General features: G+C 37.7%; 2 protein-coding genes across 7 annotated transcripts; both read left to right on the top strand.

Moving 5' to 3' along the window:
• The first annotated feature begins 21584 nt into the window (after positions 1–21584).
• LOC306844134 (arylsulfatase J-like) lies at positions 21585–32223 on the top strand. Its single transcript, XM_079376072.1, has 2 exons — positions 21585–22331; positions 30006–32223. Exons 1-2 carry the CDS (start codon positions 22003–22005, stop codon positions 31381–31383), a joined length of 1707 nt encoding a protein of 568 aa, XP_079232198.1. The 5' UTR covers positions 21585–22002; the 3' UTR covers positions 31384–32223.
• Positions 32224–40918: 8695 nt separating this feature from the next.
• LOC306884018 (calcium/calmodulin-dependent protein kinase type II delta 1 chain) lies at positions 40919–123485 on the top strand. Of its 6 annotated transcripts, none has more exons than XM_079439612.1 (19): positions 40919–41230; positions 41728–41822; positions 66760–66819; positions 70872–70926; positions 77685–77750; positions 90674–90746; positions 94435–94537; positions 95602–95685; positions 96541–96635; positions 97347–97469; positions 98223–98306; positions 98756–98798; positions 99563–99597; positions 111121–111165; positions 112805–112853; positions 119194–119269; positions 119390–119484; positions 120824–121057; positions 122762–123485. In XM_079439612.1, exons 1-18 carry the CDS (start codon positions 41169–41171, stop codon positions 121054–121056), a joined length of 1476 nt encoding a protein of 491 aa, XP_079295738.1. In that variant the 5' UTR covers positions 40919–41168; the 3' UTR covers position 121057; positions 122762–123485. The 6 variants fall into 6 exon arrangements, with proteins under 6 accessions (XP_079295738.1, XP_079295741.1, XP_079295743.1 ...); XM_079439614.1 differs by lacking the exon at positions 90674–90746 and adding an exon at positions 85633–85705 and having other exon boundaries at positions 40956–41230; XM_079439613.1 differs by having other exon boundaries at positions 41020–41230; positions 120824–121052; positions 122762–122894.
• The last annotated feature ends 701 nt before the right edge of the window (positions 123486–124186 follow it).

Here is a 124186-nt window from a genome sequence, read left to right as displayed (position 1 = left end):
GCATAACACATGTAATTTGTTACTTTTCTCTGCGCTGTTTGAAATTGATTAATCAAAGCCTTTTGTGATTGGCACATTATATTATATTTTATTATACTGGGAGTTTGACTTCCACACATGTTGCTCTTTAACAGCTGGCCAGCTAGTTTGTCCTCATTTACCCTTTTCAATTGCTACCTTCTCTGCTGCCCTATAATAATAATAACACGGCAGCAGGATAAATTGTATATAATTTTCTTATGAAAGGGAGTCACAATCAATATGAGATTTCAGACCTACCTGGAAAGGTAGTAAATCTGAATTAATTTTATATTATTTTGTGGGAGGACTTTTTATTTGGGACAAGACCTTGAGTTGTCAGGAAGGGCAAAAAATGGCCTCCTACTGTTAGTTGCCCTCACTACACTACATTATCACTGTAAACGAAGGCCATTCAAAATTAGCCATGCAGCCATTTAGTTTTTTGTTGTTGTTGTTTGTGATTTAAACATAACAAATGTTGTATTTTGTGCATGTTGCTTGCTATAAAGTGAAGTGACGTGTGGCAACCCATACTTGGAATTAACGCTCTGCATTTAATTCATCCAAGCGCACACACACACCATGAACACACACCCAGAGCAGTGGGCAGCCAACGCTGCCAGGGAGCAGTGCCTTGTTCAAGGGTCTCACCTCAGTCATGGCATTGAGAGTGGAGAGAGCACTGGACATTCACTCCCCCACCTACAATCCCTGCTGCACCTGAGACTTGAACCCACGACCTTCAAGTCCAACTCCCTATCCATTAGGCCACGACTGCTATTTCTTTGATCAGGCAAAAGCAATATATTTACACAAAGATATGTCCTCAGGAGACCATGCATGAAGTGGCAGCCCAAAACAGTTCCTAAACTGTTATCTGTGCAAAAGTAATCACAATGACTTAAAACAAACACTGTTTACAAAGATGTATATTAATATTACAGTTGTAAGGACGTCTCACAAGCTGTTGTTCTTTGCTTAATTTTGACAGATTAATTTGCACCGATCCTTTTAGCATTTGATTGGACACACTGCTTTTGACATCAACCACAAATGGTAAGAAAAACATTTTCAGTGCAAAAGGACTTTTAGTGCTGATTGACCTCATTTAACTTACATTTATCTGAATGTACTATAATTAAGAAAAGAAATGGACTGAGAGCTATTTATCTCATACATTTTTTGAACCCATTTAAAAGTAGCTTTATTCAATAAAAGAAACGCTGTAAACTGACATTGCACATGGCCTGTGGAATTGTTTCATATTCCTTGCTGCTTTTTACCCCTTAGCAACGGATGTTTATCCATACTGCTGTGCAACGCTGAAATACGACTCCAATCATCTGTCATCCTGCATGTCATCTGCCTGCTTCCTGCCTCAACTATCCCCTCTCCACAGATGTATTTTCATACATGACAAGTCCCAGATCATCTACTGGCTGCCACTATAAACTGATTTTGAATTCTGAGTTCATAACTGCCTACAAACACTCTTTTATGAAACATAGCCTTAGACTAGAATCAGCCTTACGACTCTGAATGTAAAAATCCTAAAAGCTATGTAGCTTAAAGCAAGTGCTCATTTGCAAGAAAAATTTCAAGGACAAGTTCCATTGACTACGAACATATACAGTGCCCTCCAAAAGTATTGGAACAGTAAAGACAAAATTGCTCTGTTGGGTGTGGAGTCAAGATATTTGCAAATATGATTAAAAGATGAATATGAGACAAAGCTACAGAACGTCACATTGTATTATTAGCCATTTCAACACATAGATGTTTTACCAAATAAAAAGAACAGCAGTTTTAGAGTTCATCCCACTCATTGATGTGAGCATAAGTATTGGGACAGTTGAACATAAGGCAGATATAAAAGATTAAAAGCTATTATTTAGTTGCAGATCCCTTGCGTACAATCACAGCAGTAGACATCACCAGACTCTTGGTCTCATCCTTTGAAATACTTTTCCCAGCCTTTAATGCAGCCAATTCCAATTGTTGCTTGTTTTGGGGAGTTTCTGCCTTTACTTATGGAGGACGAGAAATTACTTAAGTATAAATAAATGAATAAATACATAAATGCAGAAATACATAAATAAATACATGAATAAATAAATAAATATAGAAATATATAAATAAATGAATAAACAAATAAATAAATAATTAAATGCTGAAATAAATATTTATTCATTTATCTATGTATTTCTATATTTATTTAATTAATTAAATGCTGAAATAAATAAATAAATGCAGTTATGCATAAATTATTTTGTCAAAAGTGTAATTTTTAATTGTACTATTTTTGTACCATTTGTGTTAAACTACATTTATTTCTGCATTTATTTCTGTATTTCTACATTTATTTATTTCTGTGTCTGTATGTTAATAAGGTAGGCAGTCCTAATCCTTCTCAACGCAGGATTGGTCAATTAGGCAACCAGTCAGAACAACCATTTCTGTTAGGAACAAACAGGAAATAGCAATTAGCCTATTAGTGTGCTAACTTTATTAACTGCGGTCAAGCCAGCCGCATCTTGAAAATAAACTAGCCGTTTCTTATGAGGCGCCACGTAGGATTTAAATCAAACTTCGCTTATCAATATATACATTAAAACACGTGCATATACACCTATAAATTACTCGCATATACATGTATACTATTGGATGTTCAAAATACATATATGAAATACACGAGCACACTAATATGAAATCCATACCAATACACATTATGTTAGTAATGAATGCATATACACTTGTGAATAACTTGCATATACATATAAACTTGACGCATGCATACACCTATAGAGACTCGCTAATACATATAAACACGATCCATGCATATACACCAACAACACACACACACACATATAAAATCGCTGCATGCAGACACACCTATACATACTTGCATATACATATAAACTTGATCCATGCAGCAGCACTTCCGGCGGGACATTTGAAAATGCTTAACGTGGCTTAATGCATTAAAACACTGTTTTTAAAAGACCAAACTCAATAAACACATTATTAATTAAGTAATTTTGTCTTTACTGTTCCAATACTTTTGGAGGGCACTGTGCATATACATTTACTAGCATCAATGTTAAAACTATTGCTGATTAATTTTTAAAAATATTAAACATTCTTCAGACTTGACAATCAGTTATAGTCCCAATTGTGAGTTTCATTAACACTTTTTGAGAACTGCTTACTCATGCTTAGAACAAACCGAATAATATTTTTTGTTTATCTTTTAAAGTCGTCATGAAATTCATGCTGGCATAACTTGATCTTCCATAAAAAAATAATAATAATAAAAAAAAATTTACTTTAGTGATGTATGGTATGCTGAACTTCTCCAATCATCCAGTTTGCTTAAAAAACGACCTTCTGCAATCATTTCCAAACCCATTTAAAATTTAATCAACAATCAATGAAGAGGTCCAAGTTCCTGCCCATTTTTATTTATCTATTACACTAGCTATACAATATAAAATAAAAAAATCTTGCTTCTCTGTGGCACTCATACTGTATATACGCTACACAAAATCAAAACAAACCTACATATAAATGATCAGAGTATATTAGTCATCCAACCAACAATTCATGATCTAACATTCAGTAAGAAGCAAAATAGAGTTAAAAGATCTCAAAATCTACCTGAAAGACGCTACTATATAACTACATAGTGCTCATTCATCTAATTTCAGAGCTGTAGACCCAAGGCCCAGTGATTACAACACAGCTCTAAGCACACCAATGCCACTAGCCACAGTTCTGCTAGCACTTTTGCTATAAATAGTGTGTTACCGGCTAATAGTGAGCTTTCTTTGTGCATGCATCGCATGTTTTAAAAACAAGCAAACCTCACTGGGGGAAAAGCGGGCTGATTTTGACATATGCCACGTGCCAGAGGGGAAAGCATCAGTTTTTTCAGCTGTGTCGAAATACTCTGGCAAACACATACCTCTTGAGACTTGTTTGTTTGTCTTACAATATATTCAACGTGGTGCTAAAATATAAGCGCACTGTAGATGTTCTACCCACTAAAAATTATGCAACCTCCTGTTATACTGCAAAGGTATTTTATAGAGCTTCTCTCTGTTTTTATTTATTTATTCTGTTTTGAAAGTCACACAGTTTGAGCTAGGGAGGCACAACAGGGTCTCTGTGTGGCAGCGGAGAGAGGGGAGGGTGCTGGGGTGGAGAAAACGGATTCCTCCCTCAGGGGACTTGCTGTGTTTTAAGAAGCCCAGTAAGTGGAGCTGGATATGTCCACTGAGACAGTAATGTCCACATGGGATGCAAGGGGAGTTATGGTACTTAGGTTATCCATATGTTATGGTTTTCTGGTCACTTAGAACCTGACAGTTAGGTATTCTGGGACTTTATTAGGATTAACTTTCGGTGACATTTACATAATTTCAGTTATGAACTGATGTAGTGGATAGGTTCAGTCTTAGTTGATCTCTGATGCATAATACAGTCTTTTGTAGGATCAGAATGTCACTTGGTAAAGTATTTAAAGAGAGGCTGAGAGGCAAGAACTGACTTCTGACCCCTAAGTCACATGATAGCAACTTACATATGTTTAGTATAAACTGTATTAAATATCTTTTCATGTAATAAAAAATTATATAATATTTTTATGTATGTGCCAGCAAATATATGCCAGCAGAGTCGTTAAATGCCTGTGTTCATACTCACTTAAACTCACAGTTACTTACAGTAAGTATTTAATGTTGATGTGTAATTGATGTGAGACATTTGCTTATCATATTTGTCTCCTAAAAACAATTTAACAACCTCACACTGGTCTCATTTTTTAGAAGTGTTTTAGAAGAATTTTTATAAGAGATCTCAATTATATCACTCACTCACTCATGCTCTTGTCTCCTTTGCTAGAGTCTCAGATTGCTCTCAGATTTGTCTCTTTTAACCTGTCAGAAGAGACCTCAGCAACATTGCACATTGTGCTCAGATTTGATCAGATTTATGCCACTAGCTCATATGATCGTGGTAAAGTCATAGCATCAGAGCACAAAGCCTGTGCAGAGGGACAAACCCTCCTATTTTGTCCAGGGAGCTGTCAAGGTCAACAACAAAAATACCTTGAGAGGCCCCATTAAACCTGCTAGGACTACCCTTACGAAACAAAAATATATGGGAATATACTGCAAAATATAATGCGATATATTACATAATACATTTCCATGTATTGGAAACTAGTGCTTATGTTTTTCAGTATACAGCAATATATGCATTGACAATATATGGCTATATATTGATACATACAAATATATTTAGAAATTAAGACAAAAATAAATATTCATAGTTTGATCCTTTATTGAGTACATATTGCGCATAGATGCTCCCATATAAATGTGAATGTATGTACACACATATATACACACATTCACTGAATGAGTTACAGCAGATTTCTAATTCCCAGCATGCTTTGCTTCTGACTGTTAAAGGAAAGTAAAAATGTTACAATTAAGTGTTATTTCATGTGTTTTTGCTCAATATGAATATAGGGGGAGATATGTTAGTGTTTATTGCTGTATTATATTGAAATGTAAAAGGGCTTCTGGTATGTGTAAGTTTGTGGGGTCACCATTGTGCAGAAGATTACAGCATGTCGTTAGGATGACGACTGGACAAACACCATTAATTTATATGTTACTTTATTTAAAAAGTAATGACTGGGCAATTATCAGCACAGTGATAGTCTGTTAATTAAGTGTTTAGTATGAGCAAGTGTGCTAATGCTATTGTAAACTATATTTTAAAATATGAAACATGTATATCATAAATGATAAATATAAGAAATATATATTTCCATATATGTGCATATACTGCATGAGTAAATATATGTTTAATATATTTTACACATGCAGTACCATTGTCAGGGTGCGCAGGGAAGGAAGGAGTGAGGAGAAACGGATAATCTTCAGTATACAAATCTTTAATTTCCAACATGTAAGACATTCATTCCAAAATGACATTTAACAGCAGACAGGAAACAAGGGGCAGAAAACACTATAAATAGACAGAACTAATGCAGGGCAAATGACACACACCTGGAACATAATCAAAACACAGCTGGGACTAAATAAACAGAATGGAGACCAAACGAGAACAGGAAAAACCAAATAAGGACATGGAAACACTTAGGGAACAAGATACACGTGACAACCATATCTTATCTATATATAATAAAGTGTATTACTGAATATAAAATTGCATATATTGTGAAATATAAGTAAATATATTGTCACATATTTTTCAATATATGAAAAGCGGCAATTCCTTATGTATTATTCAATAAATTGTAATGCATTTACATGATATATTATTCTGTATAATTTCTAATATATCGTTATGCCGCTTAATATATTGATCATTCATATATTAGGAAATATATTTTCTTTGTGTAAGGGTAAAGACAAGTCCCAAGAAGGAACACAAGCAGAACAGCCATCTTGTCCCATGCATGAAATAAGAAGCATTGCAAAAAAGAAACACCATCAGCTGGTACATATTCAGCAGCAATTGCAGCCAAGAACCCGTTAACTGTGGGCCGCACCCACAGCAAATCACATGATCTGGCATAATCCACCCTCTTTCTTTGGCATCAGAAATTGCCGGCTGCAGAAGAGAAGGAGACTCCTTTCTTTAACAGGGAATGCACGAAATCTGAGTCTTCTAATGAGGCAGGCAGCATGTGCGTGTCTGTTAAGTCTACGAGACCTTAGGGTGTCATTCTCGAGTTCTCATTTATGGCTGCTATACAGCTTAGATGCACACTTCTTCTGAGGCCACACTGAGGCAAGCTCCACAGCAGTCTTCTCTCCAATAGTCAAAGCATGAAAGTGTGGAAACTTATCCCTAAATAGATGAATGTACAGTCTGACTCAACAAGAGGGGCCTTACATGCACTATGGCGGTACAATCTGTTGTCAAGTCAAGTCAAGTCACCTTTATTTATATAGCGCTTTTAACAATACAGATTGTGTCAAAGCACTTAACAGTATCAAATTGGAGGATAGAGTGTCAGTAATGTATAAAAATAAGATTAAACACTCAATTTTCAGTTAAGGCATTTCATTATTGAATTCAGAGATGTCATTGTCTAGCTCAGTTTAGTTTAAATAGTATATGCTATCTGCGATAATCACTAGAAATTAAGTGTCCCCAACTGAGCAAGCCAGAGGCGACAGCGGCAAGGAAGCAAAACTCCCTCTGTGACAGAAAGGAGAAAAAAAACCTTGGGAAAAACCAGGCTCAGTTGGGAGGCCAGTTCTCCTCTGGCCAGGAGATTATTGTTTATTTATTGTTTACTTATTGTTTTAATTAAAATTTTAAATGTATAAATGTATTATATTTCTATTTTCTATTGTTGCCGTTTCTAACAATAATAGTATTATGTAGTTAGGTATTTTATTGTATTTTTAGTTATTTTCTTTTCTTTTTCTTTTTATTGTATTTAAGTCGAGGGGATATGTCCCTGGGGCTCATCCAGGTGTCCCGGCCTCCGCCGGCGATCAGGGAGACATCATCTCCTGGCACCGATCCACCATCTGATCCAGACACGGACTGAGAAATAGAATAAGAAAGAAACAGACAAATATAAGCGTAGATGCCATTCTTCTTACGATGTAACGAGTACATCGTGTGTTATGGGGAGTGTTCCCAGTTCCGGTTGATCTAATTAATGCAGCCTAATAATTCCTTAATGGATTTGAATAATAGAAGCGTATTAGTGTGTTATGTGTAAACGAGGTTAAAGAAATGTGTCTTTAATCTAGATTTAAACTGACAGATTGTGTCTGCCTCCCGAACAGTGTTAGGTAGATTGTTCCAGAGTTTGGGTGCTAAATAGGAAAAGGATCTGCCGCCCACAATCGATTTTGATATTCTAGGTATTATCAAACAGCCAGAGTTTTGAGAACGCAGCGAATGTGGAGGACTATAATGTGATAAGAGCTCGCTCAGGTACTGAGGAGCTAAGCCATTCAGGGCTTTATAAGTAACTAACAAGATTTTAAAATCTATACAATGTTTGATAGGGAGGCAGTGCAGTGTTGACAGAACTGGGCTAATATGGTCATACTTCCTGGTTCTAGTAAGGACTCTAGTTGCTGCATTTTGGACCAGCTGTAGTTTGTTGATCAAGCGTGCAGAACAACCACCCAATAAAGCATTACAATAGTCTAACCTTGAGGTCATAAAAGCATGAATTAGCATTTCTGCATTTGACGTTGAAAGCATAGGTCGCAATTTAGATATGTTTTTGAGATGGAAAACGCAGTTTTACAGATGCTAGAAACATGGCTTTCAAATGAAAGATTGCTATCAAACAGCACACCTAGGTTCCTAATTGATGAAGAAGAAATGACAGAGCAGCCGTCAAGTGTTAGATAGTGTTCTAGTTTATTACATGTGGGGTTTTTAGGTCTGATAATTAACACCTCTGTTTTTTCATAATTTAGCAGTAAGAAGTTACTCGTCATCCAGTTTTTTTATATCGACTATGCATTCCGTTAGTTTCTCAATTTGGTGCGTTTCACCGGGCCGCGAATAAATATATAGCTGACTATCATCAGCATAACAGTGAAAGCTAACACCATGTCTCCTGACAATATCTCCCAAGGGTAACATGTAAAGAGTGAAAAGTAACGGCCCTAGTACTGAGCCTTGAGGTACTCCATACTGCACTTGTGATCGATATGATACCTCTTCATTCACTGCTACAAATTGATGGCGGTCAGATAAGTACGATTTGAACCATGCTAAGGCACTTCCACTAATGCCAACAAAGTTTTCTAGTCTATTCAAAAGAATGTTGTGGTCGATAGTGTCGAACACAGCGCTAAGATCCAGTATAGAACTAATAAAGAGATAAAACCATGATCAGATGATAGAAGCAGGTAATTTATAACTCTAATGAGAGCAGTCTCAGTACTATGATACGTTCTAAATCCTGACTGGAATTCCTCACATATACCATTTTTCTCTAAGAAGGAATATAATTGTGAGGATACTACCTTTTCTAGTATCTTTGACAGAAAAGGGAGATTTGAGATCGTTCTGTAATTAACTAGATCTTTGGGGTCAAGTTGTGTTTTTTTAATGAGAGGCCTAATTGCAGCCAATTTGAAGGTTTTGGGGACATATCCTAATGACAACGATGAATTAATAATAGCCAAAAAATAATCTATGACTTCTGGAAGCAGCTCTTTTAGTTTAGATAATAGGGTCTAACATACATGTTGTTGGTTTAGATGATTTAACAAATTTATGCAATTCTTCCTCTCCTATAGTAGAGAATGAGTGGAATTGTTCCTCAGGGGATCTGATGCGATACTGTAGCTGACGGCTGCATGATTACAATTTTATCTCTGATAGTATCGATCTTGGAACTAAAGTAGTTCATAAAGTCATTACTGCTGTGCTCTTGGGGAATGCCAACACTTGTTGATGCTTTATTTTTCGTTAATTTAGTGACTGTATTGAATAAATACTGGGGGTTATGTTTGTTTTCTTCTAGAAGAGATGAAAAGTAATCAGATCAAGCAGTTTATAATGCTTTTCCGTAGGATAGGGTACTTTCCCACCAAGCTATACAAAATACCTCTAGTTTTGTTTTCCTCCAGCTGCGCTCCATTTTCCGGGCTGCTCACTTTAGGGTGCGAGTGTGCTCATTATACCACGGAGTCAGACTGTTTTCTTTGATCTTCCTTAAGCGTACAGGAGCAACTGTATCTAAAGTGCTAGAAAAGAGACAGTCCATAGTTTCTGTTACATCATCATCAGGTTTTTCTGCACTGTTGGATATGCTGAGGAATTGAGATAAATCAGGAAGATTACTTACAAAGCAGTCTTTTGTGGTAGAAGTGATGGTTCTACCATACTTGTAACAAGGAGTATTTACAGTTTTAGCTATGGAGTTTAGACAAGACTAGATAATGATCTGAGATATCATCACTTTGCTGCAGAATTTCAACACCACTAACATCAATTCCATGTGACAGTATTGAATCTAGAGTATGATTTCGACAATGAGTAGGTCCTGAAACGTGTTGTCTAACCCCAATAGAGTTCAGAATGTCTATGAATGCTGATCCTAATGCATCTTTTTCAATATCGACATGGATATTGAAATCGCCAACAATTAAGACTTTATCTGCAGCCAGTACTAACCCTTTAATATTTTTTTTATAAATAATAACTTTTAATAAATTATTTAATAAAGTCTGTATGGTGCCCTGGTGGCCTGTATACAGTAGCCAGTACAAACATCACAGGGGATTTATCACTAACATGTGTTTCTCTAGATAATGTTATACGCAGCACCATAACTTCAAACGAGTTATACTTAAAGCCTGCCCTCTGAGAAATACTGAGAATATTGCTATAAATTGTAACAACACCTCCCCCTTTACCTTTTGGATGTGGCTCATTTTTATAGCAGTGATCTTGGGGGGGGTATACTCATTTAAAGTAATGTATTCATCTGGTTTTAGCCATGTTTCTGTCAAACAGAGCAAATCTAGGTTATGATCATTGATCAAATCATTTACAAAAAGTGCTTTTGTAGAAAGGGACCTGATATTCAGTAAGCCAAGTTTTTTTCAATTGTTTCTCTGTATTGTAAACATTTTTTATTTGTTGAACATCAATTAGATTGTTACTCTTAATTTGGTTTGGACGTTTTCTGTATTTTCTAGTTCGGGGAACAGACACAGTCTCTATAGTGTGATATCTAGGTGAAGGAGTCTCTATGTGCTGAGAATTAACTGACTTCTGTGACGTGAGGCGGCTAGCAGACGGTCGGTTTAGCCAGTCTGTCTGCTTCCTGACCTGGGCCTCAGTTAGTCAAGTACGGACTCTAAGACTATGTGCCATATTTCTAGAGAGAAGAGCAGCACCACCCCAGGAGGAATGAACACCATCTGCTTTCAACAGGTCAGGTCTGCCCCAAAAACTCGGCCAATTGTCTATATAACCTATGTTATTCTACGGGCATCACTTAGACATCCAGCCATTGAGTGACAGCAGTCTGCTATGAATTTCGTCACCCCGGTAAGCAGGAAGGGGACCAGAGCATATTATAGTGCCTGACATCGTACTTGCAAGTTCACACACCTCTTTAACATTATTTTTAGTGATCTCTGACTGGCGAACATCATTAACTTTTGAACCTAGCTTTAACAGGTGTGTATTACACTATTTAAATTGACTTCAATGGAGGAGGCAACCCGTTTCATGTCGGGTGGCATTAAAATCATGTAGCCATGCATTAGCCCTTATGTGTGAAGAAGGTTATAGGTTACACAAAGTATTAAATGAAGGGGGCATAATAACTGTGGAAAACATATATTCTATATACTGTATTCTAATAGTATATTTACATATATTTGTAAATTATATATATTTGTTCAATTATTAATTCATTTCAATTTAAGGTTAGAATTTTAAACAAAAAAACTAAATGATAAAGAGGGCAAATTGTGTAGGTACAGTATTTAAACATGATTGTGTCTATGCTTTTTTCCAGAAATGCAAGGGATAGTTGCATGGACTATCAGTGGAGGAACAGAAAGCTCTGAGATTTCGCTATAAAGATCTTAATTTGTGTTCTGAAGATGAACAAAAGACTTGCGGGTTTGGAACGACACGAGGGTGAGTAATTGATGACAGAATTTTCATTTCTGGGTGAACCAACCTTTTAACTTCTTTTACCTGGAGTGTTCAAAGACATTGTTAATGCTGACCAATATGTCATAAGAAATGAACTGGGAGTAGTATGAATACTTTTCACAAACACGTGGACATCACAATTCAAGATTTATTTTAAGCATACGAAATATGCCTGTAGTGAAAAATGTAACTGAAATTTGAGAATTTCTGATAGATTTTTTTTTTTTTAACAGACTACATCCAAAATAGTGTTTCCACATTTGAGATAAAGGCAGTCATAAGAACCAAGCGGAACAATAAGGACAAGCTCTTCAAAAAATGAAACCTTCCTGCATAACGAGGGAAGAAATGTGCATGATTGCGTGATTTGTAAATAAACATTAAATACATTTAGTGTAACTCTCAGCCTGTTAATTTAAGTTAAAAGAAAAGTAAAATCATTTATTGTTGCATTGCTTTTTGAGACATTGACTGTTGTTTTTTACCTTAATTTGTTATGTATTGCAGGTGTGTGCAAATAAAATTTGTTATTCTGAATATTCTGGTTGTATTTCAGTGTTACTGTACAGCATTTTATTAGTATTGCACTTCGGTAATATTGAATTGTACTTCAGTTGTATTATATATTGCAGTACTACAGCAGTTTTATTGCAATATAACTGTAGTACTACTTCAGCTGTATTGCAGTAATACTGCAGTTCTATTACAGTTGTTTGTTTGTAATACTACAGCTCTACTGCAGTTGTATTTCAATAGTACTTCAGTTGTATTGCAGTAAAATGGGGTACAACCTGTTGTAGCCCAAACCATGTTGTAGTCGTGTGAAATCTAGAAATATCTCCTGTGTGCTGAGTTTGTGTGGAGCTTGAGCAAGAAACAGTCATTCAAAATCCCCAGTTGGACTGTTGTCCTCTGGAATATGGTGGAATGGAATAATTTAGAGTCTGAATTAATATGAGGGCCTATCTTGCACCAAAGGGGCACAATCTATTGTTAACACACCATTGTAGTCGTGTGAATGACTATGAACCCAACTACTGTGCTCCAAAGGCTTAATTTAATGGAACATGAGTTAGAAAACTCCCATGTTTCCACCACATTTTCCATTTTGACTCCTTTTCACTTAGAACTTTGTCATATCTCATTTGCATGCACTTTCATTTCTCCCTAAAGAATTTTAGGAGAAACATCTGAGACAGTGCTGCTAATAATATGAGAGATACATCAGAATCACAACTACTGGAAGTTGAGCTTAGAAAGAGCAACCTCTGAACACTAAAATGTTCATAATGAAGTCTTGAAAGAGATTACAGCAAGACAATAAAGAGATCTAGCATGGTTCTTACACCCCATTCTCAGTTCTTACTAAATTTCTCTCAGAATCTTCTTGTCTCATTTGTGTCTACTTTAATTTATCCTAAGAAATTTTAGGAGAAATATCAGATACACAAATCATACTAAAGCAATCACTACTAAATCTTCCGAGCTTAAGAAAAGCAACATCTGGGCAATACATTTTTTCCTCTTGGGGGGGAAAAAATGAAAGGTGCTGTGCATTGGATGATAAACAGGGGAAAACAAGTCAAAACATGCCAAAGCAAACCTAAATCTGAGGAACTGAAGCTTTATCTAGGGACCAGAATATCACAGATGCAAGAGATTGTGTGAGTGAAGGGACAAACACATAAGCCGCTAGACCATTACACAAACGCATAAGCTGCTAGACCATTGTGCGCATCACATACCTCTGAAATTCCTGCAATCTCAGGAATCACAAGCTTGTCAGTGTTTCAGGGTTCTAAGAAACGCAGGGACTAAGAAACGCACAAGCACAAATATGCACAGGAATGTTATGCAGGTAAAAACATATAAACACATTTAGATATGACATTGTCATCACACCAAAGGATTCACAATGTGTGCCATTCTTGTAGACTAAAGAATAACTAAATGTTCACTTCACTTTGTGTGTATGGGGAAAACTCCCGTTTTACTCTGTACTGAAGCCTGATTTGTTCACGTTTGTGTAGCTGCACAAACCAATGGCGCTTTATCCTGCCAGAAAGGGTGGAGCCGATGTGTATATAAGTCGGCTCGCAGTGCCATTTCATCAGATCATTCTCCTTTAGCAACGAGGATCATCTCTTCGCTGACTCTGGAAGAAGCCAAGAAGAAGCCGAGGAAGAAGAAGCTCCAGCTCTGCTTGTCGCCGCCAAGCAGCGAGGATTCCCTGCGGCCATCTGGCGCATACTCCCATTGCGAGAGTATGATTCTTTTTCCGTCTCCGCTAGCGGATTGCCTTTTTCCACAAATGCGGTCCCCCTCACTCAGCCTAAGAGAAAGAAACAGCGGATCAGTGGGTTCTTCTCAGCGGGTTCGAGTGGTATCATGTCGGCTCAGCGCCTGTTAGACGAGTGGTACCTGCTGGGAAGCCGTCAACAGTCCTCTCACTAACGCCCCGCCCCGTTCTTGCCTGCAGTTCATGACGAGCTCACAAAGACATAACGCGCCCCCTACTCGGCCTGAGTAAATCCCTCTACAGCAACGGCTCTCACCACCAGTGACGGCGCTGACGACAATGGGTACAGCAAGCTCCCTCCTCTGGAGGAAGCAGTTGCTACTCATCTGTGCCCGCCATCTGCCCTCGGATTGAAGGCCCACACAGCACATCCCTCCAAGCCCTGCAGGACCACCTCGGCACTTGCCAATAGGGCTAATGCAGCAGCCGGCCAGGCCAGGTCAACACTGCATACAATGGCGGTTTTCCAAGTGTTTCAGGCCAAGCTTCTCCGCGGTATGGACGAGATGGCTTTCCTCGACTCACCTGTCTTGCCAAATGGTCTGTTCAGCTCCGCTGTGGATGGGTTTGCAGAAAGGTTTTCGGAGGCCCAAGCGCCCTGGCAGAAGTTTGAATAACGCCTCTGAAGCGAGGTGGCCTGTGAGCAAACTGAAGCGAATAACCTCATTGAATAGTTTTTAAAACCCAACTCAACACTGCCCAAGCCATGAAACACGAGGTGAGAGGATTTATTTTTGTGAATGAGAGCTTGCCGAGAGAAGGCAGGGAACTTGCATTGACGTGAGTGAGTGAGAGTGTGAAGAGGAAATTTGCTCTTTATTGTATGTGGGTCCACTATGACAGCGGTAAAACATTCAGGCACACGCTGCACCTGCAGGACGTGACCCAGTGGAAACGAAACGGGATTCTTCTGGCGGCCCGCAGTTGCCCCACCATTCAGCCTGCAAAGCCAGCGCAGCCACAGCCTCAGCGGAAATCTGAGCATTGGCTACAGCAGTGCCCCTGGACGGCGAAATGCTTCTACTTTCCGAAGCGTCAAGGTCCCCGCCCATGAGTTGTGCTGTACCCCGAGCCGCCTAGACAGTCCTGATGCGCTAGAGAGGAAGAGGAACCACCCACTGTACCACTCGCTTATGCATCGGTTGTTCAAAATGTTAACTATCAAACAGATCCTTGCGCACATTTGCCCTGAGGACTGGTTTTTGACTGTGGATCTGAAAGATGCATACTTCCATACATCCACATAGCCCCCATCACAGACTGTTCTTGAGATTCGCGTTTGAGGGAGTGGCCGATCAATATACAGTCCTTCCCTTTGGACTGTCTCTGGCCCTGCAGACTTTCACGAAGTGCATAGATGCGGCCCTTTCCCCTCTGAGACAGATGGGAATCCGTATTTTGAACTACCTCGACGATTGGCTGGTTCTAGCCAGGTCAGAATGGGAGCTGGCTGCTCACAGGGAGCTGGGTTGAGCATCAACCTGCACAAGAGTCAGCTGTTTCCCAGACAGCGAGCTGTCTTTCTGAGAACAATTTTAGACTCCGCTCAAATGCTGGCATGGATTATGCCGGAACCATCCCTGACTATTCAGCGATTGGGGGTGTCTCTCAAACCAGGGATGACACGCCCCCTAATGGTGTTTCAGAGACTGCTCGGCCTTATGGCGGCCGCCACCTCTGTGATTTCTATGGGCCTGCTTCACATGCAGCCTCTTCGGTTTTGGCTCAAAGCCCGCGTTCCACCCCTAGCCTGGCGCCTGGGGCGGCTTCCTGTCAGGGTAAACCACCACTGTATCAAGGCTGTGGCCGCTTGGACGACATCTCGCCTGTTCCAAACAGGAATGAGGTTAGGCCTGACCTCCACAAGGAAGATAGTCACAACGATATGCGTCCAACTCTGGTTGGATAACCCTGTTGGAGGGCAATCCGGCATTCGGCTCCTGGTCAGCCCTGGAGCAATATGTCTGCATATCAACTGCCTAGAAAAGTTGGCGGTTTTCTTAGCCCTGAAAACCTTCCTTCCAGCCTTAAAAGGGCACCACATCGTGGTCCGGTCAGACAGCATGACTGTGGTGGCTTATATCAATCACCAATGTGGTCTCAGGTCACACACTCTTTGCAGGATGGTTCCTCGCCTCCTCTTTAGAGCATAGAAAGAACTCCTCTTGTTAAGGGCATGATTTGGCATCCCCGGCCAGAGCTGTGGAGCCTTCCTGTATGGTGCCTCAACGGGAGCTTGATCAGCTCCCAGCGACAGTAAGCAATACCATTTTGGAGGCAAGAGCGCCGACTACAAGACGGCTTTACAGCCTAAAATGGTCGGTCTTCCTTATTTGGTGTTCTGCACGAAGTTTGGACCCGATATCATGTGACATCTCCCACGTGTCCCTCCACGCTCAAGGTATACGTGCCAGCTATCGCAGCAAACCATTCTCTCGAATCTGGCCAATCGATTGGCAGAACCGACCTGATCGTTAAGTTCCTGAAGGGTGCACAGAGGCTGAACCCTCCTCGCTCTCAGAACGTGCCGTCTTGAGACTTGTCTATAGTCCTGCGGGCCCTAAAGGGGCCACCCTTCGAGCTGCTCAGTTCAGCCAATTTGCGGTCCTTAACGCTTAAAACGGCCCTCCTCCTTGCCTTGGCATCGGTTAAGCAAGTGGTTGACTTGCAAGGGCGAGTTCTATCTGTTTGATATTCCACTCTTTCCCCTCAGGCGAAGTTGGTTATATTGGTGCTTCTCAGCTACTAGCTTGGAGCACAATGTGCTCAGGTTTTTAGGGGACCTTATTAGTGCTCTGAGACTGGGCTCGCAGAGCAGGATGTCCTGTATCTGCTCATAGCACGGCATGATTGGACGCGTTCCCCATACACACAATGCGAAGTGAATGTTCGAAAGGGAAAGCTTCAGTTACTGAGGTAACCTCGGTTCCCTGAGATAAGGGAACGAGCGTTGTGTCAATTGTCGCAATATTAGCTGCACGCGAATCAATGACTGACGCTTCAGTCGAATGATCTGATGAAATGGCACTGCAAGCCAACTTATTACACAACTGCTCTGCCCTTTCAGGTGGGCTAAAGCACCATTGGTTTGTGCAGCTACACAAACGTGAACAAATCAGGCTTCAGTACAGAGTAAAACAGGAGTTTTCCCCATACACACAACGCTCATTCCGTTATCTCAGGGAACCGAGGTTACATCAGTAAGGCAAGGCAAGGCAAGGCATCAGTAATCGGACCGTTTTGTGCATTAAAGGGTTACTCAACCCCAAAATGAAAATTTTGTCATTAATCACTTACCCCCATGTCGTTACAAACCCGTAAAAGCTTTGTTCATCTTTGGAACATAATTTAAGATGAAAACCGGGAGGCTTGTGACTGTCCCATTGACTGCCAAGTAAATAACACTGTCAAGGCCCAGAAAAATATGAAAGACGTCATCAAAATAGTCCATCTGCCATCAGTGGTTCAATTTGAACAAAAATAACAACTTTATTAAACAATTTTATTTTGGAGAGTATCCACTGAACGCGTATGCTGTTCTGTGTCAGCCGCACCACATGGATACACTGTTTTCATTCAAATCAAAGCTTAAATAAATGTAGAAAATGTATCCGTGTGGTGCAGCTCAGTCAGTGTGGTTGACAGTCTCAAGCCTCCCGGTTTTCATCCAAAATATCTTAAATTGTGTTCTGACGAACAAAGCTTTTATGGGTTAGGAACAACAAGGGGGTAAGTGATTAATGACAAAAATTTCATTTTGGGGTGGTGTAACCCTTTAATATATGGTCTCCACTCCACTGCCTCTACCTCATTATAAAATATGAAGTTTGCCTTTGATATGCAATAACACTAAAATAACACGAATATGAGAAATATAAAAGATAATTATTGTGCGTACATTAAAAAAGGAGATTAGCAGGAAATGAAAATCTACTTCAAATTCTGGGCTCATATTTGAGTAGTACTTCTTGAGATAACTTTCTTGTCATTTATAGTCATCTAGTCATTGTACCTGGGTTTTGTGAATTTCAGTATCCTAGAACATTTTGTGATGTTGTCAAAACAGCCCTTGTATGAAATTTAAATGTGAAAAAATTGATATACTAATGTATTTATCATATCTGAAAATATTTCCACACTTCAACACTTTTTTTGTTGCAGAGCCATGATTAAATTAACTGTAGTAGTGAACAACCTGCTTTCATCCAGTTTCTAAAATTAGATTATGCGCTTAAAAAAATAGATTGTTCATTAATAATATTATTTAATAACAACTGACTGTTATTATAAATATTCTGTAACAAGACTGTATATGGCATATGGACATTTGTTTACATATGTCTTAGCCAGAAGATGGGTTCCATCTGCTGAGTCCTCTCCCATTCCCCCCTCCCTCATCTTACTTAATTTCTTAAATAATTTTTCCTTACCACATTAGTTTTTTTTGCTTGCTCACTTAAGATATTAGGCTACATCTAGGTAACCCTTCTTTGGAATAATATGTGTTATGAACAATATAAAAGCATTTCACTGTACCTTAGGTGTGCCTTTCCCCCTGTATTCGTATAGTGTGCCATTGTAATGCAAAGAACTGCTTTTAAAAATGTATCTGAAACATACTTTTCCTTTGCTACAGCATAAATTCATATGGAAATTTGGCTTTGACGCATTCGGTGTAGACAGCCTCAAAGCTGTTGCGGTATGATATGACAATGACGGCGCCGGTGTAGACACGTTGTTATGTCTGGCAGGTGCAATGCCACACATCTATAACCACGAATTCATCAAAGCACTAACATGAAGATTTCATAAATGAACCGAGTGTCTGACTTCGTTAAAATATGATAACATAAATGTATTTTTTTTAAGGATCTGTCGTGTCCAGACATGTCAACACACTACATGTCTAATGAAGGTAAGGGACTGTCAAAGCATCCAGTGTTTAATGGGCAAGCCCAAACTTAAGTTAAGCAAACCCCTACCTTTGAGGGACCTATAGAGAGCAAAGATATAGATATAGAGAGCAAAGACTTTGGATCTTTTGACTTGGTACAAATTCTAAATGGCAAATAATCAGAAGAAACTGTCAAACAGTATTTTGTGCAAGTTTGTTTTTAGGGATAAAAGCTTTACTGTTAAAACACACACTGTTATTTGCCATCAGCCAGTCTTGTAAAATCCTTGCACTCTTTATGAGCTCATGCTTAAAATGTTTACTCTTACACCGTGTATAAAGCCCTTCTCTCTTTGCAATGGGCCACAGGTGTTATTATCCTAGAAAGGTTATGCTCATTTCACGATTTGGCTAATTATGAAGAATATTTCCAGAAATCAATCCTCTCCACCAGATCTTTGAACAATTAGGCTACCACTTTTCTGGTGGTACAAGGAGAAAAAAAATCATCTTGATCCAGTTTACACTCTGCAATATGCTAAAAAATATTACTGGTCTTTATGAAGGTGCTGGAATTTTTTATGAATTTTTTACTTTTTAATCGCATGTGCTATGTACAATGTTTTTGATTTATGCAAATCAGTTAACGTCACAAACATGGCCAAAATTTTGCACTGCACATAATTTCCATGGTGCAGTTCCCCATCTTGCAGGTTTGGTTCTGAGTGCTAGGGACTTTTCTCAGACTAGCATCACAAAATCCAGAAACCCGAAACAGCTCTTTAAAACAGCAAAAGTGTGCTCATCTGGATATGGTTATAATGCTCTTCTCCAGCAACTGATGAATTATTGCTGGCAACAGAAAATGTATATTTTAAATATACTTCTACCTGTTTTAAACAGGCAGTATTAGCACAACATTACTTGTGTCTAGCAAGTAAATAAATTTTGAATAAATTGCAATCAACAGTAAGCCTGTTTTACATAGCAAGGGACCTAGTTAACTTACAGGACCTATATGTTTGCCTTAAAATAACAAGTGCTGAAAATGTTTGATGTTTCTGAATCCAGAAATTGAAACTATGCTACATGAAGCACCTTAGTTTACTGCATGGACATGTGGTTTAGCACAATAAGCCCATTGAGATTCCTCCTTTTCTTTCAATGCAAGCCAAGGTGAAATAGATTACTTACTGAGGATACATTAGCTTTCATAATGCAATGAGAGAATTCTTTTCACTGTTCCTTTGTGAAAATAAACATCTGACTGTACTTGACAAAAGTAAAAGATTTATTTTTTTTAAGTAATACAATAGAACTGCACAAGTAATGTAATATATGAGCACAGCACAGACTGGCTGGAATCGTGAAATGCAGGAAATACCCTGCATAAAACTTAAGTATCAAGGGGAATATGAAATAAACTAAACATTTAAAATCTTTCCAAGTAGACTATTAGCACATAGTTACCAAAATGAGGCTTACTTTAAAGGACACACAGGCTACTTCAGTACCACTATCAGAAAATAAGGTGTAAAACTGGGCTTCTTCAAAAGGTAATGTGTACTTTTTAAGTATTAATATGTACCTTTAATGTACTAATATGTACCATACAGGCCTACCTTTTGGCTTTTGTATTTTACTGCCCCACTTACAGCTTCAATCCTTTTTGTGATAATAACAAGCCATAACACTTTATATTGATCCACTGTTGTCATGCTGTGACTGAAATATGAAAATAGAATCATTGTTGGGCTGTTTTAAAAATGCCAGTAGCTTCATTTTTTAACAAACAGATATGCCTACCATTTGACTGAATATAAGTAGATCTCTTATCTTAGCAATAGGCCTATCATGTCTCAGTGAACTGAGCAGAGGTGTTAAGATGTAGGCTAAGTTTGCTATAGAGGAAGAGAGGAAATTTGCTGATGTAATCCTAGAATAGGCAAACATTCACACCAGAATAGTTAACTGTATCAGTATTAAATAATAATAAAAAAAAAAAAAAAAACATACTCATAATCTTTGATGAGATATATTATTTTCACATCTGTGGGGTGAGTAGAAATAGGCCTTATCAACAATAAGTAGAGCTACAGTCTATAATGACCCTAAATAAACCTGATTACTACTTTACCCTTTTTGGAAAGAAGTAAAGGCAGTCTAACAGTCTGTATAGTCATAATTACATGGTTTGTACGGTCAGTCAGACAGTAGGGTAGAGAATCAATACTTATGTATATTCTACATATTAAAATAGTAAGTGTGTAGGAATTAGGTGTTGTCCTCTTCTCTAAAAAAATGCATTAAATACAATGGGTTACTACACCATCTCCCATTGTGTCTCTGGGAGGCAGTCCATAAGGGCGTTTTGGGAAGTCCCATTCGTTTTAGTGAATCGGTTCCTTTAAATGAACCCGTTTAAAAATGATTCACTGATTCGTTTGCAATTCTTCAGACGTTAAAAGAGTTCCCAAACGTTTACACGTGTTATTTTGTGTTCTTTTTGTGAAATAATATTTGTATACTGCTATTTATCTCCATGTTTTAGATTATTTTGCACAAATCAACGTGTTTTAAAAGGTATCCCTAACGATCCGGTGATACGCTTAGTTCAATCGAATCATTACAAAACTCGACTCCAAAGAACGATTCATTCGCGAATCGGACTCCAGTTTATGGCATTGAAGAGTAACTTCAGCGAAAGATGAGACAGTAAGGTCTGTCATAGAAGACAGACGGATCGACCACTCAAGTTTTTGATAACCTATACCTAGATTCAGGTTTTTAGATTTTTTTTTTTTAAAATATTACTAATCTGTTATATTTGGACAGTCATTTGAACTAAAATAGATGTTCTCGGCATAACAGCATTCAACACCATACAAATGTTGCAATATATGGCAATGTTCGTAATAACAGAGTCGGACAAATCGCGAACCTAATTTCCAAGCGCGTCTGTTTCCCCAGCGATATCCCTTCTGGAACATGACATGCAGCGGTGTTATTTTGCGCTGTGAAAAGAGTAAGACAGTGTTATCCTCTGTTTTGATTTTCACTTTAACTGTAAATTTAATTATAACGAATGGTTTTAGGTGCAATGTGCGGACGAATGGAAAGAAGTACGTTTCTTTTGACGCTTTTGACTACTTTTAGCATTATTGTCAACTCAACATACGGAACATGGGAGAGCAGTTTTCATTCGAATCGTGTGAACAACGTGGAAAAGCCGTCATCTCAGCCTCACATCATCTTTATTATGGTAGATGACCAAGGATTTCGAGACGTGGGGTATCATGGGTCTGAAATAAAGACCCCAACACTGGACAGACTCGCTGCAGCAGGAGTCAAACTGGAGAATTACTATGTGCAGCCTCTGTGTAGCCCCTCAAGGAGCCAGCTGATGACCGGCAGGTGGGATATACAACATTCATATGAATAGGTTTACAACAGATATAATTGCCCCAACAGTTTTTGTACATTTAAGCCACACTTTAAAATCAAAGAAATTCCATTAGATTAAAAAAAAAGCATCAACGCGTGTCCATAAGGCGTATAAGGCACATAGTTTGATAACCTGAAAGCGTCGCAATACTCTTTCTCGTTATTTTGAACAGCATACTAGGCTATATAAAATAACTATATATATAATGCAGTAGAATATTAGCTGTGAACATAATGCTAATTTTGTGGGATACTCAGATGGGACAAGATTGTGTTTTTCTGTGCATGTTCTCCACCCACAATAGTGTTAAAAGCCTGACACCAGAATTCCCATAGTAGTGACACATCTGGTCCGCGCCTCAGGAAACAGGAAGGTTGCTAGGAATCTCTTTTGGCAATTTTCTTTGGAAGTAATGAATGAATCAGCCCCTCCCCAGTCCCCACATTCATTTACAATGAATGTGCTGAACAGAATGGCTTTTTGGCTCTCTGTAATGGGGATTTGGGGGTAATATATATCACTGCAATGTGTATGACTGTTGTGTGGTTGCCCTAGAAAATTCAGAGCACTCAGAATATATGTGAGATTAACATTACACATATCAAAAGAACTTTGTGGAGGTCCTACAGCTGTAACACCAGTAGATTAATCTACCCATAGCTGCTATGCTGTATCAGATGTTTACCATATTCCTAGGCCTCAGAACTTGACTTTTTCAAATCTCATTTTAAAATTAAGTACACTGCTTTTGAAAACCACAGTTTGAGCTCTTTAGGTTGATTTAATTTTAGGGAGAAGCCCAAAGATAAACCCTAACCTGGCAAATGTGGTCCATCACGATCCTTTTCAAAATTCCACTTATTAGTAAAACTGCACCAAAACCAGGAAAATAAACTGTTTAAAAAACAACCAGCCCTGGTGTGTTTAAAATAGCATTTTATCCTGTTTATTAACAGGCATCTTAATTTGTCCACCCAACAGGCATTACTGATGAGTGAATATGGACAGCTGTTATCTCGAAAGATCATTGTAAATGTAATTCATATACTCTTTGTTGACAATAGTTTCTTGAATAAACACTGACAATGGATCTTCAGCTGGTTTTAGTAGTTAAACAGTTAACCTTTAGTTAAACTATTATTCTTTTTAAACATTTTAAACTATTATTCCTCTGAATTGTTTAATCTTGAAAATGCTCTTGAGCAAATAAGATTATATTACAAAGAGGCAGAGTTGTTTATGTTGGCATCTGCTGAGCCATCTTTTAAAAGTCTAAATGTAATTGAGAGGGATAAGCATTGGTCATGTTTTTGTTGAAAAGCTTTATGCTTCTCTGATGGGTGCCTAAATCTGATGCCTTTTGATCGTAAGTCCAAAAACACCACATCTGCCATATAAATAGCAAGCTCAGTTCCTGCTAGCGTTTACCCTTTTAAGGTGTTCCCTACACTGATATAAGGAATTAACGTAATCTTCCAAGTCTGTTACATATTTTGTCTTTATATGCAATATTTTATGTGATAGGTAGCATTTTAAAATCTCAAAATTGTCCTTGTTTCTGACCACACCTGTAGCTAAAAAAACCTGCCAAACAAAGCAAATCCGATAAAACTTAATTAAATTTTGGTCTTCATCAAGCTGCCATATCAGCACTACATTAAAATGAATAGGACTGTGTTTGGACCTCAGATATTGTCAATCATGTGGTTGATTCACAAAACTGAAATATGTGTTCTGTAGTTCAACTCACTGACTAGATGTTGCAGGATGAAAGAAGATCAAAAACGTGTTTGTAAAATCATGAGGTTGAGTAAATAATAAGGGGAATTGCCACTTTTGGGGTAACTAAAAAATGAATAACCCCTTAAAAATTAATTATATGAGAATCTCAAATCATAGAATTTCTCTACTGATATAAGACAAAGGGGCTTTGAGATGGTTAGCCACTGGGTTACTGAAAAGAGGGTGCAATGAATGGCTGGTGTAGTGGGAATGAAGGAACTCTGTGGTCTGAATTTGATTAGCTGTAGAGAGGAGTATGCCCCACTTATTAGAAGCAGATGTGGGAGGGATGTTGGAGCAAACAGAACATGGGTCAGCAAGGCTTCCAGCAGTGCCTGGTTGAGGATTAGTATTTTCTGATGGATTTGGTGGCCAAAAACATGTTTACTGGAATATTTGGGTTGTGTTTAGTAGTGTTTTTTGTTTAATATTAGTTATATACTACATTATTTAAAAGTTACACTGGCTACGTATATAAACCAGAATGAGATTGGACCTGTGGTGTAGTGGGTAGTGCATAAGTGCTGTTGTCTCATGGGGATGCAGGTTTAGGCCTTATCACTTGGCCTTATCCCATTCCCTCCTCTCCGTTTTCACTTGACCTGTCATATAAAAGCATCACAAGCACATTAATAAACATGCAGTGATTCACAATATTAAGAACATTATGAATATGCTTTTTTTTTTATTTAGCCATTAAGATTCCTATAAAGTCATATACTGTGTCCTAACCAAACATGATGCAATAAGGTAGCAATCAATAAACAGTAACACCTACATGTAAATCAGAATTTTTCTTAATCAGCCTCAACCATGACACTACATTTTTGATTGACTTCTATTTCTGTGGCACCAGGCTGTCAAGATCCACGATTGACAATTAAATAAATATTATTATAATCAAAATGATGTGTCTCTCCTTGAACATCAAGGGCATAGTTCACCCCAAAAAGAAAATTCTGTCATTAGTTCCAAAATGATCATAAAGATGTTGTAACACAAATCCATATGAATGAATAAATGATTGAGCAGTTTACTCCAAGCCCGGTGAAGAGATATGATTGCATTAAATGATGAACAGATTTAATTTAGGCACACACCATTTGCTCTTTTCCCTGTGGACCCGAAGCCCCAACTGGCTGAGGTGCCGGAGCACCAGGTCCCTGTGATCACACAACTGTTCTCGTGTGCGGGCCATGCTCGAAACAGTTGAGGATCCTGACGCCCACTTCCCGTAACGGGGCAAGGTCACCCTCCGTGACTTACGTAAAGACAGGGGGGGACAGGGAGAGCCCGAAGGGGAGGACGCTGTACTGCCATGCCTGACCCTCGAACGCAAACCGTAGGAACGGTCTGTGTCGAGGAAGGATCGAGACATGAAAGTAAACGTCCTTCAGGTCGATCGCTGCAAACCAATCCATCTGGATGCATTTGATAATGTGCTTCTGCGTCAACATCTTGAACGGGAGCTTGTGCAGGGCCCAATTCAAGACTCGCAGATCCAGGATTGGTCGAAGGCCATCGCCTTTCTTGGGCACGATGAAGTAAGGGCTGTAAAACCCCTGCCCCATCTCGGCTGGAGGGACCGGCTCGATTGTATCCTTTGCCAGGAAGACAGCAATCTCCTCGCACAAGACAAGTGCATCTCGGAGTGCCACCGAAGTCTCAAGAGCGCATAGCCGAGTCGGATTGTGCAAATGAGCCAGCAGGACGGGTTGGGCAGCGCAAGCCACGCCCCCAAACTCAGTGCGAGTGGCACCAAATGGACAATCGACATACCCACGGTGGTGCAGCAGAGGGGAGCAGAGCTGGATGGTACAGAAGGCGTCATGTTCTGACACATCCCCGCCAAACTCCCCAGGTCCCTGGGGGGACTGGCCAGAGATGCGTGGAGAGGCATCGCTTCTCCCAATCGCAATCTCTTGGCAGCTGGCAAGAGGGGGCGTTGTGGGCGAGAGTGAGGAGGCAGTGCGTCGCACACTGTCAGCCCGCGAGCCTTAGAACCCAGAGGAAAAGGAAATTGCTCTCTCTTTGAGAATGTGGGTACCACTTGAGAATGATAATTATTCTTCCCCTGCCCTCCTTCAGGGGAAGGAACGATGCTGTCTTCGCCATCTCCTGAGATCGAGCAGCTTCCTACATCTCCGGGTTGCCCGTGTCAGGGCCATTTTATCGCCTCCTTGGACAATATCGGGGCCGGCTGGAACACGGGGGGCGCTGTGCTCCCGCGAGAGGCTCGACGCACCGGCCTAGGTGATGATTCAGCACGGGGCGGAGCAGCTCTGGAGGACACAGGAGGGCACCCACGGCGACGAGCAGACTGGGGCTTGCCCTGCGGCGGAGCGGTAGCTGCATCACGCCGGGATAAGATGTGTTGGACGGCCTCGGTCTGCTTCAGTACTGCCGAGAACTGCTGGGCACAGTCCTCGACAGTGTCGCCAAACAGTCCAGCCTGGAAGACGAGAGCGTCGAAAAAGTCTATTTTGTCGACTTCGCCCCTCTCAGCAGGCTGAGCCATAGATGCCGCTCTTGGACCAAAAGTTTGGACATCGCCTTTCCAAGGCACTGTGCTGTGACTTCCGTTGTCCGTAGGGCTCCTGCGTCAACCTCAGGTTGGTACTACCCTCGTGCATTTAATGTCTTGGCTTAATGTACTTGCAGGATAGCCGTGGCATGCAGGGCAGGGGCAGCATGGCCCGCAGCACTGTAAGCTTTGGCCGCGAGCGGCTGTCAGCCTATAGGCTTTGGACGGGGGACGAGGACAATTCCTCCAAGTGTTGGCGTTTTACGAGCACAGGTGCACCGCAACCGCACTCTCTGGTCGTGAGCTACGGCCCATGCCGAGGAGCCAATCATCTCACCGCGAGGGCTCGGGACTGGGAGGTGTGCATGCCTCCAGCCCGATCTCACGATGGCACGGGAAAGCACGGCCGTCAACTCTGGGTCCGATTCGGCGGCGGCCGCGAGACCCGAGAGACCCAATCGCAGGAAGCCCCGCCTTCTGAATGAAAGAACCAATCCCTAATCGGTAAAGTTAGTGCATCACTGCAGCTGCCATTAGATGTCCCGGTTGCTATAGAAACAGTCAGCGCTCTGAGATGCCTACTCAGGACTGTGCATGCGCTCTGGCTGATCTAGCCTGAAAATTAAGCTTTTTATAATGCTATTTGAGCAAAAGAAACAACATTTATGATACAGTTGTTGCCCGATTTCATTGGTAATTTAAAATATGAAATTTAATCGTAAGCTTAGTGGACAGTTTTGGAGAATTTGATGTTTCCCCATACAAAGTGATAGGAGCTGCTCTTGGATGCCCGAGATGCGTTTCAAAGATGGCTGCCGAGTGACATGACTTGTCTTAAAGAGACTTTGGTATTTAAGACATACTGCTGCTGCACAAATAGCATAAAAATAACCCATAGCAGATTTATACAAGTAGACCTGGGGAAGGGTTTCAGATGAACTCTGAAAACAAGCTGCAAAATACTCAAGCATTTAAATGTAAGCAGTTAGGTCATTGGCTGCATATACAGCATGAACCAATCAGCTTGTGCCAAGTCATTTAATGCTGAGAACCCATGAGCCTGCACCATCTGGTTTCATGAAAGAACTAAGCATTTAAGCAAAAGTCAGTATTTGCTCTAAATTTGCCTGTCTGCTGTTTAGAACAAGATTGATTGATTTTCATAAAGTTATATTAAAACCATAACATCATATAGCCTATATAATTATCTTGTGTTAACATGACAGGAAAAATTGACCATAAAATTGGAACTCTAGAAGAGGTTACAAACTCTTTTTTTTCCTGATGTCCTTTAAATCTGTCCTTGGGGTCAATATGACCCCAATCAAATGGTTCCCTTTATATCAGTGGAATAAGGTTTTGTGATTTTGTTTTCTACATTTTCTATCTATATTCACATAAAAAACTGGGCTTGATTCGGTTGTTCTGAAGGTATGTATTTTTTATTTTTTTACTAATCTGGTATTTGGGGTCAATATGACCCCAATTGAAAATGAATGGGAAAAGCGAAAAAATTTTTAAAAAAAATAAATAAATCTATAAATCTGAAAATTTCCATACAGAAATGAAGGCCTGGTACTAGAGCACAAATGCAATGTAGAAAATACATGCTCACTTACACACAAACATGCACACACACACACACACACACAAACACACACAGGTATGACTGCCACAGAGAGCATATGTATAGAATTTTGCAAATAAAATCAGCCCTAAATGCAGAACAAAAATATAAAGGAGTGAGAACTAATGCACGCACAAGCACGCGCACACACATACAGAGGTATGATTATCACAGAGAGCATTTGTATTGTTATTCGATGTTCACTCTTCACTCCTGTTCATTTATGCATATTGCTGTTGGTTTTATTTACATATGATTTTTTTTTCTACATTCTAAAATTATTATTTTTTACACGTGGTTCATTAAAATCAATAAAATGCAACTATAATCTGACTCTGTCTTGTCCTAGGTGTCTTATGTGGCATTTTTCTGTCAAATTTCTGTGGCATTTTGTAAAAACAGACATTTCAAAATGCATACAAAACTAAAAAAATTTGACTGTATGAAAGAATATTTATTTTTAATGTATTTTCTGATGTTTATATATACAAAAATAAATGCATAGCAAAAGTTGGCCACATCCAGTAAAATTAATGGCTCTCTATGGCCCTCTGCTGGTCAAAACAATTTCTTTCTTACTGTAAACCTTTTTCAGTTTATCTCTAACCAGTTGAATTCTACACCTAAGACCTAGATCAATACCCAGAAACAACTTAAATTAAATTTGGATTATCATTTAAGTGTTTTTTTAATAAAAATGTAATATTTCATATTCAAGCTAATGGTATAGTTGAGGATTTTTGTGGTAAATACGTACAAAAGTACTTCATATCTCCCAAAACACAGCATTAGTGTATAGATGAGAAGTAAACAAAAAAAAGATATATTATTTGTATGATTAAAATGTATATATTTTTTTTACAATTACTTCATCAATTGTTGGGGTCATATTGACCCCAAATACCAGTAGTGTAAACAGGAAACAATGACCATATGAGGGTTTTAAACAGTGTGTATACTGTCTTGGTACTGTGTTTGTAAAATGAAGAAACAGTATGTTTGTGTTCATGCATGTGTGCTGTTTTTATGTGCTTGTGATTGATTTGATTTATGCATTGTATATTTTCATTGTGGATAAATGTTTACTTGCACATCATGGAGAGCAAACCACTCTAAACGTGTGATGATTTTACTTGATTTGAATATTACTTGATACGTGTACATGCTTGTGGAAGTAGAAAAGCTGTAGATGTTGAGGTACTTGACTGAAATATTAATACATATTTCAGACTATTCTGTTGAACTTACATAATTGTATTACATACTTTTTAATCATTTGATAGCAATTTTGCTGATGCTTTTATCCAAAACAATAACAAATTTTAAAGGGAACATGAAATGCATCTTAAAGCAGAAGTCTGTAACTTTTGGTGCTCTTTTGTGCAGTTAATAAACAGAACTGCATGTGTCTTGTGAAGGAACATTGTAGCCGGAGCTACTTCTCTCTGTTTATGTCCATGGCGAGTCACGCAGGTACTGGGCTACTCCGCAGCAGTACTGACCCAAACCAGTCTAAAATAGTTTGAATATAAACACTATAAACTGTATTTAGTCAAAACCATTTTAATTTTCTGAGTTGATCTGTTACCTTAATTTTTACAACTTTTTAATTTTTTTTAGGTCATCTAAATGAGGACCAAATGTCTGTTTTATTCAGTGTTTATAATTTATTGTTACTAATTGTTTTTTGTGTATTTTTTCATGTCTTAGATATCAAATCCACACAGGCCTCCAGCATTCCATCATCCGACCCACTCAGCCAAATTGCCTCCCTTTGGAGAACATCACCCTTCCTCAGAAACTGAAGAACGCTGGGTATTCTACTCATATGGTGGGGAAGTGGCACCTTGGCTTCTATAAGCGTGGCTGTATGCCTACGCAGCGTGGCTTTGATACCTTCTTTGGCTCTTTGTTGGGTAGCGGCGACTACTACAGCCATTACAAATGTGACAGCCCAGGAATGTGTGGGTACGATCTTCATGAGGGGGAAGAAGCTGCCTGGGAGCAGGACCATGGCATCTACTCCACTATCATGTATACTCAAAAGGCAATAAACATCCTGGCATCTCACAATCCTAGACGGCCCATCTTCCTTTACTTGGCCTACCAGGCTGTACACTCTCCCTTGCAGGTTCCTGCGCGCTACCTTGAACGCTATAAGTCAATTCCAAATTTGCATCGCCGCAAGTATGCTGCAATGGTCAGCTGCTTGGATGAGGCAGTACGCAATCTAACTCTTGCTCTCAAGCAGTATGGCTATTATGACAACATGGTTATGGTGTACTCCTCAGACAATGGAGGTCAACCAATGGCAGGAGGCAGCAACTGGCCACTAAGAGGCAGTAAGGGAACTTATTGGGAAGGAGGAATACGAGCGGTAGGGTTTGTACACAGCCCTTTACTGGTCAAAAAGGGAACTAGAAGCAGGGCTCTAATCCATATTACTGATTGGTACCCAACACTGGTGATGCTTGGTGAAGGTACTCTAGATGAAAACCAGAACCTTGATGGTTATGATGTCTGGGAAGCCATCAGTGAGGGACGTCCCTCACCTCGATTGGATATTCTCCACAACATAGACCCTGTCTACACCAAAGCCAAGAACGGCTCTTGGAAAGCAGGCTATGGAATCTGGAACACGGCCATCCAGGCAGCACTCCGTGTAGGTGACTGGAAGCTCCTGACTGGTGTGCCAGGATATAGTGACTGGATTCCACCACAGACTTTCTCCAAACTGCTGTTGGTCAATCGTTGGCACAATGAACGTGTGAACTGGGATCGAGGCAAATCTATATGGCTCTTCAACATTACAGCTGATCCATATGAACGAGTGGACCTTTCTCAACGATACCCACATGTGGTGAAGAAGATGCTATTCAGGCTTCTACGGTACAACAAGACAGCTGTGCCATGCCGCTACCCTCCCAAAGACTATCGCTCCAATCCTCAGTATAATGGGGGGGTCTGGGGTCCCTGGCACACAAATGATGATGAAGATGAGAATGATAACCTTCTCTCATATGATTTAGAACAGATGAAGAGTTGGAAGAAAGCAAAACGAAGAGGGAAATTCAAAAGAAAGACCTGAGGTCTACAGAAGTTTTTTGGCTCCCATTTGACTTTTGTGGTACCTTTTGTGGTATAAACTCAGGGATGACTGTAGTCTTTAACTTCCAACACAGTCATTTTCACTGATGTATAGATTTACCTCCAATTTCAATTTCAAATTAAAAGTCAGTAGTGTGTAATTTAAATATTTTCTTTTCCAGTTAAATGTGCAGAGAACTACAGGCGATTCATTCATAGAGTGTAAACACTGTGAGGCTTCAAAGCATTGCTGCAAGTTTGGGTAAGGACAACTAGTGGCAGATGAGAAAAGTGGAAGAAAATCATTGTTTTTGCAACTCTGGTGCTACTAAAAGCACAAAATTGACATGCCTTAAATGAAAAAAAAATGCATGACGAGGAAGGAAACCACTTGAATTACTACTACTGTAAGTCTTACAGCTTGAATTAAAAAAAAAAAAACCTTTTGGGTTGCATAAGAAAGTTAAATGAAATTGGTGCTATGTTATTGGCAATTTTTTAAAATTCTATTACTGTATATGTATTGTTTTATTTGATGTTTTGCCTGGTCTGGCACCAGTAAAACTTGAATGTAAGATCAATACATCTTTTTCTTATTCTCCTGTTTGCTCTTAATTTTGGTGTGTGTTACATTTCAAGTATCATTATGCTTAACTTGCTTAACATACTACTAATACTTTAGCATGTACTGTTTTATAATACATACTGTATTCACCCATATCTAAGTACACATGCTAAAATACATGCAAGTAGTCATTATTTTACTCTTGCAGTAGTTTGAAAAAATGAAGAATTTCTGTCATTTGAATGACTGTGAGCTAATACTAAACTTTTTTTCTGCAAAATTGATTGTCCTCAGCAGGGATTTCAGATTTGGTCTGACAATTAAAAAAATACAATAATGGAATTAATATGGGCTCAAAATATAAAAGAAAGAAAGACAGAAAAGTATTGATTTTTTTTACATCATTTGGTACTAATTTTCAAGGTATAAATAAATACTTTGCACACTTACAAAAGAAACGAACAGATTTTGTCATTAACTTGGTTTCAATATCTGTGGCATTGCACTGGTTTGTCCTGCCAAAAAATGAAATCTCTTTTGTCCAAAATCACTTTCCACATAGCTGTATGATAAGCAACAAATACATATTGCATATTACTGTGCCATATCACACAGCAGTTTCACATTAATTGGTCTAATTGCGCGTTACTTGAATCTTGTTGCATTGTGCCTGTTTAGGACATGTATAATACTTTCCTGCAGTCCATGATTTACTGAGATTGTTACAGTGACTTTCAGCTGTGTGGTTATGTCAGTCAATAAGCCAGATGCATATGAAGCTCAGAACATTCCAACAAATAGCAAAAAATGAACATGAGCTTTATTGTTCGGCGCTGCTCTAGAGCGCAGCAAAATGACGCAGCTGGATTATGTAATCTGGACCATTTCCTTGAGAACAATCTTAAATCCCTGGCCAATACTCCACAGCTGTCTTCATGAAACTCATGTGAAGCAAAGCTGGAACAGATTACAATTCCCCACATTTAATGTACCAAATAACTAGCAGAATGACACCCTACCAGCTTCATATGTCAACAGGAGGTATTAAGTTTGCCTGCAGGGCTGGATCTCTTGGCAGTGCTTTGCATTCCTTGAGGCTGAGCTATTCCATTTTTTTTTTGTATGTATGCTTTTGGTTGGTTCACATTTGTCCATGCAGTCATTGGAATGCTACACCTTGTTAGAGGAGGCACTTTCTGTAATGCACAATGTGCCCACATAGTAGCATTCGTAGCAGGTATAGTTCTAAGACATGTAGTGTTTTAATTATACCCGCCACAATATTTACTCATGGAAATAGAATAATTATCCATTGGCAAAGCTGTCGGTTGATTTGGAAAATGTTCCACAAACAAAATGCTAACGGGCCATAGTTACCAGATGATAACATTAATCGCAAAATGCCAGGGTGATATATGTTGGTCTAAGCTCTGTATTGATATTGATGTACATAAACTTCTATGATAGGATATGAAGGTGTATTATGTGTATTTTGTGTGTGTAAAACTCCTTAACCTTTATATATTGCAAACTTTGATCAAGTTTGTTGGCTTGCAGATTTGCATAAACTCCTGTTTCCTGTAATGACCAGTTATAACCAAGCATGACTGGAACTCTTTTTGGCAACTAAAAAAGGTTCAGCAGGTTCATTTTTTCCTCTGTATCTCCTTTATCCCTGTCTTTTCTCTCTAAGCTGCTCTTTTTATTTTATTTTATTACTCTCGGTCAAGTTCTGTTACTACCTCTCAATCTTTCTTCCCCTCAAGATTCTTGTAAAAAATGCATATGCAAATATTAGTATATATATGTTTTATGGCCATATATAAATTTCACCCCACTCCCACCCTGAACCCAAACACACACAAAAAAAGGCATACAGCAGACGGGCTGTATCATTCATGAAGCCTTTAGACCAGTGGTCTCAAACTCAATTCCTGGAGGGACACAGCTCTGCAGAGTTTACAGAGTTATGACTTATGAATCATTCCAATGATCTTACTTGGATTTATCTCTCAAAATGAATAAGCCCTTTTTCAAATGACATCAGTCAACTTGTGTTTTGACTCGGAGCAGTGTGTTTATTTATGACAGCATAGTAGAATGCAGGAGCCACCAGCATGGAGTTCACTCAACCTTCTATGTCACCAACATGTGACTGCAATCAATTATCTTTTACAGAAGTAGAGGGTTGATCTCTTCTGTTGACCATTTCTGAACCAACAAATTTAATTGTTGTGTTAATGTTGTTAATTTACCCAAACTCTGACAGCTTTTAAAAATAGGTTTGTTCGAGATGCACCGGCGGCGTGTAAACCGATGGGTGCATGGCATCAAAGTACTGCGAGAGCAAATCAAATGCATAAAGAGTCATCTGCTCTCCAATTGCTCATACGGTACTTTGATTTTATATGCAGATTGGTCTGAGCTGCGTCGATGCATAATGAACAAGGCTAATGACTCTTTTCAAGCTCCAACTACTGATGTCCTGTGTTCAAGACCAGCCAGGTTTTGGGCCCAGTTCAGAACTGGGCACTGGCTCAGGATTGTTTTTTTTTGAGTGGAAAAGCGCAGCCTGGTTCCCAATTGGGCTCCGGCTCCGGCTCCAACCCCATTGGAAAAGCAGTTTGAATCTCTTGCCATAAATTTGGCTAAAAGGAGCCATCAAGTCTGGCTTTTTTTCCTTCAAACGTCAAACTTTTTTTTCCCTTTGTAATGCTCACACAGTATTTACCGTCTTTATTGCAGATGAAGTTAATTTGATTAATTAATTGTTAGTATTTGTCAAATAAACAGATGTTTCAGAAATTTACATGTAGCAACAAAAACACTTTCATTTATACTATTGTACTGTTAATACTGTGCCTGTACACTTCTTGTAAAAAAAAAAAATGCTAAGCCAAAAATGGAAAAATATCTAGTGGCCTTAACCATTTTAATCACTAATCACTCACTGGAAATTAGCAACAAATGCACAAATACTGTACATAAAGTAACACTGTACTGCATTCCCTTCCGCTTCGTTTTCTGTAAATGTTTAAGGCATGTGGGTAAACTTGCAGACAGGTTTTTACAGGAAGAAGAGTCAATGTTGTTCAGTTCCACTCAATGTTAATGGCTTCAAACTGTTGAAAAATGTCTCCCAGTTCATTTGAGTTTAATGTGAGACCAAATATTCACTATAAGGTTCAAATCTGTACTCTAACCGAAACATAAGCCTGATGGACAAGTTCTCAAGCCACTTCTTGGTTGTCTTTGCAGTTTGGACAGAAGTATGGTCTTATTGAAAAATATAATTCTGATCATTCCTCTTGAGAAAACAACTTTTCAGTTGTGCAAGGCAAGCCTTTCTGCAATATTTTCCTGTACACCAATGAATTCATTGACTTTTCACAGTGAACTGTGATAGAGATGCATTTATTATTATATTTCTCAACACCCTTACGAAAAAGAAGTTTATTCAAGTGTGCCATTAGTATACTTCTACTTTTAGTCTACTTTTTACGTACTTCTCAGAAGTATACTTGGAAAAAGTCTAAATATATTTGAGCTATACTTGTGCTCCAAGAATCCGTGTTTTCATTGTTATACGGTAAGGGGTGCTAGTACACATCTACTGGACAGAATTTCCAAAAAAAAAAAAAACACTAGTGAAGAAGAAACCAACAGATGCTTCCATATGTAATCTTAACATGATCATCAGATATAAAACAGCTTAAAAACTGTGTAACATTGTGGAATAAAATGTCAACCAATGAAGAGGTAATAATGACTGTCAAGCTTTCGGGTGTTGATTGACTCCATCTACATTTTGATTATCATTCTGAATCCAATTCGTAGTCTTTTTTCAGCTTTTTGTTCAAAATGTTATTTTTTTTATTATTTGTGAAACTTACCCACATTCAAGTGTTTAAATAAAGAATGCATGAAGCTAGAATAAAATGTTTTTGTTCACAAGCAGATAACCTGTTTTTTCTTTTGATGTTTTGTATGTTCAGATATTCACATAACAAAATATGTACAAATTAATACCTAAATAGGGACATAGTAGTGTACTTAAAGTATGATGTAAAGTTCACTTTAAGAAAACTTACGAGTAAACCTGCAGTATAAAACTACTAAACTAGTAGTTTACTGAGACTATACTTCAAAGTGTACTAAAAATACTACAAGTATTAAATTAGCAAACTATCAGTATACCTGTAAGTTAATTTTAGTATAGTTGCAGTACAAGCTAAAAAGATTGATGTAAACTAGTTGTGTACTCAAAGTTTACTACTTTTATACTTAAAGTATACTTAAAAGTATACTTTTATATACTAGAAAGTGGGCCAATTTAGTCCCAAGGAGTACTGAAATAGTACACTTACAAGTATACTACTAGTACACTGATATTTGTATACTTACTACATGAAGTATACTTAAAATATGCTTGAACTTTACTTAAGTATACTTAATAAAATAAATTTGAAGTATACTATTTTTTGGTAAGGGTGATCACTCCTGCATTTTCCTGGGAATCTCTGGTGTGTAACGGAAGTACAGATACACTGCTTTGTGGAAAGGCTGAAGTTAAGTGATATTATTGTGAAAAGGGCCGATCATAAAACATATACACTATAGGCAACATGACATAAAAACATGACAATTTATTAAATTAATTCCACGTTTTTGCTCAAACTAACTATATGTCACGAATCCGGTCTATGAACTTCCGTTTACTCGCCACCAGAGGTCACTCGTTCACCACATTGACTCTTGCACTACACTACTGTTGCACGTCACCCCTGGACTGCATTTCCCATCATCCATTGCACTGATCACAACTGTCACCAATCACACATTGCACTGATTACACAGCTGATCTCAACAGACACGCTTTATAAGCATTGGACCTCCTCTCTGTCATCGCCGAGTATTGTATGCACTTATCGCTACCCTACCTAACGGAGCCTTTCGTAGTTTTCATAGTCTTGCCTTGCCTGTTTTGATTCTAGCCTGTGTATCTTGGTTTAACCCTTTGCCCTGCTGTTTCGGATTGTGTTTTACCCCTGCCTGAATTATTGCTCGTGTACCTGAATTATCTCTCTTTGCCTTGCCCTGTTGGATACTGTTCACCGATCGAAGACCCACACATGTCTAAGGAATACTCTGTCTTGACTCATCTATGTCTGTTTGCTGTGTATTGACCAATGCTTGTTTATGACCACGCCTTTTAATAAAGCTTTGCAGATGGATCCGCACGCCTCACGCTTCTGTCACTCCGTTACACTATATAACATCAGTTAAGTGTTTAAAATAACATGGTTCTATGATCATATGTGGTTTCATATCATGGAATGAGGCAGAAAATATTTTATTTTATAGTAGGAGTGAGTGGGGCATGAACTAACTCAGGGTTAGTTGTAACACACATGGTTTAAACATTTCCACACATGCTAGCATAACAAATCTTACAATATTTATTATCAATAAATATCAACACTATATAAATAAAAAAATGTGTCAAAATTAAAAAAAATCTTTTGAAGATATCACTAAACATTTAATCGTAGCAAAAGTCAATGACTGAAGTAAATTTTTCATCTCAATGTTTTTTGTTTATTTAAAATGAGACCATTCTGTTATTAGTTTCTTTAATTCTTCGCTAAGTAGCAGAAGATGCGGGCCAGTTTTAAATTACAGTTGTGCAGATGGGAAACATTGCAACACTGCGTTACAATGTGACCCGCTTTTATTAGAACTACTGTATGTTATTCGATGACATTAGCGATGTAATTTACATTAATTACTTTCATAAATTTAAATGAGAAATCATGAGAAACAAGCAAATAAAAAGTCAATATTCAATGTTCAGAAATTATTTCAAGAAATGTAAAGCATTTTAGCTCATTTATGTGTCTCCTGTTCTGTAAGAACTGTGTATGGAGGGAGGGGTGTTCAGTAGCCCTTTACTGTAGAACAAAGATCTAGGGGGCCGGGTTGGATCCATATCTAGGCGGTGGATATGGTAGGTTTAGGGGTGTAGATGGGTGGGTTTAGGGATCAGGGGGTGGAGATGGGTGGGTTTAGGGATCAGGGGGTGGAGCAGGGTAGGTTTATGGGGTTGAGATGGGTGGGTTTAGGGATCAGGGTAGGTTTAGGGGTGTAGATGGGTGGGTTTAGGGATCAGGGGGTGGAGATGGTAGGTTTAGGGGTTGAGATGGGTGGGTTTAGGGATCAGGGGGTGGAGCAGGGTAGGTTTAAGTATATGTAAGGTGGAAGCAGTTGGATCTGGCCTCGCCCCCTGGATCTTGTGTTCTGCAGTGAGGACCATCTTGGGGTGTTCATCTGTGTTTTTTTCTGAATGTCTGAAGTCTGAATGTGTTTCTTCATCTATTATGAAGAAACACAGGCCTACTAAGGCCTATATATATATATATATATATATATATTTTACTAGATTAGATAACATTTTAAGCTGTCATATGGTCATGTTACAGTGTGCCCATCGGATGTTACAATATCCCTCACCTATGGGGCATGTTGTCACATTTCATTCCATTTTTAGGGGTGAATAAAAAAATGGTATACACTCTAATTATGAACCAAAACCACATTATATTAGACAAGTGTGATATTAATGTGGATTTACACAAACTGAGAAAAAAAAAGTCAAAAAGTGTTACTCTGATAAAGGCTTTGTTGATTAGCAGCGCATTACAAATATACTTTATTCTTATGAATATACCCAAGATGGGACAAAGAACTTGGATAAAACATTTGTCATAATCGTGTTTATTGTTTTCATCAGAATTTTTTATTTTTATTTTTTATTTTTATGCAGGTACAACTATAGGTGGATGGTTTTATAAGATATTTCCTGGAATGTTATAAAAGTTTTATGATTTTCTGCCAGGACATAATCTGTTAAATTGGTATCTTGAGATTAATGCACTGCATGCAAACACCTGTGAAAAATCAGTATGGAAAATGATTTTATATTAATATGTAAGAGAAAGTAAAAACCATTTCCACCTCTGAAATGCCTTTCCTTATGCTGAGGTCATCTATAGGCTTTGTGGGCTATTGGTTAGTGTTGGATCTGGAATCCAAACAGCCAGATAGATTACTGTTGTTGAGATCATCCACTGCATCACTGTCTGGTTTGGGAACTGCAGTGTCTCTGACCGCAAGACAGTGGAGGGGATCATCGGAGTCTCCCCTCAGAGAATTCTTCAACAAACATCACATCTGCAGTGCATCTAGAATTATTGCTGACCTCCCATCACATGAACTATGTACCCCACTGCCATCTGGAAAAGGGTTTAAGAGTATCCATACCGCTACTACCAGACATTCTAACAGCTTTTTCCTGTCAGGCTGTTTAAGTCTCTGTCACTCCCTCCTACCCCACATCCCCCACCCCCTTCTGGAAATGATCTGACACTTTAACTCTTACTGCCTACATAGTTTACATTACACTCTAAAAATTGTCTGTAAAAATACGGCCAAATGTGCAGTGTTAATATGAAGGAATTTTCTATACTGATTTTTTACAGATATTTCACACATATTTTAAATGCATTGCATTGTGTAGTGTTTTAAGGTAATATTTGTAAATTTAACAGAAAAAATGTACTGGTCATTTTCTACCAGGACATTATCAGTTTTTCTACAGATGTTTCTTCTTCTTCTTCTTCTTGTTTTTTTATTATTATATATTTTTTTTAATCAATCAAACATTTATGTTGACATAATATTGATCATTACATCAACTTAATATTGCGTATTTTAAACTTCTTTTAAAATAGATTTTTTAACTTCAAATAAAAATTGTATTGGTAACATTGAATATTGGGCAGTGGATTTCTAGTTACAGTTTTCTGTAATTCCCTACAAGAGAAAATATTTATTATTAATTGTGAAGAACTAACAAAGGGAATAGATGTGTGTGTGTACCTCAAAGTAAATTCACTTTCATAAAACAGCCCTATAATAAATATTCAGGTGAGTTAAGAGTAACAAATAGACCTAATCTGAAAAGCCAAGGGAGGGGAGGGAGCTTTTTATCATCGCATTGATTTTTAAGACAGTAGTAAATGAGGGAGAACGCTCCACCGGATTTACAAGATTAGTCATTTAAGAGGATAATTGGTCATCCCGTTAACTCAAGGTGACAGTGCTCAAGATGACCAGTACTGTAAGATGCTTCATTTTAGACTAGCGTTATCAGTCTATCAACAAGTCTACTTTAAATCTCCTGCGATTTAAAGAATCTATATACACTGTAGTCTTTTCAGACACTCATACACGCGCGTTTGTGCCGCCAGAGGGAGCTCTTACACTAGATTCAGCAGCCGCTGTTACAGCAGGAAGCGAGATGAGAGAGATTAAGTACTTGTTGGGAAACTCGATTCACTTTAAAGAATCGATTCGCTAAAATGAGCCGGTCAAAATAAATGATTCTTCTTACATGTGAATCATCACACAATTACAGATTTGCAGCTCTTTTTTTTAGTAGTGAAATGATAGGCTATATGTTTTTAATGGGTTTGTGATTGTGTAAATTGTTCGTTGTTCACAGTCACAGCTTCATATGAATGTGTTTTTAAAACTAACACAACATGTAATTATTACAACAGGAAATGAATAAGAGATCATTAAGATTGCACTGTTACTCAGTTCAGACCAATTTTATGCAGACTATAATGCAACCTTTAGTATGATATTAGAAAATAATGAAAAATATAAGCATTTTTACAAGTGTTCTTGATTTTACCTTGGTCAAACAACAGCATTAAATATAGTTGAATTTGTTTTCTCGTTTAAAATGTGCAAATATCTAAAAAAAAAAAAAAAAGAATATCTATATGTTGGTTTCAGTTTGATATAGGCCTACGTAATTTTCGTATTCGTGTAACCTCATGAAAGTCCTCTAAAACGCGAATGATTCACACACGCTCCTGAATCGTTAAAAAGAACCTGTTTAAAAGAACCGATTCGGTTTGCGAATCGGACATCCCTTGATCAGAAGAGGTGCGGCGCTTCAACTTCAAATAGGTGTCAAAACAGTGCCAGTCACCATCTCACACCTGCAAGAGGGGTTGTAGTGACAGACTTGGACATTTTCATTTATCTCCAGAGCTGAAACATTTACTCTCGGTCTGCACTGAGGAGATACAGGAAGAGGTCACCACTGATTTCACTTTTGCGCTCAGATTGTTCTTCCTGTCGCTCTCAGCATGGCTTCAACAACCTGCACCAGGTTTACCGACGAATATCAGCTGTATGAAGAACTGGGAAAGTAAGTATTAGTTATGCACACGCTTCTAATAACAATCTGACACGTTTTTTTTTTTAAAGTGCAGGTTGTTTAAAGACACTGTCAGTTACCTGTTAGTCCTTAAATTACCTGATTCTGTACCTGCAAGTCTCTTCTCGGCTTCTTTCATGTGCTGTTGTCGTGATACACTGTTTATATTATTCTTCTGCAGGAATAGCAAACAGCGGAATTCCCCTATTTAAAACGTCATGCTTATTTACTTTAAGAACGGAGTTTTGTTGATGTTGAGAAGCGTGTTCCTACACGTATCGCATAATCTATGAATATTTAGTGGGGATATTCAAGACAAGGTTGTAGAAAAGCTTCACTTTTTTTTTTTTAAAGGCATAGGGGATCGGAGTAGAAGTTTCTCGTTATCTACATTATCAGAGATCTACACAAAGAAAATGAAAATAAACGTAATATTCACAGTCTAAATAAATGAAACAAATTTCATATCAATTCTTTCTGATTTCCAGAGGAGCCTTTTCTGTGGTGAGAAGATGTATGAAAATCTCTACTGGTCAGGAATATGCTGCCAAAATCATCAACACCAAAAAGCTGTCTGCCAGAGGTGAGTTCACTCTGTTGAGAATATTGTATGGTGAACATAAGACAACTGGTTCAGTTGAGTATGGTCTTGAACTCTTACATATGTAGCTTTAACTTAATATGTTAGGCCTGTTACATGTTGAAATGTTCAGTACTGTTTCATTATTGTGGTTGTAACCACAGTTAGGTCATTGCTTTTGGTTACATGTACAAAACCACAGCTGTTCTTGACCACTTAGCGTTTAATTACTTCGTTACTAGAGCAAGCATTACGATTGCTTCTGTTTATATTTAGAGTTAAGTATTAAAAGGGGTCATGAACTGCATTTTAATTGTATAATGTTTCCTGAGGTGTGCTTATGTTAGAAGGAGTTTTACATCAAAATTGTACACTGTAAACAATTTAGAAATAATCATTTGTGACCCTGGACCACAAAACCAGTCATAAGTAGTATATTTGTAGCAACAGCCAAAAATACATTGTATGGGTCAAAATGATCAATTTTTCTTTTATGCCAAAAATCATTGGGATATTAAAGTAAAGATCATGTTCCATGAAGATATTTTGTAAATTTCCTAACGTAAATATATCAAAACTTAATTTTTGATTAGTAATATGCATTGCTAAGGACTTCGTTTGGACAGCTTTAAAGGCAATTTTTTGCACCCTCAGATTCCAGATTTTCAAATAGTTGTATCTCGGCCAAATATTGTCCTATCCTAACAAACTTATTTAGAAACAAAGCTTATTTATTCAGCTTTCAGATGATGTGTAAATCTCAATTTTGAAAAATTGACTGGTTTTGTGGTCCAGGGTCACATTTGTATTATGATAAAATAATTAAGTAATAATTTAAAAAATAAAAGGCCTTTTCTAACCTGATTTTAGACCTCTGATTTAAACAATCTGTTTAAATGGGCAGGTCTCCTTTAAGACCTCATTGTAAATGTCCACTGATTGGGTGTTACATGTGGAACTCATTTACTATGTTTTTACTATCATAGCTGCTGAGATTAACTAATCCTTAAATGTGTTGATTATAACTTTAGATCTATTCCCATTCCAGCACTGAGCATTGTAGCCTATCCAAACCTTATCTGTTGAGCGTATGAATGCAGTGACCTTGCGATCTCATTAATGCTTTCATCATAACCGTGCAGACACAATGTAAATAAGGTATTCATAATGCAACATAGACAGCATCATTAATTTTAATGAGCATTTTGGCGCGAGTGCAGAGTGATAAACTATGCTATGTGATTGGTACATGCACTGCTTATAAAGGGAGTGTTGTTTTGATCACTTTCTGTATGTTTCATACATAAAATATATATTTTGTAGGACAGCCTAGAAGTATTACTGTTGTATTTTCATGTCATGGAATAAATGTGAATATATCTTGAGCTTGTGTTAACCACAGACCTTATTTCAGACATTTAACCAACAACCCATTGACTTTAGGATGATGGATCCCTAAGTGCTAAAATGCTTACTTGTTTCCAGGTTTTAACCTACTGAAAAGTAATCTCTGCTGCACTGTTACTGTAAAAGTCATTCTGTAAAAGTCTGTTTTCAAAGCCTGAGTTGAATTGGGATTGGTTTACCAAATAATCCATAGTGAAATATATCTGCATATTGCTCCACTGAGACAATCACATAGTTGAAAATAAACAGTCACTTTACTTTACAGCCTAGCATTACCTTCCAAAGGATCCTAATGTTATTTTTAGTACAGTGATCCTGTTGTGTTTCTCCTTCCTGTCACTTCACTAATGCATCAGTGGCTGGGCCAAAGAGACCATGATGAAGAAGCAGGTGTTGATCTGTGTCTGTGCAGGCAGTCTCATGCTGATTTAATCATCTTTATTACGTAATAAAGTCCTGGAAGTAGAAAGTCATTTCGGCAGCATGGTTGCAATAAAAGCTGTTTTTATTATTTTTCTAATTAAGCAGACTTGCAACTTTTGAAATAATAACAATAAAAATGGGCAAAAATCTCAGGGAAAAGAATATCATAGAAACTTTGGAGTAAGCCAGTAAATAACCACCTAGCATCCACCCAGAAAACTCTAGCAACTGCATAGCAGTGCACCCCAAACAAAACCACTCCAAACATAACTGCATAACAACGCCCAAACCACCCATAAGACTGTTTCATTGTGGCTGTGAGGTTTGCATGGGCAAGTACCAGAAGGTATAAAATCCTAGTGCAGCCTTCGAGCCGTAGGACTTTTATTTAGCTGAAAGAGACTGAATCTAAAGCACTTGGTCATACAGTTTTGTACAATTTAAACATTCCTTAAATACTTTAATTTTTTTAATCTTTGGAGTATATAAAATCTGTTTTTTAAATCTGTTGGAGTATATAGCATATCTACCAGTTATGTATTTCCCAAAGCAACTATGGTCGCAAATTCCATCATTAATGGAGTTCAGTGGAACTTGCGACCATAGTTAGCTAATAATACTTTTGGGAAACACACTCCAGATAACCACTACTGATTTAAACTGCTTGGTAACATTTGATTATATAGACAATTTCACACATACAGACTTTACTGTAAAATTACCAGTAAATTGCCGCAAAGAGATCATGTGTGAACAGGCCCTTTTAAAAAATACCAGTAAATACGTTCCGGCAATTTACCAGTATGAGAAGTTGTAACATTACCAGTAAAAAATTCCGGAATTCTGCTGTGTGTGAACGCAGAATGAAAATTAACGGTATGAGCATGTACGAGTTTAGAATGCGCTGACATCTGACAAAAATGACAACATCAGCAAAAACACTGACCGCATATATCCCTCCATGATTACAAACACAACACTGGGAGGCGCAGCCATTTCAAGGTCATTTCCGTTTAATATTGTAATTTGATGTAATAATTTAACGGTAATTTGAAACTGATGTGTGAGTGGTGCTTTACCGGAAAAATAAACAGTAAATGCCGTTGCCTTGTGAACAGCACATTTTTGAATTTACAGGTAAAGTTGTTCTGGTAATTTTACAGGAATTTACTGGTATTACTGTGTGAAAGGGGCTCATGGCATGGACCAGTCTACAAGGAACTCAGTACTTCCCATGGATAGGCTTCTGTGCTGTCTTTGTTACTGCTCTGTTATGTTAATCAGTGAAGATTGTATTTTTGCATGCCTGTGCAGCTTGTTAAAGAGTTTCTTTTTGTTTCTTTTTGAATTTTCATTTTGTCACTTTTATTAAAATGGTACAGTGCAATTTTTTGTTGTTATTTTATTATGATTAACAGTAGTCTTTAGCCTTTAACTTTGCTTTAATCACAAACAAGTTGGCTTAGCGTTTTTTTTTATCACTTGTAGTGAACTTGAAAGGTAGCCTGCCTTTAGAAGCTTGTGACATCACTTGCCGCCCACTGTAGAGCAGGCCCATTGCTTGCTTCTTTGGTCCTTCATGGGTCAATCTGTCAATAGCATAACAGGCCAGGGGTGTTGTGGAAGCCTTGTGTTTTATGTCTGGCTGAGCTTTCAGAGGCAGCTGTTTGCTGAGTGCAAGCGTGGGATGGCTCTGGTGTCCCAGTATTGACTCATACTGACTGAGTCTTCAATAGACTGTCAGGCGAATGGAAAAAATCAGTCCTTCGTGTATAAAAGAGACCCCTCACTTGGTTACTGTGAGGAGTACTAAGAAGTGCACAGAGAATCTAACAGTAAAACAGTTGAAGGTCGACATTCAGGAGAAAATGTTGGAGTGGGGTTGTTGGATGTGAATTTTTCTTAAAAAAAAAAAAAAATGTTATACCATTTAAAATTTAATTTAATTTTTTCTCTTTTTTTTTTTTTTAAGGGCAAAAAATAAATTATTAGAGACTTGGACCTGAAAGCTAAGATTCCACTTTCAGGTACAATGTGAATGCAAAGATGACCAGATTCTTTTTCAGTCAATTTTGGGTCACTTGAAAGTGGTCTAAATTCAGCTCTTTTAAAGAGGACTCAAGTCCTTAAACTGGCGAGGACATCATTTTCTAATTTGTATTTTTGTATCCTCTGTTGAACTTATGTATTGTTTTTTATATATATATATATATATATATATATATATATATATATATATATATATATATATATACTCACACACACACACACACATATATATATATATATACTGAACAAAATTATAAACGCAACACTTTTGTTTTTGCCCCCATTTTTCATGAGCTGAACTCAAAGATCTACGTACACAAAACCAGTCAGTATCTGGAGTGACCACCATTTGCCTCATGCAGTGCAAAACATCTCCTTCGCATAGAGTTGATGAGGTTGTTGATTATGGCCTGTGGAATGTTAGTCCACTCCTTTTCAATGGCTGTGCGAAATTGCTGGATATTGGCTAGAACTGGAACATGCTGTCGTATACGCCGATCCAGAGCATCCCAAACATGCTCAATGGGTGACATGTCCGGTGAGTATGCTGGCCATGCAGGAACTGGGATGTTTTCAGCTTCCAGGAATTGTGTACAGATCCTTGCAACATGGGGCCGTGCATTATCATGCTGCAACATGAGGTGATGGTCGTGGATGAATGGCACAACAATGGGCCTCAGTATCTCATCACGGTATCTCTGTGCATTCAAAATGCCATCAATAAAATGCACCTGTGTTTGTTGTCCATAACATATACCTGCCCATACCATAACCCCACCGCCACCATGGGCCACTCGATCCACAACGTTGACATCAGCAATCCAGTACGCATGACGCCATACAGTACGCAATAATAACATATTGAGTGTGAATTATAATTTTAATTCAAATGATTAAATGGGTGGCACCTTATTGTGACGACAAAGCTCTTTCTACACCTACCCTAACACTACCCAATACTTTTTCAACTTTTTATTTCATTAATTTTTTGGAAAACAAATGCCTTTTTGATGTGATATGAGATTTGAAAAGGAAGAAAAAAAATTTGGCAAATGCCGATCTCGAACCCAGGTTGATCGCATCAAAAAGCACGCACTTTACCATCTATACCACTGGAACTGATTAGTGTCTTTTGTAGTGTTGACTAACACAATCACATGTTGGTGGGTAGAGTTAGTGTAAATAGCCTCTGCCAACAAGGAGGGCTATTTGCACTTAGCTAGTTTAAATCAACACTCCCTTCAGTCTCTTCTTTAGCAGGTGAATGCATAATCTACTGGGTTTAAGTGTGGAGATTGACTTGGCCAGTCTAAACCCTAAGGAGTTCATTTTGCTGCTGCCGTCGTGTTACATCATAAATTAAGATTAATGAGCCTGTCCCAGAAGAAGCGATGCAAGCCCAAGCCATGACATTATGTCCACTGTGTTTCAGATGAGGTTGTTTGGGATCATGAGCAGATCCTTTTTTTCAGCTGTCACAATGTTTCTGTCGTCAACTGCTGATGTTTTCCTTGGTCTACCCGTTCGAGGTGTGTAACTGAGTACACCAGTGGTTTCTTTTCTCAGGACATTCCAAATGGTTGTACTGGCTATTGCCAATGTTTGTGCAATGGTTTGATTGATTTTTTTCATCATCTCTCAGCTTCACAATTGCTTGTTTTTCACCCATAAACATCTCTCTGGTTTTTATGTTGGTTACATGTCTAACTAACTATAAATGCAGTCTGCACGGATCTGAAACTGAGCTCAGACATTTTGCTACAATGTAAAGTAGTGAGTGTACAGCTTGTATAACAGTGTAAATTTGCTGTCCCCAAAATAACTCCACACACAGCCATTAATGTCTAAACCGCTGGCCTCAAAAGTGAGTAGACCCCTAAGTGAAAATGTCCAAATTTTGTGTGGCCACCATTATTTTCCAGCACTGCCTTAACCCTCTTGGGCATGGAGTTCACCAGAGCTTCACAAGTTGCCACTGGAGTCTTCTTCCTTTCCTCCATGACGAAATCAAGGAGCTGGTGGATGTTAGAGACCTTGTGCTCCTCCACCTTCCGTTTGAGGATGCCCCACAGATGCTCAATAGGGTTTAGGTCTGGAGACATGCTTGGCCAGCCCATCACCTTTACCCTCAGCGTCTTGGAGGTGTGTTTGGGGTCGTTATCATGTTGGAATTCTGCCCTGTGGCCCAGTCTCTGAAAGGAGGGGATCATGCTTTGCTTCAGTATGTCACAGTACATGTTGGCATTCATGGTTCCCTCAATGAACTGTAGCTCCCCAGTGCCGGCAGCACTCATGCAGCCCCAGACCATGACACTCCCACCACCATGCTTGACTGTAGGCAAGACACGCTTGTCTTTGTACTCCTCACCTGGTTGCCGCCACACACGCTTGACACTATCTGAACCAAATAAGTTTATCTTGGTCTCATCAGACCACACGACATGGTTCCAGTAATCCATTTCCTTAGTCTGCTTGTCTTCACCAAACTGTTTGCGGGCTTTCTTGTGCATCATCTATAGAAGAGGCTTCCTTCGGGGACGACAGCCATGCAGACCAATTTGATGCAGTGTGCAGCGTATGGTCTGAGCACTGACAGGCTGACCCCCCCCCCCCCCCCCCCACCCCCCCCCACCCCACCAACCTCTGCAGCAATGGTGGCAGCACTCATACGTCTATTTCCCAAACACAACCTCTGGATATGACGCTGAGCACGTGCGCTCAACTTCTTTGGTCGACCATGGTGAGGCCTGGTCTGAGTGGAACCTGTTCTGTTAAACCGCTGTGTGGTCTTGGTCCCCGTGCTGCAGCTCAGTTTCAGGGTCTTGGCAATCTTATAGCCTACACCATCTTTATGTAGAGCAGCAATTCTTTTTTTTTTCAGATCCTCAGAGAGTTCTTTGCCATGAGGTGCCATGTTGAACTTCCAGTGACCAGTATGAGAGAGTGAGAGCGATAACACCAAATTTAACACACCTGCTCCCCATTCACACCTGAGACCTTGTAACACTAATGAGTCACATGACACCGGGGAGAGAAAATGGCTAATTGGACCCAATTTGGACATTTTTACTTAGGGGTGTACTCACTTTTGTGGCCAACGGTTTAGACATTAATGGCTGTGTGTTGAGTTATTTTGAGGGGACAGTAAATTTGCACTGTTATACAAGCTGTACACTCACTACTTTACATTGTAGAAAAGTGTCATTTCTTCAGTGTTGTCAAATGAAAAGATATAATAAAATATTTACAAAAATGTGAGGGGCGTACTCACTTCTGTGAGATACTGTGTGTGTGTATTATATATATATATATATATATATATATATATATATATATATATATATATATATATATATATATATATATATATATATATATATATATATAATATATATATATATATATATATATATATATTAGTTTGAATTTAACTTTCACTCACCAGCCAATTTGGCTTCTAAATTTAAAAAAAGTTACCAGCCATTCATAACCTCTACTAGACAAAAAAATATTTTTTACCAAAATAAACCAACAGCTTGCCACTGTCCACACTGGATGTGACAAAGCGGGCATTGCAAATCACTTGAACTTTGTGTCAGTACCAAATAATTTGAACAAGGCATCAGTTTACTGTTGGGGATTTGTCGTGTTGCACCGCATGCAGTGTAGACAGCATCACAAATTATTATGAATTATATTGTATTTTGTCGTGCCGCTCACAAAAAGCCCTATCACGAATTAGAAGCACAAAATGAGGATTTGTAAAGAAAAATGTAGGAGGATTTCGATATAAGCCAAGAAGAGACTGGTTTTCCTTTGCTAAAGTAAGGAAACTTTGCTTCCTTTGCTCCTGTAAGCAAACTCACGAGAGTAGCATATCTCACAGGCACATGCGCGACGCATGCATCCTACATAATCCACCTGGAACGGCTTGCTCATATGACAGTCAGCGAAAATTAGATAAAAATGTTTAGAAAAGTGGAAAAAATATCTGCACACTGTTATTCCCTTTATTCAAAATTTTTTGAAATAACATTTCGGTCCCAAAACCTTCGTCTGGCAAACGAAGCAAAAAAAAAAAAAAAAGTGTTTGCCTGACGAAGGTCTTTGGTCTGTTTTTGATGATGTCCTTTGATCTTGCACCTGGCTAAGATATTTTGGATGTACGTACTTTCACCCTTCAATTATAATTTTTTTTAGAATATTTAAAATGTGGATACGTGTGATCCATGGGCTTTAACTACTTTTGAACAAAAACACCTACCTATTCCCATTCTAACCTTTGGATAATTTTTAATATAACTCTGACTGGATTTGTGTGAAAGAAGAAAGTCATATACACCTAGGATGCTTCGAGGGAAACATAGGCTAAATTTCATTTTTGGGTGAGCTAACCCTTTAATTTCAAACCCTACTATGTATTTTTTTTCCCAATTAGTATGTTGTAGGCTATATATCGGGAAAGATATGTGAGCATGTGTGTCTGTGCACTGTTTAAATGTGTGTCAAAGAGAGAGACAGCGAGGGAGAGAGAGACCAAGAGAAGCCCATTTAATTTTCATCACCCACTGAAGGTCACTGCTGAATAGGGATTCCCTCTTCTTGGGTTTGCACTCTGAATATTAAATGATCTCTAGTTGGAAGCCTCTCACCACAGGGATTTATTGGCATGTTGATTCTGAAACAATCTCTTCCCCTTTCTTTTAATTTTTATACTGCCCATATAGACTCATGCTTGAGTATTAAAAGAAATAGCAGTGACCTCCTTTGATTTCATTAATCCTGCTTAGGCTTTGACCGTCTAACTGGATGTGTCTCTGCACAAGTGAATATTCATGGGTGCAGTATCATGTGTGCTTATGTCTTATCATCCAATTGTTATTAAGAAACAAAATAATTTCCTAGTTCTTTAATTTGGTTCCATGTCATCAAGAGAAATCCATTGGTCTGTCATCAGTGAGTAGAATATAAAATCCCAAATGTATGATATGGGTATTTTAGTTGTTACATAAATAATTTACTGTACTGGCATATTAATTTCTAGTGTAATTTATAATATTTTTTCCGTAATGAATAACACTTTCAGAACATTTGTCAGTGAAAGGTGCTCCCTGGTCTCATAATTTGTAGTTTCATTAAAGGGGATCTTTAAGAATTGATGCTGGGAAAGCAGTGGAGACTAGAGAGAAATAATGTATAGCAACAGCAAGGTTAAAAAAAACGAAGTGCCATCAGTAAGACGACAAGGAGATTGGCCAAGATAATTCAGGATACTCTACAGGCGATTACAAAGCTTTGTAAAGAGGATAATCACATTTAACGAGCTTGATAACATAAAGATTTGGCCATCAACAATATATCGATGCTATATGGAAGCTTTAAAAGGCCACTCACTCCAAAATCAGAAGCAATTGGAAAACATATGAAGGCTTGGGATATTATGTTGCTAAAGAATTTCAATGATTGCTAAGAAAGGTCTTGATGTGGTCTTGTGGTTTTTGCTTATGTGTGTCCATTTTAAGTCTCTTTTATTGATTTAGAAATATGAAACACCCCACAATCCCTTCATGGCTGCTATGTTCCCTTTTTCTGAGAATGCACTGGTATAATATGAACACAGATCACTATTGTCCACCAGCCTACTGTATGTGCTATATGGTCACCAAAGTGTCCTATTTTTTAGGCCGCTCTTAATAGGGCTGGGTATTGACACACATTTCACAAATCAATTAGACTCTGATTCACAGTCTTGATTAGATTCTGATTTCAGTTGGTTTCTATTCAAAATCGATTTATTTGCATATGTATTGGGTACAGTGCATGTCTGTTATAGCTGTCAACTATTTTTCTGACAGATTTATTTAATCACTAACCGGTTTGGGGAAAAAAAAGACAATACAATACAATGCTATTATTGAGAAAAATGCTGCTCTCCAGATTTGTTTTTGCTAACTATCAAATTATGGGTATTGAATTACTTTTCTGAGGTAAATGCAATGTTATGCAACATATTGTTTGCAAGCTGTTTTACTGACATCTTTGGGTTGACAATAACAATTAATCTGTCTTCATTTTGATGAACCAATATAGATTTGACGTGTACTTTACCTTATATATCGAAGCAAATATATATCAGATCTAATCAAGGAGCTTGTGAATTAGAATAAAATCATTTTGTGATGTCTGTAAATATTTAAAGCCCGTGTTAGATACAGAATATTGATTGTACACATCTGTTATGGCCAACGGGTTGTGTGATACTGATGTCAGCAGCCCGATTTGATACATTTGTGACAAACAACAGATTTACAATATACATATTATGCACCACATTGAAAAGAACAATGTGAATGCTAGGAGTATGGATGTTGATATTTGAAACCTTTTGTGTAATTGTGCCTTAAATTGAACCAGACAATAGAGAGATATGGCCAAGAGGTTTCCGTAAGTCAAGGAGCTGGTAGTTTGATAGTAGCTAGATATTTGAGGATCAACATGAAATGTGGTCCACTTACTGTATTTTCTCATTTTGGCCATGAACCATCCACTTCGAATGGAATGCTGTCTGACTAGCATTTTAAATCATGATTGGCTTTCATGTGAAGTTTAGGGGAGTTTAAAAGCAGACATGAAACCGGATAATTCTGAGAACAAAATGGAATATGCAGTTGTGCTCAAAGATTTCTTGTTTACTTGCGGTGTCTAAACAGAATGTCTTTCAAAGGCAGTTTACACCAAAAAAAGAAAACCTTATGTCATGTAGGCTTATGGATCATATTTGAAAGTATATGTGATTATGATTGTGAGTGTGAATGTTTAATAATCTTTTGACTGAGGTACTTCGATTTATTTCTGCAGAGTACTTCATAAATTTGGTGTCCTTCAGATTACTTTTCAAACATATGGCGATCCAGCAGCAAGAATGCCTGCACAAAACAGAATATAGTTTTTCCTTGGTTACCGCTGTAAACAAAGCAGCACTGCGCTTATAAACATTACTTTAATATGCATAAAGAGAGGTAAGATGAAAATAAAATGCCTTCTAAACCTTTCTGAAGACAGTCAGATCCCCTCAGCAATACATTCATAGAAACCCCCAATTCAGTATTTAGGACTTTCTTCCAATATTTTACGTCTTGAACAGTGGAGTTTGCTCTGCCTGCTACAGTATTTTCTCATCTTTGCGTCCGTCTTCAGTGTCTCTGGCCCCTGCTAGCTGCCGTTTACACACTTTGTAATGTTTCCACACAAATTACATTTTGGAAAATGTTTGTAATGCAGTTTGTGCAAGTTTAGAACAGAGTTCGGCTGAAATAAAACAAAAACATGGCCGTTAGTTCCAGGGGTTCACCTCCTTCGGCCATCCTACACAGAGTGCAGCTTGTGAGGTGAGGGTGGGTAGTGTTACTTTACTTAAGAAGCATATAGCATGCTAATATATGCCATTGTTCATGAAAAGTTTGTTAGCTAGCTCGCTAACCATTTTACTATTCAGTGATGTGAAAAAAAGTGTAAATAAAATTGAATGAATTAAATCATGTATGGGAACCATGTAAAATCACTTTGAGAATACTTAAAGGAACAGTCCACTTTTTTCCATTTTCCATTGATTCTGAGCTTCTGCGTGAGGGTACTTGTAAGCACTACAGGGCTGTATTCTGCTTGCTGCCAATTACACATAAACACACACATGCAACATTGAATAAATGTAAACTTGCATAATGTTTCAAGGAGCGAAATACATGCTGGCCTTCATTACACAGGACAAGTGCTTTGATAAATGCACGCTTTGCTTAAAGGGGAAGTCTACCAATTTTTTTTGCTTTATTGTGTTTATGGGATGCACTGTAACGTGCTCGTGCTTTGTTTTTTTTTAAAAATCACATTATTTTCCACATATTGTACCTTTATTTTACCCTGCTTTTCCCTTCTCCTAAAAATGGTCTGCAGACTTCCTGGTTCCTCCCTCAGAAATTTGCGATGGGCTCGGATTGGTTTGCTGGCCCAGTGTGTTGTGATTCACTAGCTGCCTAGTGCACTTTGTCCAGAAACATCACACCTCGGTAGTTGCATGCGCTCCTAGTGTATTGTAAACAATGGTGTCAATATTGCCTTATCAATTTGAGCCCGAGTCAGACCCAGAGAATATTACGGAAGAGTTTTGGATACGCTGTTATTTGTAAATGCTACTGCTGTTTATGGTTATCTTTTGTTATATGGTTTTATCCTCACTAAAGCTTTAGTACCGCAAAATAAATGATTGTATTTGTATTAGGGGTGGAACGGTTCAACTTTTTCACTGTTCGGTTTGTATCACGGTTTCGGTACGGTTCGGTATGTTTAGGGAAAAACTATACTGTCAAATAAAAATAAACAAATAAGAATCATCTGTCTAACTACAAGCAACAGCACAAATAAATACAATAGATTAAAGATACAAATAAAATAAACAGTGATATTCAGGTTTTTTATAGCATTAGTTTTTAGGTACAGAAATTGAAAGTAATTAAATGTAAAACAGCAATGCATATTTGACTATAAATTAAAGATTCATCTTTATTAAAGTTACAAAAGCGATTCAATCAAGAGCAGTAAGTGATTTCTTTGTTGTTGCTGTTTGATTAATAGTAAGAAAGTGCCGTCACTTTAAGAGAATGCACTGATCCAGTGTACCGATACTGTACGTTCAGCCGGCTATGTCTGCTATAGGATACTTACCAAGACAGGCATTTTGACATAATTTTTGTGTGAATTTGTCCATTCAAGCACAATACTTCAGAGAGAGCTTAATATTTGCACGTGTTTTGAGGCGCAGGTTTGTGCGCTTCTGAGCGCACACACAAATTTTCTCACTGCGTGCACGAGCTCGCATCCTCTGGCTCTTAAATGTTTAAACTGGCAAAGCTTACATGAGTTTAGTTTAAACACAGATATCAACGTGTGCTGTTCAGGTCTCACCTGTGCGCACGCGCTATCAGCACCTGGGCGATGACGGAATAAATGCTCATATTCCAGCATACGGCACTCGCATTGAACAAGAGTGAATGGTTTGTCCATTTTTTTATCTTTGTTGTTGTAATGTACTGGGAAGCCAGAATGCGCATCCATCAACAGAAGCATACATTAGCCGAACCCTGTTTTTTTACTTATTTATAACAAACCATATTGCAGATGCATTGTCAGATTTAAATTGAACCACGGTCCTATCACTTGCCGAACCGTGTGTGGAGAACCGTACGGCTTTGATTTTTTTTTCTCATGAATCGTTCCAAAGACACTCTGGCAGGTTTCATGTTGTGATATTAGAATGGTGCACAGATGTCAGTTTATAAGCAAATATTTGAGACACGTCAGGGTCACCATTACTATATCACAAAGAAATGGAGTTTGATTTCAGATTGGGGTTCCTCCAACTGCTACTAATCATTCTCAGAGAAACTGAGTACAGTGCTGTAACTATAGAATAACTAGAATCATTTCTATATTGTTGCATCGCTTATCCAAAAGCTACTTTACCACACCACTGTCTCATCTGTGCTACAAACAAACTTCTATCAAGGTAATCCATGGACATTTTACCCATCACAGAATACTGTCCAAACACAGGCTCTGCACTGCACCTATTATGTCTGTCATGTACAGTTAGGTGGATGGCAAGTATTTAATGTGATGTGGATCTCTGCAGAGTTACAGACATGGTTACTCTAGTAATTACACCTGTCTGAATGTCTCCCCATGTTAAGAGAGATAGAAGAGCTCAAGAAGACAAGATAATGAGATGCACTGTTTAAAGACCACAATAATGAGGCCGATTTACAAGCTGTTCTTTTACTGTCATACTTTGCTGGCAGAATAACATATAACAGGGTTCGTGTTGTTGTAGACCGCTTTGGTTTTAATATCAGTTTTGAGAGGCAATGAGGGGCATTTTAATTGGTCTAGAGGCCTATTAGCAGTAATGACAGTCCATACTAATGACTGAGTTTTGAGTAGTGTGAGCAGCAGATGCGTTTTTTTACTTCCACTTTTTAATTATGGCTAAATAAACATCATAAAAAAGGAGGGAAAACCCCTCAGCATTTTGGGATTATTCTGGATAAATAATAGAAGTAATACATAATTTAATGTTGGCCTAAATTCAATTAATTCAAATTTAACAAGCATGATTAAAATTTATTTTCCTTTAGCGTCAATATGAAATTGTTACTAAAGCAAAACAGTGATCATAATCATGCTGAGGAAGTGTAGTGTAAAAAGTTTTTAATTTATTGGGGAATGGCACCAGTGTTATTTCTTCTACTTCGCAGTGCTGTTTCTAATACCTACAGCTTGTCCTCCTAATTTCATCAATATCACTTTAAAATATAGCATTCCTTGTAGAATTCAAATGGCTCCCAGTGTTTCCCACAGGATTTTGTAAGACTTTTAGTAACATTGCCATGTCACCCTTAAGGAAAATTTGTACATTTTACAGTAACTCAAAGAGAGCTCAAAAATTAAGAGCTCCAACACAGGTTCAGTGTGCAAACTAAACAAAGAAAAAAGCTGGTGAACTGAATTGTACTTTAAGTTTAAAGGAGGCTCAGTCCTCTTTTTAGTTGTGATATAGGCCTAGTGTCTCAGTCTAAATTACACTCACATCGGAGAATTTGGAAGCCAAACAAATTAGAACATTATAATAATAATAATAATAATAATAATTGTATATTATTATTCCTATGACAGTAGTAGCCATATATTGTAAAACAACTGCACTATAAAATAAATAAAAAGGAGTATTTCACAGGTATATTATTTTACATTATTGTACAGTAGGGAAATTAAAATACCTTTGTCCTTATTTCTACACTTGCATGGAGGGCCTAAAACTAACTTTTTGCCACATCTGCCAATACCTTGTGACTTGAGAAAACAACTAGACATAGAAAAAAATGCCATTTGAAATTAGAACCAACAATTGCATGTGGCATTGTGGCACATCAGTGAATTTAACATCCAAAATGAACTAAAACTACCAAAACATTTAATGTCTCAAATCAGCTCATTCTTCCATTACACTAGTAAAGGTTGTGACCTAACATACTTATTCACTAATAAAACAATGACCTTAAAACATTTATGCCTTCATTTGAAAACCAGATACAGAACACAGAATTTCTGAGGAAAAAGAAAACATTTCATAAGGCTATTTTAAGAATAAATTTGAATAAATGAAGTAGTTTTTATGCATTAATTTATGCAATAATTAGACATACTACAGCACAGAATTTAATAACAATAAAACGCATGGTGAAAGAAAATAAAACACCCACTTATGGATAAAGATTTTCAATTTATTAAAGTTTTTAACAACCTAGAATAAATTAATAGAAATGATGATTCTGTCTGAGCTATGCGCTTTAAAACAAACACGCACTAGTGTAAACTGAAAACTAGTTGAGCTTTATTAAAATTATTTGCACAGATGTTTTGTGTTGGGTATATTTTGTTCCATTGTGCAGTGGCTCAGGAGATGAGTCTTTGAGTCTGTATACATGTCAACAAACTGAAAAAAATAAAACCAACGTTTTTTGAGATAATGTAATCTTGTTAAAACTGATTTCATAAAATTGGTACTGAAAGAAGTATCGTTCAGGAACCGGTATCGAACTCAAGATATCGGTATCGATATCGTAAATTTTTGAACGATACCCAGCCCTAGTTCTATGTGCTGGTATTATGCAAATGTGACAGGAGATGTGCATGAGCGTTTCTTTTTTTTTCTTTTTTTACGTGAATGGAAATCTGAACTTTGAATACATCTGTAATTGGCTTCTGTGCATGTGCAATGCATGATTACCTACTTAGCAAAAGCAATTTAAAAAAAACTCATGAATGGATAATTTTGTTACTTTACTTAAGCAACCTAGAAAGTTCTATTGGTGTGCTGTCAACATTGGAACCATACCTATTTCAAGTTTTATTGCATTTCTTAGTGATTTCCTGAGGCAAGTGAAAATCATACAGACTGTACACTAAAACAGGTAGAATTAAAATGTTGAGCTAAATGTGGGCAAAACAACAAAATCATTTGGACATGAAAACACATGCTTTTTGTCCATGATGTTCCTGGGTTTCACCATAACTAAAACCGATAATAGTTGCAGTTAGATTTCAGCTCAGTACATCATTCAGTTATCTTTAGCTTTCACCCTTTTCACCAAAAAATCAACATGTCCTCTAGCAGTTAGTGAAGAATGAGAGGAATGTTTGCTGTTCATTAACCAGTCAGAACATGTAAAGATAGACAAAAAATATGTATGAAGTATATATCAAAGGGGGACAAGACCCAACCACGTTCGTGCTGCTCCAACTCAACAAATTTCCACACGGTTGCTATGGAGACTGCACTACATTGCTTTGGGGGTTTAGATGACGTAATCTCAGATTCTACACCCCAAACATACACACACTCACTTCTTGGCTTTCATTGTAAAACAGAGCTCTCATTCAGAAAGCCTTTTCCTGGAACAATGGATTTGATGCCACAAATGTCACACACATCATCTTGTACTAGAAGCGTTGCTTCAAGCTGCCTCAGACTTTGGTCATGTCTTACAATATGTATTATAATGGAAATCAATTTATTTGAAGCAAAAGTTTGAAAATATGTTGTATTACAAATTCAAAAGTTATTCCTACCATGCAGCCCATTATGACATCAACATGCAGTATGTGCAGATATATTAAATATTAAACTGACAGATATTTTAAAGATGGAAATCATCAGTTCCTTTTTATCATAATAGCACATAACAATAGATTTGAAATAATTATTGTAAGTTTTTTTGTTTTGTTGTATTACTCTGTTTCATCACATCCAATCCTGTTTAATAAAACTGGCATGTTAATGGAAAAAAATGGTTAAAAATATAAAAATCTACTTCAATTGACAAGATATAATGTAGAAGAAATCATGTGTGTGTATGTATATGTATACTGTATTTATACACTGACACACTTTTCATATTTTCGGCTCTGTATGCCACCAGAATAGAATTAAAATGAAATTGATGTGCAGACTTTAAGCTTTAATTCAAGAGTGAATTAAAGGGGTTGAACAATAATATAAAATGATTGGGAATTGCAACCACTTTTATACATAGTTCCACGATTTTCATGGGTTAAAATGTAATTGGAGAAATAAATATAATCATAAATAAAATGTTCATTTTTTTTTAAATATTTTGTTGAGAATCTTTCGCAGGCAATGACTGTCTTAAGCCTTCCTCCTTTGTGATGCTTTGCCATGCCTTTGCTGCAGCTGTCGTCAGTTATTGTTTGTTTGGGTCTTTCTGCCTTTTATTTTTGTCTTCATTTCAAGTGAAATGCATGCTCAATTGGGTTGAGGTCAGGAGATTGACTTGGCCATTGCAGAATATCCCACTTTGTTACCTTCAAAAACTCCAGGGCTGCTTTTGCTGTATGTTTTGGATCATTGTCTATTTGTACTATGAAGTGCTGTCCAATCAGCTTTGCTGCATTTGACTGAATCTGGGCAGGCAATATATCCCTATACACTTCAGAATTGATCCAGCTGCTTCTGTCCTCTGTCACATCATCACTAAACACCAGTAACCCAGTGCCACTGGAAGCCATGCAGCTCATGCCATCACACTGCTCCACCATGTTTCACAAATGATGTTGTATGCTTTGGATCATGAGCTGTTCCAACCCTTCTCCATACTTTTTTCTTTCCGTCATTCTGGTACAGGTAGATCTTTGAATTTCAGCCATCCAAAGAATGCTTTTCCAGATGTGGTCTGGCTTTTTAAGATGTTTTTTGGTCTAGTCTGGGCTTCTTTGCACCTTGTGAAAAACCCTCTGTATTTGTTATTGTGAAGTCTTCTCTTGATTGTAGACTTTGACAGTGACACGTCTACCTCCTGGAGATTGTTCTTCTCTTGGCTGGATGTTGTGAAAGGGTTTTTTCTTAACATGGAGAGGATCCTCTGATCATCCAGCACTGCAGTCCTCTGTGGACGTCCAGGCCTTTTTATGTTTCTGAACTCACCAGTGCATTCTTTTTTCTCCGAATGTACTAAACTGTTGATTTGGCCACTTCTAATGTTCCTGCTATCTCTCTGATGGATTTGTTTTGTTTTTGAAGCCTAACAAGTGTCTGTTTCACTTGTATGGAGAGATCCTTTGACCTCAAGATGTGGGCTCAGAGCAACAGCTTCCAAATGCATATGGCACACTTAGAATCAACTCCAGAACTTTTACCTGCTTAATTGATGTAGAAATAACGGAGGAATAGCCTACGCCTGTCCAACAGCTTTTGAGTCAAATGTCCAATTACTTATGGTCCCTTGAAAAAGGGGGGAGGTACATATTAAAGAGCTGTAATTCCTTAACCTTTCTTCCAATTTTGATGAGAATACCCTCAAATTAAAGCACAGATTGTGCACTTTAAGCCCATATTCATAACTGTAACTTGAAAATTAACAGCCTTTGTCCAAATATATAATGACCTATATCCATGTTTAACTGTATATAATTTTTAGGTACACTCTCTCTATAAAAATCAGTTGTATAGATTATAATATTCAACATAATAAATAAAGATTTTCTTGCTATTTTTAAGCAGAGGCCTTATTAGATGTATTATTGTATTTTCTAACAGCCATTTCTGCAGTGTTCTCGTATGTCCTCTGTGAAAGTAATCCAACTATTCAAATGAGAATTTGCGGTGAAAAACAATGCAGGGTCTGAGTCCTTAGCTCATTTGAATAGGGCTGGAGTTATCAGATGCACATTTGCATATACAAACACGGGGGAGGTTGCCAAAAATAGAGGATTAAAAAAAGAACCATAGATCCATAAACAGACAGCAGTAGTTTGACTGACAGATTGACATTGCCTAAAGAACATCCAGTGAGAGAGTAAATTAAAGATGAACAGCTTGCTAAAGAAGCAAAACTAATGGGCATTCACCATAGTAGTAAAGTAATAAATAAAAAAATAATGGCATATGATTCCTATTCTTAGTAATCTAAAGTTATTATGAAAAGGAAATTAGAGTTGTAGAAATGGGTCCAGCATCTACATGTCCTTGCTGTGTGTAGATTTCTTCACTGCAGTCTATAAAGTACTAAGTCTGTTTGTCCAGCCGCTTTAAACGTGTTAACAGCCAGTGGTTTTCTCTTATACTTTAACAAACTGAAATTTCCACATCCCCCTTTTGTCTCGGCCCCCATAAAATTAGGTTACTGCCCTGGCTACACAAGTTGTGTCTGTATAAAGGAATCTAATACTTTGTACTAATGAGGCGTGACAAGGCAATTTCCAGCATCAAGTAATTTTTCTTCCACACTGAGAGCAAGCCGCATGTTAAGCGATGTGGAGCGAGATGTGACAGAAGGATGGCTGAAATTCAGTCAAGTCAGTTTATCCTCAATAAGTTTTTTGCTTTTGTCCATTTAATGTGTAATGTAACTATATTTTAACACTGTATTATTTTGTCTACAAATGATTTAACAGAAATTCAGGCCAAAATGAGTGTTTCTTGTCAGTTAACATAACAAATGGTAAAGCTGGTGTGGACTGACAGAATGGGCTTTGATAGTTCACCTGAAAAATAAACTTTATTTCATCAACACTACCATCATTTTTGTGAGGGATGTCCACATCCTTTTACTGGTCGTTTTTTTTAAAAGAACACATTGAAGTTAATTGATTGGAGGAATGATTCACATAAACATCAACATTCTGTCATCATTTATTCGCCCACATGTCGCTCTTAACCCATACTGTATATCTTTCTTGCTATTACTGGTTGCTCTTTTTCATGCAGTTGCAATGAATGCGGTCTGCTGCTTTTACAGAGCTATTGTATGACTTGTGAGGATTTCATGATGCATTTGTGTTTTTGCAATTGTTAATGTAACAAACAGAAAAAAAATCTATGCATCTTGACTCATTATTTGTGTATAAAACAAGAAAAAAAAATGTATAGACCTATGTTTCTGAAATAACTGTGCACCACTTGTAGTGCACATTGTCACATGACTTCACTGCTGCATGTTTCATTCAAATTTAACACGCAGACAAAATGAGGTCAATATAACAATATGGTTTGAAATATTTATCATTACATTCTGCATGCTTCACAAACACAAAGCTGTCACTGGGGCACTAATCTAAGGTACTAAAGCTTAAAAGGTACAACTTATTTATCCCTAAATAGTATATTAAAAGTGCATATTAGTACCTTTTTGAAAGGGTTTTTTTTTTTTTTCTCATTGCGTTCCACCACTCTATTTCAAGTTTCTCTTTCACCTCTTTTGCACTAATTTGCTTCTTATGCAAACTTTGTACCTTCCAAGCTGCTACTAAACACCAGGCCTCTGTTGGCCTCTGTTTACTTCTGTTAATGTGATATTTGAATGAATGAATCTGGCATTAGCTGGAGAGAACTATAGCTGTGGATATCTGCCTTATACATTAGCACCACATCAAAATAAATACACCTTTTATCAGTTCTTAATGTACTTTATTTACTAGATTTTTATACTGTTTTTACAAATTGTGTTTTGGGAGTTTTGGCTCAACTCTGGGTACAAATTTGTCTCAAAAATATGGTTAAGTAGCACAGTATGTTTTTTGCACTGAGTGGATGGCCTGTTTTGTTCTTATTTTAGGAATGTTTGGAAAACTTGGTTGAAAACAATAATTCTTCTGCAGTTTTGTCTTGTCATTACTGGTGCAGATATTGCACACAATTCAAACGAAAACTGGAATATCTTTAATTATATTTCAATTTCTGCAGTACTCTGAGCTTCATCTACCATGTTCCATTTAGCAATTTTTCAATTAGAATCAGAAAGAATTTAAAAAATATATCCATTTGGACATGACTTATTCACCTTTTTTTTTGTTTTGTTTTTTTGTTCTTGCACTATGCATGTCAATGGACAGTCGACTTGATATGAAAACTTTGAAAATAGCTGCCCCATTTCTGGCATTCGCTCAGTTTCTGTCAGATGGGAACTGACTGAACTGGGTCAATGCAACACTTAAAATATGCAAAAACTAGATTTGAATGAAAAACTCTCCATCTGGGACATTTAATGAAGAGCATGGAATTTGGCCAAACTTTTCTAGTAATGAGGATAGGACAAAATTGATAACACTTGTACAGAATGAGTTACAGGCTATTATTTTATATGAACATGAAGCCACAAACAGAGAAGGACAACTCTCGTCGCTATTGCAAGCAATCAGTTTAATCCTGTTATGTCATAGGTTTCCCATCTTCCTTTTAGACATGTACCTGATTAGACAGACTCTAGACAGCATGCTGTGCCTCATTAATGGCTCAAGCGGTTGGGATTATGGCGGCAAAAGTGCATCTGATTGGAGCTCTGGGATTAAGACTTCAGAGACAAAAAAATCTTATTGGCTAAACAGCATCTGGAGGGATTGGTGAATTCCATTTCCACCAGCCATCCTACTGCTGCTGTCTCCCTATGAGCAATGTGCTAAACTTACCAAAAGTTTATTTTTTGTTAATTGTGGTGTACAGTATGGATCAACTTCCATCAATTTCAGATTAAAATGAGTCAAATTAAAAACACAGAACATATTCTTTCAGAAGATGGGATGCACTTACCTTTTTTTTTTGCTAAAATGCATTGGTCAAAACTGAATTCGCATTGACTTCTGTTTTTTCGCTGACTGTGTGAAGACCAGGCAAATTCAGTTTTGTGAATAATTGAAAACTGTCTGTAAATAATTTTTCATTACTTTCACATGAAATTAAAACCTCTTCCAAAATCCAGGAGCTCTTTTGTTAGTTAGACTTAGTTCACACTGCAGGCTAAAGTGGCCCAAATCGGACTTTTTTGCCCAAATGTGACCCATATCTGATTTTCTTCTGACAGTCTGAATAGCACAAATCCAATTTTTTCAAATCAGGCCCAGGCCACTTTCATATGTGGTCCTAAATCAGATTCATAGCTGATGTTTTGCAATGCGACTTCAATCTGAACGGCCATGTCGCATTTCATGCGATTTTTACGTCATTGAAATGCGACAGACGTCACAATTCTGCTCTGGAGGAGGCAGGAAGATTAAAATCACAATGGCAGACAATATATAGACAATAATATCACTTCGTTATTTAGGCTCCAATTGCACATTAACTTACAAATTGCTAAACACGTGCTAACACGAGCAGCATCCATTTTTATTTCCGCAAACAGTGCGCTGCGTCTGACGTCATGTCGTCTTCTGCGCATGCGGGTCACTTCGGTGCCGTATACGGTTCACACATGAGATTTCAGAAAAAAAATCCGATCTGAGCATTAAGACCTGCAGTGTGAACTAAGATATTTATATATATATATATATATATATATATATACTCTGTCACTTGTAAAACACTTTATATTTGTACCACTTTTTTTAAATCAAAAGCTAACGCACTGCTTTCAAAATTGCTAAAATCTCCTTCAAAATAGAATAATGTCATATATCTACACTAATTCTATTGAAATATACTGTATAGGAAATCTTAGCATAACATTTACAATAAGTAAATGTTTCTTGTTACATATGCTTCAGTAAAGTAAATCAATTGGAATGGTGCTATTCATATTCCATAACGACTGATTTATGTCAAAATCATTCTTAACTGCAAAGATAAAAGGTCATCAATGCAATTCTCCCTGTTAGTGTTTTTAGGTCAGTGTGTTATGAGTTGACAGTGTGTGCCTTCTGAGTGAGAATTGATGAGAACTGAGTTAAATTTATTTTGAGACATGTATGAAGTGTTTTGGTGGTTTGAGGTTAACTGTTGGTAATGCATAGTGTATGAAAAGTTCTTTAAAAAGTGGTGGTATTCAGTACTATTTATATATTACTGGCGCACATTCGCAAACGGTACTCTTTGTCTATATCAATTATATTTGCAGTGCATTGATTCTGATTTGTGAGGTAGCTGCAGGGCTCTCAGCTCAAGGCCCCCAGCAATCACACACATATATATATATATTAATTAGTGTTGTCACGATACTGGAATTTCTAACTTCGATACGATACCTTGAAAAATATCGATATTCGATACCATTTTCGATACCACGGAGAAAAAAACTGCCACAATATTAAGGGGGTAATTTTTTTAATTTAAAGATAAATGTAACAAGTCGAGAACATGCGGTATATTTTACATGAACAAAAAAATGTCTTGAGGTACTGCATTTGTTGATTTATTTATTAATCTTTTATTAATCTTAGTTAAATGTTAATTGAAACTAACGTTTACTAATACATGTACTAATTAAAATCCAAAGTTCTATTTGTTGATATTCTCATTTGCTTCATAACCAAAATATTTCCAGATATAGGGCCCTATGAAATCCGTTTTAATTTTCCCCAAATTCAGTTTAATTTTTTTCTACATTCAATTTTAAATTTTTCTGGATTCCGTTTTTTTTCTGTTTGAATTTTTCTGGACTCTTTTTTTTTTTAATGGTCAAATTAAATGCTATTAATCTAAAAGCATGTCTAATTCATTAAAATCATGAAAATTATACAATTTAACATTTAATTTACTAAAAGTGTAACAAAAATGACACGTTTAGGGCCGTATGAAATGTTTTATTTTTTTCTCACCTTATGTTTTATTGTTACCAAATTCTGTGTTTTAGCATGTCTATTATTTGAATGCATACAAACTATTTTTATTTATTCTTACAGTAGCCTTATGAAATGCGTTTTCCCCCTCAGAAATTCTGTGTTGTGTATTTAAATTTTACTGGATATCAGATGAAGGCATAAAACAATTTTAATTAATTTATATTTGAATTAATGAAAATTAAACATTTACATTTTTGGCCTTTCAGATCAGTTCTGGAGATATTGTTGATGTATTTATGTCCTCATTGAGACGGCAGACGCTGAAATCACCGCGAGCGCCACATTAGTAAACACAACCGCACGTGCAGCACATTCACACAGAGACGCGCAGAACATGCAGGATTCATATTTAAATCGACTTTTGCAGCTTAATATTTACAGATACTAGTCCATATCGCGATTTGATTTAAGTGTAATGACCTACTTTTGATTAATTCATCGAAACTTTGACAAATTCCGTGACATTCCGCGTTAAACTGTAAATTCCGTGTTTATGACTGGATTCCGTGCGCGTTCTCTGCATCGCGGAGATCATAGATCCCTACAGATAGCGCTCCTGCTGTGTTCTTTAACAACCAGAGCAGTCATCTTTCTATTCACTTCACTTTTGCTATTTAACCAGAGCGAAGGAGACGAGTGCGGTCACGTGTGGTGCTTGTCCACGCGCCTTTGGAGAGAAGTGAAAGTGACAGCTCGGCTAGTATCGGTATATCGATACTTCGGGAAATTAATATTGGTACCGTTCAGATATTTCAGTATCGATATTTATCGAAATATCGATATTTTTGACAACACTAATATATATATATATATATATATATATATATATATATATATATATATATATATATATATATATATATATATATATATATATATATATATATATATATATATATATATATATATATATATATATATATAAATAAAAAAATTATAATATGGGCTTTTTTTGTTTGTTACAAGATTTGCATGAAATTCACCCAAAAAAGCTTCAGTAGTTTTTGAAATATTCACAGTTCATTTAAATGAAATATTAGAGTTCATCATTAGATTGCAATGACCGTTGTTTGTTTATTTTTATATTGTTTGTATATTTGTATATTCTGTCTAATCACTTGACCTCAGAGGAATGAGCAGAGACAATATTTATTACCTTTTTTGGTTTTCCTCATTTAAACCAGTAGAGCAGATTGCAGATCCAAAACATTTCTGTCCTATTATGTTTACTACATTTCTGTTGCTGCTAAACAAACATTTACATTTTACGTCATTCAGCAGAAACTTTTATCCAAAGACAAGTTAAACAGTCACTTGCTTCTAGTAGAGTCAATGTTTTTTTTTGAACGAACACACAAACATGTTTTTCATTTTTTTGTAGATCACCAAAAACTGGAACGAGAGGCCCGAATTTGTCGTCTACTCAAGCATTCCAACATTGGTAAGTGCCGACACACTCACATTCTCCAGTGAAGGTTCACTTGCCATGGCCTTACAGCACTAAAACTGCCACCTTTTTATGAGTTGTTCTATGTACAGCATTTAACATATAATAAGTATACAAACCAGATGTGGCCAAGACAATGTTCAAGCTTCACAGCAATTTCTCTGTCCTCAGTGAAAGCAAAAATTACCTAGCTGTCTGGTGAGCGTGACTGGGGCGCGAGCGAGAAATGGAAACCCTGGTGTGGATCCAGGGCAGAAGAGTGATTACAGAATACTTTTAGCATGGATTAAAAGCCTGGGGAAGCCCATGAGGGCAAAGAGTCAGTGGCTCAGACCATGTAGCTTCAACTCCCTGTGCATTTCCTTGGCTGGCGAGGCTTCCTAGTGTCACAGTGAAGCAACCGACAAAAGGCGCTTATCACTTGTTGAAGCTAGTTTGGAGAAAACCTCTTTATACAGCTTTGCAACATTGCATTGCAAGAGTATCGAGTATGAATTTTCACTCTGGTTTGAGCACGGTACTCCTTTTTGTTTTTTTTTAAGTTACATTAAGACAATTACATATCTTTCATAGTGCTCACATTCATGGATTTTTCAGTGCTGAGTGATTCATCCTAATTAGGTCACGCAAATCTGACCTCTAGCTGTTAAGGTGGTAACAGCTAAAAATGGCTATGCTTTTCTGCCCACACTCACCCAACTCATAGCCAGCTGCAAGATTACAAGCGTGGGTGAATCCTAGCAGTAATTATGGCTATAACACAACAGATAGGCTGAAAAATTTAGTATCACATTCCCACCCCCATATGTTCATCCATTACATGAGAACACTAAACCATTGAAACTATTCAATATGTTTTTGTTCCAGAGCTTATCTCAGATGTCAGAAAGTTTAACAGTTTTATTCTGATGTAAATTTGACAGCCTTTCTATCTATCTATCTACAGTGCCCTCCAAAAGTATTGGAACAGTAAAGACAAAATAGCTGTTTTGGCTGTGGAGTCAAGATATTTACAAATATGATTAAAAGGTGAATATTAGACAAAACTACAGAATGTCACATTCTATTATTGGGTGATTCAACACATAGATGTTTTACCAGCTAAGAAGTTCAGCACTTTTAGAGTTTCATCTCTCTATCTGATGTGAGCATAAGTATTAGAACAGTTGCCTCACAGGTCTTTCTAAGTGATCAGCTGTGTCCTGTTGCATTAATTCTTCAGATATTAAAAGCAGGGAATGTGTCGTATCAGTTATATCCATTACTTCTGTATTCTGAATCTTGCATTCGATGATGATACACAAACCAGGATGAAGATGAGGGAGCTGACTTTGAGAGAAAAGCAAGCAATTTGGATGCTAAAAGAAAAGAGGAAGTCAATTAGAGCTATAGCAAAAACAAAGGGCATGGAGAAATCAAGAGTTTGGAAACCACCAGCATCCAACAACGACCTGATCGACTGAGAAAACAACAGTAGTTGATGACGGATAAATCATAAAAGCTGTGAAAATGAACCCTAAAAAACTCCCCAAAACAAGCAACAATTGGAATTGCCTGCTTTAAAGGCTGGGAAAAGTATTTCAAAGGATAAGACCAAGAGTCTGGTGATGTCTGTGGGTCACCGACTCACTGCTGTGATTGTGTGCAAGGGATCTGCAACTAAATAATAGCTTTTAATTAGGGCTGTCAACGTTAACGCGTTAACGCATGTGATTAATCTAAAAACATGTACGCGTTAATATTTTTTTTATGCAAATTAATCGTTTGATAAGGTTTGACCCCAACTTCTTGCCTTCATCGCAGTGCGGAAGTTAATCTATCATTGCCTGCGTCCTAATGTGCACACTATCCATCCTAAATTCTATGTGATATTAGTAATTTTCAATACTATTTAGGGCAGATAGGGTGGATAGTATGCACATTGGGATGCAGGGATTGTGTAATTATGAGGCGCCGGGCTAGACAAAAGTGACTCCAATGCGGAGAGAGAGAGCGAGTGTGTTCGAGAGAGAGCGAGCGACAGTGCGCGAGAGATATGTATACTCAAATGTGATAAAGGTACAGAGAACCAGTGTTGCCAGGGTTGCGGTTTCCCCGCACAATTGGGCTATTTGGTGGTTTAAAGTGAGTTTTGAGTAAAAGTGTACTATTAATCTCATAAATTGTCTTATGTAGCATGATGCTAATGTTAGCTCTAATGCACCTGCAGAACAGGTCCAATTCTTCTTCATAATGCATTTTGTCATAATACTTCATGTAAGGTCGCAAGAAAATGTTTTGTTATATTTATTTAGAAATACTTTTGATAATAGTTGGGTAAATGTATACTGGGATTGAAGTGATGTGGCTTGGTAAATGTTTTATTGCCAGTATAAAGGCTGATATTGGCTGAAAAACAAAAGAATAATAAGGATTATGTCTCATACCTGGCGGAGGTGTGAAAGGTTCTGTTTCCTTAAACTAGTTTGTCATGCATTCCTTTATTTCAACACATTTACAGGTAAATCCTAGTATTTTAAATTTGCGATTAATCGTGATTAATCACAGTCCAGGACTGTGATTAACGTGATTCAATTTTTTAATCGATTGACCGCACTACTTTTAATCTTTTATATCTGCCTTATGTTCAACTGTCCCAATACTTATGCTCACATCAATGAGTGGGATGAACTCTAAAAGTGATGTTATTTTTATTTGGCATAACACGTATGTGTTGAAACGGCTAATAATAAAATGTGACATTCTGTAGTTTTGTCTCATATTCATCTTTTAATCATATTTGCAAATGTCTTGACTCCACAGCCAACAGAGCAATTTTGTCTTTACTGTTCCAATACTTATGGAGGGCACTGTCTGTCTATCTGTCTATCTGTCTGTCTGTCTGTCTGTCTGTCTGTCTAATCTATCTTCACTGGCATTACTTGAAATAGGACAATATTGCCAAAGCTTGTAATTTATGTGCAAAAACAACAAAACAATTACAATGAAATATCAAAATATCTATAGGCCCTATCTACTTTTTGACACAAATATGACAGCAATGCACATTTAATACCTCAATGTTTGTGATTCCAAATTTAAAGTAATAACGTGTGAGGGCATTTGTGGCCTCACAGTTCATTATTATGACATCTGTTACTCATAACTTAAAACCCAGTGGCTGTCCTAAACTAACAGAGGGATTTCTTCTCTCCAAAGCAACCATCAGCTGGAAAGCCATTCTCTTTCTGTTACTATAGCAACAGGTTTGAGCAACCATCTGTATCATAGATGAAAGAAGATGCATGAGATATTTATATAGAGGGGATTCCTCCCTGTCTCTTTTTTCCCCATGTAATCCATCCATATTTCTAAATCAAAAGGTCAAGCCTTTTGATTCCTTTGATAAATTACATGAGGGATTCCCTCTGCTCACTTTAATCAAGTAGCTGTCATGATCTCTTTGGTTTCATTACAAGATTTCCACTTTTCATTTTGCTGTGTAGCAAGACTGAGTTATTGTTAATACTGATGTGCAAATGTCTGAATTCTGCATACCTAGGCAGCATTTTTAGGCATCATAGTTGTGCTGTTTATGGGATGTTCAACTTTTAACAAAAGATGTCTACCTTTTATAAATGCCTATTTTTGTCCATTTTAAGGTAGCCTTTATGTATCTACCATTTAACATAAGAGCGGGTGGCATCTTTGGAGTCAATGTTGCTGTGTCAAGCTCATCGGCATCCCACCACCAGTATTTTCACTGTTCAAGGAAATCACTTGACAGTGCCTTATAGAATGATATAGAATGTGTCTGCATATTAAGGTGGAATAGAAGAAAGTATTTTAACAGAACAAAATGACACACTTCAGCTTTAATGGATCTGCTCTATTCATCTTTGACAATGAAAGGAAGCAGAAACAGAAATTATTCTAAATTGCAGAGTAAATGAGTCTGCGAAAATCTCACTTATCTCACTCAGAAATCTCACTCTTTCTAACGAGTATGAAAGTGAGCTGCTCCACGCAATCTAATCAGTGTCTCTCTCTCTCTCTTTTCTCGACAGTGAGGCTCCATGACAGCATATCAGAGGAGGGTGTTCACTACCTCGTCTTTGATTTGTGAGTGATTTTTGTGTGCATGCTTATGTGGTTTATGAGGACACAAATTTGTATAATGACATGGGTATGACAGAGGTATTACAATATGAAGGTGGTTTATGAGGACACTGCCTATGTCCCCGTAATTCAAAAGGATACTAAAACATTAAAAAAACATACTAAATTTGTGCATTTTTAGATTTTCAAAAAAAACACCAAGTCTCCTGTGAGGGCTAAGTTTAGGTGTAGGGTTGGTGTAGGGCAATAGCACACACAGTTTGTTCAGTATAAAAACCATTACGCCTATGGAGAGTCCCCATAAACCACAAAAACCAGCGTGTGTGTGTGTTTCTGTCTGTATGAGGTCACATCTCCGGTTCTCCTATTAAATGAGTGTGACTGTTAATGAGAGCTCCTTCACTCACCAAATTAATGAGACTGAACCCAGATCAGAAAAGAGCCACAGTAAGTGAGCTATTTAGACACTGTAGATTGCCAAGATTGCGAAGCTACAAGCTCATAATTTAAATGACTTAAACAGTCAAGTATATATACGTGATATACTTCAGAAATCATTCTAATATGCTGATTTGCTGCTCAAGAAACATTTCTGATTTTTAGCAATGGAAAAAACAGTTGTGCTACTTATGCAGAAACTAGTAACATTCAAATGTTTGGTGTGTGTGTGTGTGTTTTAATAGAAATTAATCTATTCAGCAAAGAAGCATTGAGTTTATCAAAAGTCAAATGTTGCAAAAGATTTTATTTCAAATAAATGTTAGTTTTTGTTATTTCTACTCCTCAAAGAATCCTAAGAAAAATAAATATTAAGCAGATTTTTTTGTTTTTGTTTTATTGATAGCAATAAGAACCATTTTTAATATCTGAGCACAAATAAAAATTAAGCAGCAATTCAGTATATTAGAATGATTTCCGAAGGACCATGTGACTCTGAATGAAGTAATAATGCTAAAAATTCAGCTTTACGAAACCGGAACAAGACAGAACTACAAACTAAAAGTAGCATAGCAAAAGTACAGACACTAAATACATGACAGTATATAATATAGCATTTATACAATAGATTGTGTCCTCTGGTTTGACTGGCAAACAAGGTATGCCAAGAATGCGTATACATTTTTTCCCATAAATTACCTAGACTGTGGCAGACTACTGTAATGCAAAGTAAAAGTACCAGTAATATACTTATATGAGATATTAGGATTTAGGTTTTAGACATTAAGGGTCTTAGGGTTAATCCTAATATTGAAAAATTGTCACTTTCACAATTAAAAATAAATTTGAGTACAGTTAGTCCAGGTACAAGTCAGTACAAATACTTTTTACTCTGAACATTATACTACAAACATACATTTTGTAAGGGTGGGCTTTATGAATACACGTTGTGTTAGCAGTGTGTGTGTGTGTGTGTGTGTTTGCATGATTAAGTCAAGTCACCTTTATTTATATAGCGCTTTTAACAATACAGATTGTGTCAAAGCACTTAACAGTATCAAATTGGAGGACAGAGTGTCAGTAATGTATAAAAATAAGATTAAATACTCAATTTTCAGTTAAAGGCATTTCATTATTGAATTCAGAGATGTCATTGTCTATCTCAGTTTAGTTTAAATAGTATCTGTGAAATGAAATTGACGATAATCACTAGAAGTGTCCCCAACTGAGCAAGCCAGAGGCGACAGCAGCAAGGAACCAAAACTCCCTCTGTGACAGAATGGAGAAAAAAACCTTGGGAGAAACCAGGCTCAGTCGGGGGGGCTAGTTCTCCTCTGGCCAGGAGATTGTTTATTTATTGTTTTAATTAAAATTTTAAATGTATTATATTTCTATTTTATATTGTTGCAATTTCTAACAATAATAATATTATGTAGTTAGGTATTTTATTATATTTTTAGTTATTTTCTTTTATTTTTATTTTTATTGTATTTAAGTCGAGGGGATATATCCCGGGGCTCATCCAGGTGTCCCGGCCTCCGCCGACGATCAGGGAGACATCATATCCTGCCGCCGATCCACCATCTGATCCAGACACTGACTGAGAAACAGAATAAGAAAGAAACAGACAAATATTAGCGTAGATGCCATTCTTCTTACGATGTAACGAGTGCATTGTGTGTTATGGGGAGTGTTCCCGGTTCCGGTTGATCTAATTAATGCAGCCTAACAATACTTTAATGGATTTGAATAATAGAAGCGTATTAGTGTGTTATGTTTAAGCCAGGTTAAAGAAATGTGTCTTTAATCTAGATTTAATCTGACAGATTGTGTCTGCCTCCCGAACAGTGTTAGGTAGATTGTTCCAGGGTTCTGGGTGCTAAATAGAAAAAGGATCTGCCGCAGTCGATTGTGATATTCTAGGTATTATCAAACGGACAGAGTTTTGAGAGCGCTGCGGAAGTGGAGGACTATAATGTCATAAGAGCTCGCTCAGGTACTGAGGAGCTAAGCCATTCAAGGCTTTATAAGTAGTTAACAAGATTTTAAAATCTATACGATGTTTGATAGGGAGCCAGGGCAGTGTTGACAGAACTGGGCTAATATGGTCATACTTCCTGGTTCTAGTAAGGACTCTAGCTGCTGCATTATGGACCAGCTGTACTTTGTTGATCAAGCGTGCAGAACAACCACTCAATAAAGCATTACAATAGTCTAACCTTGAGGTCATAAACGCATGAATTGACATTTCTACATTTGACGTTGAGAGTATGGGTCGCAATTTAGATATGTTTTTGAGATGGAAAAATGCAATTTTACAGATGCTAGAAACATGGCTTTCAAATGAAAGATTGCTATCAAACAGCACACCTAGGTTCCTAACTGATGAAGAAGAAATGACAGAGCAGCCGTCAAGTGTTAGATAGTGTTCCAAGTTATTACATGTGGGGTTTTTAGGTCCGATAATTAACACCTCTGGTTTTTCAGAATTTAGCAGCAAGAAGTCACTCGTCATTCCGTTAGTTTCTCAATGTGGTGTGTTTCACCGGGTAGCGAAGAAATATAGAGCTGAGTATCATCAGCATAACAGTGAAAGCTAACACCATGTCTCCTGATAATATTTCCCAAGGGTAACATGTAAAGCGTGAAAAGTAACGGCCCTAGTACTGAGCCTTGACGTACTCCATACTGCACTTGTGATCGATATGATACCTCTTCATTCACTGCTATGTATTGATGGTGGTCAGATAAGTACGATTTGAACCATGCTAAGGCACTTCCACTAATGCCAACAAAGTGTTCTTGTCTATTCAAAAGAATGTTGTGGTCGATAGTGTCGACCGAATCGCTAAGATCCAGTATAGAACTAATAAAGAGATACAACCACGGTCCTCACAGATACCATTTTTCTCTAAGAAGGAATATAATTGTGAGGATACTACCTTTTCTAGTATCTTTGTCAGAAAAGGTAGATTTGAGATCGGTCTGTAATTAACTAGATCTTTGGGGTCAAGTTGTGTTTTTTTAATGAGAGGCTTAATTACAGCCAATTTGAAGGTTTTGGGGACATATCCTAATGACAATGATGAATTCATAATAGCCAAAAGAGGATCTATGACTTCTGGAAGCAGCTCTTTTAGTAGTTTAGATGGAATAGGGTCTCACATACATGTTGTTGGTTTAGATGATTTAACAAGTTTATGCAATTCTTCCTCTCCTATAGTAGAGAATGAGTGGAATTGTTCCTCCATGGGATCTACAATGCACTATCTGATGTGATACTGTAGCTGACGGCTGCATGATTACAATTTTATCTGTGATAGTATAGATCTTGGAAGTAAAGTAGTTCATAAAGTCATTACTGCTGTGCTCTTGGGGAATGCCAACACCTGTTGATGCTTTATTTTTGTTAATTTAGTGACTGTATTGAATAAATACCGGGGGTTATGTTTGTTTTCTTCTAGAAGAGACGAAAAGTAATCAGATCTAGCAGTTTTTAATGCTTTTCTGTAGGATAGGGTACTTTGCTGCCAAGCTATACAAAATACCTCTAGTTTTGTTTTCCTCCAGCTGCGCTCCATTTTCCGGGCTGCTCTCTTTAGGGTGCGAGTGTGCTCATTATACCACTGAGTCAGACTGTTTTCTTTGATCTTCCTTAAGCATAAATGAGCAACTGTATCTGAAGTGCTAGAAAAGAGAGTCCATAGCATATCCTACAGCGCAGAAAAACTTGATGTAACAGAAACTGAGGAATTGAGATAAATCAGGAAGATTACTTACAAAGCAGTCTTTTGTGGTAGAAGTGATGGTTCTACCATACTTGTAACAAGGAATAGAATTTACAGTTTTAGCTATATGGAGTTTACACAAGACTAGATAATGATCTGAGATATCATCGTTTCAGAACTGCTGCAGAATTTCAACATCACTAACATCAGTTCCATGTGACAGTATTAAATCTAGAGTATGATTTCGACAATGAGTAGGTCCTGAAACGTGTTGTCTAACCCCAATAGAGTTCAGAATGTCTATGAATGTTGATCCTAATGCATCTTTTTCATTATCGACATGGATATTAAAATCGCCAACAATTAAGACTTTATCTGCAGCCAGTACTAACTCTGATAGAAAATCAGCAAATTCTATAATAAAGTCTGTATGGTGCCCTGGTGGCCTGTATACAGTAGCCAGTACAAACATCACAGGAGATTTATCACTAACACGTGTTTCTCTAGATAATGTTATATGCAGCACCATAAATTCCTGACTTCTGAGAAATCATGAGAATATTGCTATAAATTGTAGCAACACCTCCCCCTTTACATTTTGGACGTGGCTAATTTTTATAGCAGTAATCGTGGGGGGTAGACTCATTTAAAGTAATGTATTCATCTGGTTTTAGCCATGTTTCTGTCAAACAGAGCAAATCTAGGTTATGATCATTGATCAAATCATTTACAAAAAGTGCTTTTCTAGAAAGGGACCTGATATTCAGGAAGCAAAGTTTTTTTCAATTGTTTCTCTGTATTGTAAACATTTTTTATTTGTTGAACATCAGTTAGATTGTCACTCTTAATTTGGTTTGGACGTTTTCTGTATTTTCTAGTTCAGGGAAACGACACAGTCTCTATAGTGTGATATCTAGGTGAAGGAGTCTCTATGTGCTGAGAATTTACTGACGTGAGGCGGCCAGCAGACGGTCGGTTTAGCCAGTCTGTCTGCTTCCTGACCTGGGCAATTATGTACTGCACCTGGGGCCTGTTTCATAAAACAAGTTTACCGAATAAGCCAGGTTTGTTTCAGTTAGTCTGACTTATTGTCAGTTGATTTGGTTCAAAATAAGTCAGACTAACTGAAATAAGCCTGGCTTATTTGGTAAACTTGTTTTATGTAACAGGCCCCTGGTCATGTAAAATGGCCTCTTTTTACTTGCTTGTTATACCATGCATATACCATAACCATGCAGTGGAATTGTTAGAGTTAATGACTCCCATGAGGTAGATGGCCATACCATTTCAAATGCCTCACCATGAAGAGTGGGCAATAGGCAGTGTGGGTGAAGGCATCCGTTGACTTTGTCCAAAGATGAATCATCAGACACACATTACTTTTTCCCCATGGCTCAGTATTTCAGCTTTCAGAGGGTATGGTCATTTTGAGGTTGTATTTCTGAGACGGTCTACCCATTACATAGGCAGCATCACAACTGAAATAGACTCATGTGACTGAATTGAAACTTCCACATAGGCAGCAGACTCATTAACACTCACTCAGTGCTCTCATGGTCAGGCAAATAGCATTATTCACACGAAGTGCATGAGAGACTCAACTAAAAATCACTAAGTGAGTTTTGACTTTGATTTTTTTAATATGTGAGTAATATATGTTTAATAATATAATTGCCTGTTGCAATGGGAGTAACTAAGGCAGATTTTATTTTCCTGGATGGCATGTACTCACAATTTATTTCAATTTATTTGAAACTAGAGGTAATTTATTTAGGATACTAGCCGATATTTAAATAAATTGTAAATAAATCTGAAAACAATATTTACATCAAAAGTATATTTGCTATAACATTCTGAACTGCTATAATGAATTGTGCTGCAGTGTTGTCAAGGTAACATTCTAATTCAAAAGAAAGTGGCAGTGACATATGTGTTCATGTAAGTGTAAAGTACCCTTCAGAGTACTTACTTTAAGTGCTGTGCCCTTCAGAGTGAGGAGGGATGGGTGATATTCAGTTTCAAATAGAATTTGCCACAAGTTATTTGTGTCCAGTGTAGAGACACTCTGGTAAGTTAGAGTTTTATTTATGTTATTTATTGATTTTTAAACCTCACTCTCTCTCTGTGTGTGTGTGTGTGTGTGTGTGTGTGTGTGTTTGTTTAATCGCATTCAAAATAAAAGTTTTTGTTTACATAATATATGTATGTGTACTGTGTATATTTATGTATAAATACACATGCATGTATGTATGTATATATTTCAGAAAAAACATTTATATATATTAAATATTTATTTTATAATATAATCTATATGAATATAAATAGACATGTAAATATTTTCAAAATATATACTGCATGTGTGTATTTATAAATACATAATAAATATACACAAAACACACAGCTATATTATGCAAACAAAAGCTTTTATTTTGGATGCGATTAATCGTTTGATAGCACTACTGTATATACACTCTTGCATTCTCATCACTCAAAATGTCATGCAAAGATGAAAAATGTAAATCAGACCTTCTTGTTTATTAAAGGTGCAGCAGTTAGAAAGTTTGATGTATTGACTCTGAATGTGAACTTTTTCAGAGTCACAGGAGGGGAGCTGTTTGAAGATATTGTTGCCAGAGAGTACTACAGTGAGGCCGATGCCAGGTTAGTGCTTGTATCCAAATGTAAACCCCTTTAAAATCCACTCATTAGAATGCATGAATTCCAATTGTGTTGTCAATTATCAGAGAACATTATTTTGTGGGTTTTTTCAACAATAATGGGCTTACAGTGGAAGTTTATGGGGCAAGGCTTCTGCACCTGTCATTCCCTCCTCCTCCAAATGAGGGATCCATCACCAGAATACTAAATTCTGAGTTTCCTTCACACTTGAATCTCATCCCCTCATTAGTAGACTTCTTATATAGCCCAACCTTGCACTGCTTCTTTGGAAAGTCTTGTTTATTTTTTGTTGACAATTCTGAACGTTCTTTTCTGAATTGTATTTAGTGTTATCTTGAGCCTTGCTGTTTTCCTCATTTTTCGCTCTTTTACTGTTTTGGATTTGTTTGTATGGGCTGCATTACATTTCACAGTTTTGACTGCTGTCTGTTTACTGACCCTTTTCTTACCCTGTTTAATCCTCTGCACATGCTTCCTTCTTGTTACAGCATTGAATTGCATTTAGTTGCATCTAAATTACATTAGATCAGCAACAAGTTGAGAAATTATTCTGTCTAGCAAAGTATACAGCTTAAAAAAAAGTTTAGAGACCTACAGCTCAAATAACACACAGAGCAGAGGAATTAATGGATTTATATTCAATTATATTTTAAACTCTCTAGAAAACCTTGCCCCATAGACCTCCATTGTAAGTGCATTATTGTAAATCGTAAATGTTTTACAAACTGACCATAAAGTTGAACTATTTTCTGTGGTAAGAGCTTAACTTAGAAAAAAGCCAGAACATTCCACACATACCAATCACTTAAAAAATGTAAAGTGCATGTCTCATTGTCACGAACAGGCTAGGAGACACGGAGGAGTAAGGTCAATACAGGGTTTATTGTGAAAGGTGCACGGGTGAATGCTGAGTGGAGGAGCGGGAACAGGATCCAGGAAGGGAAGTCGGCGGTGCGCACTGCCGCGGGGAGGAACAGGACCAGGAAGAGCCAGGAGCGGTGGAGAACAGGAGCGGTGGAGACTAGGAGCGGTGGAGACTTGGAACAGGGGGAATCTGGAGGTCTGCAGGTAAGTAACACAAGGTTAGTAGTCAGGCTAGGTTCGGGTAGTGAACGGTAGACCGGACGAGGAAGGAGTGCTTGTGGTGAGTGGATATAGTGCTGTTCATTAGCCGGTGACAGGTGCGGGGAATCAGTACTCAGGTGATTGGGATCTGGCTAATGAAGGTGCAGGTGACTGTGATTCTCTGACATTACCCCCCCCTCCAGGGGCGGCTCCTGACGCCCTACCACGGCGACGGGGGCGGCCTCGGCCTCTGGGTGCGGGACGACTAGGGTGATTGCGGTGAAACTCTTCGAGGAGCAAGGGGTCGAGGATGTCGTCCCTGGCCACCCAGGATCTTTCCTCTGGGCCATACCCCTCCCAGTCCACCAGGTACTCGAGCCGGGCGCCCCGTCGCCGCGAGTCCAGGATGTTGCGGACCCGGTAGACCTCAGCCCCATCGATCATCTCCGGAGGAGGGGGTGCGTCCGGTCCCGTGGTTCCTGGTGTAGAGGGGGAGAAGGGTTTGAGCAGTGAGACGTGGAAGGTGGGGTGGATGCGATACCTGGGGGGGAGCTGAAGCTCATAGGTGACGTCGTTCACCTGCCTCTGGATCTTAAACGGACCTATGAAGCGGGGACTCAGCTTTTTGCAAGGCAGGCGGAGACGGATGTCCTTGGTCGACAGCCAGACCCGATCTCCTGGCTGGTATTGGGGGGTCTCGGATCTCCGGACGTCCGCAAAGCGTTTATGTCTCCGCACTGCCCGCTGAAGATGGATATGTGCTGAGTCCCAAACCCTCTCACTTTCTCGGAACCAGTGGTCCACAGCTGGAACCTCCGCTGGTTCCTCCGTCCAGGGGAACAGAGGGGGTTGGTAGCCGAGCATGCACTGGAACGGGGTGAGACCGGTGGTGGCCTGGCGAAGGGAGTTTTGTGCATACTCGGCCCATGGGAGAAAACGGCTCCAGCTGTGCTGATCGGGGGAGCAGTATGACCGGAGGTAGCGTCCGAGCTCCTGGATCTTACGCTCAGTCTGGCCGTTGGTCTGGGGGTGGTAGCCCGAGGACAGGCTGACGGTGATTCCCAAGAGGCGGAAGAAGGATCTCCAGACCCGGGACACAAATTGAGGGCCACGGTCCGACACAATGTCCTCCGGTAGGCCGAAGTTGCGGAACACATGGTGGAATAGGCATTCGGCGGTCTCCAATGCCGTGGGCAAGCCCCTGAGGGGGATGAGTTTGCAAGCCTTGGAGAAACGGTCCACCACAACTAGGACACAGGTGTGGCCCTCAGACTCTGGGAGGTCGGTGACGAAGTCCACACCGAGATGGGACCAAGGCCTCTGGGGAATTGGCAGGGGAACCAGTTTGCCTGCGGGCAGATGGCGAGGAGACTGAGACATGGCACAGACTGAGCAGCCTCGAACGTACCTGATGACATCCGCGGTCATACCGGGCCACCAGTAACGAGCTTGGAGAAGTGAGAGAGTTCGCTGGCTGCCTGGGTGTCCAGAGCCCGGTACTTCATGTGCTGAGCCCAGAAGGGTGAGGCGCTGGGAGCGGGGCACATAAGTTTTCCCTTCTGGGCCTCCCTGCGGGGCGGGTTCGGTGAGAGTGGCGTCACGGATGTTGTCGTTAAGTTCCCACTGGATGGGGCTGACTATGAGGGCTGGAGGGAGAATGGGCTCGGGGTCTGTGGGTGTTTCTGGGGCATGCAAGCGGGAGAGAGCATCGGCCTTGGTGTTGCGGATTCCGGGGCGGTAGGTGATAGAGAAGGAAAACCGGGTGAAGAAGAGGGCCCAGCGTGCTTGACGAGGGTTTAAGCGTTTGGCATCTCGTAGATACTGGAGGTTCTTATGGTCCGTGATGACGGTGAAGGGGCAGGTGGCTCCCTCCAGCCAGTGACGCCACTCCTCCAAGGCTAGTTTGATGGCCAGCAGCTCTCGATTGCCAATGTCGTAGTTTACCTCCGCAGGGGACAGCTTCCGCGAGAAGTAAGCGCAAGGATGGAGGCGGGGAGGCTCGCCGTGGTGTTGGGACAGCACGGCCCCGACTCCCGTGGTAGAGGCGTCGACTTCCACGACGAAGGGGATCTGGGGATCCGGGTGGCGTAGGATAGGGGCCGTGCTGAAGGCTTCCTTGAGCTGTTGGAACGCTCCGTGGGCTTCGGGGTTCCAGGACAGAGACTTGGGCTTACCACGGAGCAAGGAGGTGAGGGGTGATGACAGTCGACTGAATTGACAGATGAACCGTCGGTAAAAGTTGGCGAAGCCCAGAAAGCGCTGTAGTTCCTTAACCGTTTGTGGTAGAGGCCAGTCTAGGATGGCTTGGACTTTCCCCTGGTCCATCTGGATTCCTTCGGGACTGATGGTATAGCCGAGGAACTGCACCGTGGAGCGATGGAACTCGCACTTCTCCAGTTTAAGGTAGAGCCGGTGCTCTCGGAGCCGCTGGAGGACCTGCTCAACGTGGTGGCGATGTTCGGCCAGGTTCCGGGAGTAAATCAGGATATCGTCTATGTAGACGATCACGAATTGGTGGAGGAACTCCCGGAACACCTCGTTCATGAAGCCTTGAAAGACGGACGGTGAGTTGGAGAGGCCGTACGGCATAACCCGGTACTCGTAGTGCCCAGATGGAGTGTGGAACGCCGTCTTCCACTCATCGCCCGCCCTTATCCTCACGAGGTTGTACGCGCTTCGCAGGTCCAACTTGGAGAAGATGCGGGCCCCACGGAGTTCCTCGAGGGCGGCCGGGACCAGGGGAAGCGGGTATGGGAGTTTAACTGTCTGCTCGTTGAGTGTGCGGTAATCTATACAGGGCCTCAAGCCTCCGTCCTTTTTGCCCACGAAGAAGAAGCTCGAGGCGGCGGGGGATGTTGACTGCCGGATAAAGCCTTGTTGAAGAGCCTCCTTGATGTACTCCTCCATTGCCTTGCGCTCCGGGATGGACAGGGGGTAAATCTTACCCTTGGGAAGTTTTGCCCCAGGCAGCAGGTCAATGGCACAGTCCCATGGCCGGTGCGGTGGTAGGCGAGTGGCTGCCTGTTTGCTGAATACATCCTGGAACGCCTGGTAGTCAGATGGGACGGTACACTTCACCTGGGGCTCAGGACTTTCTACTAGAGTGGAACAGACTGTCAGGGGGGCGGGGTTCGTAGGGATCCTCTGTACTGACTGCAGGCAGGACTGGGAACAAAACTCGCTCCAGCGAGTGACTTCGCATGGATCCCATCTGACTACTGGAGAGTGGAGATTGAGCCATGGGCGTCCCAGGATGATATCCACCGTGGGCCCCTCCAGTACCAGAAAGGTGATGGACTCCTCGTGTAGACAGCCGACCCGGAGTGTTACGGGAGGAGAGCGATACCTCACTCTACCACGCCCCAGCGGTTTTCCCTGGATGGTCTCGACTCGGAGCTCCTGGGGTTGCCGCCTCCGGGGGAGATTGAGGTGGGTTAGTAGGGCTTGGGAAATGAAGTTCCCCGAGGAGCCCGAGTCGACCAGGGCGGAGACTGTAAGAGAGGAGTCTGGGGTGAGGAGTTGCACTGGCATCAGTGATAATGAAGAAATATCTGGCTCAAGTTGAAGGGTACTCACCGCGGGGCGTGGAGGTCGGACGGGGCATTCCCGGATGAAGTGTCCTTGTTTCGCGCAGTAGAGGCACAGGTTGGCCGCGAGGCGGCGCGCACGTTCCATGCGGGAGAGGCGGGCGGTGTCTACGAGCATGGGTTCTGGTACTGGGGAGCTTGCAGCGGGTGAAGCTGACGGGGGGGCGGACTCATCCTCGAGGCAGGCGGTGAGGCGTTGAGAGATGCGAGAAGCGCGTTGCATGAAGGTTTCTAATCCTACGCTGTCATCGTAGATGGCCATCTGGGCGCGCAGGCGGGGATTCAAGCCGAGGCGGTAGGCACTCAGTAAAGCTGCTTCGTTCCAGCCGCTTGTGGCCGCTAGAGTGCGAAACTCCAAGGTGTAGTCATCCACGGACGCCTCTCCTTGGCGTAGGCGAAGAAGACGATCCTGCACAGAGATGCGTCCCGCGGCGACTCCGAAGACCTCCTTGAAGTGGCTGGTGAACGCTTCGTAGGAGTTGAGGATGGTGCTCTGCGCGTCCCAGATAGCCTGCGCCCATAGCAACGCCTTGCCGGACAGGAGGGAGGTAAGAAAAGCCACCTTCGATCTCTCGGTGGTGAACTTACGGGGTTGTGCCGCGATGTACAAGGACACTTGAAGCAGGAAGCCGCCACACCCCGCCGCATCACCCGCGTACTTGGATGGAATGGCCACGGGACTCTCAGAGGCAGGTGGTGGGACAGGTGGTGGAAGAAGGGAAGCCCGGAGAGTATTGACCAACTCCTCCAGCGTGTCGACGGCCGAGGGTGGCCGGGACTCCATGACACGCGGTGCTGTAGTTGGTCCGGTCTTCTGTCACGAACAGGCTAGGAGACACGGAGGAGTAAGGTCAATACAGGGTTTATTGTGAAAGGTGCACGGGTGAATGCTGAGTGGAGGAGCGGGAACAGGATCCAGGAAGGGAAGTCGGCGGTGCGCACTGCCGCGGGGAGGAACAGGACCAGGAAGAGCCAGGAGCGGTGGAGAACAGGAGCGGTGGAGACTAGGAGCGGTGGAGACTTGGAACAGGGGGAATCTGGAGGTCTGCAGGTAAGTAACACAAGGTTAGTAGTCAGGCTAGGTTCGGGTAGTGAACGGTAGACCGGACGAGGAAGGAGTGCTTGTGGTGAGTGGATATAGTGCTGTTCATTAGCCGGTGACAGGTGCGGGGAATCAGTACTCAGGTGATTGGGATCTGGCTAATGAAGGTGCAGGTGACTGTGATTCTCTGACACTCATAGTTCACAAAACAGAAGAACCATGTTTTATTATCACTGTCTGTGTGTGCATGATATGGTTATTTTTCTCAGTCAGTTATGGGGACAATAATATCTGTAACCTTATCACAGAACCAGGGGAAGAGCAAATTTAGTAATATTGCTCGTGTCATAAACATTTTCTAACATTTAAACCCAACTGTGAGAAGAAATGTAAAAAAGTGTCTGCACTGTCTTTCAATGTATTTGTACTTGTAATGTCCGTCTGTAGGTTTTTTTTTTTTCTGCTTAAAATTAAAATTCTTTCCTTTCTATACTGCTTATTTGCTGAGGGTGTTATCTTAATTTGGGTTGTTTAAGCTTGTTTTTGTGTGTGTGTGTGTGCTTCTGTTATATTTGTATTATTATTTGTAAAAGAATACTTCACCCAGAAATGAAAATTGTCATTCTTTACACACCCATACGTCATTCCAACCCCATTGGACTCTTCTATGTAACGCAGAACGAGAAATTAAGACCTTTTCTGTGAAATTACAATGAACAAAGACTGAAGCATTCAAACTGCAAAAAGGACACAAATGCATCATAGAAGTATCATAAATGTAGTCCAGATGACTCAATATCCCAGTTCTTCTGAAATAATACAACCACCAAGGTGGTTATTTATTTTACTCTTCTTGGCCATTCATGCGAGGCATTAATAAGTTCTGAATCCTTTGAAAACATCTGGATGTTTTAGCTGTTTAACTCGAAATTAAAGACAAGAACAATAAAATAAAACTAATAACACACAAAAAAGTACTTTTCACTTTTCACATTTCACTGAGTAAACATGCAGAGTCCAGGTCTTGAGGCAGTAAAGCAGCACTAAATCGTGATGTTCCTTCAGCCATTCTTCCCAGATTTTCAAAAACTCCAGTTGCAGTGTTACCATGTAGATAATGAAACCGGAGATTTTCGCTTGTGATGTCGGAGCATGCGCTGTTATCTCCACCTACTGGAAACTTTTCAGGCTTCTGATTGGCCAACATGGCTTTACGGTTGAGATTATATAACCACCTGTTGGTTTGGCATGCTCTTGACAGTGCTTCGTAGCATGCTTTTGTGTTTTCATGTGGACAGAGATTTTTTTAAAACTGGAAGAAGGAAAAACTGCGTTTATAAAAATACCCTTGTACGTGTGGACTAGTAAATTGCATGCAATGTCAAGTCAAAGCTCAGGATTTATGTGCTTACACTATACAGTCCAATTATCGGGAAAGGATAATCTTCTCTCATTACCCCCTGTACACAAAGCTCAAATTCGGCCCGACTTGAAATCGGCTCAAAATTGACCAGCTTTACTTGAAAACTGAAGGTGAATGTGTTGGAGCAGGATGGAGCTTAACTCTGCAGGACTGTGGCACTCCCCGAGCTAAGTTTGACACCCATTTATTACCCCATCTTTCTTGAGAAGAACAGATTTGTCAGTAAAGAAGCGTTGCATGCCCTTTTTTAAAGGGCAGGGTACCCTTTCAATGCAGTAATCAATGCAGAAATCCAGATATTTTCAAAGGGTTCTCTGAAACTTATTCCTGCCACTATAAGACGTTCATGATTTTTTTGTTTCCCCATCCCCCATATCTTGTCAATTAATCAATTCATCCAATTCACAAAACCAGTCAGAATCTGAATCACAGCTGATCTAGACTGTTTCTGAAATGCATCATATGCTGCAACAGGGATTGCATCGATATGAGGTTAAGCTAAAAATGAATTTTTTTTTCATTTCTGGGTGAATATTGATTTAAATCCATCTTTTAGAATTCTAACAAAAATTACACTATTTTCAACAGCCTAGTACTCACTTGAGTACAGTATTTGCTCCTGCCCAAGCTAAATTTGCTTTCTGTTTGCATTGTTTGTTTGTCAGCTGTATTTATTTTCTGACTGTGCTTGCTGAACTGTTCAATCTCTCTTCCTTGGCTTCCTCGCTGTGTCTCTCTTTCTCACAGTCATTGCATACAGCAGATTCTAGAGAGTGTTAATCATTGTCACCTAAATGGCATTGTACATCGAGACTTGAAGGTTAGTATAACAGGCTTAAGCCTCCAACCTGCTGCAGTGTTCTTTAAACAAACAATAAACCATGGGTTCCCCATATGGAAGCCTCCTCTGCTCACCCTAACCTGGTCCCTCAAAACACAGCTACACATCGAGATATGTGTGTGGCAGTGGGCTGAGGGGTAATAACACAACTAATGACCTCAGAGCAAAGGTCGTGCATGTAGCACCTCAGAAATGTGCATAGTCGGGGCTGTGCGTTTGACTCTGTAGGACTTTTTTAATGTGTGTTGATGGTGACTGTGCCCTTTTTGATTGAAATGCAAAACGGGTATCAGAACCCATAACTCATGATTTTAGTGGGTCAAGCAAACAGTCACCCAAGCAAACACCACGTCTGGATTGAGATTTGGAGAGCAAGACAAGAGAGGTAATGATGACGATGGATGGGCAATATATGTTTACTAATATATTTGATAGCATACAAATATTTCAAAACAAAAGTTTATTATTTCACAGTAGGGCAGGGCAATAAAGCATCTGGTCATTGGCTGTGCAGATAAACACGATGAAGGCAAATGAAGTTCTAACTTGAACGCACACCTTACATATACACCGATGAGACAGAACAATGAACAAAACAGGCAATACTTATACCAGAACTAAACGAGGGGACTAATGGGTTGATTAACAAGGGTCAGGTGAATGAGATGAACCAATGAAACACATGGGAAAACTGGGGTCAAAGGAAAATGAGCAAACAGAAAGTGAACACAATAGGCTTGATCAACTTCATGTGGAGCCGCAAAGATCGGTTGCCGCATGACAAAAGCAATGCATTATGATTAGAAAATTTGTCATATTTATATAAATATGACAAATTTTCTAATCATAATGCATTGCTTTTGTCATGCGGCAACCGATCTTTGCGGCTATATTTATATAATATGACCCTGGACCACAAAAACAGTCTTAAGTCGCTGGGGTATATTTGTAGCAATAGCCAAAAAATACATTGTACAGGTCAAAATTATCCACTTTTCTTTTATGCCAAAAATCATTAGGATATTAAGTAAAGATCATGTTCCATGAAGATATTTAGTGAATTTCCTACCATAAACATATCAAAACTTGATTAGTAATATGCATTGCTAAGAACTTCATTTTGACAACTTTAAAGGTGATTTTCTCAATATTTACATTTTTTTGCACCCTCAGATTCCAGATTTTCAAATAGTTGTATCTCGGCCAAATATTGTGCTATCCTAACAAACCGTACATCAATGGAAAGCTTATTTATTCAGCTATCTTCTACATCTTCTACAAATTTTCTACAAATCTACAAATTACACTTATTTTTGTGTATCCTCATTTAGTCGCTTGTTAAATAACTAAATGTAAATGTGATATATATATATTAGGGATGCCAATTCTCGATCATTTCCACAATCGATCATCGTTTAAATTAATGATCAATTAATCGATTAATCTTTAACCTTAATACTGCAAAATGCGTCTATTGCAGGAGCATATAGTCATCGGCATGACAGGATGTGCAAATGCCACTCAAAACGCCAGCTTCCTCACCCGAATGAAAGGGGTTTTTAGTCTAAAAAAAAGGCTAGTAGTAGGATCGTAAAATGAATGGATGTAATTATGATCATTTGATAAAATGAAGAGAGCACGCTGTAGTTGCGTACGGGATCATTTTACTTTGTGGTCTGCTTCATATTCTGTCACGGTGACCGCTGAATGCGCCTTTTTAAATGGTTTCATGGTGCTCGTTGTTTTATTTTAAAACATCGTCGCAATGTTTGCAATTGACATTATCGGGATTTAAACTAAAATGATCCAAATGCAAGTCCGGCGCACGGGGTTGTGACGTGCGGTCAGTGATCCGTTTCGAAAACCACTGGCATTGCAATGGTGACACACTGTTACCCATTTGAAACATTTTAATGCGAATATTATGACACAAGTGAGGTACAAAGCTTTGTTAATAAGATAAATAATTTGTTAGCAGGCAAATGTTACATCGCGACCATGCTTTTGGATTCATGCCATTCGAGCATCCTGTTTTGCTAGATGGTCACGAATTTAATATTAATTGTTTCTTTTCCCAAATCCTCACTGTCTCACCCTCGAGATTCGCAGGTTTATTTTATTGTTGTTTTAATCACTGTTTCATCTCTTACTGTGGTAAACGTGGGGGGAAATGAAAGATTTCGTGGCCATGAATTAAGAATTCGTTACTATGACTTAAATTGCTCCCGCATTTAAATTCATGGGTTTTCTAGGGAACAAATGAATGAAACCTGGACAGTGGCCACAAATTAATGTCGTAGGAACCGACAACAAGCCGAGAGACAAGACAAAGCAAAATGTACATTTCTGCTATGAAACAAGGTCTCAACTTTCAAATTGTAGCTTCTTTTTTTTTTAAGAAATTCAAACAATAAATACCGTTTTATGGCTCTTTAATGTGTCATGACAGCTCACTATATTGCCTCAGTTCAAGCGGCACAATCATCTTTTCATGATGATCATGAAAAGGAAAACAGTTCATGTTTACGTAAAGCACAAAATACACATGAATTAACATCAGAAGGTTTTTTATTTCCACTGCAGAAAGACATACTCAATACAAATAATTTTTCAAGTTTAAGTCCACTGAAGTTAATCTACAGTGCATCGGTAAAGTATTCACAGCGCTTAACTTTTTACACATTTTATGTTACAGCCTTATTTCAATATGGATTCAATTCATTATTTACCTCACAATTCTACAAACAATACCCCATAATGACAACGTTCTGTTATAAATTCAGTTGATTGGACATTATTTGGAAAGGCACACATCTGTCTATATAAGGTCCCATAGTTAACAGTGCATATCAGAGCAAAGACCCTGAGGTCAAAAGAACTGCCTGTATGGCTCAGAGACAGGATTACGTCAAGGCACAGATCTGGGGAAGAGTTCAGAAAAATTCTGCTGCACTTTAAGGTTCATAAAAGCATGTAACCTCCATTACCCATAATAGAAGAAGTTTGGAACAACTAGGACTCTTTCTGGAGCTGGCCTCCTGGCCAAACTGAGCCATTGATGGAGAAGGGCCTTTGTTAAACTGGTGACCAAGAAGCTGATGGCCACTCTAGTTGAGTTCCATGATCAAATATGCAGATGGGAGAAATTCACAGAAGGACAAACATCACTGCAACACTTTCCAGTCTTTATGGCGGTGTGGCCAAACTCAATACTCTCCTTAGTTAAGACACATGAAAACCCACTTGGAATTTGCAACAAACCACCTAAAGAACTCTGAGACTGTGAGAAACAGGATTCTCTGGTCTGGTGAACCTCAATTCGAAGCATCATGTCTGGAGAAAACCAGACACCGCTCATCACCTGGCCAATACCGTCCCTACAGTGAAGCATGGTGGTGGCAGCATCATGCTGTGGAGATGTTTTTCAGCGGCAGGAACTGGGAGACATGTCAGGATTGAGGGAAAGATAATTGCAGCAATGTACAGAGACATCCTTGATGAAAACCAGAGCGCTCTGGACCTCAGACTGGGGTGAAGGTTCATCTTCCAACAGGACAACGACCCTAAGCACGCAGCCAAGATAACAAAGGAGTGCTACGGGACAACTCTGTGAATGTGAATGTCCCAGCCAGAGCCAAGACTTGAACTGGATCTCTGGAGAGATCTGAAAATGGCTGTGCACCGACACTCCCTATCCAACCTGATGGAGATTGTGAGGTCTTGCAAAGAAGAATGGGAGAAACTGCCCAAAAATAGGTTTGCCAAACTTGTAGCATCATACTCAAGACTTGAGGCTGTAATTGGTGCCAAAGGTGCTTCAACAAAATATTGAGCAATACATATCATGACATGAGTACATGTGATTATTTATTTTAGTGCCGTCAAACGATTAATCGTGATTATTGTTTGTGTGTGTGTGTGTATATGTATGTATATAAATACACACACATACAGTATATATTTAGAAAATATTTACCTTTATACATGCATGTGTTTGCATTTATATATACATAATAAATATACACAGTATACAAACATATTATGTAAACAAACTTACTTTTGGATGCGATTAAAAGCGATTAATCGTTTGACAGCACTAATTTATTTATTTTATAATTATTATTATTTTTTTTATATAAATTTGCAAAGCTTTCAAACAGATTAATTTTACGTTGTCATTTTGGGGTATGGTTTGTAGAATTGAGGAAAATTGTGAATTTAATTTATTTTGGAATAAGGCTGTAACATAACAAAACGTGGAAAAAGTGAAGCGTTGTGAATACTTTCCGGATGCACTGTACTCTCTTGTCTGATTTGTGTGTCAGACAAAATAGCAGATTTTGTGTTATCATTGGTCAGATCGCCTATCAATCAAGCTCTTTGCAAAGGGTCAGTTATTCAATCAGTTCTGTTGAACTGTCCTCTTCAATGAATTAAACAATTTCCATGTTTAATAAAAGATGTATGTAGATAAATACTGTTGTTAATGCAGTGTTTCTCAACCCTGTTCCTGTAAAAGCACACCACTACACACTCTACCCAATCAAACACACCTGATTGAACTTGTGAACTTATTAGTAGAGACTCCAAGACCTGAAATTGATAGGTCAAAAAGCGAGACATCCAAAATGTCTGTTGGTGTGCCTCCAGGTACAAGGTTGGGAAAATACTGTATTAATATTCCATACATAGAAATTAATATCTTTATTTTCTAGGATTTTGCAGTATACTGTATTTCTTCAATTGTTAATGTACTTTTGAAAATTTCACCCAGCCCTACTGCAAAGTGTCACCTATAATCATGCAACACTGAAACTTTAATTAATGAGAAGACCATTTGAGTCATGTTCATCACCTCTAAGGCCATGCTCCCTTACTCTCAATGCTGTGCGCAGATAGTGAGTGTGTGCTTGTCACTAACCCATACCCCCTGGTGTTTGCATGCAGTCATTGCATTCAGCAGATCCTTGAGGCTGTTCTCCATTGCCACCAGATGGGAGTGGTCCATCGTGACCTGAAGGTGAGTAGAGACGCAGAGGGTCTTAAACACCAAGTCCTCTTATACAGATCCAGTATCTTGTGTGGTCTTTACTAAGGGCTACAAATGGCTTATGATATTGCAATTCAAATAATTTAAGATTATACAAGTGCTTAGTAACATGAAGTCTACGTTTGTCTTGGAGTTAGGAATCAAGTGATCAGTGGTATACATAAAAAAAATGAAGCCTACACAGGTTTGGGTGGGAATGGTGTTTTATGTCCATCTTTAAACCAAATCCACCATAAGCTCTTGTTAGTGCTAATTTGCCAATCAAATGAGCCAGGTGCAACCAGGGGATTGTTTTCACTCCTCTTATCATCTTCACCTGAATTTGCATCAGCCTGAATTCTGCTCAGTGATTGGCTGCTGCCATACAGTTACCATGGTGAACAGTGACTTGCACCATAAAAAAGAACATAGAACAAAACATAAACAATAGACACAAAACAGTAAGTAATGTGTAGTGTATATTGAAAAGAAGTGTTTTGTGCAATATATGCTATATTCTTCATATATGATTGTTTATTACAAACAAACAAAGCAATTTAGGGAAAAACATTCTCAGGTTGAAATAGCAAAGCCTTGCATCCTTATATAGGCCTACATTTCTCTCCTGCTTGCAACCCTTAAATATGTTGTTCTTAAAGAAAGAGTTCACTCAAAAATTTAAATGTCATTTACATTTACTATCTTCATGTCATTCTAAACCATTTGAATGTACCGTGTGTACACTGAACACAGACTGTCAAGCTCTATAAAAAAAGCACTATACATAGCAAAATTGGCACATAGAGATACAGGATAGATATTTATAGATATTTGAATATGAACAAGTACAAATGAGATTTAATTGTTGTGGCAAGTTGTTGAGTGCGTTGTTGGCATAGGCACAACAAAGCAACAAGCGATACATTTTCTTCCATGTTAATCAGAGTTTTTTAATCCTTACCAGGCATGTCAAGGGACAAATTTGAATCAAACAGCATACATTTATGGATGTAGCGTTTCTCCTTCCCCGTTTAGGAATGCCACTTAAAAGCTTGTTAGCAAAAAGGAGGTCTACCTTACCAGTTTATGACTTCTCCAACAATTTAAAGTATGAGCTATTGGAAGTTTGCTCTCAGAAAGTCATGTAATTGAATCTTATTGAAGTTATATATCTTTTATATAGAGCACCTGAAAAGATTGCGTAACAGCCATTTACAAAAAGCAATATCATATAATCATGAGGACAAATTATTAATCATGTAGGCCAGACCTTATGGAATGGGGAAGGTTTTACTATGCTAATATGTAGGGCAATAATGTACTACCAAATTCTGCTGTTCAAATTATCCTTAGAGGAATCATAGATCTGCTCTCTAATCTACTCTATTTGTCATTGTCTCTCTCTTGCGCGCACTTCTCTAATAAAGGACAACATCCGGCTATTCTTTATTTTATCTTGACACCTCTGTAATTAGCTTCCACAGTCCTCAAGTTTTCTCCCTTGCCTTGGGCATTTGAGGCTGAAACTTGAGTATAATACATGTAGACTCTGTCTCTGTAAAGAACAGCACTTCTTAACAGTGGCGTTTGCGAAGTCGAGACTAGTTTCTAGTTTGCTAAGACTGGAAAGACCAGACACACAGAATTGAAATTCATCCTGGTCACCCACAATTGGTCCAATTACAAATATATTGTAGTAAAGGAGGTGTGATGGCTCTCAGAATCAGCAGGGTGCTTCTGAAGGCCTACCATCCTGCACAGTTAAGCTCCAAACCTAATCAAACACAGTTGAACCAGCTAATCAAAGTCTTTAGGATTACTTGGAAAACAAAATGATAAACAGCGAGGTGTGTTGAAATGTCTGCAGGGAGGTTGCCCTCCAGGGACTTGTGTGCTACATTAGCTAAATAAATTTACAGTTTAGATTAAAGATTAACTTTGTACCATGACACTGATCCTCAACTTCCTCTGTAAACTTTGATCTTGAGTTCATGAATAACTATGGCGCAAGTGTGCATGAAAGATGTTGTATCTCAGTGGGATATTTTCCTGGTTAAATCAGTAGCAAACAATCACATGCCGTGATACATAATGAAACTGCAAGAAAGTATTGTAAGAACGTCAGCATGATTCAAATCTCTTCTGCCAAAGATGAAGAAATTGTTAGGAAAAATATGAAGAATTTAAACCCAGCAAGAAGAAAAGAGTTGTCCTCAAAAGCTTATTACATAATACCTGTATTTATATTCATTTAAACTAAAAGCTTAATATTAATTTTTAAACTGTAATTGCTCAAGTGTAATGGATTGAGAGTATAATTTTATAATTAATATGTAAATCGTAAAATAATTATAATAATCATTATGATTTTGTCTTTAAAATTATTTTACTGTTAAGTGACCTTTATTGTGGAGCAAGAGAAACTTGACTTTATCAGTAAGAAGCCTTTGGTGTCATACACAGATGTGATGGACATGGGAATATCGCCTTGATGAAATGACATATTAGAGTTTTAATAAATACCTGTAAATAAATATTTAAGCAATACATGGCTGTGATATTGCCTGTTAAGTGTTTTATGTTGTTGAAAAAAAATGGATAGGTTTAGGGTAGGATTGCGGTTAGGGTTGTTTGTAAGGTACGGAAAAGCAATGACTGCATGACAGTTTCAATTGCACTAGCATGTTAGCACCTTGATCTTCCCAAGGCATGAAGTGAATGCTGAAACAACTAACTGCACCTGACAAACTAGCCTTATGTCCTTTGCTAATGTCCTGGTTGTACAATAATCACAAGAAAATTAGTTTTGAGTAAAGTTTTGACTTCTCTTTCTAGACTCCCCTGACATAAGTCCTAATCAATGTATTGATTATTGGATATTCAGTTCTAAACTTAATAAAAAAGAAATATTTTTTTTTTAATTAAAAACAATACAATTACTATGAATAATAGATGTCAGTAATTGCATATTTTAATATGCAATTCAACATTTATAACAAAAATGACATAAACATAAATTGTCATGTGCAGAGTTGAATATTATATAATTATTCCCTCCAGTCTTAATGGGTTATGCAGAGATAGCTAGTGACCTATTGCATTTTATGTACAAATTATGCTTTTTGCAAAGAATTATAAATATCATTCACATGCATATTATAACACTTATGAGAAAAACTGGGAAAAAAAAACACTTGCACAAAATATCTTTTTTCTCCAGACATTTCTATTGCAACACTATTTGTTTCTAACAATTTACATCAGTCACAACGTTGTTTGTGTGATTATTCATTTTTAAATGAGTTTTGAATTAACTGTTGTTGCTCAGTCAAAACATTGTTCAAGTCTGGTCACATAGCTCTTCGTGAAGTGCTGCATAACCCTGGAGGCTGTATTAATGTTTTCAGAAGTCTTGGTTCAAAATGTTTTATCAGAGCTTGTCTATTTAAATCATACTTTTAAATCCATTTTAGAAATCTAGGGGAAAAGTCATTATCTTTCTTTTCCTAGTACATGGTATTCTTGTACATTTTCTTAAAACTGTACATTTTGACCCAAGTCTTCGATGAGACATCAGGTCATCGAAGATGAGTGATGTCAGTTGTTCTCTATAACACGTATAATTTGTATACATTTTCTCAATATATTTTGAAGCTATGGTTTTATCTGTTACCCAAAGCCAGAGAATCTTCTCTTGGCCAGCAAACTGAAGGGCGCAGCAGTGAAACTGGCTGATTTTGGGCTGGCTATCGAGGTGCAGGGAGACCAACAAGCGTGGTTTGGTTAGTATTCACCAACTGGCTTAACAGCTGTGGTTTAAAAATGTAATATACTAGTACTGTGATGACAAGACAAAACGTGCAGTGACATAATCAGAGAATGTTAAAATGCTTATTTTTCCAATTAAGCTTCATATGGTTTCATAAGATTCATATGCCTAGTCCACTTCTATTTAATATTCTTGTATCCCTGTAATCAGAGCCAATCTTCCCTATAGGCAGAATACGCAAGCTGCATATGGCCCTCGAAACACCAGGGTTTTAATTTTTGTTTTGGTTTTTGAATTTGGCCAGCGGTTATGAAAACATGAATAATCATTTCTTTTAATGCGGTGCGCTGTCACCCTCTCTACGTAAAAATCAGTCGAATTATGTAAGGTGAATGTCGTACAGTCTCTTGCTCCACACTGTAAAAAAAAAACAAAAGTTGAGCCAACTTAAAATTTTAAGGCAACCAGCTTCAGCAGATTTTTGAGTTTTCTCAACTTGTTTTAAGTTTATACAACAAAAAGTTGAGAATCTCCTACAAAAATAATTTGACAGAACTCCAAAATCTGCTGAAGCTGGTTGCCTTAAAATTTTAAATTGGTTCACCTTTTTTGTTGAAACGTACCGAGCCGCAAAAGAGATGCAGTTTCTCGAGCGCTTTCTGTGAGCGCTATTCGAGACGATGATGATGATATAAACTATTATTTATATTATTATTATTATTATTATTATTATCACTAAGTTTTATGTGGGGATTGTGTGATTAGTCTTACTTTTGGACAAACCCTGATGGTGTTGGCGTTTAATTACAATGATCTCAAGGGCTTTAAACTCAGCTCCAGTTTTCCTCTTTGGCTGCTCTCTCATTATGGGCTTTTTGCCTCTGGGGCTTGATGGGTCATCAGGGACTAAAGTTATTTTAGAATTAGGCTGCAATCCAAAGACAAAAATGCCTAAGTAAGAAAATTAAGTAAATTCTTAATAGAGAATTTAGGGGGAGATCATTTTGTAGACTGTTTAAAGAAAAAGAAAAAAAAAACTAGGTTAGGTTTAATTGAGGTCTGTGCTATATTTTCAAGGGTTTGCTGGAACTCCAGGTTATCTGTCTCCTGAGGTGCTGAGGAAGGAGCCTTATGGCAAACCGGTGGACATGTGGGCATGTGGTAGGTTGCTAATCACAAGCATTATGTGGATATTTTCTGCTGCCAGTTAAATTGTATTTCTGTACATAATGTTCATAACATAATAGATCCTTTGCTTTATAGTCTGAGGAGTTGTACTCAGAATTGTTTTCACTAAATAATTACATTAAGTACATTAGAGTTCAGCATACTTCAATATATAATTATAAATGGAGAGTTACAGTTTGATTGCAGATTCAGTTTAATTTTGATGGCACTATGGTGATCATAATGGGCCAGCTGTCTAAATAAAATACTTTTTCATCTGGTTTGCAGATTTAAAGCTTGCCATGAGTCTCTTGCAGTGAATATTTGATAAAGTGTGAAATGAAATCCAGAATAATATGAGAGTGAATGAAATCATGAGTAACCAGTTGGCAAATTATGTTTCCTATACTTTTTGTAATAGAAAACTCATTGTAATTCTGTAATTTATTGAGCAAACAATTGCATTAAAAGGAGCATAGTTTTCTTCTGGTATCTGAACTTAAATTTGTTCAGATTGGAAAAAAAGAGCTCTATTTGGATATCCCAGTAAAATTATTCTTGTTAATTACACTCACAAAATTAAACATACAAAATATATCTATCAATAAGTCTGATCATGATGATTATTATTATTGATTTTTTCATATTCAGACTTTGTGACTATCTGCACCCCAACTGTCTTCTAGCCGTTTAGAATTGACTAAATTATAAAAGTACTTTCGCTTTGGGTGGTTCGTAAGCAGTCTGTGTGTGGTCCATAGTCTCAGTTTGAAGATGGAACTGTCTATCTTTTATATGAATAATATACTTTATTATACCTTATACCTACAAACATTTTTTCTTGAATAGGTGTTATTCTGTACATCCTTCTTGTGGGTTACCCTCCTTTCTGGGATGAAGACCAACATCGACTTTACCAGCAGATCAAAGCTGGTGCATATGATGTAAGATTGCTTACACAGATATACAGTATATCATATATAACATAACCATAACATACTTGATTCTTTAAGAAATGCGGAATATGCTTAATTTATGCTTCGTATATTAGATATTGTCCTCATTCAACTATTTATCTACATTTGATACTCTGACAGTTAATAAAGAGAAAGCAACACAGCTGTGGTAACTCAGTGCAAATCATAATTTCCTGTAATTTATTTTGTGTTAGGCAAATCATACTTTTCCATCAGAGAGTGAAAGAGAAAGTAACAGAGAATGAGCAGTCCATTGGCTTCTGTCCAGCTTGGCTCAGATGCCCAGCTATGTAGTATATGTGGATGAGACTAAATTATTTCCCTAAACGCCTCTCCATACATGGCCTCATCTGGCTTTTTTGGGCCTTATCTTCTGAAAGGCTCATGACATGCAGAATAATACATTATAATGCTACAGCATCACTTTAGACAAATTTTTGGTTTTCAGTCCTGTTTTGGACATTTTGTCTCTCATTTTATCCCACGCACTCAGTTCAGTTCATGAAGCTCTCGCCAGGCTGATGATCTGAATCACAAGTGATTAAGATAGGAAACATACTGGGGCTCCCCAGATCCAGGAATGAAAACCACTGTTTAGTGTGGTATCAAAGCACAGCCTAAGGTCTGTTGAATCTTTGTGCGTGCGTGTGTGTGCGCGCGTGCGCTTTCTTTCCCTAGTTTCCCTCTCCTGAGTGGGACACAGTGACACCAGAGGCCAAAGATCTGATCAACAAGATGCTGACTATAAACCCTGCCAAACGCATCACAGCAGCTGAGGCCCTCAAACACCCCTGGATCTGTGTATGTCTACTCACCTTCTCATTCACACACAAATTTGCTGTTCTATCTGAAAGGGGATGTAGATTGCATAGATTTCTAATGCTGTTTTTTTTTATGTTTTGTTTTGTCCCTAACAATATGGTTAGGGAGGCACAGACGTGCATTAGCACATATACACACATACATACACACACACACATTTTTATTATCTACACCATATTTACATACTGTTGGGGAACATCACTTTTAAAAGTAATGCATTATATTATATTGGATTACTCCTAATCAAAGTTATTAATTACATTTTAATTGTTTAAGCCAGTAATCATTATTAGTATTTATATTCATTAATAATGAAGTAATAATTCAAATTATTTTAACACTTCACCAAAAAGTGTCTATATGCACAATTACTTCTGCATTTATATTCTGCAAGGCTAAATTGCAAGTGGTACAGCTGTTAAATGAATGTGCACCAGAATATATGAGCTGATCAGTGTGATTTTAAATTGAGGGAGGAGCGGATTTTTAAAAGTCGCTCCACCAACGATTATTAAATGCTCGGAGCGCAGAGGAGAAATTGTTACCACTCCACTCCACTCACATACTCTGATGTGCACCAAATGTTTGTTTCCCACAGTGACCCATGTCCTTTTCTTTAATTAATTCTAAATAATGTGCAGGACTTGTATCCTTTTTTTTTCCTACAAAGATAGATTTCAAGAATAGATCTGAAACAGTTTTTGATTTATTGTTTACCTGTCTGTATTATAGCAACGTTCCACAGTGGCATCCATGATGCACAGACAGGAGACAGTGGAATGCCTGAGGAAATTCAATGCCAGGAGGAAGCTTAAAGTAAGAAACAGAAACGCAGAGTCATGTAAATGCACAAACACGCAGCATTCTAACTGAAAACATATTTAATGCTGACTAATAACCACAAAAAAGCCCTTTTTAGCATTTCATGGGGCTGTTACCCATTATAAATTGGTTTGAATCTCTATAAGAGATGGATGGAGGGTAAGGGTTGAATTTTAAGAAAGGTAATGAAGATCATTGTTATCATGTTTAGAATAATGTGCATTATATACAAAAAGAGCAGGACCATTAAGTAAAAAAAAATAATGTAAACTTTTTGTTTCATATTGACTTTAGTCTACGTGGGTTTTTAGCCTGAATTACATAATTTAAAAGGCTTAACTAGATTAATCGTTATCCACTAGCATTGACTAATATTTTACACAGCTACCAAGACTCATGATTAAGTTAATCTTTGCCTTTCTGTTCTTTCTGGACTGTTTTAGGGTGCTATCCTTACTACAATGCTTGCGACACGGAACTTCTCAAGTAAGAAACTCTCTTCAGTTTACTTTGCATTTGCTTTTTAATAGTTGTTATTTGAATCATGTCAAAAAGTTGGAGTTATGCTCGTTTTATATTTGAGAAGATGTTAAGCATCTTAGATAATACAGAAGATGTGAACATTTTCATTGCAGAAGGGCTGTAAAATTAGCCGGTTTAAGGTCCGAATGGCCTTGTCCAATTACTAAATTGTAAAAGGCTAGGATTTAATTAAAAAAAATGTTAGTGTGCAAATAAAACGTTAATAGCCCATAGTAAATGGGCTGTTTCAGTGCCATGTTTGTCTTTTTGTGCTATTAGCTCGTGATTTCCAAAGCACCAGCAAAATTATATATTTATCATATCATGGTTCAAATAGCAATCACAACATCTATCAAAATAATCACAATTTTGATTCTTATTATTCTTATTATTAAAATGTACAGCCCTGTAACAAAGTGTTTCAAAAGTAGTATTTTACTGTATAGTACATTTTTTTGTCTTATTACAAAATCAGGGTCTTGATGACACAAAAAATATTTAATTTGCTTCTTAATTACATTTCATTATATTATGCAAATATTCGATTATGATTCATTCAGGGGGTTTGATTTTGAAGCCAATGGAACATGAGTGCATGAAGCACAGTGACTGAAACTGTCATATTATGTACTATTTTAGACATTAAGCACCAATCCTGTCTGCCCCTAACCCTTTCCTTTTTTATCCCACTTTATGCTCACAATTATTCTTTTCATCTCACTCAACAGGCAAGAATCCATACAAGAAACCTGATGGTGTTAAGGTAGGTTGCTGTATGTAAGCTAAGTATTAAACTTTGAAACATACTATATGTGCCATGGACATTAACTATTATTCTTGTCTAGCAAATGACAAAAAGGGTGACAAAAAATATCAACAATATGAATTAGGTGACATGCCTTTGATCCAGTTGTATTTATTAACTGATTTGTGGCAGGTAAATGGACATGAACCATAGTAGTATTCACATTATGTGTATGTGTGAATTTATGATGCACCCCACAGAGGGGTTTTGTTGTGTTCCTGGTCAGCAACTGCACATGTATGTTTGTTTAGCGTGTTTAATGAGTGAGCATGTGCATACATTAGTTCTCTTTTGGGTCATGGCTTCAGAAAGCATTTCTGGAGGATGGGTCGGCTCCAGTAGGGACATAGAGACATATTTTTTTTTTTTGTTTGATTTAGAGATGCACCGATACTGAATTTCTCTGTCGATACCGATAGCCGATTATTCAGACTGATATCGGCCGATACCGATAGTTATGTGCGATTTAAAAAATTTCACGTGGTCGCATTTGTGCCAGTGCATGGTCTGCGCTGCTCCAAAACGTCTGCTCTGCTCCATGCATAAAGCACGCGCTGCAGAGCCACCGCACAGTGCAGCAAGATAAGATTCCTGATCATGTGAAGAGAGTGGGAGAGGCGCTTTCAATGCGAGCTCTTTGGGAGCAGAGCCTTGGTTTATATTCGTCGCATCAGCACGAGCGGCAAAAATGGCGCGAATACTGAGGAAAGAATGGTGGACGGGATGGAGGATTTGGTTTTCAAGTGAAAGTAAAATAAAAGACTGCTTCTTAAACCAGAGAAGGTGAACATGTTGGTTTTGTCTTTGCTGTTTATCTCACATTACGCTATGGAGGTTTTCTTTAAATGTTCTTTATTTATTTGATTCCTCAGTGTTTGCAAAACATTCTGGTGTAGCCTATGCCATGCCTCATCTTAATCGTTTATGTTAATTACATTATATAAGTTAGTTTGTAGCGTACCGTTTTATTATTGTTGTACTTTTTAGGCTTGCTGCGATAGACGGTGTTGGCGGTGATACATACATTAAGCCTTTTATCGGCCGATACCGATTGTTGGCCGATACATCGGTGCATCTCTAGTTTGATTGGGTATATAGGCCTATGTATATAATGTATAACTGTCCTACAATCCTGTAGTGCCTTTTTTATTTATAAACAATGCTCATTGATTTTTTTTATAAAAAATCGTATAAACTATTTTTTTTTTATATAAACTTCATACTTGTTTGCTTTCAGTATTCACATTATCTTTTTTTTTTACTCTTCCTTTTTAAATAAAAAAGATAAGGCTCTTCTGTTCTTGAGGTGCAGCATTTAGGGTCACTGAGTAATCCAGATCTTTATATTTCACACTCCAATTCACTGTTGTCTCTCCAACTGATTCATATTCGCTAACACATAGGTTGTGCCTTTCAAACCATGTGAAAGCAGTGTTAATCTGTTCTGAATGAGTTTTGGAATAGTATTTTAAGTTATAGACTGGATCCAAATTTTATTCAAGATTAGGTATAGAGTATCTGAAAGTATCAAAGTAACCCTATGTTGGAAGAACTTGTGTCAAATGTGCCTTGATTTTTAGGGGATTATCAAAAATTGACCAAAAAAAAAAAAACCTCGGTTTTGAGAATAATGCATTATGTTGATATGGAAATCTGTATGTTTGAAAGGTATGAAATATGTAAATTTTTGTAGCAATGTTTTGTAGTGAGAAGGCTAATTGTGTCTATATACGCAGAAAAAGCTGGGTGTGTTTGTAGTGGTTGCAAGTTAAGACCTATTCGGACGGGATTAGTTTTACATGGAGAGGTGGGGTAAAGTCGTTTTTACCAGAGCTTCTCAGTGATTTTAGTCCCGTCCGAATGTGCCATCTCAGTAATCATTACGGACGATGTCAGTAAAGATTACAGCAATTTTTACCTTCTGTAAAAAGGTCTGGAATAATTACCTCAGGTAATACTAATCCCGTGCGACTAGACCAGCAGTAACTAAATATGTTTGTAAATTTTCCGTAATTTCCTATTTAAAAGTAGGTTTTCTGCAGTTTTTTTCCACACTTGAAGAAGCATTCAGTTGCGTTCTAGACGGTGGGATAAGTCTGTGGCAAACCTTGAATGTTTTCTGCATATGACAACGCATACCATTCAGATCAAAAAGAAGGTCGAAAGCACTTGTTAGAGGCACAAAATTTCTGTTAGCTTTAGGTAAGTGCCTATTGCAAACAGAATCCAATCATAATTTTATTAATTTAAGTCGATCGATGTAGCACGCACATGGCGACAGGGTGATGACGGCTGTGCATAAATTGAGTTACTCCTCCCACTTCTGGTAGTTTTACTGAGATATCTTATCCCGTGCAAACTGACCATTAACATTACAGACGTCCTGTCGTAAATTAACATTACTCCCATCTACCCTTGTAAAATGAATCCAGTCCGAATAGGGCTTTTGAGTTATAAATTCATTATGCAGTGCTATGGAAATCTGTATGGTATGGGAGATATAAAATCTTTGTTTTGTTAAATGTTATGAAATGTTTTGTTACATTTATAACAGTTTGGTTTTGACAAAAGCCGTGACAGGATTTAAGGGATTTTGGTTACAGGGTTTAATGGATTTTGGTTATATCGCCCACCCTTGGGCAGATTAACTGAAAGGTTAATTGAAAGTTTTACCATAATACTTATACAAAACACATAATATATAGCACATAATGTAACATATCTTGCATATCATTGTAAGCCAAATTCTTAAAATGTATATCCTTATCCTAAAAATTTAGAAGGGGTCACCAAGCTCATTTTAGTTTGGGGCGTTATAAACATCCAGTATTGGTAGTTGATGTCTCGGGTGTCTGAGGCAGATACACCAGGTAAATCAAGTCAGACACTCTGATTTGGGGTCTGGCAAATCTCAGGTGACTGGTAACTTAAATCATATGTGTTGAGTCCCAGAGAGATGCGGGTTTTGCTCCATTGAATGTCCCTTGTCGGTTCATTGGCACAGGTCATTATTTGAAGATGTTGGACAGCAACATTAAACTGGGCCTGAGCTGAATCTAGCAGGCTCTAGAAGCTTTGGCATAAGTATCCCAAAAGTAGGAAGGCATGTGAAAAGATGAATATTAGTCTAGATTCCATTTAGTTAATTTAGAGTTGTATAAAAATGGTTTGAGGGGTGTCTTTACGAATAAATTGACTGTGCACACTCAGCCAAAAATTGGAGGAGCATGGGCGCACCATCTGCAGAGCGCAAGTTGTTCAATTTGAGCAGATCAATCAGCATCTGACTTGAAGCAGTGTAGCTAGCCTATCAAAGTAGGCTACCACAAGAGCGATTCGCAAGCAGATGCAGGTTATGGCCATGGCAGTTTCTCCAGCGCAGCTGGCTGCACAAGCTTTGATGACGGCTAATTCATGATTTACCAGACTCACTCACTGTATTTCATTCCGTGCTTTAATAGGGTTACAAACTCTTTTCATGTTATATTAATGCTATAACGAATTGCGTCATGTTTATCAAAATAAAACAATAAAAAAGTGAATTTACACACAAAAGATTGTTCTACATTGTTCCAGGGCTGGCGTCAAGGGGGGGGGGGGGCGTTCGTGTATACCGGCCCTGGTATACAATCTAAACTTAAACTGATTTAGTGTGTCTGAGTCCCAAACAGTGCTATTCTATAATTTAGGAGCCATGGATGTGATGGATAGCGCAATAGAAGGTCACATAAGTAATGAGGGCCTATACGCAGATCATTCAAAGATTGGTGTATAATGAGCATAATGTAACAGGCAATCAGTGAAGTGATGATAAAATTGAGCTGATATGGTAATATTTCTTGGTTCTATTAAGCACTCTAGCTGCTAACCTTTTTGATTCTACAAGATATCCATCGGGTTACACATTACATCCAAAGACAGATTATATTCTCAGTATCCAATAACTGAGTAACTTGGCCCAATAACTAATACCTTTGATCTGTCAAAATTGAGAATAATTAAATCACAAGCCATCAATTCTTTGATATCAGAATCAAATACACTCAATATCAACTTGGTAAATTGAAATGTTTCAATAGGTCTGGGGGAAATATAAACCTAAGTATCATAGGTGTAACAGTGGAAACTATTGGCATGGTTCCTGATAATGTCCCCTTAAGGAAGCATAAAGGACCTAATACTGAGCCCTGTAGCACTTCATATTGTACTTGTGTTCTATCTGACACCTTGTCATTAACACATAGACACTGAAAGCAATTGAATAGGGAGGACATGAACTATGCCAAACTCTGCCCACAAATTCCATCTTAATTCTTGAGCCTGTCCAAAAGAATGTCATAGTCTATAGCAGTGGTTCCCAACCATGTTTCTAGAGCTATCCCAATATTGTACATCCTTAATCGAATGCACCCAATTCAGGACATCAGTTCCTTGGTAGAGATTCTAATACCTGAAAAGGGTGTGTCAGACAAGGGAACATATAAATGTTAGCTAGATTTTAAAATTTGCATTAATCTGAATGTTTTAAAATATTTCCCTTTTATAGGTTGAGCTGTCTTAAGCCCAATTCATTCGCCAGTGATGCACACACTGCCCTCCTAGGCACTTCGTCACCAGAGCCTCAAAAGGTTGCATTAACGCTATCACTTCTCAAATTTCTCTTTTTCTGGAAGACATATTGTCAAGCCATGGTTTTTGAGAAGCTTTTGGATTATCATTTAAATTTTTTAGATATCATGTTTCAGCAACCCACGTCAAGTTGATCTTTTCTCATGGTGGAACAGGATAACTTACCGTAAGTGTGTGCTACTGTGTGCTCCTTTTATTATGTGTGAGAACACACACGCAATAAGTGTGTTAAGTGTTTTGAGTTTAAACATGTTAAAGCAGTATTTAACAACTGTTCAAACTGCATACATACACTATGATGATTTCAAGATTAAAGTCTCAAGGCCTTCTTATCGAGAAAAGGAGGACAATCAGCCTCCCCCATCTGCACATGTTGATTGTCGGACAAACCCATTTCACATCTAGGCGTCTTCACTAATGAGGTGATGATCTGAATTAGGTGTGCTTGATTAGGGAGGCATGCAAATTGTGCAGCATTGGGGGTCCAGTAGTTCTGCAGTTGCTGAGGCACTGCATGAGCTACGTAGGATCTTGGGTATCTGATGTTGCGTTTGAGGCAATGGAGGAAGAACCAACTGATTTTTCCCTTTTTCTGTCATTCTCACCGGAATACATGCAGTATATTTCTCCAGTGGAATTTGCATGTGCCCAAGCCTGAACGTTTGTGATGCAGTCTCCTTCAGGCTTGACGTTCTCTATTGTCTAATTTAGTCTGTTCCAGCCAGAGGAACAATCTAAATTAGACACTCTTCTTGGCTGGCTAGAAGGTCACTGACATTTTTTAAGGATCTCCGTCAGGTCCTGGAGGTCCTTAAAAGTATTTCACTCAACACACATCACTAATCATGCTGCTTCAGCCTTTACCATTTTCAGTTTGGTGGAGCAAGGGTATATTGAAATGCGCACAGTTGAAGAGATGTTTGAAGAAAGACAGCCCCCTCAGAAAGACTGGGGTTTGCAGACTCACGCAGTGGCACATTTGTGCCCACTCAGGCGCATAGACCTGAGGTCAAAAGCTACAGCTCCTCAACCATTGTTCCCAGAGGGCCGTTCTTGGTCAGATGGCCCGAAAACAGACGGAGGATTATGTCAAACAGCAGAAGTGTTTTGCCTTTCCCCTCACTGTCCTCCAGATTCTTTTCTGTCAGTGCTGTCATGTTTCACATTTCAGGCAACAGTATATCGACCGTGCATCTTGAAACATGGTCTTCACACTTGTACTCCATACAACAGTAACTGTGAAGTTATTTATTTGAAAAGGTAACTTCATATTTTATTGTACTTTAATGAGAATTGTTTTACTTTAAATAATCTGATTATGTAACATGCATTACTTGTAATGTGTATAAACCGTAATACTCAGGTCTGGGCTTTGAAGAGACCAATCAAGTCCTTTCCCGATAGAGTCTGTATACCACCTTTTTACAAAGCTCACTGTGTTCACATGGGTATTGTCAATTTAGAACAGAAAAAACTCTCAAAAAACTAAATTCTCTACAATGTCATTGCATGGTGTAGCATAATGCCTCTTAATTATAAGAGAATGCCCACATACACTGCCACTCAAAACTTTGGGATCAGTAAGATTTTTAATGTTTAAGATTCGAGAAAAAAGTTTTAGGAAAAAAAAAAGTTTTTTTCATGTCTTTAAATTGTTTAGAACATTTAGAATTATGTAAAAAAAAAAATGTTTTAAATATATATATATATATATATATTTCATTCATAAGTTATGCTATGTCCTCGTTTGAGGACATCGGGACTCAATTTCTTTAAAAAACTAAAAAGACATGAATGGGCAAAAACAATTGATTTTTTTTTAAAATCACCAATACATTTTTAGTTTAAGATTTTTTTTTTTAACCAAACTTTGTATAAAGATGATTCTCAACTATGTTATAACAGAATTATTCAATATACCTTTTTTCAAAATGTGTGTAAAATGGCCATAAACGGGTTTTCTCATTATATACAATGTATCTATAAACTAAATCTTATTTGCATATTAATGTGTTTTTGGGGCAACATGTAATGAAAAAAGAAGTGTAATAATGGGAGCAATAATTGACCAGATTTTCATAATAATATAGAATATTGAAACATAATTTCTTACCCTATTCATTTGTTATGTCTCCCAAAATGCGTAATAAACATTCTTTTAGTCCCGGTGTCCTCATATGAGGACATGTATGAAATCAACGTCCTGTTTCGTAACAGAAAGTCATATTTTAATTTGAAACCCCATAACATTTTCCTGAGATGTTGATTTATGACACACAATTTAAAAAAATTACAGATTTAAATGATAATTACAAAATATGATCATATTTCCATAAGAGTGTCACTAAATTAATTTCAGACATTTTTGAAGACCAAGGAGAGGGAGTGGTCATGGTGAAACATCCAATCATTTGATATCTCTGAAAAGCCCTGAATGTGCTCTGTACAGAACATCCAGTCCCAGAGAAATTCACTAAAATATAATCTCCTCATATGAGGCTACAGGAGGTTAAGGGAGTCTCTTCTGCTCATCAAGGCTGTCAAAAACACAGAAAAAAAACTGTAATATTGTGAAATCTTATTGCAATTTCAAATATTGTTTCCTATTTTAATATATTATAAAATAGAATTTATTTCTGTGACACAGCACTGAATTTTCAGCATCATTACTCCAGTCTTCAGTGTCACATGATCCTTCAGAAATCATTCTAATATGCTGATTTATTATGAGTGTTGAAATTGTTGTGCTGCTTCATATTGTTTTTTGGAACATGATACTTTTTTCTTTGATTATTTGATGAATGCAGTTAAAAAGAGCAGCATTTGTTCAAAATAGAAATATTTTCTAACAAATTTTATTCATCCCTCCTGAATAAAAGTATTAATAAAAAAAAAAAAGAAAGAAAAAATGTACTGACCCCAAACTTATGAATACCATTGTATATTGCAAAATTTATTTTTTAAATAAATGCTGTTCTTTTTAACTTTGTATTAATCAGAGAATCCTAAAAAAACTATCACAGGTCCCCCCAAAAATATGAAGCAGCACAACTCCGTTTCCAACATTGATTATAAATCAGCATATTAGAATTATTTCTGAAGGATCATGTGACACTGGAGACTGGAGTAATGATGCTGAATATTCAGTTTGATCACAGAAATAAATAACATTTTAAATTATATTAAAATAGAAATCTGTTATTTTAAATTGCAATAATATTTCACAAAATACCGTTTTTTTTTTTCCTGTTTTTTTTTGATCAAATAGATACAGCCTTGATGAGCAGAAGAAACTTCTTTAAAAAACATAAAAAATCTTACTGATCCGAAGTGGCAATGTATATAGCGCAAAAGTACACTGTACAAAGCAGGACACAATCATCAAATATGGCAAAGCTAAAAAAAAAAATGTTCACGTAGACAAAGTTTTAATGTTTTTCCTGTTATATACAGCATGCTTTGATATGAGAGGATAAGTTTGTTGCCACAGTTTTTGCTCCATGGTGATAATAAGGTTTTATTTTTATGTTTTACTACATCTAACTGCAGAAAAGGAAGCCTAACTCTACAGAAGTTGCAATGGTGAGACGTGCTAGTTATAATAATCTCATTATTTGTATAATTCTTTAGTTACTAGTACTGTAGTTCTCTTCTTTATAGCTCAGTTTTAGATGTAGACTGAAAACCTTTTCAGTTGTATACTGTTCTTTTGGTAAAATTCTGGATTATTTACTAGTTACGAGTTTTTAATATCATAAGGACCCAAGGCATGATGCCTGTAAAATTGTATTACATGTCCGCTTAATATCCTTTATGGTTTTCTTCATTGATCCCAACAGCAAAATAGGGGTAGGTTTAATTGGCTTAAGAAGAATGAAAAGCACATTAACGTGATTGTTACTGGAATATTATATTAAGGGTTACCTTCGATTCAGTTAGATTATAGTCTCTGTAGTCTGTATGGAACACTGTATGTATTTAATAGGAGTGTGTTTTTCTTCTTTGTCTTCTTAAAAACACATGTATAGTACATCAGAAAATGAATGACTGCCTCAAGAGAAGATTTTGAGAGGTTTGGTAGGATAATTTGATGCCAATGAAACGTCTTTGCTGCTTCATCTAGTTGTTTCCCTGGGAATCTGTGAATTACATGAACTTCTCTACAAGATTATTCTGTTGCAAACTTTAGAAGTCAGACTTGTATGCCTGTTAGTCTTGTATGGCTTTTAAATAACTTGTTATTTCCAGATAGAATTGTAAATGCCATTTTACATAAATGACAGTTTCCATCTGACAGTCCAATTTTGCTGTAGTTGAGGAATAGTTAATTGTGGTTATGATCAAATATGCTAATTAACTATTCCTTAAACATAAAGCTTTGCTTGTCTGCCTCTGTCCCCTCCCACCTATAGATCAACAACAAAACCAACGTAATCACCAGCCCTAAAGAATCTGCCCCCTCTCCTGCTCTGGTATTTCGTCTGTTTGACTGTTTGTCAGTTGCTTTTTCTTACCACTGGCTTCACATTTCTCTCTTTTTCTTTCTTTGCTGGCATGCCCTTTCTCTTTTAAATCAATTCAGCACCTTCTTCATGTGTGAAATCCTGCATTCAAATAATGCAGTCGGTCAAATAATTAGCAATATTCTGAAAGTGTGAGTATGTATTCTGCATTGATATATCAATGCAGAGAGGGAATAATTCCAAAGTAACGGTTTCAAATAATGGTAACAATTACTGTGACAAAAATTTGTGCTGTGGACTAGAGTGCAAATTTTTTTTTTTGTTAGTAAACGTATAAATAAGCAGATATGTTTATAAATTCTTAAATATAGAACAGTTATATTTAATAATTCAATGCTTTTATATCTACTTTATTTAATGGTTTAATTTAAAAAAAAAAAAAAAAATCCTAAAATGCTTAATCAAATATGTCCATTGGTGTCATTAGTCTATGCATATGCAAGTTCCATGTAGTCATTAATCAGTAATCATTAACACAGTGTGTACAAAGACCACCTGAGTGGGGTACTAAATAAATAAGACTGCTCCATTGTACAGCTGATTTTTACAGGGTGTTATATATTTACAGACCATTGTTTGAAAGCAATGATGTACACTATTTTTTCCTGTTAACAAATTTCTATCTGTTTGCAGATTTGTCATGCTGGTAGTTTGATATATAGTTTAGTAAGGGGTTTGTGCTTGTTACTGATTACCCCACAGTAGAAACTTTTTCATGTTCTTAAAATTGACCTTATAGAGTGTATTTTTGGGAGGTTCACTTCATGCTGTGCTCAAGGCCTCTCCATGTAACCTTTGGCCGGTGCTTGTGTATTTGCTAAATGACTATTATTTCCTTGTGCATACATGAACTAACCATGTTTTTAAAAGGTGCATCATTGTGTGTTAAGAGTGGACATTGTCAACTATTTATTTTGTGTGGATAAATGCTGGACTCATGGATGTTTTATTTATTCTAGACATTTCCTGCACTAAAAGTTAAAAGTTTGTACACATTATTAGTATGATTATTATTATTAGAATAGTACCGCATTTTAGAATAAAAGTCTTCCAAACTCTGAAAAAAACACAAATGAAAGTATGTGAAGTTTGTAGTGAGTGAAAATGTTGAATAAATCCAGACCAGCTTCTTCATAGTAGCCATTATTTGTTAAGATTCTAGTTCTACTCTCTGTTCTTTTCTTAACATGATTTGCGAGGTTAATCCTGAATGCTGGATGTCTGTTGGATGTGTATTAGGAATTCATATTCATATTAGCATAATTTATATTTGTCTACAAACCTAATGTAATTTAAGCACAAGCCATTAATAACAAAATCATTTGATTTGATTTAAGCAAGTGTAATATAAATTCAACTAATTCATTAATATAAACATGTACTGTATATCAGTTTTACACAGAAAAAAATATTGTAGATAAACTGAAAATGTACTAGTAATTTTCAGCCGGTACTGTATTTTCACAAGTAAATGTAGAGAGTTTTGTAAAAGTACCAACAGAAAACTTTCCAAGTACAAACCTTTATTGAAAACCTGCTGTTGTTCTTTCTTTGTACATGTTTCTCTTGTACACCAACCATTGTTTCAACATGATTATGAGATACAGTATAATGAGAACACAACAGAATAGTGTCCTTAATTATTAGTTGATTAAATCAAGTTATTCAAGATATATGTTTTAAATTGCTCCTATGAATGTAACGTATGCATTAACAAAACATTACCAACAGTGAAGCAAACCCCAGAGACTGAATGAAGGTTTTGAAAGGTTGGCTTGTGTTCTTCCTGATACTTTCTTGTGTTACTGCATGCTTTGGCTGGATATGCTGTACTGTTGCTCTAGTGGAAATGTACTGTAGTTATTAAACATGTTCCCATCTCACAATGACCAGTTGTCTAAACCATATTTCTAAAGCTCACCAAGCTTTGTTAGAAAAAGTTACTTTAAGATATTTGAATCCTGACTTCACATATTGAGTAGTAATTTCAGCATAGTCATTCATTTCTGTCAGCTGAAGTTGTAATTTATGTCATTTTTGCTAATTACTATTGCTAGAATTTTTCAGTAAATACTTTCCATGACTATGGTTAAACATTCAATGCATTATCTTGCACATAAATTACATGGGAAGTTTTAAAGATAAACTGCTATCTACCATAATACATTTACCTGAGCACATTCAGGACAGAAACATCTAGGCTCTCACTGACTCAGAGCTTAATGCTTGGTGTCCTTTAACTCTTTAACTCACTGCTACTTATTCTGACACACTTTCTCTTGTTATTTTGTTTTATCTTCCTTTCTCTCCCCACGCACCTCTATATCAGGAGCCTCAAACTACTGTTATCCACAATCCCTCTGATGCAAACAAGGTATTAAGTGTTCGATGAGGATCAAGTGTTTCTGAAATTTTAAGGGATATTGTGAGTTATTTTGAACTTAATATATATGTAGTGCATCTGATGCATGCTGTCTGTTATCTCAGAGATAATCATTCAGTTTGTAAAGAAACAGCCTAGCAAGCAAGAGGGATGGAAGGTTTAAAGTCTGAAATGTTAAGCTTACTAAGCTTGTTTACCCTCATCTCATTCTTTTGCAGAATACAAAAGGTGATATTTTGAAAAATATTTTTAAAACAATTTTGTCCATATAATGGTCCAAATTTTGCTAAAAGTATGGAAAAGGAATACATTTTACAAAATAATGGATAATTTAACTTCATTTAACAATGATAGACAAGTACAATCTGACTAGAGTAGAACACAAACAATTGTACTTTTTAGATTTTATTGAATTCATTGAGTAATATTCAAGAGTGACTTAATATATTGTGATGTGAAGATAATACCACATTTTTGGAGTAATCTATGCAGAAATCCAAATTAGTGCTATCAAACGATTAATCGTGATTAATCGCATCCAAAATAAAAGTTTTTGTTTGCTTAATATATGTGTTTGTTCTGTGCATATTTATTATTTATATATAAATACACACATACAGTAGGCAATATATTTAGAAAATATTTACATGTCTATATTTATATTAATTCAAATATATATATATATATATAAACAACATTTTTTCTGAAATGTATACATGCATGTGTGTGTTTTTTATATGCATAATAAATATACACAGCACACATACATATATTATGTAAACAAAATCTTTTATTTTGGATGCGATTAATCATTTGACAGCACTAATCCAAATAGTTTTTAAAAAGTTCACAACTTTGTTCTTGTGTCATATACTGGATGCAATGTAGCTTGTTTAGATTACTAGAAATAATTGTGTGCATGGTTGCAAGCACTTTTTTTCTAAAATATACAGTTACATTTTTTTTTAAATATAAAGATTTTGTCAGTGTATGAACAGCGTTTGTAGCATGCTGTTGATTACCAGAGTATAAAACTAGATACTGTCATAAACTTATTCTTGCCACTGTATGTAATTGATTATGTATGCATGCATGTTTGCTAGGGCATCATATACAGTACAGTATTGTCAGTGACAAAGTGTCACCATCATATTGTGTTTATCCATGCATGTTTCAACATGTTTCTTTAGTGTCTCAATAGTTCGGTTCACTTTGCACAGTGGAAATAAATTCTGTTCTTGTTTGGTTTGGAAACAGAACATGATGTTGAAATTTTATAATCTTAAAATTTTCTGAGTTAATCATCACATCAACATGTATAATTTCTATTTTATCTAAGTCAGTTATTCTGCAATGTGAAATAAGGTTTGAACCTTCTGGAAAAAGGCGGTTTGCTGGCCAAACCTGTTTATCTAACTAACCCAAAGCACCTCTATCAGTACAAGAAGGTCACAGGCAGGTTTCAGCTTCTTTTTACAACAGGGGTTACTATTTCTAACCGTTTTAATCATCATTGAACTTGAGCCTATTTAAAATTCAAATTATTAGTAAATTACTATTTAAAGAAATTACTATTTAAAATATTAAGTAATTTTGTTTGCTTGTTAGTTAATGTGTGTATTCCTTTCAGGAATCATCAGAGAGTGCCAACACCACTATTGAAGATGAAGACATTAAAGGTACAGTTGAACCTAAATTAAACTTAAATTGAGCATTGTACAATAAGTTCCCTGTGGTCCAGCCCGTTCTTGCTTTACCTATACATATATATTTATATTCATATTCACCACTTTAGTAAACAAAAAAGGGTTGTTCTCAGACCGGAAACATTTGTGCTTCAGATTTCCAGGATTCTTAAGAAATATTTTAGTTGAAAACACTATTGTTGAACTGTTCTGCGTCAGGCTTAAAGTACACCCCACCAGTTTTTAGATTATTGGTAAATAATTATGGGTTTTCAGTAGCTGATTCATAAACTATTACTCTCACACAATAAATATAGGTTGAATGCAGCCTTTCGCTGTACTAATGAACTGTATCATGCTATTAAAGTGGAAACATGCAGAATAAACATAGCTGATCACCTGTTTCCTGCATGTGCACTTTATTATTAGTTTGGCCCGCTGTACCCAACTTGGTGTTCACGGTTGGTGAATATCTGTCGAGATTAACTTTTTATTTTAAGCTTTCTTTTCACATGCCTGCTAACTTTCTGTTCCTCTTTTTTGCTGTTATGAGCTTTGAAGGTAGAACAATGATTCTGTCTCTTTAATGCATTGTGTGATCTTGTGTAATTATGTGTATAGGTGTGTGATGTAAATGCGGGTGGTCCAGTGACAGTTTGTGTGCGTGTGCATTTGTGCCATGATTTTTAATGATATTTTAATTTATTTATTTTGATTCTTAACATCAAGATAACCTGTTAATAACTTTTTAATACCCAATATTTTTCCTTCCTTAAAGAAACCCATTTGTACAGTAGGACCTTTAAGATTTTTTGTACATACACATCCGCCTTACTGCTTATATGAACTACCAAAATTCTGGAATTGGTTCTTGTGTATCCTGCGAACCGAACACCATAATGTCAAACCCGTTGAAAAAAAAAAATTAATTCCACAAATCGCAACCATAGTACTCACATAAGTCCGCAAAGTGTGAAAGATGCTTTTAAAAGGGAGATATTTCTGTACCATTTGTCTTTCCTTTGCTGTTTCATTCATATCTTTGCTTTCAGGGGATGCCCTGCAAACAATATGTCAATCTGTTATTCACCTTATGTCATTTCTACTCATTTTATCCTTTTTCTCCTCTTTTTAACAACCTTACCCTTGCTTTTTACCATCCTACTTTCATTCCGTGTCTTAATTTATTTGCTTTCCTGTCCACCAATCTGTCCACCCAATCATTCTATCCCTCCACCCATCCTGTCCTTGATGTTCTTCCCATATTAATATACCAAATGGCACATTTACTAGGACCAGTATACCACCTGCCTACCGCTTCTCCTAGAATGTACAAGCGCGAACAATCTAATTCCCAGCAGTCTTGTTCTTCCACTTCCTCCTCTGTCTCATCCTGCTGGTACCTCCCAAACATGTGGCCTGAAGAAGTCTGCTGTAACCACATTCTCAAAGCCCTCCTGGCACTCTACCTGGTTGTTTTCCTATTGGCCTTTTTGGCCTTCCTCTACGTCAACTCAACAGCCGATTGTGGCCAGTCCATTAATCCCAAGGCTGCTCCCAAACGGTCTCCGCTAATCCAGAGCCACATCACCATTCAGTGTAAGTGACAGGGGAGGGAGACAGGAAGTCAATGCACAGTTTTAAAATGGTGTACGCTGATAGCTGAACCAGTAGACATGATTGCAAATTAGTAAAAATTACTTGATGTGTATACTTTTTTTTTTTCCCCCTGGGATTTGCACACACAAGACGTCAGTTTTTGTTAGTTAAGACAAGTGATATCTTATTTTTGCATGCTGGATCTGGCTTTCTACTGAAAGCTATAACAGAATTAAATGTTATGTGATTCAGTCAGGAATTTATGTAAATTTTTGTCAGGTCCTATATATATACTGTAAAAGTGATTCAGAGATCAAGGATTAGCTAAACATGCAGCTCCAAAAGTGTTTTTAAAAAAACTTTCCGGAAACAAGTCTGCTGAAAACATGGGTGATCACTGCACTCTACGTTTATGGAATGAGATCTCTTTTTTTGGTGAGCCTGCCCAACATTATACAACAGAACAAGCAGACAATAAAATGACTCGTTGTGGTGGTTGCTGGTTTAGGACAAAAACTTAAAGGGAGTAGTCCACCCAAAAACCTAAGGTTGTTCCAAAAATGTATGAATTACTTTCTTTGTTTCCCCTTGGTGACCATTGTACAGTATTTTTGTCCACACAATGGAAGTCGATGGGAAACTGTTTTGTTCACCAACATTCTTCAACATATCTTCTTTCACATTCCACCGAATAAAGAAATACATATGTTTTGAATGACATGAGGTTGAGTAAATTATGACAGTATTTTAATTTATGAATAGACTACCACTTTAATATTAAAGATTACAGATTAAAAACTGCCTTTGACAGTGATCTACTCAGTTTACCAAGAAGCTGTTTTGTTGGTCAGTAATAAGCATTCTGCTCTTTGGTTTAACTTTATTGGTGAACCACTGACCACAAAGGCATTACCACTAAACAAGACATCATTTCATTTTGACAGCGTATCAGGTTTTTCAAATAAAAAAAAAGTAATACATAATGTAACATATTGTGACTAAACAAAAATCCATTACTTACAATAATCTTATCTATCTTGCTTTCAATCAATTACATTCAGTGTCATTGCATCAGTCAAATCACCACCTCTCATTGAAATCAAATGGCTTTCAGTGGCTCTGAAAACCATTGAGCAAACCTTACCATGAGAAAGATAGAATTGTGTATGATTTGATAACCTGGTTGGACACAGCGAGTATATATTTAAACAAGATTCTCAGACTCTAAGAACATTTCATTCTTTCTTATTTAGAGTTTGAAAAGATACAGTGAGTGTGAATTTGGTGCCGTTATTTTGTCACTGTCACTGAAGCACTGAAGCATCACTGCAAACATCTGGGGTTGTTCCTCATTTTGATTGTAAAGTGTCCCTTGAGGTGCTGGTGTAATAAGACCTTTAAGGCTATTGTGATGCATTAGTGCCCTCTAGTGGCAATACAAATTAAATTTGCACAGTCAAAAACTGCATGTCAGAGAGCACAATTCAAGTCTGACTGGAATTTTACAGGCTTTTTCTGTTCACCTAAGAAGATCTATAATAACTGGAGAAGCTATCTTTGAGCATTTCCATTTAATGGCAGTTGTTAGGCTGGCCATCTGCTCATGGGTGCTTGTTTGTGCTGCTAGGTTTTTTAAGCCAATCATTCTGACTAATCACTCTAGAGCTGCATGAAAAATGACGTCAATGCTGATGGCACCACAAGAACACATAATCCCAAACCATTCACTAACGCAAGTCTTGAGCTAAGAACTGAAACAGACAGGGCAAAATAGTCAGTTTTCTATAGTATATAGAAAATACTATAATATAATGAAATTGTGATTATTTTGAAAGATCGTCAGTGGAGAAAGAATGTTTTGCAGACAATTAATGTAACACAATGCACCCCTTTACTAGTCCCATTTACGATATAATTACATTGGTTCAAAATCACACTCTGCATAGCAGTAATAAACACTACATATGTTCTGTTATGGCTGTGATTTTGTCACTTCACACAATATTTTTTCTTTCAGTGAGGAAGGAACAGTGATGCTGAAAACTTGTCACACAGTGTCTGATTAGGACAGTGTTAGAATCATGAGATCTGGGCGGGGGTGTGTGAATGAGTTTGTTTGTGTGTGGGTTCATTCATGCATGTGCACGTTCATATAGTATGCATATTTTTCATGTATTGTGGCAAGTACTTCAATGGTTTACATATGCTGATAAAAAATATTGTTTGAGGACAGTCTTGTTTGTTTTTTTTTTTTTTTGCACTTTGTTGTTGAATGCAAAAACTTTTTTCAAGCAGCTTGATATCTATTAACTTAAGATTAAACAAACTGTTTTTAGACCGAGTTTTGCAAACCTGTTGATAGTTTTCCTGGTTTGGAGAAAGATTTTGTTTGTTCTCCTGGACAGACAGCATGGCCTAACTGAATTTTTCTGATAAATATGAAGAGCATTTTTGATTCGAACTTTCAATGGAGGGACAGAAACCTCTCTAGTTTCAATTAAAATATCTTAATTTTTGTTTCAAAGACAAACTAAAGTCTCATATGTCTGTAAATTACTTGGGCAAGATTTACATCCCTGCCCACATACTAATGACTACTAACAGAACACATCAAACATATGTTTCAGTATTTTCTGCAAAAATGACTGAAGTGTTGCATAACATGTAAACCCTGTGAATCAATAAGAAGTATATCTTTAACCATTTCACTAGTTGTGATTAATTTGAGTTAGGATGGCTCAGTGTCCCTGAACAAGTGACTTTAGGCTGAGCAGTTGCAGAAGTGGCACCAGTGGCAGGTACTTGGATTTGGGATGGTAATATTGCAAATGAAGAGCAATACTTGAACATGGAGAATGAGATGTCAAAATTTTATATGTGTGCCTTGAGAGGTTACCACTTAGATCTTGGGTTGAGAAGTGGTGCCCTGTGCAACCACCGGTTTGTTGAAATCCTGTCTGCATCCTTACAGTCTGACCCAGTTGTAAAGGCAGAAGACTGTGGGCATTACAATCATAATATTCTTTGCTTTTTTCCCTCTTCCTGGCCAGTACTGCCTTGATGTTGAGGCATAAAAAAAGTGTCAGCCTGCCTTGAGCTCAGCTCAGCTTGTGTGCCTGGAAATGAGGAGTTAGGCAGGGGATGGCAGGTCAGCCCATGGAAGATTATGCAGATAAAGTAAAGCAGCTTTTATGTAGTACCTATAGGCCATTAGAGAGTAGTAGTGAGGGCTACTCCAAATGTGCTCAAAGTCCCGTGTATGTGCAAAATCTAAAAAAATGATTGCATACTGCGGTGCATTATCAGTAATGAGTGGGTCCATGCTCGGATGCATCAGCTGAGGGAAACAATGGTGAAGTCTAAGAACTGGAGGATGAGACACAATATCTTTTAGCTTGTCATCTTAACACTAGAACTGCCAGGGGTCGCTGTATATCTAAAACCGCCAGCGGGTCCATTTTACCTACGCACATGACGTTTGTAGAGTCATAAAATGATTATGTCTAGTCATCAACTATATTTTTGTCCTGTTGTTTTATGTTCATGGCTTTTTTATGCAGGCTACACTAATCACTTTTCATAACAGTCAATATAAGCTAAACAAGCCAGCACTGACAATGAGAATCGGGTTCCCTCTTATCATAGATCAGATTTATTTATTTCAGGAAGTGTCCGTGCAGAATAAATCGCAACACAGCTCTCAATCTATAGGAGTTCTGCTAATATCTGTCCTGTGCACTCAATAAGCGCTCTCTTCTTCCTGTCATTACTAGACACGCCCCTTACTGCTGATTGGCTGCAAGTGTGTTTTGGGACTCGGCCCGACACTGTCCTCAAAAGCTTTTTCAAATATTGCTTAGAGCACCTTTAAATAATGCTTCATCTAAAGGGATTTGGCAAAATCTGCATTTTGTGTCAAGGATACTGAAGACCTTGGCACACCCTGCATATCAACATTGACCAGTTTTCAGGGGACGATGTTGCCCGAGAAGTTTCTTTTTGAGTCTATACATATCGTTACAGAGCCACAGCCATTCTCTTAAGATCAGCTATAATTTATTCTCTCATTGCAATGAGTAACTTCTAGGGCACACATTCAGGGGGCACCACTAATCTTGTGATAGACAACAGGTTGTTTGCCAAGCAATGTGGTCAGACAGGTCACTGAATTCCTGTACCCCGGTTTACTTTTTCATCATAGAATGAGATTTACTTTTTGATCAGATATACAGTAATGTTGCATTTAGCTCTTTTTTTTTTAGTTGCTAGACCCATGTTCTAGTCGCAGTGCTGTTAATATTTCACTTTTCTGAGTGACATCATTCACTGTTTCACAACAGTAGGTTTCATCAGGTGCATCTAGAGATGTGTCCAGTTCATTCACCCAGCTGAATTTGGAGTTTTAGAGTTGCATATATATATTGCATACAGATGAGTCAAGTTTTAAATAGGAAAAATATCAAAACTCTTTAGTCATCCGATTCAATGATCTATGCTAAGCTAAGCTAAAAGTGCTACCCCCAGACCCAGAGGTCGGCTGAATAGGTTCAAAAATGGTAAAACTCAACTGTTTAACTCTAGGGGAGTTGTAAAATGAGCCTATTTTCAAAAAAGTGGAGTGTTCCTTTAATGTATTTCAGAGTCTGGTCTGGTCTGTTCATCTGCTGAAGCATAATGACTACAGTCTTTTGCACAGTTTTTAACTTTTTTTTTGTTTTGCCTTTATGTGCTATAGCACGGAAACAGGAGATAATTAAAGTCACCGAGCTGCTGATCGAAGCCATTAATAATGGAGATTTTGAAGCATACACGTGAGTGTTTTTTTCATTATTTCATGCAGAATTTTTTTTTTTTTTTTTTTTTGCCTTCACTCTGTTAAAGAATGCCTTTTATTATATCTTTTAGTTTTTATATTATGTTGTGTTCCACAGGAAAATTTGTGACCCTGGACTGACATCTTTTGAACCCGAAGCTTTGGGAAACCTAGTGGAGGGGACAGATTTCCACAGGTTCTACTTTGAAAACTGTAAGACATGATGTTACATGTTAAAGGAATAAATGATATTTTCACACTAAGAAAGTGAGTGGGCTGTTGAGCTCCAACAATGAAAAAAAAAAGCTTAAAACTTCTGAAGCCATGCTCTAGCTTAATGTTAGGATTAGTGCAAGTTCACTAGAGCAATGAAAAATATCGTTGTAGGATTTATTTTGAAACTATTTATGCTAGTAAATTTCATGAATAAAAAGAAAGAGAATTACAGTAATCACATTATTATAGCCTAGTTTTTGAAATATAGTAAATGTGAAATTTTGAAATACCAAGACTTTTGTAAAACATACTGCAATAATATCACAACTTCATAGTTTATTAATAGTTTTTTTTATTTTTGAGTGAAAATGCAATTTTCAGATTGTACATCAGCTATCAGCCACAACATGTGAGAACAAACAGTGTTTGGTTTTACTGACGTCAGACCTCGCACATTGTATCTTCATATGACAAATTTGATGTGAGAGCTAAACTGGAGGAGAAGGTTAACGGTGAATAGCTATTTTTGGACTGCAAATAGCTATAGATTCTGTTTACACTGTTAAAATAGCAGCATTTTCTGCTATTTATACTACTTGTTGCAAATAGTGGCAATTATCTGCACTTCAGTATTGTAGTGCATTATAAAACAGTATGCAATAATAACGTATTGAGTGTAAATTATAATTTAAATTCAAATTATTAAATGGATGCCACCTTACTGGTACAATAAAGCCCTCCCTACACCTACCCTAACCCTACCCGATACTTTATTTTCAACTTTTTGATTATTTCCTTAATTTTTATTGAAAATAAATGCCTTTACGATGTGATACGAGATTTGAAAAGGGATAAAAACAAGTTAGGCATAAGGTGAGTTCGAACCAGGGTCGATTGCATCAAAAAGACCATGGCACGTGCTTTACCATCTGCGCCACTGGAGCTGATGAATTTTAGCTATTTTTTTATAATGTTGACTATCCCAAAAAAGGCAGGCTGTTTGCACTAAGTGTAAATAGACACTCCGTATACGAATGCGTTTATAATTTGTGTGTGCCATTTTGGTGTTTGGCTGTCCTCACTTTTGTTCTAAAGAAATGAATGATAAGCATATTTAAAAATAATAATAATCTAGTTTTGTGTTCCGCAGAAGAAAATTCTGAAAAGTTTGGAGTGATATGAAGATGAGTTTATAAAATCTACAGCATTGTACAAGTGTTCTGACTTAAGTGGATATGCCCTTTAGTTTAATTAAATGCATCCGCATGCATACATGTTGTTTTAATAAGGGTGAAAGTGCCTTGAATGACACAAGTATTATTGTCCTCTGCTCTAGCTCTCTCCAAAGGCCACAAACCCATCCACACCATCTTGCTGAACCCTCATGTACACCTGATCGGTGAGGATGCTGCATGCATCGCTTATATAAGGCTCACCCAATACATGGATGTCAACAATATGCCTCGCACCAGGCAGTCTGAAGAAACGCGTGTCTGGCACCGTCGTGACGGCAAATGGCAGAACATCCACTTCCACCGGTCTGGCTCACCAACTGTGCCCACCAAGTGAGGTCTGTGTTTGTGTGTGTGCATGGTCCCAAACATCTTTGTTAGAGAGACCTGTTTGTCCAGGCTAGTTAATGCTGATTAATGTTGATCTGGTTCTGGACTAGCTTTTAAAGAAAAACAAGCATGTGTTGTCTTCTGTGTTACAATAGAAGGGTGCTATACTGTTAAAAATAATGATTCCAAAAGGACGATTTCACAGTGATGCTATTGCAAACCATTTTGCGTTCCCCAAATAACCTCAGTGAACATTTCAAAAATTCTCTTTTTTTTTTTGTGTGAAAAACATTTTAAAGGAAAATTTTTAATGAAAATTCTGTCATTATTTACTCAACTTGGTGTTGTTCTAGTGCCCTTCTTTGTTTTTCGGACCACGAAATGAGAATCTGCTCACACTCTTCTGTATAATGACAGTGGATAGTGACCAGCATCAAGCTTTTTAAAAATGTCTCAATAATATCACAAGTATCAGTCTTCTGTACTTGACTGTACGTCAAGATGAATAAAACCACAAAAAAAGTTGTATGTGCTGTGTTATCTCTACTGAGTTGAATATCTCTGGAACGGAACTCCAGAACTCTGGATGTACATGGGTTATATTTTGACACATTTATATAAATCTTGATTTCTCACAACTTTTCTTAGTGTGCTTTTCTAAGCGAACTGAAGTATATTTTCATTAAATAAAGTAAATTAAGGTTAGTTTTTTACCAAACCCTATTGTATGGTCACAGAATACTTGGAATACGATGTGTCATTATGAGGCCTGAAAAAAACCCAAAAAACTTGTGGTTTGAAAAAAAAAAGTAAAAGTAAAAAATGTGTAAAGCATTAAAGGGGTCATGAACTGCCTTTTTATTATTCTATACCGTTCTCTGAGGTCCACTTATAATGTTTTAAAGATTTTTACATCAAAAAACATAAAATAATAGGCTATTTTCTGTCCTGATTTTGACCACCCTCATCGAAACTCTCTGTTTGAATAGGTGCGGTGGATTGTAGACTCGGAAGTAAACTGGTATGATTGGCTACATCCTTCATAGATAGATCCTGCTGTGATTTAGGTTAAAAACTCATAAATACTCCATACATATTTAAACCAGACAAAGCAATGGTTTGATTCATGCGTAGACCTGCATTTGCCTCTCTTGTTATTTACATTATATGAATGAATCAGGGGGCGGGGCTAAACAGGCAGTGATGTAGAAGCAGATGTTGATCTTCTTCTGCGGAGACGGTGTTTAGCCTCACTATTCCATCATAAACTGGCACATAAACTGGCACATTTTGACTGATTGGCTTCAAATATTTTTAGACTGCGAAAGTTTTGAGTTCTGAAACTTAAAGGATGTTTTTTTTTTATAGTACAATGACCAAAGGGAATTTTGTCAAAAGGGAATTTTGATTTCTCAGTTCATGACTCCTTTAAAAAAAAGCAACAGGGCGAGTAAATGATGAGCTAATTTAAATTTTTATGTGAACTAACTCCGTAATAAACTAAAGAACCTTTTTTCCAATATTTAGAACCTTTTGCGTAATGGATAAAAACCTTTTATTTTTAAAAGGTAAAGTTACAATTAGTGGATGTTTTTGTTTTGATGCAGACCTGTCCCTTAAAAAGTCACACTTTAGAACTTGGTCAGTGTATAACAAAAACATAATAATGATATTTGTGATGAGGTAATGTGTGATTTCTTCTTCTTTTTCAGTTAACAAAATCTCCAGAGCACAGCCTTTCCTGTCAACTGAGCTTCAACAAGTGTCTGGCCCAACTCAACACATGATCTTCATAGTTTGCTCTACTGTACCAGAGTCTTGTTTACATTTACTGTTGGACTAATAGAATATAGAAGTTTGAAGAATAATTTGAGATAAGGATGTGGTGTGTTTGTATACGAGTACATTTACATGTATTGAGTATGCTGTTTACACACTAAACTCATTTATGTGAAAAGCATGTTCTTAGTACTTTAATCTTTTTTAAAGGGTTAAATTTTTGTATGACAATATATATGGAGCCATTTGTTAGTAATCTGCGGTGTTTGGGTACAGGGTTACTGTATAGCAGAAAATGATTAATCAAGGATATTTTTAAAAATTGAATTTGTCAAGATCCAAAATGTTCTTATTTCTTAAAATGACAAATATGAGCTTGCTTATGGTTTTCAGTGATGTACATTTTGTGAAGTTATGTGAAGTGCTATTTCTGCGTTACACTTTGGAGTATTACTAGTTTATTTTTAGAACACATACTGTAGGAAGCTTCATGCTATTTTCTTGGATAACCCAAAATTCTGAGAAGGGAAAAGGTTTAGGGTTTTATTTAATTTTTTTGCTCATGAATTGTCATACAGTTATCGTGCATCTGAATATATGAAAACAGAATGTAATAACTCAAACTTCACTAAACCAGATATGCTCAGATGCTCATTCTGGAAAAAAAAAAACACAAATGGCTAGCAAAGCCAGATAAGTTTTTCTTTTCTTTTCAATTAATTGTGTGAAATTTAGTTTTGTTGTGGTAACTTAATTATGAATATTTTCACACGTCTGCTTCTCACTGTAATTTGTGGTACTCTTCGAGGAAGATCTAACATGTTTGTTTCTCATTTGTATCTTTTATGAATAATGCATGACATTTCACATCTCTCATACAGATCCAAAACCCTTCTCCCCATTTATTATGCGAGTCTCGGTCTTGACAGACAAACCATGACTGAAGATCTCATGCAGAATAAATTAATCAAGTCAATGTTAGTCAATATCTAAAAAGTCATAATCCACTACACACAATATGAAGAATGCCTCAGAGATGCCTCGGTGTACTATTAAAACAGGCAGATTGTTTGTTAGATACAATTTTGATTATTTTAAGTCCAGCTCATTATGGTAATATATTAAGTTACAATACAACATTATAGAATAAGGACATTACCAGAGGAATTGATATAATAGATTTCTAAATATGTGAAACATCTAATAAAATGTGTGATTTCTGCAAAATACTTGTATTGACATTCTTTTCATTTTATGCTTGTCAAAAAAATAATTCCATCTAAACTATCAAACAACAAATTGAGCTTTGTGGAAGAATTTGCCATATAGTAGGTTTTATTATTAAAGTAATTTCCACA

This window comes from Barbus barbus (assembly GCF_936440315.1).
Source record: "Barbus barbus genome assembly, chromosome: 2".
NCBI classification, from domain to species: Eukaryota; Metazoa; Chordata; class Actinopteri; order Cypriniformes; family Cyprinidae; genus Barbus; species Barbus barbus.
The sequence above is the reverse complement of the archived record's forward strand: the minus strand, read 5'-3'. Positions and strand labels throughout refer to the sequence as shown.

Coding starts and splice junctions, on each gene's coding strand:
- LOC306844134 (XM_079376072.1), top strand. CDS start 22,003: ATGGTTTTAGGTGCAATGTGCGGACGAATGGAAAGAAGTACGTTTCTT. Junction 22,332..30,005: donor AGCCAGCTGATGACCGGCAG/GTGGGATATACA, acceptor TTCATGTCTTAG/ATATCAAATCCACACAGGCC.
- LOC306884018 (XM_079439612.1), top strand. CDS start 41,169: ATGGCTTCAACAACCTGCACCAGGTTTACCGACGAATATCAGCTGTAT. Junction 41,231..41,727: donor CTGTATGAAGAACTGGGAAA/GTAAGTATTAGT, acceptor TCTGATTTCCAG/AGGAGCCTTTTCTGTGGTGA. Junction 96,636..97,346: donor TCAAAGCTGGTGCATATGAT/GTAAGATTGCTT, acceptor TTCTTTCCCTAG/TTTCCCTCTCCTGAGTGGGA.